Source organism: Schistocerca nitens, chromosome 4, assembly GCF_023898315.1.
Source record: "Schistocerca nitens isolate TAMUIC-IGC-003100 chromosome 4, iqSchNite1.1, whole genome shotgun sequence".
NCBI classification, from domain to species: domain Eukaryota; kingdom Metazoa; phylum Arthropoda; class Insecta; order Orthoptera; family Acrididae; genus Schistocerca; species Schistocerca nitens.
Genome location: NC_064617.1, coordinates 530,668,463 through 530,812,641, shown reverse-complemented (window position 1 = coordinate 530,812,641; position 144,179 = coordinate 530,668,463).

Sequence of the window (144,179 nt, the reverse complement as noted above, 5' to 3'; positions counted from 1 at the left end):
GAAACTGCTCAAAATTGAGCTATCACTAAATTGCTCGTGAAACTGTTTTATGGCTTCCTAGAATTGCCAGTATCCAGTAAAATAGGATCAAAATGATATATTCAAGTAATTACGTTGCAAATCTCGATAGGGCAAACAAACCTGGGGCATTGTGGTTATCATTCATTGCTTTTGTTATCTCCGAATCAAGTACCTGTTCAAAACACGTAGTACTTGTTTCTACACAGCAACATAGTTGAATCTCTGAATTTATTACTTTCCACAGTATACTTAATCCTTTCAAAATCACCTTTGGCGAGTTAGTATCTTCAAACGGATTGACATTATCAAACCTAACGATCTATCGTTGTATTTGCCCGTAACTGCCGTTCCTATCTCAGTCTAACTTTTCATTTACTGGTTAATAATTCATGAAATAATCATTTCGCCGGCCGCTGTGGCCGTTCGGTTCTAGGCGCTTCAGTCTGGAACCGCGTGACTGCTAGTGTCGCAGGTTCGAATCCTGCCTCGGGCATGGATGTGTGTGATGTCCTTAGGTTAGTTAGGTTTAAGTAGTTCTAAGTTCTAGGGGACTGATGACCACAGATTTTAAGTCCCATAGTGCTCAGAGCCATTTGAACCAATTTTTGGAAATAGTCATTTCAAGTCATCTACAGTTTCTGTCTATCTACATACCTACTTATCACTAAACGACATTGTGAAAATGTGTCGAATGCATTCGTGAGGTCAAGGAACACGGAATTATCCTGGGTGCGATTGCGTTCCATACTTGTGATCTCATGGACGAACAAAATTTTGCAAGATGTCCGTTTGTGGAATTCATGTTGATTTTTGTATTGGAGCTTTTTCGTCACATTACGTGAGGAGAAAATATTTTCATAAGTCTACAACAGGCTGATGTCAGTGATTTAGGCCTCTAATTATCTATAATACTAACCGATCAACCCAGTTCGAGGGGTACAGACCCAGCTGCAAGTTGGCTGCCTAACGGTTTCGAGGGGCAACAAAAATTTTGATTTAGTTATTTTGAATAGTTATTGAACTAATCTGAAAATTTAAAATGCTGTTCTCAGCTCATTAACAGGTAGTCTTATGTTAAAGGTTTAGCACAATAAGTATTAATGTTCGAACCTCTGCCGGCCGAAGTGGCCGTGCGGTTAAAGGCGCTGCAGTCTGGAACCGCAAGACCGCTACGGTCGCAGGTTCGAATCCTGCCCCGGGCATGGATGTTTGTGATGTCCTTAGGTTAGTTAGTTTTAACTAGTTCTAAGTTCTAGGGGACTAATGACCTCAGCAGTTGAGTCCCATAGTGCTCAGAGCCATTTGAACCATTTTTTTTTTTTGTTCGAACCTGTGCACATACCTTGAGGTAGCGTAACTCATGGTGCACGAAGTACACAGATTATATCCAGCCTGTGTTTGAGAATTAAACCCCTTAGGGACTTCAAAGTTTACACATAATCTGAGACGTTTTCTTAACTCTTTCTCCGTTACATACTTAACGTCAAACATTTTGCATATTAACTCATATGTAAAGAATTACACGGATGATGTCGTTGTATGCATGGGATATCAATTGCTTAAAGAAGCGGCGTGAGGGTACTGGTTTATATCTATCCTACTGCCTTTTTAGAAAATGTCGGTAGTCTGCAGTTTATATCCGATCATTAGGTACTCTCCGTCGCTCCAGAAACCTACGATAAATTACTGGCAGAAAAGGAACATGTTTTTTGCCATAGTCTCAGCATACTTTCACAGCTATTTCACTAATACACTTCTGAGCAGAACAAAGTCAAAAGTAACTTTCGCATGATATGTCACTGCCAAGTAATATAGTTGAATGAAACTTGTACCATACATAGAAAGAATAGCTACAATATAGTAAGGAACGTAACTGAAAGAAATGCGTAATGAAACGAAAAGAAATGACACTTTTATTCAAAAACAATAGTTACACTGAAGTCACGGCGGTTCATGACGATCCCCTGGACATTACAAAAGGCAGGATATGGCTTATAACATGATAAGAAAGGCAGTTCATGCTCTGAAACGTGCTAATATGACGACCTAAAGGATGGAAAATTCTTGTAGTGGGTCGTTCAATTCATTCACTGCTGGACGGTCTTTAGTGTATGCGGATGTGCTGCAGTACGTCTCGATGAAATTTAAGTCGGGCGAACGGGTAGGCCCGTCCACTCGCCGAGTATCCTCGCCTACCAAGAGCTCCCCACCTGCATTTTTTGAGGCGAGCACTCATTGTCACCCATAAAAATGAAGCCAGAGCCCAATGCACCCCTAAAAAGTACCACGTATAGAACGAGTACAATCTCAGGATATGTTGATCGTCAGCGAACAGCGTTCAGACATCTGGAGGCGATACGCCCATGAAAATTCTGACCTCCACACACCGTAACACCTTAACCACGAAAATACCCGTTGATACATTACGTATTCCCACCTCTCACCTTATGAGGGTCTGTCCAGAATCACTACTCATAGTTAATCTCAGCCGAACGCGCTAACCCATTCCTCATTGGCCCAGTTTCCATGCTATTGACACCATCACCAACGATGTAGTCCTGTTAAATGTGGTTTCAACCACCCGTGCTATTTGACTGTGATCCCTTCTTACCCGATGCACAGTATAGCGGTCAGTAGTTAACAGTGGCACGCAACTGCATGTTGTGTGAGGCCACACGCTGTCTTCTGTGACGCCCAGCTTTCTGTGGACGACTAACAGACTTCTGACAACACGCCTTCATTCATTTCATACGGCTCAAATGGCTCTGAGCACTATGGAACTTAACAGCGGAGGTCATCAGTCCCCTAGATGGTTCAAATGGCTCTGAGCACTATGGGACTTAACATCTGAGGTCATCAGTCCCCTAGAACTTAGAACTAGTTAAACCTAACTAACCTAAGGACATCACACACATCCATGCCCGAGGCAGGATTCGAACCTGCGTCCGTAGCAGTCGCGCGGTTCCGGACTGCGCGCCTAGAACCGCGAGACCACCGCGGCCGGCAGTCCCCTAGAACTTAGAACTAGTTAAAACGTAACTAACCTAAGGACATCACACACATCCATACCCGAGGTAGGATTCGAACCTGCGACCGTAGCGGTCGCACGGTTCCAGACTGTAGCGCCTAAAACCGCTCGGCCACTCCGGCCGGCTTCATTCAATTCCACCGAACAGTTAACATCTCGTCATTACGCTTTGCAGAGCAGTGTATTAGTCTACTATTGGTGTTGATCAAATTCTGAAGTAGTAAACCCGATAGACGTACGACGTAAGCGGTGAGAGGTAAAGCTCTCCTCCAGTCTTTCTCGCCTCGGCCGCCGACGTTGTGGAGCAACGCCGGCAGACACGAGCTTAAGGCCGGCGGCTGAAGGAGAGCGGTCCGCGGCGAAAAAACTGTGGGGGGCGCCGCAGACAGCAGACATCGGGCAGCAGATGACAACGCAGCCGGTGCCGCCGCCTGCGCCGCCGCTGCCTCGCTTCAAATTAACACAAGTGAGCTAAGTACCCGGCCCGCGCCTGTCTCAAAACATCTCTCTCTCCTCCTCTCCTCTCTGCGCCTCTCCTTCGCTCCGTGGCCATTCCCATTCATGAAAGCCTGCTGTGCCAGGCGTCGCGTCGGCGAGGCACGCGCTGCAGCACGGCGGCCGCGTCTCAAGTATCCGGCCGCCGACCACCAAACGCTGAAGCCCTCAATGGAGACGTCTCCTCCAGCGCCGCTACGATACACACTCGGCTCAGTGTTAGCAATGACGAAAAACGTCAGAATCAGACTCTAAATCACCCTTACCATAGCGTCACATCGGGACATTATCACCCATAGTTAATCAGTTGCATTACTGGCCATTAAAATTGCTACACCGCGAAGATGACGTGTTACAGAGCGAAATTTAACTGACAGGAAGACGATGCTGTGATATGCAAATGATTAGCTTTTCAGCGCATTCACACAATGTTGGTGCCGGTGGCGACACCTACAACGTGCTGACATGAGGAAAGTTTCCAACCGATTTCTCATACACAAACAGCAGGTTGACCGGCGTTGCCTGGTGAAACGTTGTTGTGATGCCTCGTGTAAGGAAGAGAAATGCGTACCATCACGTTTCCGACTTTGATAAAGGTCGGATTGTAGCCTATCGCAATTGCGGTTTATCTTATTGCGATATTGCTGCTCGCGTTGGTCGAGATCCAATGACTGTTAGCAGAATATGGAATCGGTGGGTTCAGCAGGTTAATACGGAACGCCGTGCTGGATCCCAACGGGGCCTCGTATCATTAGCAGTCGAGATGACAGGCATCTTATCCGCATGGCTGTAACGGATCGTGCAGCCACGTCTCGATCCCTGAGTCAACAGATGGGGACGTTTGCAAGACAACAACCATCTGCACGAACAGTTCGACGACGTTTGCAGCAGCATGAACTGTCAGCTCGGAGTCCAAGGCTGCGGTTACCCTTGACGCTGCATCACAGACAGGAGCGCCTGCGATGCTGTACTTAACGACGAAACTGGGTGCACGAATGGCAAAACGTCATTTTTTTGGATGAATCCAGGTTCTGTTTATAGCATCATGATGGTCGCATCCGTGTTTGGCGACATCGCGGTGAACGCACATTGGAAGCGTGTATTCGTCATAGCCATACTGGCATATAATCCGGCGTGATGGTATGGGGTGCCATTAGTTACACGCCTCGGTCACCTCTTGTTCGCATTGACGGCACTTTGAACAGTGGACGTTACATTTCAGATGTGTTACGACCCGTGGCTCTACCCTTCATTCGATCTCTGCGACTGTAGGAGGGTACAAGCTGACTTAGACTAATTTATATTTTGTGGGATGAATGGCAGCTGGCTCTAAACGTAGAAAAATTTGTGTTAATGCAGATAAGCAGGAAAAATAATTCCGTGAAGTTCGCATACAGCTTTAGTGGTATGCTGCTTGACGCAGGCACGTCGAATAAATACCTAACATAACGTTGCAAAGCGACATGAAATCGAACGGGCATGTAAGGGCAATTTTGTCATGTGATGACATGGTTGTAGACCGTTTTATTGGTAGAATTTTAGGAAAGTTTGATGCACCTGTAAAGGAGACCGTGTACAGGACACAAATGCAATACATTCTTGAATACTGCTTGAGTGTTAGGAATCCATAGTAGATGGGATTGAAGGACATTGAAGGAATTCAGTAGCGTGCTGCTAGATGTGTTACCGATAGCATCGTACAACACGCAGATTTTACAGGGATGCCTCATGAACTCGAATGGGAATTCTTAGAACAAAGGCAGCGTTCTTTTCGATAAGCACGGTTGAAAAAATTTAGAGAACCGCCATTAGAAGCTCCCTGCAGAACGATTTTGCTACTGCCAAGATACATTTCGTGTAAGAGCCACGAATATAAGATAAGAGAAATTAAGGCACGTACAGAGGTATATAGTGACTGTGAAAATAGAAACATCCTTGAGAACGTGTTTCATTGTAACAAAACTGTGAAAACAAATGCGCCAGATGGACATTTCATGTAAGCTGCAACACAAGTATGTAGCGCAGCCATTTGGTTACAGGTTTATAATTGTGAATTATTGTTTATCCTAGGGTAACTCACAGGAAAACAATGTATATTATGTGTTTTGCTGAAACCATGAAAGAACCTTCTGATGATGAAGTGTGAAAAATTCGAAACCGGTAAGGGTACTCATCATCATCATCATCATTTAAGACTGATTATGCCTTTCAGCGTTCAGTCTGGAGCATAGCCGCCTTATAAAATTCCTCCATGACCCCCTATTCAGTGCTAACATTGGTGCCTCTTGTGATGTTAAACCTATTACTTCAAAATCATTCTTAACCGAATCCGGGTACCTTCTCCTTGGTCTGCACCGACTCCTCCTACCCTCTACTGCTGAACCCATGAGTCTCTTGGGTAACCTTGCTTCTCCCATGCGTGTAACATGCCCCCACCATCTAAGCCTGTTCGCCCTGACTGCTACATCTATAGAGTTCATTCCCAGTTTTTCTTTGATTTCCTCATTGTGGACACCCTCCTGCCATTGTTCCCATCTACTAGTACCTGCAATCATCCTAGCTACTTTCATATCCGTAACCTCAACCTTGTTGATAAGGTAACCTGAATCCACCCAGCTTTCGCTCCCATACAACAAAGTTGGTCGAAAGATTGAACGGTGCACAGATAACTTAGTCTTGGTACTGACTTCCTTCTTGCAGAAGAGAGTAGATCGTAGCTGAGCGCTCACTGCATTAGCTTTGCTACACCTCGCTTCCAGTTCTTTCACTATGTTGCCATCCTGTGAGAATATGCATCCTAAGTACTTGAAACCGTCCAACTGTTCTAACTTTGTTCCTCCTATTTGGAACTTTTTAAATTTATTATATAGGCAGTCGTTTTTCCTCGTTCTGTTTGCGAGTGGAACAGGGATGGAAATATCTAGTTGTGTTATAGGCTATCCTCCGCTATGCACCTTACTGTGCTTCCTGTTTATGAATGTGATGTAAATGTATTTGTCTGAAGTTTATCCTCGTATTGAAGTGAAACGTGAACGATAAACAGTTCAGATAAAAAGAGAATAGAAGCTTTTGAAATTCGTTGCAATTGACGAATGCTGAAGATTAAGTGAGTAGATCATGTAACCTTTGAAGTACTAAACAGAATTGGAAAGAAACAAAGTGTGGGTAAACATGAGCAAAAGAAGGGATTAGTTGTCACCCGAGTGTAGTATGGGGGTAAAAATTGTAGAGGGAGCCGAAGAGATGAGTATGGTAAGCAGACTAATATAGGCTGCAGTAAATACTCAAAGATGAAAATGTTTGCACTGGATAGAGCATCATGGACAGGTGAATCAGACCAGCCTTCGGACCGAAGAACACAAAAAGAACAACAAAAAGTGTCTAAACAACTCGAGTAACTATATCGATGTTGTTCAGAGATCAATTCGAGGCAGTTGTATGACCCACTAGCTATCACAACAGCAGTCTCTTTCATATACTTGTCTGTAGCACACTCTCTCTCTCCCTTGTACGCTGTCTACTCTTTCCCAAAAGTCACTATCGCTGTCTCTTATGTTTTATAAGATGTAAAGTACTAAAATTATAACTTTTCTTTTGGTGTTATTACTATTATTATTACCATTATTATTTTTATTAATATTAATTAGGAATCATTTATTGTTCTCTGTGTTGCCTACAGAATCACTTTATATTACTCTAACTTAAGAAGTATTATTTAGACTTTCATTGCCACATTAGATATTAAAATACAAATTTGATAATGTTACCAACTAGTAAATTAGTGAGCTAATAGACTGATGAACAACATCACAATTCCAAGAAGGAGTTGCGTCACATACGTGGAAGTTTGTAAGCGTGTTTCTCCATATGGAGGATGTCTATTCAGATCTCGAACCAGTCGCATAAGAATAGCGCTAGTGCCGCCACTGTGAGGATGTAGGCAAGGTTTGCTTGAAATACACGCTGTAACTGTCGTCAGCGTTACTTATCTTTGAGATTGGACGTGATGTGCTGATGTTAGACAAGAATGCCTTTAAGGCGACAAAAATGCATTGTCAGCACCTCACTGAGTTTGAAGGCGGTCGAGAAATAGGGCTACGAGAAGCTAAATGTTCCTTCTGAAGCTCTTCAGAAAGACTTGGCAGGGCAGCAATGCAGCCACTTCACATGATTGTTGTCAGCGGTGGTTATGAGAACGTCCGGTCGCAACAAGACGGGGCTCTGGACAGCCACGTGGCACTAGCGGGAGGGAAAACCATCGTGTTCGGCCTATAGGTCCGGACATCGTACTGTATCTGCAGCAGCAATCTGAACAGTAGCTGGCACCACAGTGACACAACGAACTGTTACAAACCAGTTACTTCAAAGACAGGTCCGAGCCAGATGCAACGTTGCGTAAATTCTAGCGATTCCAAACCACCGCCATTTGCGACTTCCGTGTAGTCAAGCGAGGGCTTATGGGAGGGCAGGGTGGAGGTCAGTTGTGTTTTCTGATGAAAGCCGGTTCTGCTTCGGTGGCAGTGATGGCCGTGCGTTGGTCACATGGATACCAGTTGAGGGGCTGTATTGAACCTGTCAGCTTACTAGACGCACTGGACCCACACCTGAAGACAGGGTGTGGGTACGACCTTGTTTGAGAGCAGGAGAACTCTCGTGACTATCCCACGCACCCTGGCTGCAAATTTGTACGTCAATCTTGTGATTCGACCTGTTGTGCTGCCTGCCATTCATGAACAGCGTTCCAGGGGTGTTTGGCACCAGCAAAAGACTCGCCCACATACAACCGTTGTAACCCAACATGCTCTACAGAGTGTCGACACGTACCTTTGGTCTGTTCGAACAACAGATCTGACTCCAGTAGAGCACATATGGGACATCAACGGACGACAACTCCAGCGTCATCCACAACTGGGATTAACCGTTCCTGTATTGACTGACCAAGTGCAACAGACACAGAACTTCATCCCACAAACTGACATCCGACATCTGTACAACACAATACATGCTCGTTTGCATGCTTCCATTCAACGTTCTGGCGGTTACATCGGTTATTAATGTAGCAGCATTTCACATGTTCAATGGCATATGTTGTGCTTACATTAACCTGTGACCTTGCAATGTTAATTACTTAAATATGTTACTTAGACAAATGTATTCCCGAAATTTCATTACTCTATATTAATTATTTTTGGTGGTGCGATTTTTTTCGTCAGTCCATAGGACCATCTAGGTATCTTTCAAAACTACAAAAATTTTCCTTCAGTGTTCTCACATATATAGATACCACGAGAATCCGCTTCCCTTCGCCGCGCGGGATTAGCCGAGCGGTCTCAGGCGCTGCAGTCGTGGATGGTTCAAATGGCTCTGAGCACTTTGGGACTTCGGCCGGCTGCAGTCGTGGACACTGCGGCTGGTTCCGGCGGAGGTTCGAGTCCTCCCTCGGGCATGGGGTGTGTGTTAGTCCCTAGAATAGTTGAGGTTAAGTAGTGTGTAAGCTTAGGCACTGATGACCTTACCAGTTCAATAAGATTTCACACACATTTGAACGTTTTTCCGCTTCCCTTCCTGGAAACAACAACCGTTCTTCTGAAACATGGTAAGATTAAAACATTGTCCTTCTGATAGCGATGATATCGTCCATGTGTATACTAGATAGTCCTCAAGATATTATGACTAATCTGAATTAAAATGAGACTTTTTGTATTGAAACCCATGGCAAGGATTTAATTGGTATTATTTGCTCAAATAAGAGTGTGAAGTAAATATTCGCTTTCAAGTATTTTAATTGTTGTTCCTGTGAAGAGAATTTAGAAGAAATTTTCCCTTCCTTGTCAAAGAAAAGACGCCGGTTTCAGTGAAGCTTTGAAAACGGAAATATTACCCTTTACTTTTGGCTGTTAGCACTTACTAATTATACACTTACACAAAGGGACTAATAATGCATCTACTTTAGATTTCAGTGGTAGGCGTGAATGAGAACTAAATCACCTTATCTAATTACTTTATACCGTACTACATTTAATAGCATCGTTTTAAGCTAAAAATAACTTTACAGAATTTACTCTGCCCTTCAGGCATTGTTCACTCAAACAACTTGCTTCTGAATAATATCCCAGTTCCAGTACTGACACCAGGAAGTGAAGTAGATTCAAAAACTAGCTCTGCCTACCAGCTCAGAAAATTCATACAATACAAACCAAAAAAAATCAGGTTAACAGCTTATCTATATTTGTAAACGTAAATATTAGTACTGGGGAACTACAGTGCTCTGCTAACGGCACTATACACCATAATGAGTCGACGCAGATAAATAAAAATGTCAAACAAGAAGTAAGTTGTCAGTTGTATCTGCAGTCACACATCCTTACGCAGTGCAAACGTCCAGTAACAGTAATGAACAAAATATGTAAAGTCAGGAACAAGTAATCTGGCCTTATAAAAAACGTGCTCTGCATCATTAACGCCTCACTAGGAGAACAATGCACCATCTAGTCTCTACGTAATATTTTCGGTGGAACGTCTTTACGAAACCATGTGTGAGTTTTACCTTGGTTAGGTGCAATACAATTACAGCCATTACAAGTGACATGACAGTAAATATCTTTTGCGAGGTCCCTGGGAACTTTTGGGCCTTAGGTACATCTGTTAGTACGATATACCGAGATCTAAACTTCTCACTTACGATTCTTTAGGGATTCAACTCTTGTTACGAATCTACAACAGAATGAAAGTTTCTTCTTATTAAACATGATCATCTGGTGTCAATTTACGCTTCAGAATGTGTACGCCGATTGGAAATACATTTAACATGCAGTTGTGTTCATCAGTTTCGTTCAAGATTTCAGTTTTAACTATATGTTCTATATACAGGGTGATCAAAAAGTCAGTACAAATTTGAAAACTGAATAAATCACCGAATAATGTAGATAGGTACAAATTGACACACGTGCTTGGAATGACAAGGGGTTTTATTCGAACCAAAAAAATACAAACGTTCAAAAAATGTCCGACAGATGGCGCTTCATCTGATCAGAATAGCAATAATTAGCATAACAAAGTAAGACAAAGCAAAGATGATGTTCTTTACAGGAAATGCTCAACATGTCCACCATCATTACTCAACAATAGCTGTAGTCGAGGAATAATGTTGTGAACAGCACTGTAAAGCATGTTCGGAGTTACGGTGAGGCATTGGCGTCGGATGTTGTCTTTCAGCATCCCTAGAGATGTCGGTCGATCACGATACACTTGCGACTTCAGGTAACACCAAAGCTAATAATCGCACGGACTGAGGTCTGGGGACCTGGGAGGCCAAGCATAACGAAAGTGGCGGCTGAGCACACGATCATCACCAAACGACGCGCGCAAGAGATCTTTCACGCGTCTAGCAATATGGGGTGGAGGGCCACCCTGCATAAACATCGTACGTTCCAGCAGGTGTTTATCAGCCAGGCTGGGGATGATGCGATTCCGTAACATATCGGCGTACCTCTCACCTGACACGGTAGCAGCGACCTTCTGTCCAGCGCCATTTGTCGGAGATTTTGTGAATTTTTTTTTTTTTTGTTCTAGTAAAACCCCAAGTCATTCTTCCAAGCATGTGTGTCAATTTTACCTCTCTGTCTACATTATTCCAAGGTTTATTAAGTTTTCAAATTTATACTGACTTTTTGATCACCCGGTACAATGTGCCATTCCTGTAAGTAAAAATTCTGTGGGAGTAGATAAGCCTCAGCTGAGTAGTTTGAGATAAAGAAGAAATTCACATGAAAATTACAGTCAGTTTGAGGTTTTAAATCATCTATGCAAATAGGACATGTGTTGTTAAACCGCTAATGTTTCACAACTAGGAAGAATACGAACTGCCGCATCGATTTTGGAGGCTCTTCCTTGAAAAACATTACACAGTCGTCGGTGAGGTATCCGCATTTGTGCCTGCCACTGTTTATTTTTCGCCATAAGTTGTGGAAGATGGAGCATTACTTGTGACAGTAGTTTACAGACATGCACATAATGTATGGTGCAACGCATTGTAGTGCCCAGAAAGCCGAAAGAATATGTAAAATTTTGCTGTAGGTGTCACCCACCAAAGATCAGCTGCATATGTGAACAGTCTGAACGACCTCGTCGCCATCTGTGTAATCGTGAGGCAAATTTGTCTTTTGGACAAGATGACATCTTCATATAGTTAAGACTAACCGGCCTGTGACCTTCTCCTTCTGTGCTGGATGCACACGCATTGCCCGAACTCTTACGGAACTCGGAAAGGTTGTCTGCCGCGAGTCATGAGTGTAATGGGCAGGGGCACTACGAATGTTATGTGTGTACATTAAGTTGGGAATATGGGCCTCACGGGGAGCGTCCAAGGGATAAATCCCTGCAGTCGCACTATCCTCTGTGCCCACGGTGGCTCAGATGGATAGAGCATCTGCCATGTAAGCAGGAGATCCCAGGTTCGAGTCCCGGTCGAGCCACTCATTTTCAACTGTCCCCGTTGATGTATATCAACGCCTGTCGTCAGCCTATGTTCTAGATTTAATTATCATTTCATTCTAAGAGAGCTGCATGGTCATAGAGGTATCTGTTCTTTCAGACATATGACAGCTAGTTATTCTCTCTCGCACTCGATTGTTTACGCGAACATCAATCAAACACGCATCTACGTAACCACACACATACACAACCCGAACTTGTCAGATCATGATTTCCACGGGTGACGTGGCGTCATTTTTCTCAAAAGTGATAGGTGCCTTATTAAATATTACTGGACTCAAATGAAGTTAACGAAAGTTAAAGAGTCCGTTAACCATTTTTAAAATTAATTTAAAAGTTCAACCGTTACTCGAAAAGTTAACTTCGTTAATTGACGATTAACGGCTTAAAGATCTTGTGCACGTCTATGCATAAAACCATTTGGTACAGACACCTGAAATACCCTGTATATGCAGACGTCCCAACTAACAATAGTTAGATGCCATTACTAGGGATTGCTAAATGTACTTTAATTCTGTTTTTGACATGTTTGGAAAAGTCATTATCGGGAAAAACTGCTCATACATCTACATCTACTCATAGGTGTTTCGTACGGTGTCTAGTGTCACTGGAAAACGTAATTATATGCTCGTTACAAACAAACAACATAATTTATAATTTTATAATGGATCGCTGGATACCCACATCTTCGTACAGACTAAAAAGTCAAAGAAACTGATACACTTGTCTAATATCATGTAGGGCCCCCGCCAGCACGCAGGAGTGTCGCAACACAAGATGGTATGGACTCGGCTAATACTGAAGTAGTGCTGGAAGGAACTGACACCATAAATTCTGCAGGGCTATCCATAAATCCGTAAGAGTATAAGGGGATGGGGATCTCTTCTGAATGGCACGTTGCAAGGCATCCCAGATATGCTCAATAATGTTCATGTCTGGGGAGTTTGGTGGCCAGCGGAAGTATTTAAACTCAGAAGAGTGTTTCTGGAGCCACTCTATAGCAATTCTGCACATGTGGGGTGTCGCATTGTCCAGCTGGAATTGCCCAAGTCCGTCAGAATCACAATGTACATCAATGTATCAAACAGGATGCTTACGGACGTGTCACCTGTCAGAGTCGTGTCTAGGCGTGTCAGGGGTTCCGTATCACTCCAACTGCATACGCCCCACACCATTACAGAGCCTCTACAAGCTTTAACAGTCCCCTGATGACATGCAGAGTCCATGGATTGGTGTCTCCATACCTTACACGTCCATGCGCTCGATAAAATTTGAAACGAGACTCGTCCGACCAGGCAATATGTTTCCAGTCACCAAAAGTTCAATGTCGGTGTTGACGGGCCCAGGCGGGGCGTGATACTTTGTGTCGTGCAGTTATCAAGGGTACACGAATGGGCCTTCGGCTCCGAAAGCCCATATCGATGATGTTTCCTTGAATGGTTCGCACGCTGACACTTGTTGATGGCCCAGCACTGAAATCAGCAGCAGTTTGCGAAAGGTTTGTACTTCTGTCTCGTTGGACGATTCTCTGCAGTCGTCACTGGTCCCGTTCTCGCAGGATCTTTTTCCGGCCGCAGCGATGTCGGAGATTCGATTTTTTACCGGATTCCTGACTGTCACGTACACTCATGAAATGGTCGTACGGGAAAATCCCTACTTCATCGCTACCTCGGAGATGCTGTGTCCCATAGCTCGTGGGGAGACTTTAACACCACGTTCTATTTCACTTAAATCTTGATAATCTGCCAATGTAGCAGCAGTAACCGATCTAACGTCTGCGCCAGACAGTTGTTGTCTTGTATAGGCATTGCCGAACGTAGCGTCGTATTCTGCCTGTTTACATATCTCTGTATTTGAATACGCATGCCTATACCAGTTTCTTAGCCGGCTGGTGTGGCCGTGCGGTTCTAGGCGCTTCAGTCTGCAACCGCGTGACCGCTACGGTCGCAGGTTCGAATCCTGCCTCGGGCATGGATGTGTGTGACGTCCTTAGGTTAGTTAGGTTTAATTAGTTCTAGGTTCTAGGGAACTGATGACCTCAGAAGTTAAGTCGCATAGTACTCAGAGCCATACCAGTTTCTTTTGGCGCTTCACTGTATAGTCCGTCAACCACAGCACAGAAATGACTGAGGGTAGATAGTACCAATATTGCCGAGATTCTGTCGTATTCCATGCACCTATTGCGTGGGGGAATACCATAATACGCCTATGTACGCGCCCAAATCTCCCTGGTTTTCATGGACCCCACGTGAGATGCGCGATGCCAAAAACACAATTCTCACACAATCTTTGTCAAATACAGATTTTCTAACCTCACCCATTGGGGCTCTCGAGAAAATCGTCGTCTTTCTTCTAATGAATCCCATTTATGTTCCTAGAACATCTCTATTACATACCCTGCCTGACAAAAGAAGTGAAGCGTGATCGATTGTCTACGTAAACCTGTACAAATGTACATGATTGGCGGGCATGTAAACGTGTTTATAGTTGCCGTTCTCTGCGACAAACAGAACGGCATTTAAGTGCATTTAAGGTTCATATAACGGCGATGTTATTACTGAATTCTTAATTGAACCGACAAATTTAACTATGGGATTTCTAATGAAAATTGTTCCTACTTACAATTTTTTTTAAATGAACGAAATATCAAAATTATATTACATTTTTTTACAATGTTACATCAGATTTCAAAGGCTTGTACTTGATAGCGAATAACAAAATTGATTTACAAAATTTCCTTTTTTTCTTCAGAAATAATATCATTCGTACAAAATTCCGCATTTTAACATTTTCCCAAAAAACTTGTTTATGAAACCATTTACATTAGTAAATATTGAAGTTTTCCTCGAAATTAAATTTTTCTTTGAAGAATTTCTTTACAAATTTCTATGTATTGTTTCAAATGAAAAACAGCCCACAGTTGCACTAATTATGTTTAAGATGTAGTATAAACGTAATTAGTGCAACTGTGGTCTGTTTTTCATTCGAAACAATTTCGTAGCGGTTGCTGGTATTGCTGCCATGATGAAAATAATGAAATTTCTATATCGTTTTGAAATGAATTAAACACTTTACAGTCGCTATGTTAGCGTTCATGGAACGTAATATATTATTTTATTAGCTTTGGGGAGCGTCCTTTTTATATATTTAAAAAAAAAACATTGACTTTCTGTAGTAGCACTGGGGTATAACAATTTTCTTTTTCACACTCTAGCCCTCAGTCCTAGACCTGGTTTCTTATAGTATCGTATCAAGTTTTTCAAAATTTCGCACCTGCAAAATACAGTACATCTAAGCCAACATTTTTCATTTCTGCACCCTAACTTTACACCTATACACAAATCATAGTTCGTATTTTTTTTCAAATTTAAAGGAAAACTTTGCGAGGAACCTTCGAGAATTTTAGTGTACTCGAAAATTATTGCTTATTTTCAAAAAACATTTTGTTCAAGAAAACTCACTACTCATTGAAATTCATTATCTTTTGCCAAATAATCCTCTATTGTACTAACTATTTTCAGTAAAGAATGAATTATCCATTATTCAGAAATAATGACAGTACCCAAATCGCCACTATTTCTTTACGTCTTTTCAAAAAATCAATATAAATATTTTATAGTGAGAGAATTCCTAAGCAAGTACCTGCTGAAAGCAATACTTATTCCTATGTAAGCAAACCTAAAATTTTCAAACATTTTCTTCATTAACTTTTTTCAGAAGAAATATTTACTTTATAGCTACTATTAAAATCTCATGACTTTACATAAAATAAGCTATTATACACATAGAACGCAAAATTACTGGAAATGATGAAAATATTTATGCCAACTTATGTGGCTCTCAAAAACACATCAGATACATAATCTATTTACTTAGTTCTACTAGGCACATTCCTTATGCCTTTACCACAAACATCTTCCAACAACATTTCTACATGTTCTAAGAATTGCTTAGAAATCACTTATTACACAGTCACATTACATTATTCTTTTCAATATCCCTTTTTTCATTACCTTCATTCCACATTCATTCGTGTTAGTCTTTAGTAATCATATACCTCCAGAAATTTCTTTTACCAGTTCGGTTATTATCAGATTGCATTTACTCTCTATGTACTTTTTTATATACGCTATTTACTACGATAGGGAAGAACGAAAGAAAATAGCAAAAGAGTTCTGAATGACGAAGAGTTAGGTTGACAATACGAATGAAAAAGAAATAATATTGCCAACAACTCAGCATGCCTGGTGTTCGCCAAACACCTGACGATGCTAAGAATGTGCGTCCCCTGAGGCCAGTTAGTTACTACTGTCTCCATCATCCTTCTGTATGTACTTCTTCAAATCAATGATATTTCGCAACGCCTCTACCTCAGAAGGATCTATTTCCTTATTTTCGCCATACTCATTACATCCCACAATATCCTATTTCTTTCTGCAGTAACATATAGGCATGTCACTTTGATTGTCGGATTCATATTGCCTTTTTCCAATAAAAGGAATAGCTACTGTTCTTCCCAGTACCACAATGACAGCTTCAGTACATCCAAAATCCACTTTTCTTTGGTAATTTTGTAAGAAATCTCTTCCCACCAGCATTTCCAAACTTGATCAATTTACTATCAAAAAATTTTGATCCAATTCTACCTCACTGATCCTGACAGATATCATAACTTCATGTTTAATTAGTTTCTTACTTTTCCCTGTGGCTACAATAATACTTATGTCACTCACTGGCTTTATAACCACATCCTTACTATCAAACCCTGTGACACTGCACATAAATTGGAACCACTATCCAATAAACAAGGAACTATCACATTGAAAATATTATTATAGGTTGTCCTGCAGTTTTTTCTATGATTTCAGAATCAGGTCCATCGAACAAATCTTGCACTATATCACGTCTTTTGAATCCGACACCTTCTGGGAAATTACACACACATTCACTGGGTCTTCTTCCTCTTTAACTGTGGCAGCTTCAATTAGTCCGTCCACTAATGACAAATCAAAACACTTCTCCAAATACTATCAGATTCTCCGACCATTCCCAACGTGTTGTCAGAATCATCAAAATAACCCCCTGCTCGCTCCAATTCTGTTCATTCTTCGTCATTATGAGAAACTACTCCTTCTAATCTTCGTAAAACTTCCCCTGCTCTTCTATATTTTTTCTCAGGTACTTCTAATGCCGCCTATTATCGTACTAATTCCACAATTCACTGTATGCCCCTCATCTGCTTTGCAGTGCTCACTCACACTAACATCCTGTTCTGAATCGCTACTTTCTAATAACTGTTCCTCATTAACATGGTTCCTGGAATCGCTGTTTTGACCTTCTCTTTCTCAAAAATCTACTACACTTTTCTGAAAACACAATTTTTAACAGTGTCCCTCTGCTCTGCAACATCTGATTCTACGATACCACCCCCTGCTTTACAAAAGGTTTTGCTAGCGGATTTAAACTACGCTGCCACAGCCTGTAAACGCTAGCGCCATTACAGACTGCCATTAGTTTTCTCCCTCTCCAGTGGCGGTCATTGCCACTGATATTTCTTTTGGTTGGCGGTCATCGCCATTTCACCCGGTCAGCGGACTGTTGCTGTCTATATTCAATGTTTCGGTCCCTGTTATTGTATCTACTTCCAACAGGATCCCCTCTCCCTCGGTATCTGCCTCTGTAATTACTAGATCTTTGCACACCTATTCCATTTAAATGTACCTCAGCTCTGTTTTCATTTTGTCTAACAGGAGGCCTATAATCCCTTCTAGCATTCTCCTCCTCTCTTAAAGTATTTTATACCCTCTCAAGATAATGAATAAATTTATCAGTATCATCCTTAGGCACTGAGATTATTTTATTATGCCAGTACAAAGGCAACTTATTCTCTTAATGATTTTTTCTGTCTCCACTTTAGAGTTCAAATACGACAAAAATATGACCCATTTTTGTACAACCCTTTCAATAGTCTCTTTCTTCGGATCATATTTTTCACCTGACCAGAATTTGTTGAAAACTTCCATCTGTTTTAGTTTGCCCCAATATTTCTCGAAAAATGCCTGCTTAAAATCCTCTATCTTGTCATACTTATCCACTGCCCAATTTCCCCACACTCTAGCTTCTCCCATCAAACTTCACATAATGAAACCAATTTTTTGCTTATAGTACCATGATTTGGGCAAAACGTTCTCAAAATCACTCCAAAATTCTTTAGGGTGTGTAATTTTTACTTGGATCGAATCACAAAAACTGCCGTTGTGTCACATATGCAATTTCTGAGGGTCTATCACACCATTAGATATTACACAGTCACTACTGTTAGCAACACTTTGCTCTACTTTTTTTAGTCTACCATCATGGTTACACCGTTGTTCATCTACAACTGTACTAAACTGATTTATATTAGTTTCGATGTTAGTAAATGTAGCAGCCACTTGCACACCAAATTTCGCACACACGTCCTTTCCTTCCTTGACTTGATTTTCCATTATAATATGACTGTCCTCACATTGTTTTCCCACATTATTCACTTGTTCCTGGATTTTATTTAAATCTGTATTTACTTGTTCCTTTAACTGTTTGCTGTCATCAGCAACTTGCTTAGTCTGAGAGGTCAGTTCATTTTTTATCGTTACAACAGATTATTACATTCTTGTTTCACTTTACTAATCTCACTTTTTACACTGTCACTAAACAGAGTCATATCGTTGTCCATGAATCTCTAGTTTCTAGTATATTGTTTAATCAAAATAAGCGAAGCGCAAAATATTCTCCAAATTGATAATTAAACTTATTCCGTCTCTAACTTTCATTCTGGCTACTTTTATACAAAAGTAAGCACACACCGACATACGTCATCTGAATCATGGTTGCACCATAACTTTCCCACGGCTCGTTTGTATAAGGTTTTATATGTAATGACATATTAAGTTTCAACGTATGTCCCACATACACTCTCTCAATCATTCTCATTCACTCACACAGCAAAATTATTTTAAAAAATTAATAATTTTGAGCGACTTTTGTATTACGTAATATAAAGTAACTAAAGTTTTGAAAAGAAAATTCTAATTAATTGATTTTATGCAATGATAACTTTGTAATGGCTTCAAATGATATGAAAGTCAATTTGTTACTGTTCCTATATGGGTTTTAAAACATAAGCGTCAGTTTTAGGACTTTTAGGTAATTTTAATTATCTCCGGAACTATAATAAATAATAGTCTGAAATTTTGACAACATCATTGCATTAATAACACAAGGCTGTGTACCAAATGTGAACAAAATCGAATATGGATTATTTAGGCTTGTAGAGGGTATGAATTTTCGTACCGACTGAATGTTACTCTATGCAGTTCTAACGGTAGGCAGCGCTGTGAAGCTATGAGCAAAGCGAAAACAAAAGAAGAAAAAAATACATAGCCATCCCGCAGTCACCGTACTTAATGGTTGCGTGTCTTACTGCAACTAACGTCATATTGTAATAACTTTCTGCGTTACACGGCCGTCAGATTTCATTAGTGTTGTTCGTGTTTAGCGTCGTTACTAGGTCTAGTAGGGTATGTAAGGTGTGTGAACAGCGTCAGACGTTGAGTGATAAGTGTGAAAGGCATCGAGGTGCCACTTACAAGTGCGAAACAGTATTATCAGCACCTGAAAACGAAAGGGGTCTCAGTTTAGTTCGCCATTTGTCCGGGTAGTCGAATTGTGTAATACGCAAATTTGTGGGGAATTCAAGTGTGACAATGGCGCGATGTTGGAGTACATGGGTCAACGTTTGTCCACCACAAGGAGGATCGCTGTATTGTACACCAAACCTTTCCTAACTCCTTTACATCTGCACTTGCCATCTGAGAACAGGCAACGGACTCTCTGTAATATTCTTTGTCATTCCGCACTATAGGTCGCATAGTAGCAGCAGCAGGACTAGGGAGTTCGCTGACACATAGTTTTGGACGTTCTATATTGAACGCTTCTCCAGTCAGCTGAAAGTTGATGTGTGGAGGGACAACAACGTGGTTACAGGAAGACTGTGATGATAGATGTCGGCCACTGATCTATCGTGGATGCGGATAGTGTTATCCGCCTGACCATCAGCTAAGGCCTGAAGATGGTGCACCGAAACTGGTAGCCATACAATAAACGACATCACAAGGACGGCGGTAGATGTTTCATTTTCTTATATAAGTGAACGGCTGGAATCCTCCAGATCTCCAATCATAAGGATGGACATACAAAACCTAGGGAGCTGCCATCCCATGTGTAGCCTGCTATTAACACCTCAGCGCAAACGCCAGCGTTTGGAGTGGTGCCGTAGGCTAACCAGGAGACATGGACTGTTGATGAATGACGTCGCATTGAGTCCAGCAATGGATCGTGGTTCTGCTCTATACCGTATGACCATGGTTGGCGAGTATATCGGCATACTGGGGTAAACCCTATTTTTCCAGTGTTTTAGAGAGGCACAACAATGTTACCGTGGCATCATGGTATGGGAAGCCATCGAGTATGGATCCAGATCGCGGCTGGTAGTGGTCCAGGGAACTCTGACGACACAACGGAACGTCACGGATATCGTACGTGCTCATGTGTTTGCACTCATGTTATAATACCGTGGTGCTATTTTTCAAGAGGGCATTGCTCGTCAACACATGGCACAAATGACTGTGAACTGTCTGCAACATGTTGAGGTTCTTCAGTGCCAGGAGAGCACCAGATCTGTCTTCGATGGAACATGGTTGGAATCAGCATGGATGTTGACTCCGTCCAGGATATCACGAACCATTTGCAACAGTTATGGGGCATCTTGGCTCATGAGAGGATACAATGGCTTCATCAGATCTCTCCCGATCGACTCAGTGCTTGCTTTCAAGTCCGAGGAGATGAAACGTCATAGTGTTAAATGCGCTTCTACCGCGAAATTCTTTGTAAATTTGACTCAAATTGTAATTACTGAAATAGTATCACATACTCTCTCAAATTTCAGTTAGTTCTCTGAGTCCCTTCGTGGCGAGTAACATTTTTCTTAGGCAATGTATTTATTCCCATCAAATTCCGTACATAGCTGACTCATAATTTGTGACAGGCGTTCATGTGCGCTATACCAACATTTTACGGTTCTATCTCCTTCGCCTGAATTCACTCGATGTTAACTGTCATGACAATCTAAAAATGGCACTGAGCACTATGGGACTTAACATCTGAGGTCATCAGTCCCCTAGAACTTAGAACTACTCAAACGTAACTAACCTAAGAACATCACAAACATCCATGCCGAAGGCAGGATTCGAACACGCGACCGTAGCAGTCTCACGGTTCCGGACTGAAGCGCCTAGAACCGCTCGGCCACCGCGACCGGCCATGACAATCTAATAAGCACTTCAAATACTGGAAAATAATCTAGAAGTGGTCGCACTAGCGTGTTCTACACTGTTTTCTTTACAGATGCATTTCACTTTCAAAGAACTCTTCGAAGAAATCCGAATCATCTCTTTATCTTCCCTATTGCTTCTTAGATCTTAGTTATCTCGTAAATTCTTTTTTAAATCATATTTTTAAGATTTCATTACTAATCTTGTGCGGATACTGTTGAATTGTTTCTCATTTTTATAGGTACTGTCTTACACTTATACACATGAAAACTAATCTACTCCTCTTGCTCGCGTTTTTGAATGATGTTTTCGAGGGAAAAACGACTCTATTAGCCTATAGCGATTTTACCATCAAATATTACCCAAAATTATCGCATTTGTGTTTCTGGAGCCATCAGTCCAACAGAATATTCCTGGGCACCACATTCGGATCAGCTACAGTACTTCAATACTTCGTGGGAGATACCGCCATCGGCCGCAACTGGGCATTGATATAAATCAGTGGCCAAAGTTGAACATTTGTGCCGGACCGGGACTCGATTCCGGATTTCCAGCTTGACACGAACGGTCGAGTTAACCACTTCGGCTACCCGAACACGCTTTGCGTCTGAGTCAAATTCTCAATTAATTGCACAGTTCTAAGTAACGTCCCTACCCATTTATCTCATTTTCTCGCAGCGTTTCCTGTATTCCCGTAAGAGCTTCGGACCCTATTATGCATCCGCACTCTGGATATCATAGCAGTCAAGTTGTGTGGTAGTGTCTGTATATCTCCATACGAGTCGTTAATCGTTTAGCGTTTCCGTCCAACTCGTCAAGGTTCTTGACAGCGGAGGACGGTGAAAACTGTTTTCGCAGAATGTGTCCCTCTGTGGAAGCGCTAGCAGACTCTGCACCACGCGAGGCGCCCCACAGACTAGACAGCCTCCCGCAGTCGTCGCGAAGCAGTTTGCCATTACGCAAGCACCGGCCGCCGTGGTTACGTAAGGGTGGCGGCGCGGGAGTGAGCGCTCCGTTCATTTCGTCTGCAATAAATAGCTCAACCCTCCGAACGGTCGCCACATGTTACCCACTCCACGTGTGTGGCTGCACTCAGTTCGCTAATCTTCGTGTGTACCGTACGACTGGAACTCGGCGACAAGCAGTCGAGCCCTTTCTCTGCAATTGAAGTAGCCGTCAGTGAAAGAGGCTGTGGTGTGTCGAATCCACGAGGTAAAAAACACAAAAATGTTAGGGTGATGCATAAGTTAGTAGCGATTTTCCATAAGTATAATAAACATAAAACATGCAAGGAACAGACACTTTAGTCATCAATAATATACTCTCTTTTACTATTTACAAGTCTTCCAACGTTGGGGCAACTTCCTGTTCTCGTGACTGTAGAAATCACTTGGTTTTGAGGTGAAGAATTTGACGAGTCATGTTCGGAGTGTATTTTGATCCAGAAAGGAAATTCCTGAAGGCTGTTTGATAGAGAACTGGAAAGGTGAAAATCAGAGGGTGCAAGATCGGGTGAATACGGTGGGTGCGGAATAGCTTCCTGACACATGTTCTGTATAGTGTCTTTCGTCAATTTAGTAAAATGGGGGGGGGGGCGTTATCGTGGACTATCATCACTTCACACAGTCTTCCTGTTACACCTCTGTGAAGCTCAAATGGTTCAAATGGCTCTGAGCACTATAGGACTTGACATCTGAGGTCATCAGTCCCCGAGAACTTAGAACTACTTAAACCTAACTAACCTAAGAACATCACACACATCCATGCCCGAGGCGGTTGCGCGGTTCCAGACTGAAGCACCTAGAACCGCTCGGGCCTATGTGAAGCAATTCTTAGTACACACCGTCTCTATTTCACCAGATGTATAACATTTATCTTTTGCGGATGTTCGAAGTTCTTTGTACGGGAGCTGCTGCTTTGATTGAGCTCAACAATTTCTTTCTTTTCCTCACGTTTGCATAAAGGCACCATTCCTCGTCACCAGTAACGATGCAGGATAGGAATGGTCGGTGTCCTTCACGGGACAATTCATGACGAGCAAACAGACATGCACACATGACGACCCACTGGTTTTTGTGATTTTGGCTTAGAGCACGCGGTACCTACACACACTATTTTTGAGCCTTCCACACTGCAAGCAAACGTCGCAAGATAATGGAATGGTGACTGCACATTTGCCAGTTCTCGAGTAAACGGACGGGTATCATTGTGGACCGATGCCTTTAAACGATATTCATCAAATTTAGAAGGTATTCCTGAACTTGCAGAGCCACTAATGTCAATCCGATCCTCCTTAAAACGAGAATGCCATTTTTTTTTCTTTTTTTTCTTTTTGCCATTGTCCCCACACACGGCGCAAATGTTTCTGGCTGCCTCCTCTGTTCTCATCCCTACTGAACTCAAGAAAGGAAGAATATGTCGGAAATGTTCCGATTTCTCCACTTGGCACTGCATTTTCTAGCGTCCACAGCTTTACTCATTTGTGTGTAAAGAGTGTCAGGGGACGCCGACAACATTGCAGTCGTTGTCGTAATGCGGAAATGGAGCGATTTATATGAGGCGCAAAAAGGTCATTATCATTGGCTTTCGGGTGAAGAGTCGAAGCGTCTTCGAAACGGCTGTCTGTAAACTGTTCGCTGCTATCCGAAATCGGCGCCGAGGCAACTGTGTCGCACCATGGGCCATAGATGACAGGGATAAACGGCAGCTGTCGAATTGTGTACGGGCGAACAGAGGTCAACTTCTAAACAACTAACCGACCAGGTGAACCATGGGGCTAACAATAGTGTCTCCTCAACGACCGTTCGCCGAACATTGCTACCTGCGGGCTTCCGCAGCAGGCGCCTGGTTCATACACAAGTGCTGAATGCTGTTCATCGGCTACGAAGGCTGTAATTTGCACGCCAGTACCGCAACTGGATGTCCACTGAGTGACGACAGGTGGCCTTTTCAGATGAATCACGTTTTATACTCCGTATGGAGTGAAATATCTGAAATCAAAGAGACTACTAGAATCGTCAGAAAGTGTCAGGCCGGAGGAGCGAGCGTCATGATCCGGGAAATATTTTCTTGGGACAGGGGTGGCCTCGTCATTCTGAAAAAGTACAGTGGATCTATCCTTGGGGACCACGCTCACCCCTCCATGCAGTTTGTTTTTCTCCATCATGATGGCATCTATCTGCAGGACGATGTAACGTATCACACTGCTCGCAGTGTACGTGCGTGGTTCGAAGAGCACCAGGACGTGTTTACCGTACTTACCCGACTGCCAAAGGCCCCAATTTAAATCCTATATGGAGTCTGAGGGACCACCTCGATCTGGCTGTTCTCACCATGGATTGTAAGCTGTGAAATCTGGCGCATATAATCACGGCATTCGAGCTGGCACGGCACTCCTTCTCTGTCGGTACCTTCCAGAAGCTCATTCACTCTCTTTCTGCACGTTCACGCTTCAAACATTCGGCAGTTGGTCAAATTATTGTGACTGGACCGCGTATCTTTAAACGGTGTCGGACGCCTTTGGCCATGTTTATAACGACTGCGACCATCATCACATGGACATCAAGTTTTGTCAGCCTAACAAGGAGACCGTAGTTCCCTCAAGTTGTTTAACTTAGTTTCTGACGAAGTTATACAAGAAATTTCTCTGCCTCGTGATGACTGGGTGTTGTGTGATGTCCTTAGGTTAGTTAGGTTTAAGTAGTTCTAAGTTCTAGGGGACTGATGACCATAGCTGTTAAGTCCCATAGTGCTCAGAGCCATATAAAAGAAAACTGAAAAACATTAACAGTATAAACATCGGAAATTTTCGATAAAAAAATAAATACTTAACCGGTATCATGAGTTAACAGTTACCACAAAGTGTAAAGAAGAAAAAAAGCAGCAAATAAAAATTACACGAGATTGCGGTATGGGTGGGATCTAGGTACATGGAAAATCTGCATCAAAGGAGTAGCAAAGTTCCACTAAAGATGGAATATGGGAGGATTTGACAAGTATTCCCCTCCAGATAACTCGTAGAAATAATACTGACATCAAGGTTGAATAACAGAGCAAACTTAAAAAATAAAATCAAACTTTATGAGGGCTCCAAAATCATATGGAACCGATATATAAAGAAAAATAATACTACACAATGCAAAATTTTGAAGTTGCGAGATGGCTTATTTAATGGAAGCACTGAATACATCAGAGACGACAGTTTTTGGAAGGAACTCTGAAGTTTCAGAAACTGCTGGCCGGAGTGGCCGAGCTGTTCTAGGCGCTTCCGTCGCAGGTTCGAATCCTGCCTCGGGCATGGATGTGTGTGATGTCCTTAGGTTAGTTAGGTTTAAGTAGTTCTAAGTTCTAGGGGACTGATGACCTCAGAAGTTAAGTGCCATAGTGCTCAGAGCCATTTTTTGTTTCAGAAACTGAAAAACAGGATCCAAAATATCATAGAAAAGTGTATGATCCCACACACAAAAACGAAATTTGGTTGTAGAGCAAAACGAGTAAGTTCACAAACATCGTGAGCAAGGAATTTTTGGCAACATTTATAGAATGATCAACAGGCTCAACAAAAGACTGCTCAGCATTATTAATTTATACATTATCAAAATCAGCTGCTCAAAGGAAATTACGAAAGATTTACATCATAGAGTAAATCATAACAACTCGTCACGCTTTTCGAATATTAGTAAAGAATCACAGATTGATGGAGAAAAATAAGAAAGAACACTGGCAAAAAATTGTACCAATAAACACAGAAGGCTGCAACTATCTGCTCCATATCGTTGTCTGGTAATTCGTTCACAAATATCAGTCTAGATTCATTTTCAAATCGTTTTTATGTGAGAATGCACTCTTTACCGCAGCACTTGAAGTTCAGTTGCTCTTATATGAATGGATTTCAGTAGAAACTGCCTTATGGACCAGGCGACGACGACACACGTCTCCTCTCGCTTTTTCTTACGTCAACTTAGTGGCTTGACTTTGACAATGCCTGAAGCAAAAGCACGTTTCTTTCAGCCAAGCCGCTTTGCTTTACTAGGTAGGCTCTTGCCAAAACGATGTCCAAAAGCATTCACTATCTCTGTCATTGTTATCCCTGTCTCTAAGAAGCTGGAGCACCCAGCCACATGACAATGATCGTTACTCAGCAGTGTAAGAGTGTCCGCTCGCATCAGCCATGGCTTCACAACAGAAACAATGCAGTAATGAAAGTAGACAATAAAATACCGACAACAAAGCTGTTCGTTAGCTGGAGAATAAGTATACCGATAAATCGTTTATGTTGTTTTTGTTGTGGTCTTCAGTCCTGAGACTGGTTTGATGCAGCTCTCCATGCTACTCTATCCTGTGCAAGCTTCTTCATCTCCCAGTACCTACTGCAACCTACATCCTTCTGAATCTGCTTGGTGCATTCATCTCTTGGTCTCCCTCCATGATTTTTACCCTCCACGCTGCCCTCCAATACTAAGTTGGTGATCCCTTGATGCCTCAGAACATGTCCTACCAACCGATCCCTTCTTCTAGTCAAGTTATGCCACAAACTTCTCTTCTCCCCAATCCTATTCAACACCTCCTCATTAGTTATGTGATCTACCCATCTAATCTTCAGCATTCTTCTGTAGCACCACATTTCGAAAGCTTCTATTCTCTTCTTCTCTAAACTATTTATCGTCCGTGTTTCACTTCCATACATGGCTACACTCCATACAAATACGTTCAGAAACGACTTCCTAACACTTAAATCAATACTCGATGTTAACAAATTTCTCTTCTTCAGAAACGCGTTTCTTCCCATTGCCAGTCTACATTTTATTTCCTCTCTACTTCGACCGTCATCAGTTATTTTACTCCCCAAATAGCAAAACTCCTTTACTACTTTAAGTGTTTCATTTCCTAATCTAATACCCTCAACATCACCCGACTTAATTCAACTACATTCCATTATCCTCGTTTTGCTTTTGTTGATGTTCATCTTATATCCTCCCTTCAAGACACCTTCCATTCCGTTCAACTGCTCTTCCAAGTCCTTTGCTGTCTCTAACAGAATTACAGTGTGATCGGCGAACCTCAAAGTTTTTATTTCTTCGCCATGGACTTTAATACCTACTCCGAATTTTTCTTTTGTTTCCTTCACTGCTTGCTCAATATACAGATTGAATAACATCGGGGAGAGGCTACAACCCTGTCTCACTCCCTTCCCAACCACTGCTTCCCTTTCATGCCCCTCAAATCTTATAACTGCCATTTGGTTTCTATACAAATTGTAAATAGCCTTTCGCTCCCTATATTTCACCCCTGCCACCTTCAGAATTTGAAAGAGAGTATTCCAGTCAACATTTTCAAAAGCTTTCTCTAAGTCTACAAATGCTAGAAACGTAGGTTTGCCTTTCCTTAATCTAGCTTCTAAGATAAGCCGTAGGGTCAGTATTGCCTCACGTGTTCCAATATTTCTACGGAATCCAAACTGATCTTCCCCAAGGTCGGCTTCTACTAGTTTTTCCATTCGTCTGTAAAGAATTCGCGTTAGTATTTTGCAGCCGTGACTTATTAAACTGATAGTTCGGTAATTTTCACATCTGTCAACACCTGCTTTCTTTGGTATTGGAATTATTATATTCTTCTTGAAGTCTGAGGATATTTCGCCTGTCTCATACATTTTGCTCACCAGATGGTAGAGTTTTGTCAGGACTGGCTCTCCCAAGGCCGTCAGTAGTTGTAATGGAATGTTGTCTACTCCCGGGGCCTTGTTTCGTCTCAGGTCTTTCAGCGCTCTGTCAAACTCTTCACGCAGTATCATATCTCCCATTTCATCTTCATCTACATCCTCTTCCACTTCCATAATATTGTCCTCAGGTACATCGCCCCTCTATATACTCCTTCCGCCTTTCTGCTTTCCCTTCTTTGCTTAGAACTGGGTTTCCACCTGAGCTCTTGATATTCATACAAGTGGTTCTCTTTTCTCCAAAGGTCTCTTTAATTTTTTAATAGGCAGTATCTATCTTACCCCTAGTGAGATAAGCCTCTACATCCTTACATTTGTCCTCTAGCCATCCCTGCTTAGCCATTTTGCACTTCCTGTCGATCTCATTTTTGAGACGTTTGTATTCCTTTTTCCCTGCTTCGTTTACTGCATTTTTATATTTTCTCCTTTCATCAATTAAATTCAATATTTCTTCTGTTACCCAAGGATTTCTACCAGCCCTCGTCTTTTTACCTACTTGATCCTCTGCTGCCTCCACTACTTCATCCCTCAAAGCTACTCATTCTACTTCTACTGTATTTCTTTCCCCCATTCCTGCCACTTGTTCCCTTACGCTCTCCCTGAAACTCTGTACAACCCTTGGTTTAGTCTGTTTATCCAGGTCCCATATCCTTAAATTCCTACCTTTTTGAAGTTTCTTGAGTTTTAATCTACAGTTCATAACCAATAGATTGTGGTCAGAGTCTACATCTGCCCCTGGAAATGTCTTAAAATTTAAAACCTGGTTCCTAAATCTCTATCTTACCATTGTATAAACTATCTTATACCTTTTAGTATCTCCAGGGTTCTTCCATGTATACAACCTTCTTTCATGATTCTTGAACCAAGTGTTAGCTATAAATCGTTTATTCATTTCTCAATTCTGCAAAGCGAAGAGGGGTAGGAAGACTTCTAGAACATCCTGAATGATTGGAACGTGTCTTGAATGAGTCAAGCAAGTTGTTAAGCTTATCTGTTTGGGTGTTTTAGAATCAGGAAACCAGGAAACTGCAACTAGTCACTTCCGAAACATTTGTTTATTCCCAAAACTAGTTTTCGAGCCTTTTAAGTCTCACTCCTCGGATGGGGCACATGGACATTAAATCTTCATTTATGTGGTGTGCTGCTGGGTACTGGCTCTGTGACAATATGGGCAGCATTGTAGTTAATTCCCACCTGGGAGCTTCTGTTTTAATTGTCTGATGGCCTCACATCACTCAGTTATCACTATAAATATGAATATAGTATCCAATATCAGCTGTACATCTGTCATGTTTTGTAGGCATCAGTAGGTATGCAGTGAGATTTCTGTGACGACAAAGGATGACAGCCTCTCCCCCTATATTGTTCTGCCAAATAATTTTTCATGTTCTCCCTTGCATTGTTCTGGAACAAACGCCTATTGTTCTCTGAACTCTCTATTGGTGCCTCAAGTGGTTTTAAATATCCTCCTACCTACCCCTTCAGGAATGTAACCTGTCCGACATAGGACACCTGCCTTATAATAAAATGGTGGAAAATTCGAAATTTGTTCGAAATTAAGAATAGCCCACTCTTATGATGTCAGTGTGGAACTAGGGCTATTATCTTAGGTATAAATTGGTGGGAAATTAAAAAATCAAAGATGCAGCATTGTCATGCTTGTGGTGTTAGGTCACTTGTAGCAATATAGAATTAAAGATGGCTGACCCAGAATACTGGTGCAACTGTATGAAGTCAAAATTCATTATGCCTGACCTGGAATAAGAGTGCAGACTGCACTGTTTCCAGATTTTCTGGGTGTTCCCACTGAGACTATGGATGTTATTTTCCTGTTCAGAATCAAGGCTGTGGTTCTTGAGCAAAGGAGAAGATCTCCCCAAACGACCTTGTACAGGATGGAGATCCAGGCCTGTGTGTCAGACAAAGGACACCAGTCTTAGCTTGAAGATGTTTTTCACTCTGCAGGCAGTAATCATTTCAGCGACAAGAAAAGTTACTTAACATGTTAACCCCCGAGCTATTCTCCATCTCCAGCTCTTCTAAGTGAAATCGGGAGCCCACTTTTCCCTTGAGTCCACTTGTGCTATGCTATCATTATAAATATGAGTATAGTATCCAATATCAGCTGTACATCTGTCATGCTTCCAATATCAGCTGTACATCTGTTATGTTTTGTAGGCATCAGTAAGTACGTAGTGAGAGTTCTCCCTATATTCTTCCTCTCCCTATATTGCTCTGCCAAGTAAAGTTTCATGTTCCCCTACTCCCCCCCCCCCTCACTGAAGTCACACTTCAAACACCTGTCACCCTAACTCCTGATCTGAGTTGTCTTATTTAAGTCAACTTGCGCCATGATTAAAATACTGCCACCAATCCTGGGAGGGAAAATAAAAAAAAAATATTATCGTACATTTCAAGTGGTGAGAAATTCATATACCCCAAGTTCAATATGATGGGAAGTTCTCTGGTTCTCAGAAGTAGATCACTTATCCAAACCTTCAACCTGTGTAGTTCACCGGTATAGTCTGTACAGTTGCCAAATACTCATCACAGTCGTATTTCGTGTGACAAGAATAGAAAAGAGATGCTCTTATTTAAATACATACCACGCCTGAGGGGAAGGTCTTATTTGTGCTGAACAGTGCCATGATTCCCGCACCACAGGAAAGATGTTCCACACCGCTGCCGCAAAGCTCCACCAGCCACCAAACAGCACCTAACTACCGTACTGAGCACACAGTGCGCCACTATAGAGAGACTACTTCTACCTGCCGGTACGAAAAGTCAGCACAATGGATGCCAGTCCGCAGCTCGTGGTCGTGCGGTAGCATTCTTGCTTCCCGCGCCCGGGTTCCCGGGTTCGATTCCCGGCTGGGTCAGGGATTTTCTCTGCCTCGTGATGACCAGGTGTTGTTTGCTGTCCTTAGGTTAGTTAGGTTTAAGTAGTTCTAAGTTCTAGGGGACTGATGACCATAGATGTTAAGTCCCATAGTGCTCAGAGCCATTTGAACCATTTTTTTTTTGTATGCCAGACCTCTTCCGCTACCGAAGCGACCACAACAAATTCACCAAGCTCCCGTCTCTGCTCGTATTCACCCGGAACAGTAGCGTCACTCTGTCTTTCTCTCTAATTTTGGGGTATGCAACACCATACAAAAGCATCCTTTGCCCCTTATTCCAATTACGAGTGTAAAATGAACTTTGTTTCATGAAATATTAATGTTGAAGTTCGCTGAACGTATAAGTGCGATGGTGATTTAACACAATCCAACAATGCGTAGATCTATATTTTAATGTAAAATCAACCAGACAGTTCTACAGAGGTCCATTGGAGATGCCCTTAAAGGCAAGCTTGTAACTACCTTCAACTGGAAAATTAACCTCTATGTGAAGGCCAACACCCTATTTACAACTCTCCAATCCAATCCCAAACCTAGTTTGTTGCCTAGTATCCTTTTCATATGACGAAAGCACAGAACTATAATGAACACACTGTCAACATAATACATATTTAACGAACGGCATCCAGTGTCGTGAATGAAAACAGTGAGTTTCCCCACTATTAAGAATATCATGCCGTTTGCTACGAACTCGTCGATTAAATTCCGCGTGGCATATCTTATTTTGTTCATGTGCTGACACCTCGGAACTGTATAGAACACCGGCCAGAAGGCAGAGGCATGAATTTCTACCGTGTTATCAACTTGAGACATTCCAACTTGAGACATTCCACCAAGTACACAGAGCACGTTATTTCAAGCAAACATTCCCCTACGCCATTATCCTGCAGGTAAGTGGAAGCAGGCGACATACATAAAGTAAATCATTGAATTTCCTATTCAGTTTTATGGTGAAATCAACAAATAATGTATCGAAATCAATACTTTCCACTTAAATCTATGTCAAGTCCTTCATCAGGTGCAGTCTTCTGCTTATAAAAGTATTTTTCACCGACAACATTGAATTTCGCGTTGAAAACAGCGAATATAGTACCACGATTAATTAAATTAGTTCAAATGGTTCAAATGGCTCTGAGCACTATGGGACTTAACTGCTGTGGTCATCAGTCCCCTAGAACTTAGAACTACTTAAACCTAACTAACCTAAGGACATCACACACATCCATGCCCGAGGCAGGATTCGAACCTGCGACCGTAGCGGTCACGCGGTTCCAGACTGTAGCGCCTAGACCGCACGGCCACTCCGGCCGGCTAATTAAATTAGTACCCACCGTTAAGGACTACGTGGTATTTGCTAAGAACACGTCAATCCAATCTTAAATCCGAATATTCCATGTTTTGTCCACGTGGTGACATCTCGGAACTGAACTGACCCCCAACCGGAAGTCGGGACACACATACTTTATGGTCCAACAAATACTTTCCAACATCATCGAAAAGCGTTTTGTGATATGTCAACTATAGATTGTCTCTCTATAGCGATCCATACTGCTGCGCAGGTTGAGGATGATAGATGATTTCAAGTTAACTGACAGAGCAAACGTAATGCACGAAAGCACATAACGATTCCCCCATTGCTCCATTGGCGAGCAGAATAGGGAAAGGAAGGAACACCGGTGATATAAGATACACATCAGGATGTGTTGCGTTGTGTGAAGGTTTGCAGAGTATACACAGTAGCTTTTATAAGGTTTATAGTTTAGGAGAAGCATCGCAAAGTCATTAGCTTGGATTAATTCGATTATTTCACATTTGTTAGCCATTCCTTAAACTCCAGTCATCCCTCCTGTAAACGTAAAGCGATCTAGTGTTCAACATACATTAAGCTATTCCACACATAAATTATGCCACGGAATGGGGTGGTATTTGCGAGTGAGCGGCCTCCCTCCCACAGACCTCTTGTATGGTTCAACCCTGTACATTCTTTAATATTTGAGAAATTGCATTACACACACATCGTAGCTCTTCTGATAACGACGCTCTAAGTCCAACAACAGATGAAAATGTGTAGCTGCCAAGTCTTTCTACGAAATTGCAACAGTTCAACTGTTACATTTCATCTCATACAAAATGTGCAAAGTGTAATCAACATATCTGCTGCTTGGACTGCAAAGTCCCTCTCTACATGTAGTCTTATGCTTTTACTCCTATTATGCTGTGAATGTGTGAAGTTTTTCGGTTCTGATAGTTAACTAAGTAAAGCTGTACAGCGTTTATGTATACAGAGAGGTGTTTTATTAGAATTGGTGATGTGACATCGAGCATTTTGCTATAGCTTTAGAGTAGCATAGTATAATTTTTCACAACATCTGTTAAGTCATAATTTTTTGCAACAACAGCGAAGTCTCTCTCTCTCTCTCTCTCTGTCGTCTCTCTCTCTCTCTCTCTCTCTCTCTCTCTCTCTCTCTGTCTCTCTCACTGACACTGCAGCAGCTGAACTATCAACTTTCGTCTCATGCAAAAATGTGCTAAGTCTCTTCGCTATCGCAGTAATTGGACTACAAAGCTGTGGCCCCTCACATAAAGTCCTTTTGTAGAAGATGTATAAGTATTTTGTGCATGGACAACTTTTCACTTAAACTTGAGCTACAGTTATTCTACATGCTCCTGCCCATAGGTAAATGTCTATGCGTCCACATTTCAGCAACTGACCTGCTACCCAGTGGAAACTAAGCATTAATGGCATTCGTGCTAACACGGATTATGGTCAATGTTTTTGCCCATATAACGACTGCATTAAAGGCACTGACAGCCAAAGTATTGTTTCTGAGTTAGTGTATATGATATCTTTGACTGAAGGACTTTATAACTTACAGCGGTTATACGGCCCAAGCTGGATGGTAACGAAATTAAGGTGATACTCAGTATTTATATTTACAGTGTTAACTGATTCACATGTGGCCAATAAGCAATTAAGATGGAAACTGCCAGTTAGATAGTAATTAATGTGCCGCCCACAACAGTGACGCCATCCGAACATCACAATACCGAAATGAGACCGTAATGACCACACGCCCCATCCCAGCCTGCAAAAGCCGAAAATCTATTTTACGGGACAAACATATGTTTCAAAACGTTTCCTCTTTTTACATTCTAGGCGCTACAGTCTGGAACCGCGCGACCGCTACAGTCACAGGTTCGAATCCTGCCTCGGGCATGGATGTGTGTGATGTCCTTAGGTTAGTTAGGTTTAAGTAGTTCTAAGTTATAGGGGACTGATGACCTCAGCTGTTAAGTCCCATAGTGCTCAGAGCCGCCACTCCCCCCCCCCCCCCCCCGCTTTTTTTTGACATTCACTGCATATTCACCGGTTCTAGAACATCCATAATGGACATACTTAGCAACTTGCTTTATTCGTACACGATATCTTGCAGTTAGTACTGAGTGCCTCTGTATTCGTTGTACCTCTCTTCAGTTTGTATAAGTGAGAAAATAAATTTTTTTTTTATTGCTATAACTTACCTACTGTCAAGGTGAGGAAAAGCGTTGTTGTCAGTATTATATTCTTTACTTTCATTGCTGCTTTATTTCATTTGTGGAATCATCGTTGATGTGACCAGACACAGTTATGGTGTTGAATGGGGGTTGTGTGTTACGAGGATTGATCGGAAAGGAAGATCAGATAGGTCGCGACATGGAAATCAGTGTGAAAACCAAAAATGTTTTATTTACAACTAGAGCTTCCAGCTATTTCTCTACATAGTTGTTGCTACGACTTAGACATTTGTCCCAGCGTTGTACTTTCCAGGACCCTCATCAAAAAAGGCACCCGCTTGTGCTTCCAACCAATTCTCTATGCTGATCTGCAGCTTGTTGTCTGTGCCAAAACGTTGTCTTCATAGCCAGCGGTTCATGTGTTCAAAGATGAAAGTCAGGGCTATACACTTATGCACTGCAGTGTGGGTGATCACTTTCCGTGGAAAACGCGGCCGCGAATTGTCATGAAGAAGGAAACGCATGCCAGATATGTTATGCAGACTGCCTGACATCAGGCGAAATGAGTCACCAGACCCTCACATTTGGGGTAGACACTATCTTCTAGGCATCCATACGTGCTCACTGTGCGCGCAGAAGTGAAAAGAGGGAATTGACGCGATCGACGGGCATACTAGAGACACTGCCAAAGCTTAAGAGGATTTACACTTTGGTTTTCATTTCGCGCCCGACTGGGCCTTACTTTCCGAAGAGCCCTCGTATATGTTTGTTGAAGGTGAGGCGTTGACGGACGTATCGCTGTTGAGGACACGTGGACAAACAGGCCGGTGGCGCCCGCTCGTCTGTATTGGGCCCGGCCGGCCGCACACGTCGCTCGTATTGGTTTTTGGAGGCAAGGAGGGCAGAAGGCACGCAGAGGGAGGCGGCGGCCGCAAGAATGCCGACGTGGGAGCCCTGTTAGGCCGGCCTCGCTAACCAAGTTCAACGCTCTCCGCGCTCCGCGTCTGCTCCGGCGCGGCGCGCAGCGGCGAGACGACCCGCCGCCTTCCCTTCCTACCTCCTCTGCATTCCACGCGGCCACTGACAGCGGGAGGACGTGTGCACAGGGGAAAGTGAAATTCATCGTCATCGTCAACAACATTGGCACGACAGCTCTGCTCGAGCGTTGGCCTTCTGTAGAACAGTATTCAACGTTTGTTGGTTAGCCTGGTTAATGCCGAATTCCTTCAGTTCAAAATCCCAATTATCCTACAGTCTGACAGCCTCCCCCCCCCCCCCCCGAGAATTGGCTCTTTCAGTCAACTTCAACCTCCCCCTCTCCTCCCCCCTCCCCCGGCTTCTTTATCTACTGATTTGAATATCTTGTGTCATTAGTTGTCAGTTCCCTTTAGGTTTTTAATCTTACAATGTAAGACCACGACCATCGGATCATGGATTTACTTCAGACTTTGTACTCTTCTAATAGTCCCTTAGGACAACATAATGTGGAAGTAGTAAGACGTTCTACTTAGACGATTTCAAGAAAATCGCAAGAGAAATTTTACGTGTCAATGATGTACCAATGCGTTACCACCACTTGCACCAACTGACGGCGATCGTGTTTTTTTCCATTCTTTTCCAACACTACACATATTATTTCGTGCGTATTGCACTTGAAAGGTAATATGGTGTAAATACACATGTATCTGCATGACCTTTTATTGAATTTCAAGTGATATTTGGTTGTTTGCTAGTTTTTATTTCCGCATCAAATGTTATATTTATAGCTGTCGACAAGTAAACCACCAAACGCACGAAGTTTTCCAGAAAATGTATGCCCGTCGTGATTTCCGAAATCCCTTACATCTACACGTGGGTAAGATATTGAGAACAGCTTTGCTTCTGGACGTCTCGATCAGCAGACACAGGTTTCAAGAACGGGGGACAGGCTTGGAAACGCCAAGTCAGACATCGATAGTTAAAAGTATAAATAATTACATTAATCAACAACACAATGAGTTAGAATACGCTAGAATAAGAGGGTAATGTATTATTAATCATAGGATATTCTTTCAAAATTACAAATGGCAAGATGATATTTTTCACACATACACGGAAAACATAAATTCAAGCGGCATCTACTACATCGAATTACTGCACTTTTCCCGCATACGTAAGAAATCTTTAGAGTTTCTAAGGAAACACAAAGCTTGTTCATATTTCAAAAAGTCTCTCTATCTTATGACAATTTGGATTCAGCCATTTGTAACGCATCATTTCCGCAAATATCGGTGCCGAATTTGGTAATGTACGACTGAATTCATTTTAGTAGCATCTTCACGATAAGCAATTTCTCGTTCGTTGTCAATCAAATATGAACAAGAATGAGATTTTCACTCTGCAGCGGAGTGTGCCCTGATATGAAACTCAGTTGGTAGAGCACTTGCCTGCGAAAGGCAAAGGTTCCGAGTTCGAGTCTCGGTCGGGCACACAGTTTTAATCTGCCAGGAAGTTAAATATGAACAAGTTCGAAGGCGCCTGAAAAAGTTTTCAACCTGCCTATAAAAATAAAGGTCACAAAATGTTTGTTGCAATAATAAAAATCAGTAAACAGCGAAATAACATTGAAACTCAATAAATGTTTGTGCAAATATATGTGTCTTTTCATCATTCAAATATAATATGTACGAAATAATGTGGCTAGTGTTGAAAAAGTATAAATTAAAAAAAGTGAACTGGACTCGATCCAGCGATCCTCCAATAACGGACATTGATCGCTAATAGCATGATCGCCGCCAACTCGTCGTCGGGTTCACAATGCACCGCGTACATCGTTGACGCGTATATCTTCTCTTGCAATTTTCTCGAAATCTCCTAAGTAGCACGCCTTTCTGCTTGTACATTATGCTGTCCTAATGGACTGCAAAACGTATACAAAGTTTGAAGTAAGTACGTGATCAAATGGTTCAAATGGCTCTGAGCACTATGGGACTCAACTGCTGAGGTCATTAGTCCCCTAGAACTTAGAACTAGTTAAACCTAACTAACCTAAGGACATCACAAACATCCATGCCCGAGGCAGGATTCGAACCTGCGACCGTAGCGGTCTTGCGGTTCCAGACTGCAGCGCCTTTAACCGCACGGCCACTTCGGCCGGCAAGTACGTGATCACTGCAGAGTGAAAATCTCATTCTTGTTCATATTTGATTGACAACGAACGAGAAATTGCTTATCGTGAAGATGCTACTAAAATGAAGGCCTTACAGTCCAGAACCGGTATCCCAATCAGGCAAAACAGCAGTGAGCGTTGAGTCAAGCACACCACCGACGCACTAGTATGGAGATACTCTTTTGGTGAGACACCAAGTCTTGCTGTGTCGAAAAGTCCGTAACTGCGTGCTCTACATGCTCGTCCGACAGGCATAGTAGATCCTTCACGGACTCCTTGAAGAGACCGAAGGCGTGATAGACGCATGGATAGAGATCAAGAGCCCGCATCTCGTGGTCGTGCGGTAGCGTTCTCGCTTCCCACGCCAGGGTTCCCGGGTTCGATTCCCGGCGGGGTCAGGGATTTTCTCTGCCTCGTGATGGCTGGGTGTTGTGTGCTGTCCTTAGGTTAGTTAGGTTTAAGTAGTTCTAAGTTCTAGGGGACTTATGACCACAGCAGTTGAGTCCCATAGTGCTCAGAGCCATTTGAACCAAGAGATCAAGACTATAGGGCGGGTGCTCGAGTGTCCACTTGAGGTAGTCTAAGTTCTGGGTTACCACATTTGCGATGTGAAGATGCAGCACAGAACTTGGCGCACCATTCCACAGCGGTGATTTTCGACAGACTGCTGCCCAATACAGCTTTTTCATTTTCCGGTGGATGGGTACCATTGTTTATCCCTCGGCAGCCTAGAAACAATAACAGCACGTTGGTCCTGTTTGGACATTTGCATTAATAACGTCGTCCTAGTTCACGTTTCCGCTTTTATCGCACGCACGTAGGAAAGACACAAATGCGAACACTAATCCCTCGCCCACATGTCACTCCAGGCCGCATATACGATGAGGCTCAAACGAGAACTGATGACGTCTCATTCATTTTATAAGGTGATTCTTATTAACGTTTAAAAACCGTTGGAGTGACGTTGATGGCGCTGAGACAACTAACTTAATTTAAGAGTCAGGGGTTGTAAATGTCGGGAATATCAGAAAAATGGATGACAAATGTTCAATACGTTACGTCAGCAGATGACATATCTCGCTGCACGTGCAGTGATTGGTTGTGTCGTGAACGGATGATTGAGCGATGCAATACTTGCTTTCGAGTAAACTGAGCAAATTTCGAACGTCTTTTGTAAATGTGGTCTGTTGTAGCCATAGAAGTTACAAATTTACTGACCTAGCTGTAAGCAAGTACGAGCTGTTCTTACTTTGTGTTTCGTTCCTGTTCTGTTTCTGTTTACAAACATTTTTTTAAAAAAATAAACGTACTCGTTTACTGGTAACGACGCAGTTCGGAAGCTTATGCTTATTTAGTTGTGACGCAATAAGCTGCTATACTGTACTTTTCATTAAATCACCGGAGACCGTGAGACCGGTAAATAAAATAATAAATCTTGCGAGGTGCCGGGTTGGAGAAGAGTTTGTTCCTCTTTAATTCTGGCGAATTTTACACGAGAACTGGACATGCATTCGACCCCTTCCTTACCTACCGCCTAATTGATTATGTGTGCAACGGTAACGAAAAGAAACTGATGGTGGACCCTGCTAGTTGGTAAAATAAGGAGTGCACATTCACAATAATTTAATAAAAATCATTATCTACTCAGTAAAGAAAAAGCAAAATTTTATCATAATAAATGACAGGAAATGGGATTCTGCATCTATCTTTGAAAAGCTATGCAGATTAAACATTACAATGTGATTCATTATAAATCAGAACACAAAGGTATTTGATTGTCAATACAAACAGTAGGCTATAGGAGAGGTTATACAGAACTATTATGAGAAGAAGAGTTGGCTCGTGAACAAGGGGCTCCTAGTCTCTGTGATGCAATAGATTGACGATAATGACTAGAGGTCCTAATGAATCAAATATTACTCCCCCAACTATAATGCAGTATTGCGATTAGTAGTGAGAGCTCAAATAGGGTCACGTGGAGATACAAGCCAGGTGGACTTGTAGCAAAGCGAGTGCGCGTGCTGCTGAGGGATTCAGTATAGAAATGATAGGTCCTACAATGCCGAAGTCGCAAAATGCTGTACCAGTCCTGAAATTTGTAGCACGCCGTCGCTAGGCAGCGTTCTGATGATGTAGGCGTCGACTTCTGCTGTGCTGCAACTCTTTTTCAACCCCTAGCCTCGAAGGCTTTCCGGGAATCCTAAGTTCTTCCGAAAAAGTGCGACTAAGTCGCAAGATCGTCCGACTCCGACAAAGATCAGATCCTGAATGCACTGCACCCGCACAATGTAAGAGCGAAGCCAACATTGCTCCCCTCGAAAACCTCGAATCAGCATTCAGTGCTGACTCCATAGTTCCTCCACACTGTCTCAGAGCATCATTCACGCCAATAGCGACTGTTCCCTCCAATTTCGAGCAGCGCTTTATGACGTCAACTAGCCTCTGTTTAAGTTGACCAATCACGCCTCTGCTGTTCAGCTGAAGGCACTGAACTTGCCGTTTGACTGGCTACAAAAACAACAAGCCTAGACCATCGGCCACCTGGCGCCAAATAGTCGCGCCCAAGAGGGCACGGTCCACAAGTATTCTCAGAATCACGCGGACAGTGCAGTCAGTCGTCGCCAGCAGTCTTCGTTCCAGACGCACCGGAACAGTAAACACATAAACTGTGGCGACACTCGGACGTCTCGCAGGTCGTTTCGCCCCGCATACAATAGGCGAAACTCGACCAACGTCAGTCGTCCCGCCAGCCGCTTAAGCTCATTGATGTACGACCCTCTCAGTAATCGCAGAAGTGCTGCCCCGAACCAGGAACGCAGTGTGCCGTGTCCTCCGGTGCTCGCCTCGTACAGGCCACCCAGGGAAGTAACCCAACATGCATAGGAATCAGGTGAAATGTATTTTGAGCTCTCAGTACAAATACTCTCATTACAATAACTTTATTCGTCCTGTTACCACCGTGCAATGACATAAAAAATTAATAAAATTGATGAAAATGAGAGGTGACGTGCAAAAGAGGGCATGGAACCTCTCAATCTTACCGCACTACAAACACATAATTCTCTAATGCAATCAAAAAAGCACTGCTTGCCAGATGAAAGACTCGAACCCTGAGCTCCAGGCACTATAGTCATGTGCGTGGGTCTGGAGCCACACCAACATGAATACCTGACGGGTTGAAATGATCAGGTGCGACAGACAGATAGACTCAATTGCTGCGTTGCACATGAAGTGAGGTACGTAATCTCTCTGTAACGCCTGAACCAATTTCTACCAAGCTTGGCACATTTTTCATCTGGTGACGTCACGTATCATACATCGGTCATCCACTTTTGGGGAATTTCCCGACATTTGCGGCCCCATGTGTCTTACATTAAATTTCTTGTCTCAGCGTCATCTTCGCAGGTTTTTAAACGTCATTATTTGTACATCTCCTCTTACACCACTGTATCGATTTCAACCAAACTTTGTACACTTCCGTGCTGCTGTCGGAAAGAGGCATTATGAGGACCACCTACGTCTTATAGGAGAGGGGTATGTATGTGGTACCGTATAAACAGAACTCTGGTACGTCTGGAGCCATTGTGACAAAATTTTGTATATGGATGACTCATTATTTGTATTTTCTGAATAAAAGAACTGTGACGATTATACACTTCTGTCACCCAAAGGTTGAGGGTGAGAAGCCGTGACAACACTTCAATAACACTTCATATTAGTATCGAACCATTAGTTTTCGGTGTCGCTAGGCTCTTTGTGACCGTCCTGACGACGTTTCACCCCTAGAGGCGGGAAGGGGTATGACCGGGGGAGGGGTCGAGGGCAGTGACATATCAACATCTCTCTGTAACGCCTGAAGCAATTTCTACGAAATTTGGCACACTTATCACTTGCCATATGGAAAAAAATTAATGCGACAGGAATTATTATTTAGTGGCAAAATTTCTAGTAAATTTAGTAAATATGAGGTCTATTCGGAAAGTAAGGAACGATTGGTCGCGAAATGAAAACCACTGTGAAAACCAAAAATGCTTTATTTGCAACACTTAGCTACATCTTCCAGCAACTTCTCTACATAGTCACCGCCCCGAATTAGACATACGACGTAGCGTTGTACCAACTTTCCTTATCCTCGCCGTAGAAGGCATCACTATGCTTTTCAACAATTTTCTACACTGTACTGCTGTTGATGTCGATGCCAAATAGGAAACGGTTCATTTGAGCAGATATGAATATCAGAGGAGCGAATTCCGGGTTGTATGGTGGTTGATCGAACACTTTCCATCGAAAACGCTGCAGGAGCATTCTCATTGGCCCTGCACTGTGCGGTTGAAAATAGTCATGAAGAAAGAAATGCATGACATTTACGTTCTGTGAGGTTGCTTGAAATCAGGCGAAATTTCTCGGTAGGCACCCGTACTTGGAGGGGGACCCTATTTTCTAGGCATTGTGCGCTCGGAACTTAGAAGAGCGATTTCACCCTATCTACAGGCGTACTAGAGATACTGTCCAACATACCTATGCAAAGCTTCAGCAGAATTTCACTGTGGATTCCATTTCGCAACCGATCGTTCCTACATAACTGATTATTTGTATAAAAATGCAGTGAAAGTAAGATACCTTTACTACCTCTCGAAGTGGGAGCGACGATGAGAAGGGGTGCCATACAGAAATGTCCTTTTGGTTTATCTTCCCTGTAATTAACTGAGTCGGAATGCTTTAAAAGTAAGAAGCACAAACTGTCTCTTATATGAGTGGTTTAGTGTGTCAACCAGGTGGGAAGAACGAGCGCTGCAGCAAGCCAGTGATAATGTCAGTGTGTTTCAGGGCAAAGATCATGCCATCCGACAATACACAGTCTAATTATAATTAAAATTCCAGTTTCGAAACTCTGTAAATAGCAAGAACTGCTGCTCAGGATGACGTCAAATTTGAGCGGAATATTATCGAGGAAGCGGAAAAACTTATATAAACAAAAGAAAAGTAACAAAAATTTTCCCACTCGATGGCGCTATAACAGTCAAAAGAAAATGGGTTTGGCTACAAACGACAGATGAATCGTCTACATCTACATATACGTGATTACTCTGCTATTCACAATAAAGTGCCTGGCAGAGGGTTCAATGAACCACCTTCATGCTGTCTCTCTACCGTTCCACTCTCGAACGGCACGCGGGAAAAGCGAGCACTTAAATGTTTCTGTGCGAGCCCTGATTTCTCTTATTTTATCGTAATGATCATTTCTCCATATATAGGTGGGTGCCAACAGAATGTTTTCGCAACCGGAGTATGCTGATATAATAGCTCCATATTTAGCAATTATATCCAACCACTCGCTCACAGAAAGATCCCTACCTAAAGACTGGAAAATTGCTCAAGTCACACCAATACCCAAAAAGTCAAGTAGGAGTAATCCGTTTAATTACAGGCCTATATCACTAACGTCGATTTGCAGTAGGGTCTTAGAACGTATACTGTATTCGAACATTATGCAGTAACTCGAAGAAAACGATTTATTGATATATAGTCACCACGGATTCAGAAAATATCTTTCTTTTGAAACACAACTAGCTCTTTGGTTCAAATGGCTCTGAGCACTATGGGACTTAACTTCTTTGGTCATCAGTCCCCTAGAACTTAGAACTACTTAAACCTAACTAACCTACGACATCACACACATCCACGCCCGAGGCAGGATTCGAACCTGCGACCGTAGCGGTCGCGCTGTTCCAGATTGTAGTGCCTAGAACCGCTCAGCCACTTCGGCCGGCCAACTAGCTCTTTATACTCATGAAGTAATAAGTGCTATCGACAGGGGATGTCAAATTGATTCCATATTTTTAGGTTTCCAGAAGGCTTTCGACACCGTTCCTCACAAGCGTCTTCTAACCAAACTGCGTGCCTACGGAGTATCGCCTCAGTTGTGCGAATGGATTCGTGATTTCCTGTCAGAAAGGTCACAGTTCGTAGCAATAGACGGAAAGTCATCGAGTAAAACAGAAGTAATATCCGGCGTTCCCCAAGGAAGTATTATAGGCCCTCTATTGTTCCTTATCTATATTAACGACATAGGAGACAATATGAGTAGCCGTCTTAGACTGTTTGCAGATGATGCTGTCATTTACCGTCTCGTAAAGTCATCATCAATTGATCAAAGCGACTTGCAAAATGATTTAGATAAGATATCTGTATGGTGCGAAAAGTGACAATTGACCCTGATTATTTTACACAGAGTACGCGAAGGAACTTGCCCCCCTTCTTGCAGCGGTGTACCGTAGGTCTCTAGAAGAGCGTAGCGTTCCAAAGGATTGGAAAAGGGCTCAGGTCATCCCCGTTTACAAGAAGTGACGTCGAACAGATGTGCAGAACTATAGACCTATATCTCTAACGTCGATCAGTTGTAGAATTTTGGAACACGTATTATGTTCGAGTATAATGACTTTTCTGGAGACTAGAAATCTACTCTGCAGGAATCAGCATGGGTTTCGAAAAAGACGGTCGTGTGAAACCCAGCTCGCGCTATTCGTCCACGATACTCAGAGGGCCATAGACACGGGTTCACAGGTAGATGCCGTGTTTCTTGACTTCCGCAAGGCGTTCGATACAGTTCCCCAGAGTCGTTTAATAAACAAAGTAAGAGCATATGGACTATCAGACCAATTGTGTGATTGGATTGAAGAGTCCCTAGATAACAGAACGCAGCATGTCATTCTAAATGGAGAGAAGTCTTCCGAAGTAAGAGTGATTTCAGGTGTGCCGCAGGGGAGTGTCTTAGGACCGTTGCTATTCACAATATACATAAATGACCTGGTGGATGACATCGGAAGTTCACTGGGGCTTTTTGCAGATGATCCTGTGGTGTATCGAGAGGTTGTAGCAATGGAAAATTGTACTGAAATGCAGGAGGATCTGCAGCGAATTGACGCATGGTGCAGGGAATGGCAATTGAATCTCGATGTAGACAACTGTAATGTGCTGCGAATACATAGAAAAATAGATCGCTTATCATTTAGCTACAAAATAGCAGGTCAGCAACTGGAAGCAGTTAATTCCATAAATTATCTGGGAGTACGCATTAGGAGTGATTTAAAATGGAATGATCATATAAAGTTGATCGTCGATAAAGCAGATGCCAGACTGAGATTCATTGGAAGAGTCCTAAGGAAATGCAATCCGAAAACAAAGGAAGTAGGTTACATTACGCTTGTTCGCCCACTGCTTGAATACTGCTCAGCAGTGTGGGATCCGTACCAGATAGGGTTGATAGAGGAGATAGAGAAGATCCAACGGAGAGCAGCGCGCTTCGTTACAGGATCATTTAGTAATCGCGAAAGCGTTACGGAGATGATAGATAAACTCCAGTCGAAGACTCTGCAGGAGAGACGCTCAGTAGCTCGGTACGGGCTTTTGTTAAAGTTTCGAGAACATACCTTCACCGAAGAGTCAATCAGTATATTGCTCCCTCCTACGTATATCTCGCGAAGAGACCATGAGGATAAAATCAGAGAGATTAGAGCCCACACAGAAGCATACCGACAATCCTTCTTTCCACGAACAATACGAGACTGGAATAGAAGGGAAAACCGATAGAGGTACTCAGGGTACACTCCGCCACACACCGTCAGGTGGCTTGCGGAGTATGGATGTAGATGTAGATGATTAAAGAAAAGTGTGAAGTTATTCGCATGAGTACTAAAAGAAATCAGCTAAATTTCGATTACGCGATAAGTCACACAAATCTGAAGGCTGTAAATTCAACTAAATACTTAGGGATTACAATTACAGATAACCTAAATTGGAACGATCACATAGATAATATTGTGGGTAGAGCAAACCAAAGACTGCGATTCATTGGCGGAATACTTAGAAGGTGCAACAGGTCTACCAAAGAGACTACTTACACTACGTTTGTCCGCCCTATTCTGGAGTACTGCTGTGCGGTGTGGGATCCGCATCATGTGGGACTGACGGATGACATCGAAAAAGTACAAATAAGGGCAGCTCGTTTTGTATTATCGCGAAATAGGAGAGATAGTGTCACAGACATGATACGTGAATTGGAGTGGCAATCATTAAAACAAAGGTGTTTTTCGTTGCGACGTGATCTTCTCATGAAATTTTCTATCACCATTTGTAATACGAAGTCTATGATCTGAGTCGCACAGTAAACCAACTGTTCAGTGCAATTTGCATGACCTCACAATTTCGGCATTGAACAGTTGTGACACTGTTAGTTAGGTAAGCCCATCCAGGTTGGCAATGTTGTACGACAGCGTATAAAAACAATCGGTTTTTAATTGTCCTGAGGCCAAAAACCGCGTAACAAGCACGAATGAAGTCGGCTTTCAACTGTCGTGAGACTGGCGAAAGACATGTTTTCGCCAAGACATGTTTTCGCCAAAAGATGAAAAGTATTTTCCGCAACAGATCGGAGTGTCTCGGGGATCATATTCAAATTGTGTTGCACAATGCGTGCCTTCAATCCAGCAACGTCTGTAGTTGCAATACAGAAAAAGTATCTTTCAGATAACCCCACAACCAGAAGCCACATGGATTAAGATGTGAGTGGTCAGGCTGTAGGGAAATGACGGCTGATAACTCTAGCATTTCCAAAATACCTCTGCAGCAGCTGTTCATTGGCTTTACAATGTGCGGGGGATGTCCATCTTGAATAAAAATTATTCTATCAACAAATCCTCGCTGTTGAAGGGTTGGAATGACGTCGCTACGTTACAGACTCGCATGGCGCTTACCAATGACGGTACAGGTAAAAGGAGCCGCAGGACCCAACTCCTCGCAAGAAATAAATGATGCCGTCAGCCCGCACCACACCGTTACCTTTACAGAATGAAGCGGTACTAGTTTATGTGCGAGCTGATTTTCCATTGCCCATATTCTGCAATTCTGTGTATTATCATATCTTTGGAGATGGAAATGGGCTTCGTCTGTCCACAGAATTTTTCATGGTCATTCGTTGTCCACTTCCAGACGAGTAAGAAATTCTAGAGCAGACGTTTGTCTGACTGGCTGGTTACCGTGAACCAGCTGCTGAACATGAGCGATTTTATGTGGATAGCAATTCAGGATGTTCCGCAAAATTCAATGCTCCGCGCTCAAGAACAAAGTTGGGGCACTGCATGTGTGAACATGACTCCTCGACCCCCTCCTGTAGTCCTGTGGACACGTTCGGTGACACCGATTTTCGCGTAAACCTGCAACTGCCTGAGTGGCCAACGTCGATGCTAATTAACTCGGAAACGGCGCAACGCGTCGAATTTTTTCTAAACAAATATTTCTCATTACAACCTACCCCTCAACACACTAACAAGCTATTGAGACTATTTCTAACTACCCTGTAGAGTATTAAATAAAAAATTGGCAAGCTTATTTCCATTGGAACACATTTAAATTACAACAGAGGGGGCCTGCAGTTAGGTAGACGCTAATTTTATTCCCTGTTATTTTCGTTTCCCTACTGTAAAGTCGTGGTTCTCGTGGTCGTGGAACACAGTTCCATCTGTTATGCGAATACTGCTGCATGTTTTAAATATGAATCCTACTTATAATATGGTACGTATTTTACGCTAGGTGTCGCTTTGAAAGGTTTATATATAGAGGTAGGGTACTTCCATCACTAAATCTTGTGGTCACAACTTCAATTTTTCGAGGCTATTTCCTCTCTCTCCCCGTCCCCCCTCTCCTTCCATTCCTCCCTGCTCCTTCCAATATATATCGCTCTCTCAGGCTCTCTCTCTCTCTCTCTCTCTCTCTCTCACACACACACACACACACACACACACACACATACAAACACTATTCTTAAATGTTTTAGAACACGATGACAGTTACAAAATGCGTTGTCGAGCTTGTAAATTTGAGATTACGACTGATCGTCCCGTCGACTGCTGCGTATTTACAGAAGCAGCACAAGGTGTGACTGGGAAAGTAGTTCAGCAATGTACTCCCCGTAGATACGTAAACACGTTTTGCAAAAAATAACGGTAAGCGCCCCAGTCGTGGTTCGGTGGCATAGTCCGTGAGTACCGCACTGCAAATCTAGAGCTCAAACCCACTGTGATGCTCTCCTGGGAACTCTTCTGGCAACGATCTGTTAATAGGAAAAATGCGAAGCTATACGGTCGTACTGGGATCGGAGAATGGCAAGGGCGTGTCAGAGACACGAGAGTTATTCTGGTGGCAGCGGTGTTTATTTATTACAATGCCCTATATACACTGATAAGTCAAAGTATTATGACTGCTGCCCACCGCGACGTCGGATACCGCCTGGCGGCGTTTCGAGCACGTGACGCGGTAACAAAAGTATGTAAGCGGAGTAGACACGGACGGGGATCACCCTACCGAAGATATGGGCTGCCAGTGGAGAAATACATTAAGATAAGGGACTTTGACAGAGGGAAGATTATTATTACGCAGAGCGTGTGAACGAGTATCTCGAAGACGGCGAAGCTGGTCGAATGTTCACGTGGTACTGTCGTGAGCATCTACGGAAAGAGGTAGGACAGTGAAACTACCACTAACCGCTAAATGGTTGAACGTCCACATTTTTTACAGAACATGGGGTTCGGGCGCTTGTATGATCTGTAAAGTAGGATAGATGGTGATCTGTAGCATCTCTGCCGAAGGAGCACAATGCTGGTGCACGCACAAGTATTTCGGACCGTACCATTCGTCGTACATTGTTGAACATGGAGCCCCGAAGCAGGCGACTCCTACGTGTTCACATGTCTACCCACCGACATCGTCGGTTATGATTGCAGTGGGCCCGACACCATAGGGATTCGACGTTCGATCAATGGGAACATGTCGGCTCTTCGGGCGAATAAAATTTTTCCTACGCTAGATCAATGGTTGTCTCCACGAACGCCTTCATAGACGTCAACGGCGGCTCGAAACATGCAGCATGCTGTGGGGGACATTCTCCGGCGTTTGCCGGTCAGGGTGGCCGAGCGGTTCTAGGCACTACAGTCTGGAACCGCGCGACCGCTACGGTCGCAGGTTCGAATCCTGCCTCGGGCATGGATGTGTGTGATGTCCTTAGTTAGGTTTAAGTAGTTCCAAGTTATAGGGGACTGATGACCTCAGAAGTTAAGTCCCATAGTGCTCAGAGCCATTTGAAGCATTTGAATCTCCGTCGTTTGCACGGGACCTGTGCTACTGATCGAAGACAGAAGACAGCTGCGACCCACCTGCATCCCTTCACGCTTGATGTTTTCCCCAATGGCGATGTCATCTTTCAGCTTCTGTGTCTCTGAGCCAGAATGTGCTACAGTTCTTTGAGGAACGTTGTAGTGAACTCACGTTGATGTCTCGGTGACCAAATTTGCCTTTTGTAAATCCTATGGAACCCATCTGGATCGCTATCGGGCGCCTTAACCTCATTCGCAAATCAGCACCCCATTATTTACTCGAATTACATGATCTGTGCGTAGACATCTATTGGCACATACTTCCACAAACCTACCAACAAACTGTCGGATCCCTGATGAGCAGAATCAGTGATGTATTTCGTTCCAAAGACGGACAAACAAGTTATTAAACAGATAGTCATAATGTTTTGGCTCATCAGTGTAGATACATCCATACTCTGGAAACCACTGTAAAGTACAAGGAACACTCTATAGTTCCACGCATAGTGAATCTTACCGCTGTCGCAACTTGATCGAAATGAAAAACGTAGACAGTTCTTTTTTGTAGGAAACTCAGTGTACTCACCTGCCACAAAACGACATAGTAGAGAAATTCACAAGAAGAGTCAACAATTTGAAGACATATTCGACACTCGACCCATCGAAAAACACCCAAAAACGACGACGTTCTTGACAGTTTCGTATGGTTGTATAAACATTCTGCTCAAGTGGCGCAAGGCTACGCAGAACACCAGAAACATTAAAATCATCTTCCTAACTTTTCTTTATTCTTTATTAATCCACTCTCCAAATATGCTGGACTGACAGGGTACATTACAGTCACCATCTTCACCCCAGAGGGCATCGTCTTCTATACATCACGAGCAGTTCCAATCGATTCCCCAGTTTCTCAAGACGCAAGCCACTCCACAAAACTGTTTACCATTCACGCCGTTCATCCAATAGGAATCGGGAACAGAATGCAGGCAATCTCACTGACCATTTCATGCTCCCGCTCACTGTGCATCTGTGAAGTGTCGCTTCCTGCCATTTTCTGTGCAATAGGTGTTGAAAATCATGAAGAAATAACTCGACCTTGAATCGGTATCGTATGTTAAACCATTATCCATTCAGGGAAAGACCAGCGCAAGATGAAGGACTGCTTAACACGTTCACACCGGCATGTACCACCGGTTGCTCGCGCTAGATATTCCCATGGGGCGGCGTGAACCACAGGTGGCTCACGCTAGATCCTCCCATCGGACGGCGTGACCCACCGGTGGCTCACGCTCGACTCTACAAATTACGTTACTAAGAACATGACATCATATGGTGTACTACCTAACAATGTGACGTCGTATGATATACTACCTATCAGCCAGGCGCAAGGAATACCTCTGAATACAATTTTGTGTGACCCTTCAACGACAGAGCTTTCTGAACAAGTGAGGTATCGTGTAATTTGTGATTAGTTTAGGGTAAAATTATTTAATGTGATCTTTCTTTGCTTTAAAAATGAAATGTCGATATATTAAATACCCAAGTGCGCGCGGTGTTTTGTCTAATCTTGTCTTCACTGTCTCTGAGGAAGCGATACGTAGGAGACTGAGGAGTATCTCTAGATTCTTCACTTAATACTTGTTCTCGAAACTTTGTATGTAGGTTTTTGCTGGATAATTAACACCTTTCTTCAAGTGTCTGCCAGTTCAGATTTTTCAGCATTTCCATGACGCTACAAGTCAATCAAATCCGTGGCCATTTTTTTCCTCCCCTGTTTTGTACACCTTCAGTACCTCCTGTTGGTCCCATTTGGCACAGGAGCCCTACATTCGAGCTACATTCTAAAATGGGACACAGAAGGGTTTTGTAGGCAGTTTAGTCTGCAGACGCCTGTTTAATAGCTGCCGGAGTACGCTGCTTTACAAACATCGATTTATTAAGCTTTTCAATTTGTGTCTCCTATGTCTCGAAGATTACACTGTCTAGTGTCGATGTTGGTGCTCCATCGTTATCACATGTTACTAGACATGTTCTGTTTTTCTGATCCAATTTGTTTTCAAATATTCGTACACCTTCATTTACCCACTTGCGTTGTGGTTCTCATGCGTCTAAAACACCACAACCGAACTCTGATGGGAACGATCAGTTTAATGGACAAAGCACGGGCTTGAAAACTTGAATAACTTCTCCCACCGTGTGGATAAGGACAAAATCACAAAAATGCATCGCAGACAGGTAGCAAACATGTGTTCGAAGCGTAGAACAATTGAAACTTAGAATGAACTTCGGTAAAGTCATTACACGTGCACCTGAAAAACTCTTTCAACGCTTTGTCATACTACATATATTTTGTAAGGGAGTAAAGCTCTAAATTAAAATAAATAGAAAAAAACTTAGCTTGCCGCTTTTATAGGTTCCGAGACGAGGGTGAGATGAAAATTAAATAGCATCATTCACTCTGAAAATCAGTAATTTTGGCCTGGTCAATGACAATTTAACTCTTTTTAAACTGTAAATATTGAGTCTCTCATTTTGAACAAAGGAAAGTAGTTGGCGGTTAGGACCAGTAAGCTAACACATCTGGAGAGTTCCCTCAGTGCTCGCTTGGTAGACGCACATAGCCTTTTCTAGGAACGGCCACTAGGGTGGCAGTACAAAGTGCTGCCTATCTTGACAGCCCGCTGTTGCCTAGCTGGGACCGGGGCTTTAAACAGGACTCGGTAGAGTCACATACCCTCACTTTGGTGGGTGTCCTGCAGCGGTTCACACAAAGCGACAGCGTAGTCGGTGTAAATCACAGAGGATCCAGTGGTAGGCGTCAAGCATTTATATGGGTAGTAACAGTCTATTAAAATCGAGCATTATATTTACTATTCGCTAGTTATAAATGATACAAGTGATTCACTCAATGGAAAGTAACATCCAGCCGCTGTCGATGTAGCCCGGCTAGGTAATACGTCATCTTGGCGCACTGTTGCTACTGATAGCTAGTGCTTCACTCCCTCGCTCGTGTCAACTCTAAATTGGCTTTCTCGATACAATTTTCTAACTTTTACTTTTATCGATGCTTGGTCACATGTGAAAGCTGACATTGAATATTAGTGCACTCTTTCTTCCCGACTTCAGTGCTTGGTTTTCATTTTCTTGTTTGTTTGTAAATCTAAGAGTCAGGATACATTTCACTTAATGAGACAAATTTGTGATTCTCCCGTCGTTATGACTGTGGTACGTCCCTTTCCGTGCACCTACGCCCCCATGATAAGTTAGACTAATCGATGTTCAAACTAAGTGCTTGTTTTATGCCTGTACACAGAATCGTGACATACGTTTCCAAGGCCACATGGTACTGCTTCTTCTCCTTTCGGATTCACGTGAAATGGGTGAGCGAAAATGAAAGACAAGGAGATGCTTACAACCACAACTTTTTACTCTTATCAACGAAATTCATTTTTTTTTTTTTAAATTTTATCGTTGTGTCGGATCACAGTGCGGTGAGACTATTCGTCCACGTTACCCAGGTTACAGTGCCCAGACTGATGCTATGTTCTTTGACTTCCGGTAGACATACGATACAGTTCCTCACTTTCGCACAATAAACGAAATACGAGCCTACGAACTATCACACCTGCTGTGTAAATGGACTGAAGAGTTACTAGCAAATAGAACACAACATGTCATTTTCTTCTGGTGGAAAAATAACTTCTGGTATTCCCCAAGGGAGTGCTATTGGACCTTTAATTTTCACGTCACAATGAGGCATTTCGCGCACGATATTAATGTGTACAAAAGAGTCGCAACTCTAGAAAACTGTATCGAAATTCAGGAAGACCTAGAGAAGATTGGCCCTCAACAAGAACAAATGTAATGTATTGAGCATAAATCGGAAGAAAGAGTCGTTATATGATTATACGAGTGCAGAACAACTACTGTAAGCAGTCAGATCCATAGAGGTCTAATGCATGTGTAGCAGTTACAAGTGGAGCGAGCACATAGAAGTAACTGCAGAGATGGTTGACACCAGACTGAGTTTCATTGGAAGAGTCCTCAGAAAATGTAGTACACGCACAACGAAGGTTACAAAACCGCTGTTCGTCCAAAACTTGAACATTGCTCGTCAGTCTGGGATCTGCACCAGAGAGGATTGACATAGGTGAGACACGCACGCGCCATTTTTCTGTCGCGCGAGTCGAATATCGATATCTGCGGCCCTGGTTTCCCTGTCTTTGACCATTGCCTAGGAACGAAAACCACGCTGACCCGCGAGGTGGCGCGCCAGTGAGCGGTGCGCTCTGATCTCAGGCTGTGCTGGCTAGCTTGCTGAAGACAGCAGGATTCACTGACTGGAGGCTCTCGGTGTTGTTAGTGAGCCGCGGCGTGTTTTCCCTGGCGGTTCACGCCTGAGTATGGCGGAAGCGGCGGCCTGGCATCGTTTCGCTGCTGTCAGTGAATGATCTGGATTCGACCAGACCGGCACCTTACACTCTTGTGGTGCTAATCGCATCATGGCATTATCTTATTTTCACAAAACGGTACAAACGTTAATGGTAATCGTCTGCTTTGTCTTTACTTGAAGGTTTCTGCCTCTTACGCGAAGTTTTTTGCTTTCCAGCTCCTTGATTACGTGAGCCTTGTACTTTCTCACTGTAGTGTCCGGCCGTTTAAGTTATGAAATGTTTTCCCGTTGTACGTGTTGGAACCACTCATTGTGAGTCGCTGTGTGAATGCACAAAGAGTTTGAATGTCAAGTTAAGCGCACGGAGTAGTCAGCTATCGTGATTTATTTGACGTACGATGTTTTCTGATGCTTATTTGTGTGATGTGTCCACCTACAGCAACTTCGATTTATATTGCAGTGCGCCATGCTCGCCATCGCTATGCGCTGTGGTAGGTCTGATGTTTTCTTAATGCATTGTTTTGTTGATTGACGTCCTTCAGTAGTACCTTAGTGGACGGCCGTCATTTCCTGTTTCAGAGGCGCTGCCAAGCTGGTACTTGTGCTGTTTTCGTGTAGGACGTGTTGATCCTGTCATGTTCTACTCCGTTTAAGTTTCTACAGAGCAGTTGTTACGCGACATATGTCGGCTATGACAACGCTGATGCTTATTTATCAAAATCTTCATTAGTGTAATCTGCTTCGTTTGGTTTTCATCCTTTTTACAGGCTCTGCAAATTATGTGATACGCAAGATTGTGTGATTGGCAAGTGTGCCAATGATGTTTATTGTATAGCAGATAGTACTTAGAATCACCGGCATGAGTGGATTGTACGTAATGTTATCGTATCCTGACTGTGTCCAGTTGGTCCTATTCATGTTCATTAGCTATTTTGACGTGCTTGAAACCAGTGGATCGCTATAAATATTTGTCGATTGGTTTGTGTAGCTGATCAACTGAATAAACTCATATGCCTTATTATAATTTGGTGTGTGTTTGTTTTACTTTATCCATTTTGATTAATTTGGTACTTGCGCAGTTAATTTGCCATGTTTGTTCTGTTTGCTTTTCGTGTAAGCTTTTAGGCGTTCCCATGTGTAATATTCCAAACCTGCTCTCCGTTAAAACTGCAGCTTTAAAGTTTTACTTGTTGATTGACTACAAGCTCCTGTGGACGAGTACTGTGTAATTCTTTCATTAAATGATTAAGAAATGTTTCCCCTTTACCGTGTCTTATTGTGCTATCAGTGTTTTACGAATTTTATTATACATGGGTTTTTGGTAATTGTACAGCACTGCATTTTATCGCTAAATTTTTACATTCACATTGGACTTTATTGATGCAAAAATTTCCATTTCCGAATTCATCACGGTTAATCGTGATAATTTTTGCTGACTGAAATGTAAATTTTGCAAATGCGTAATCTAAGAAACTAGTGGTAACATGTGCATCCACGAAATCTATGCTGGAAGCTATTAATTTTAATATCGCCTTGAGCGTTATTTCTCGTGCCTTGTACCTTACAATTCAAGTCACAACTGCACATCAGAGAAACTGTAATCACTTTTATTTATTTTATGGATTTAAGACAATTTTCTTTTGTTGTTCCGTCTCAGATGCACATTTTAAATTCGATTATGTCTTTCGATCACTCTGGATCATCTTCGGATGTCAGCAGTTTGGTAAGCAGCACGTCGTGTCCACTAAGAGCCAAATATCAAAGTACTCATCTTAAATACCTATACAGTTGCTGAGTCTCCCAAGACGATTGCGTCGGCTATGGTGATTTTTGGGTTGCCACTCAAGTGTGTATTCGAGAGTTAGGAGTTTGTAATGTTGTTGCATTAATTTGTTCTGAAAGCAGTGCTGATATTCAAGACCATAAAAGTGGGTTAAAAGCTGTGAGCTGTCTGGGGAAGTTAAACTTGCATTACTGCACAACTGTTTCACCAGGTATCCAGTCTAGCTTACCAAATTCCCAACCAAACATTAATTATAATCTTTTAGTACTCATCTTACGATAACCGGTGATATATATATATAAAAAGACAATTTAAATAAAAAGAAATAAATCAGTTTATATTTGGACATTAATTTTAACATTGATCATTGTTCCGTTAAAATTTCAGCATATCAAACTTGATTCATAACTAAACTGGTGCCTTATTTAGGATTGTGTAAGTGTGAATCTTACGGAACACATCAAATAGGGAGCCAAGATTGGGAGACTACATACAACACTGCATTCATAAAATAACACACGAAGAACGTTGAAACATATGCAAGAGGAAATTAATCACAACCAACCGATTCAATTTTCACCCAAAGAAGTTACGTTCGTAGCGCAACCCTGACCGTCATGAAATAACCACACACTGGTATACTAAATTCATACTAACTCTCTATGAAATCTTCCCGAAAAGAATAGCTGAGGGCTACTTTGATGCTTACACCACATGCTTCACGTGGTCAACTTGATTTACACAAGGAGTGTAACTCCACAATAATTTTGATAATCAAAATAAATTACATGGAAACGCAATTTACAAAAAAAAACCTCGAACTGGTTACTATCGTCTTACTATTAACCAGATGGGTCAAGCAATTGTATAAGCACGTGGTACTGGTCTCACAAAGTACACCCCACGTGGGTTGAACATAAAGAAAAGTTGCTATATTGAAAAATATTGTCAAGACGAGACGTTATAATCTCACGCACATTCGCATTTAAGATTGATGATCTTAGTTAGAGTTACTGATCAACACGTGGTTCCACCTTACTCACAAAGTAGCGACAAAGCAACTACCGGAAGATATTCTGAACTTCACACTCGAATTACACTGCGTTGTAATTTAAGATAACATTAGATATTTTAGAGCTAAACCTGAAATAAAGGTGATTAAATTTTCAGTTAGGCTGAACTTAAAAAATCCATTGTCCTACGGAATTAGCAGACACGCGCTTAGCCGGAGATCTTACCACTTCAGACGCTCGCCGCGGCAGACTGACCTGGGCCGCTACCGAGCATGCTTAACAGATAAAAACGGAAGTGACCAGAGAGGCAGCTTCCTATACCAACATGACAAGGGACGGACATGACCATACTAAGAATAGAAATCTCTCTGCTTTTAGAAAGCGTAGCTACCTGTTCCGACGTTGGTCCTACTGTTTTCTAGCAGGCAGGCTTGTCTGCTACCATCAAGCATGCAACTGGGAATACATTTGCTCATTCATCCTCTCACACAGAAGGGGGATGACAGTATCTTATCATACACAGTATATAAAAGAAAGCGGATGTAGGTTCCGTATGAGACTGTGTGACATGAATTACATATAAACTGTGTTTTAAAGTGTAGTAGTGTGACAGATCGTTCTTGTTTATGTGTAAAAGTAACACGTTCCACTGCTCAGTTTCCTCCCAGATAGTCAGAAACACCACAGGAAATTTAGAAGTATTTGTCTGTTTGTCTGTTTAAAATTGTTTATATTCCGTGGCCCAGCAACTTTCCCTCCCGTTTCAAGAGGAAATAGAGAAGAACCAAATCACAGCAGCATGTTTCCGTACAGATTCATTTGGCAAGCGCGAAAGTCTCACTGAGATGCTCAGCCAAACTCAACTGTAGACGCTACGACAGAGCTGTTTTGCGCAACAATGTGGCTTAGCATTAAATTTCCGGCAGTGTACGTTCTAGAACAGATAACAAGTATACTGCTTCGTTCCTAAGTACACGGAAGAGACAAAGAAAGTGGTACATCTGCCTAATCCCGTGTAGGGCCCCCGCGGGCACGCAGGAGTGCCGCAACATGACGTGACATGAACTCCACTAAAGTCTGAAGTACAGCTGGTCTAGTTGACACCATAAATCCTACAGGGATGCCCATAAATCCGTAATAGTACGAGGGGATGAAGGTCTCTTCTGAACAGCACGTTGCAAGGCATCCCAGACATTCTCAATAATGTTCATGTCGGGGAGTTTGGCTGTCAGCGGACGTGTTTAAAGTCAGAAGTGTGTTCCTGGAACCATTCTGTAGGAATTCTGGGCGTGTGGTGTGTCACTGTCCTGCTGGAATTGCACAATTCCGTCTGAACGTACAATGGATATGAATGGACGCAGGTGATTAGACAGGATGCTTAGGTACGTGTCACCTGTCAGTCATATCTAGACGTATCAAGGGTCCCATATCACTCCAAATGCACACGTCCCGCACCATTACAGAGCCTCCACCATCTTGATCAGCCCCTGATGACATGCTGGGTCCATGGAATCATGATGTTGTCTCTATACCCATACACGTCCATGCGCTCGATACAATTTGAAACGAAACTCGTCCGACCAGGCAACATGTTTCCTGTCATCAATAGTCGAACGTCGGTTCAAAATCAAATGGCTCTGAGCACTATGGGACTCAACTTCTGAGGACATTAGTCGCCTAGAACTTAGAACTAGTTAAACCTAACTAACCTATGGATATCACACACACCCATGCCCGAGGCAGGATTCGAACCTGCGACCGTAGCGGTCTCGAGGATCCAGACTGCAGCGCCTAGAACCGCACGGCCATTTCGGCCGGCCGAACGTCGGTGTTGACTGTCCCAGGCGAGGCGTAAAGCTTTTTGTAGTGCCGTCATCAAGGGTACACGAGTGGGCCTTCGGCTCCGAAAGCCCATATCAATGATGCTTCGTTGAATGGTTCGCATGCTGACACTTGTTGATGGACCTGCACTCAAATCTGCAGCAGTTTGCGTAAGGGTTGCAATTCTGTCACGTTAAACGATTCAGTCGTCGTTGGTCCCGTTCTTACAGGATCTTTTTCCGGCCGCAAGGGAAGTCGAAGATTTGATGTTTTACGTGATGCCTGATAATCACAATACACTCGTGAAATGGTCGTACCGGAAAATCCCAACTTCATCGCTACGTCGGGGATGTTACGTCCCATCGCTACTACACCGATTATAACACCTAACTCACTTGTATCTGATAACCTACCATTGTAGCAGCAGTTACCGATCTAACAACTGCGCCAGACAGTTCTTGTCTTCTATAGGCGTTGTCGACCACAGGGCCGTATTCTGCCTGTTTACATTTTTTTTTTTTAATATGGATGCCTATACAAGTTTTTGGTGTTTCAGTGTCTACCTCGGGAAGGGACCACGAAGGTGACATTAGATAGATTCGACTTCACTCACAGGCTTACCAGCAATTTTCATCCTGCGAAGCATTCACGACTGGATCAAGATAAAGGAAATGTATCCTCCATTGTACACCGTAAGCTGACTTGCTTAGTATAGATGTAGATGTAAATGTAGATGTAGAAGAGATGAGCGCCTGACATTTAGAGAGGCATACGCCAGTTCGTTCGGTAGTCCATTGCCCCGGCGTATTCTGCTGTTAAACGACTGTCAACTTTGCAGTGTGGAGAATTCTGAACTGCAGGAAACTCTGCTCAGAGGTAGCCACACAGCAAACGAAGCTTAGGCGGCCTCCGTTTGCGGCCTAAGCCAGGCCGGGGCAGGCCAGTAGAGGCACCGACAGCGGTAGCTGCAGAGGCAGAGGCGTTCCCGCTGCGTGATATGCTGGCGCGGCTGCTGGCTCTTGCTGGTGGAGAGGCGGTCGGTGGGTTTTTGTGCTGGCCACGATCAGACGTCGGCGCGATGTCCGTACAAGGACGGCGGCAGAAGGGCGTCTGCGGCAGGCAGCAACGGCGCGGAGGCCCGTTTCCCTGGGAACCGCGGCGCGCACTCCGCCGACTTTCCCTACAGGCCAGCCCAATAGTCTGTCGCCGTGTCTGCCTAGCACTGCCCCGATTACTTTCCTTCTCCGTTTCGCCAGGCCTCAGTCAGCAAGAATTTAGGGAATTGACACTGAGGTGACCAAAGTCATGGGACAGCGACACGCACATATACAGGTAGCGGCAGTGTCGCGTACACAAGGTATAAAAGAGCAATGCATTGGCAGAGCTATCATTTGTAGTCAGGCGATTTGTGTGAAAACATTTACGACGTTATTATAGCCGCACGACGGGAATTAACAGACTTTGATCGCGGAATGGTAGTTGGAGCTAGACACGTGGGACATTCTGTTTCGAAAACCGTTAGGGAATTCAATATTGTAATATCTACAGTGAAACAGGTACTCTGAGAATAGCAAATTTCAGGCATTACCTCTCACCACGGACAAGCCAGTACCCGACGGCTTTCACTTAACGACCGAGAGCAGCGGCGATTGCGTAAAGTTGTCAGTGGTAACAGACAAGCAGCGTTGCATAAAACGCAGAAATCAATGTGGAACGTACAAAGAACGTATCCGTTAGAAGAGCTTGGAAAAATATGGCGTTAGTGGGCTATGGCAGCGGACGACCGACACGAATGCCTTTACTAATAGCACGTCATCGCCTGCAGCGCCTCTCCTGGGCTCGTCACCATATCGATTGGACCATAGACGACTGGAAAACCGTGGCGTGGTCGGATGAGTTCAGATTTCTATTGGTAAGAGTGAAACGTCTCTGTGGAGTCGTTTCATAGACGCTTATCTCACTGGATTCTGTGCATCCTATTCTGTCCACCGCCTGATTGCGGTTTAATTTATTAACTCTCTTAAAAAGACTGAGCAATAATAGGCTTATTAAATGATATTATGTTTGATTTTTTGTGTTCCATACGAGATTATGACCCGTATTTATTACGTTTTTCCCTTCACCCTATCCTGTGCGTGCGTGAATGTGACTGAATGAGTGATTTTACGTGTGGTTTCGGGTTTCTTTTGTGGGGCACGCTGAGTTGGTTGTCGTCTGCCAGGAGCAGGTGATGTTTGCTTCTCGTTTGGAGGGTAGCACAGGATGACCAACTTAGGAGCCCAGTACATGGACAGAGATGTTTACCCCTTTTAGTCTGAGGTTGATTTGTCTGTCAAGTTGGTGGCGGAAGCCTACCCCTCTGGTAGCTTCCGTTGCACCGTTAGTTAGGCGAAGCTCTGTGGAGAAAGACACTCAGCAGCTAGCGGTTGTTGAGTACAGTTCGTAGCTCCTAGAGAGGGTTTGTGCTGATAGGAAGTAGGTCGAATTAGAACTTCCCTATGTTAAATTCATGGCTTAACTGAAGCGTGTGTAGTTATCTATTTTCTGAATGTGGCATAATTATTTTGTTAAAAATCGGCGATGATGCTAGTTGAAATTAAACGTGTGGAAGTTGATTTGTTCCTTTCGGACAGTCGTGGGTATGTAGATGGAATGATTGAATTATTGTGTTCCACTTCCCTTTTGTGCGTTGCGTTTTTCTTTTTTAATTGCGCGATTCTACAATTTTTTGCGACTTGTTTAGTTAAAATTTTTTGTTCAGGCACCAGTCATGTATGTGTATTCATAGGATGCGCATCAAATTTAGTAATGAAATAAATGTGCTACGTAAAACATAAACTCTGCGTCCTTTATCTTTCTCATTGATGCCAGTTTTCAAATTAATTTTCTATTTCCTGTTTATATATATATATATATATATATATATATATATATATATATATATATATATATATATATATACGATGCCGTTCATCTTGTTAGTTTCTTTTAAAAAAATGCATTCTTATAATTAAATTCTTAATGTAATTAAACTGATAATTTCCAGTTAGGTCTTTTCTTAATTGTTAGGAAGGGCTTGGGCTGGTGGCGACCCTGTAATTTTAAAAATTTATGATTGTCCTTGTCGAATGGCTTAACCAGAAATTGCGCACAAGGGTTACATCCCCATTATTCTTGATACATAACGTATGTCGAGCCTTGGATAGGATCCGTTTACAGTTCTACATACATACTTTACAAGAGCTGATAGTAGAATCCGAGTGAAGGGCAGACCCCACGAAGCGGTGGACCCAAATTGTCAACAAGGCACTCTGTAAGCTGGTACTGGCTCCATAATGGTGTGGCCTGTGTTAACATGGAATGGACCATGTCCTTGACTGGAAACGGCTTTGTTCGTGTACTTGGTGACCATTTGCAACCATTCAACGATGAAATTTTGATGGATGGCAATGCTCCATGTCACTGGGCAACAATTTTTCACGATGGTTTGAAGAACATTCTGGACAATTCGAAGAATGATTTGGCCACTCTGATCGCCTGAGATGAATACCACGTAGCATTTATGTGACATAATCGATCGTTCAGTTCCGGCACAATATCCTACACCGGCAACGCTTTCGTAATTATGGACGGCTATACAGGCAGCGCCTTTCAACGTCCATGCCACGTCGAGCTGCTGCACTACGCCGGGAAAATCGACACGATGTTTGGAGGTATCCCATGAATTTTGTCAACCCGCTATACTAAATCTCATTGTCGGGTCATGAGGTCCAATTGATCGCGTGTAAGGAATGTCCGGCCGCCGAGCAAAGAGGCGTTGATCGCGAGACCACTGCTGCTGTGGAGTGTTGTGTTCACGATGACTGAACATCCGACGGCCCAGATATTGAAGCTCTTGTGAACAACAGCTCGAGAATTATCAGTTGAATGATATCTACATGTGCATCAATTACACAAACTATCAGATTGGAAAGATTGAAAGCGAGCCTACTGCCCGTCTGCATGGAGTAAGTCTCACTCGGTTAAGTTTCTGAGTTGATTAGTAGTTAACTCAATATAGATTCCACTGAATCCACTATCTCCCTGACTAGAATTTGATTAAATTCGGAATAAAAATTTCGTATTAACACCAAGTAAAATATCAATACATCACATAGCAAAATCAGGTGGCTCTGAGGGAGCTAGGTCGCACAAGTAACGGTTAAGAACACAATTTCGAAAACTAATTTCCATTTATTCCCAAGCAACTTCAATTACTAACAATAATGACCACTAATGGAACGTGTGATGATATTTGTGTAACTTAGTAATGATTTCATTGACTGTTCCTTAACACATGGGAAAAGGCTCAGTTTATTATAGGGAAGGATTCGTCTTGACTACATATACACGGACGTTCATCCCAAAATACACACACAGAAAGACGAGAATGAAGATACAATTTATGTACCAGACTGAAACACGACGGACCAGAGAAACTTTAGCTTTGCTGATCAACCGCGTGGTCGATAGCACCGGTAGCAATTGTCTATCTGGGAGGTACAACAAAATACGAAAATATATAGGTTGGGGCAAATAAAAGTGGCCCGATGAACAGAGCTCCAGGGTACAAAGAAATACCGCAGAGGAAAGGAAATACAGTACTAACCTGACTTTAGCAGATGTTGAAAGTTACCACTATTTATCTCTTGGCACTTTTGGGTCCTGGTTGCTGAAGGTCGAACGAAGCTGGGCTGCTGAACTTCCTGCAGCCCCCTCCGAAATGTTCTGCTGCAGTTCTTGAACTCAATGAGGTTATTGAGAGACGCCTTTGACTTGAGGGCTCCCCACACAATCAAACAATGGCAGAGCAAGTGAACTGCGTGGACAGCTACGGCCGCGACCAGACTGACCTCTGCTGACAACTCCGTCAGGCGTGGCGATTGCGTAAATTTCCTCCAAGGCTCAGCCGGCTGTATGGGCAGTTGCTCCATCATGTTGAAAGTAACTGCAGGTCTTTTCCTCCTCCGTTAATGCTGCCACAAAATCCCGTCCAATTTATCCACTCGCCTGGGCCACTTTTGTTTGCCCCATCCTGCATAAGACGAAAGCAAATTATCATACGATTAGAAATTCAAGCTGTACAGCTCGCTTGAATACGAAATAACGTTGAGCTGAGGACTTATCACGTGACGGAAAGGCACTTGGTGTGCATTAATAAATCAACACAAAGAGACAGGTAATGAATATGAAATTGAAACATGCAAAAATAACTAGCACGACACACACACGCACACACACAAAGCATTCACACATAATAGATTCACATTAACTAAAGAGATATATAGAGTACACGCCAAGTAGCGGTACAACAAAGAATCGTATTAAATAACTAAAATACTAATAAACGTAGTCACACTCTCTAACTGAAATAGATCGGTAAGATTGAACTTGGTTGTACTGCTAAGAAACGTATTCACATGTCAACCTCGACCAAATTCTTACACATTATAACTGCCTGAACTTACATAATAAGAGATGACCAGAGCGGACAACCTCACCTTCCGAGCTCCCACCGAACAGCGCTGTTCGACGCTGCCAGGCAGATGTTCCCAGGCAGCATCGGAAATGGGCAGAGAAAATACCTTCCTATTACCTGTATCAACTTGTACAACAGCTGCCGACCGGTCTACCCTAATGTCTCTTTAGTCCAGCAGAAGCTACTTGGTCTTTACACAAAAGTTTGACTAAACTCTCAGTACCACTCAAAGTTTCACAAGCTGAGACATAGTCGCGAATTGAACAGTGATCCAAATACAGAATAAATTTCCTTCACTTCACGTCTATGGTCACAAATCTTTTGTCATCAGACATCTGACGACAAATAGTTTGTGACCATAGGCTAAAAGTTTGTGATCATCCCTGCCCAAGAACCAAAGTACATGGAAGTGCGACACTCAGATATTCACACATTCTCTCTAGCAGACGACAAAGAATGGGAAATGGAAACGCAGAAATATAACAGGGAAACATAATAAACAAACCGTGAAAAGAAACACGGGACTATATATACACTTATTATACCTTTAGTTGTACGAAATGAAAAGTATAACTAGAGAAATTAAGTTGTCACTTTGACTGTCTCATGAAACACTCTGCTGCTCCTCCTTCTAACCAGATTCTAAAGCACGGATTTACCGACTAGCAGAGGTGCAAATTACTATAGAAACGCTGAAGGCAGCTCAGTAGTGCCAATGAAACGGCTCACATTAAGACGTTTGACACTCTTTTATCCAAATCTGATTGAAACAGATCACTACTGGATTAAATAAACGAACACCAGATTTGGTATGAGTGTCTAGTCAGATATTATATTCGTGTGGTTAGTGCCCTTTTCAGATAGGGCAAGTAGTTTTTTAGCTATTGGTGTCGATCGTAGGTTACATGGTCTCAGTTTTGGTCGGAGTTCAAAATTATTAATGTTACTGTATAGAGCAGCTCAGATGAGCAAGTTGTGTCAACTCTTATGCCCTTCAAACTGACAACACGGGGCATAGAAACTTTTTAAAGATCTCAAATCAATCGTAAAACAATATTTTTTTGTGAGAACAATTCCTACAAGCATGGTTTTGCAGACAGGATGCTACGCTTTTCGCTGCGGAGAAAGAAAGTGATCTTCTTTGATGGAACAGTTATAAGGCAGCTGGTTGGTTCCAGAGTTTGGTAGGGGGAAGATAGCAGGAGAATGGTTGGCCTTTACAAGGCCAGTGAAAGTATAAAAATGAATAAGCGTTTTCATCTATCCGGCCCCGTAAAATACACACCTGGAAATTGAAATAAGAACACCGTGAATTCATTGTCCCAGGAAGGGGAAACTTTATTGACACATTCCTGGGGTCAGATACATCACATGATCACACTGACAGAACCACAGGCACATAGACACAGGCAACAGAGCATGCACAATGTCGGCACTAGTACACCTTTCGCAGCAATGCAGGCTGCTATTCTCCCATGGAGACGATCGTAGAGATGCTGGATGTAGTCCTGTGGAACGGCTTGCCATGCCATTTCCACCTGGCGCCTCAGTTGGACCAGCGTTCGTGCTGGACGTGCAGACCGCGTGAGACGACGCTTCATCCAGTCCCAAACATGCTCAATGGGGGACAGATCCGGAGATCTTGCTGGCCAGGGTAGTTGACTTACACCTTCTAGAGCACGTTGGGTGGCACGGGATACATGCGGACGTGCATTGTCCTGTTGGAACAGCAAGTTCCCTTGCCGGTCTAGGAATGGTAGAACGATGGGTTCGATGACGGTTTGGATGTACCGTGCACTATTCAGTGTCCCCTCGACGATCACCAGTGGTGTACGGCCAGTGTAGGAGATCGCTCCCCACACCATGATGCCGGGTGTTGGCCCTGTGTGCCTCGGTCGTCTGCAGTCCTGATTGTGACGCTCACCTGCACGGCGCCAAACACGCATACGCCCATCATTGGCACCAAGGCAGAAGCGACTCTCATCGCTGAAGACGACACGTCTCCATTCGTCCCTCCATTCACGCCTGTCGCGACACCACTGGAGGCGGGCTGCACGATGTTGGGGCGTGAGCGGAAGACGGCCTAACGGTGTGCGGGACCGTAGCCCAGCTTCATGGAGACGGTTGCGAATGGTCCTCGCCGATACCCCAGGAGCAACAGTGTCCCTAATTTGCTGGGAAGTGGCGGTGCGGTCCCCTACGGCACTGCGTAGGATCCTACGGTCTTGGCGTGCATCCGTGCGTCGCTGCGGTCCGGTCCCAGGTCGACGGGCACGTGCACCTTCCGCCGACCACTGGCGACAACATCGATGTACTGTGGAGACCTCACGCCCCACGTGTTGAGCAATTCGGCGGTACGTCCACCCGGCCTCCCGCATGCCCACTATACGCCCTCGCTCAAAGTCCGTCAACTGCACATACGGTTCACGTCCACGCTGTCGCGGCATGCTACCAGTGTTAAAGACTGCGATGAAGCTCCGTATGCCACGGCAAACTGGCTGACACTGACGGCGGCGGTGCACAAATGCTGCGCAGCTAGCGCCATTCGACGGCCAACACCGCGGGTCCTGGTGTGTCCGCTGTGCTGTGCGTGTGATCATTGCTTGTACAGCCCTCTCGCAGTGTCCGGAGCAAGTATGGTGGGTCTGACACACCGGTGTCAATGTGTTCTTTTTTCCATTTCCAGGAGTGAATATAAGGCCCTGCAATTTGAGTACAACAGTTAGTTGGCAGTGGAGCTACGCCGAGACTTCGCCTCTCGAGTCTCTGATCCATTGAAGGCTACAAAGTAGCCGACTAACAGTGTTCTCGGTGAGTCAGCGATGTGATTTGAAGATACTTTGAAAGTGTTGCGGCTAGTTTCGGACTGTTTTTGTGGAGTTTCGCCGAGTGGAGATAGTACTGTAAACTAGGACGCCGGATTTTAACTTACACGTCTGTGAGGGACTTTGAACAGTTAAAGTCGTTCGAGACTTAAAATTACTTTAATTACATTTGTTTAAATACTGAACGTTTCTGCATACATTTTATTCCATGCCAAAATCAGCCCTCTTTTTGTAATGTACTTCTTCAACCAGGAACTCTGGTCACGAGAACTGCTGCTGGTGTTTCTAATAAGTCGTATCCCCACCCTAAGACATTACTGGAGGTTTGCATAGTATAAAATATAAACTGTCTATCTGCTTATTCCGCAGCGTTGTCGTTGACTTGGGGATGAAACTATTTCGCAGGTGCTCCGACACATCAGGAAATCACTGTGCGTGTGATGCAGATTAGCGGGATTTCCTGGTCTGGCACCAGGACATATCTCACACCAGCTTCAGCAGCCACATGATGAATCTTTTTCCCAATCTTACGTTTCCATCTTTTGACAGCCATCGCACCCCTCCATACGGTAGAGTTCGCGTCCTGGCATGCCCGTAGAGGTTGTTTATATCTAAGCAAAGGATGTAGCTCAATGCGTCACATATCCTGTACCCCTCCTCACAAATTCACGGATTATTTGCCTTGACGTACCTATGGACGTACTGGCAGAGCTTCCCACAAATCCCGCGTATATAAACATCAGTCAACAGTTCGATGTTAACGCATCTCTTCTTTAACATTACATTCCACGAAATATCTGGTGAATGCAGTTATATCGGGCAATTTTGTCTCGTAGAGTAGCTCCATCAAATCCAGGAATATGTATGGAAAGACCCCCTTGTTTGTCACAAGCAGGAATTTAGCATCATCAGGATACGTGGCCTCGGTGATACACATATCGTCCTAACGCATTCTGTCAGCACGTTTTTGAAGAGGTGCATGGATGAACTGTAATGGTTCAATGAAGCAATGTGCTATCCTTGGTGTTATTCGCTGGGATAATGAAATGAATTTTTCTACAGTGTCAGTTATGACACCGCCCTTATCATTCTCCAATCTAAAATCACCCAGTTGCTCGACAAGAAAATGAGCATCATACCCCTCAAATTATGGAAGAAGAAGGGTAAAGTCGTGGCAATTGGTACTTCAAGTTAGACACATTGTGAGTTGCAACGTGGAAATTTCCCGTTAGATGTCAATGGTTTCTACATGGACTTTCTGCTTTTCTGACGAATAGTTACCCAAAAATATTATATCCAACTACCTGCAAGTGTAAAGCATCATTCTCCTGTGAGTTGGTCATTGGAATGTTTTTACTATTAAGGTCATCAAAATGCCACAGAAGTTTTCCAAGTTCAAAGAGCGCCTTTCCAGACCTCTTTCCTGCATGTCGGAAAAACGGCTCAGTTGAACGCTCTTGATAAAAGCAACATACAGCCTCATCTTCAGGCTGCAGTGCCAAAGTCATCAGGAACTTTGGAAGATGCAGTAAGTCGGCTTGCCGAAATAGCGCATCTTCTCGACAAAGCCATTTGGCTGAATACCCGATAAACATTTCAAAAACTACAAAGGTTATTTAACGAATGTACACATAGCCTTGGAGAGCTCTGCGGCCGTCCTGCAGAAAAGGAGTAGGATAACCTAATATGAGGCAATACTTACATCGTTGTGATCAGCTTTAAGTAATCACTCACTCTCCAGAATGAAGTTCTCACTCTACAGCAGAGTATGAGCCGATACGGAAGTTCCTGGCAGATTAAAACTACCAAACTTACTTCATTTTCACATAATAAATTACATGCTTACATACGTCCCTTCCAAGAATCGAACAGGAAAGGAAATTAATGGGAAACCTTGCGTCCTTCGACGTCTTATTTACCAAAGCACACAAAAAACAGGGCCTTGCAACGAACCATGGGACGAATACAGATTGCCTTCTTGATAAGTAGTAACATGGTCCGTTGAGTATCTCAGGAGAAGAGGCCTCTGACAGAACATTTTCAGGCTTCTCGCCTCGCACGTGGAACTCCAACGGGCTGGAGGATTTGCGAATAATGCTCCCAAATAATTAACAAAAATTGTTCTATATTTTTCGTGTCACTGTAGGGCCGTATGTCCCTCCTGTAGTACATACCAAAATTCAAAGATATCCTTATCACCAACCAAGCTATCAAAGCAAGACACACGACCCCTCCTTTATGATTTACTTCCGCCAGCATCTCATCTCCTAGCTTCCAAACTTTCCTCCAGTAGTCCTACAATTTTCTTAGGAGAAATTCCGTGAAGTTAGAAGGTAGGAGATGAGGTACTGGCCGAAGCAAGGCTGCGAGCACGGGTCGTGAGTCGTGCTTGGGTAACTCAGCTGGTAGGACACTTGTCCGTGGAAGGCAAAGATACCGAGTTCGAGTCTCGGTCTGACACAAGTTTCAGTCCACCAGAAAGTTTTATATCAGCGCACACTTCGCCGCAGAGTGAAAACTTCATTCTGGAAACATCATCCAGGCTGTGGCTAAGCCATGTCTCCTCAATATTCCTTCTTCCAGAAGTGCTAGACCCGGAGTCGTTCACTTTGTTCATTTGAAATGGCTTTCTTGAGGTACATCCATTGTTATGGTGCCTTGGAACTTTTTAATCAAAGTTAACAATTTTCCAAAGGATACTTAATGAGCGTAGTCACAATCAACTCTACTAAGCCGTAGAAATAAGACGGCGGCCGAAACAAACTTTATTTCGATTTAACTATCGGTGTGTCGATCTAGTGTTATCTGTCACCGTGTCTTCTACAACTCTTGCTGATGCCGATGAAGTATATTACAATAAGAGGGACTCTGACAACTTCAAATTAAAAATGACAAGTTGTCACGTTAGTCGAGCATCCGAAACACGCATGAATTGTGCAAAAAGTTTATCAAGAAACATTGGGTCAATGAACGTAGATACAAATCAAGAGATAATGGAAGCTCAAATAGCAGATGGATAATAGGAGGCCGGGAAAAAAGAGGACGATGGGAGAAGAAATAGCCAAGACAAGAGGCGAAACGAAAATAAAGTGCATAAGGAATACCGACAACGTTCCGCTCCATATCGGGATCTTCACCTCGCGACTCCTACATTTATTTATTCCACTTACCCTTCGCCCTCCTCCTCTCTCTTTTAGCGCTCATCCCTTCCTCGATAAGCATAAGTACTCATGTTGCTATTTATTCAAGTAAAAGCAGAAATATTTTGTGAAGTATTCCACACATTTGTCCAGTGAGACCTAAAAAAGCATTCGACAATGTAAAATGGCGTAAGATGTACGAAATTCTGAGCAAAATAGGGATAAGCTATAGGGATAGAAGGGTAATGTACAATATGTACAAGAACCAAGAGTGGACGACCAAGAACGAAATGCTCGGATAAGACAGGCAAGTAGTCTTTCACTCCAACTGTACAATCTATATACCGAAGAAGCAATGACCGGAATAAAGGAACGGATCATGAGTGTAATTCAAGGCGAAAGGATGTCAGTAATAAGAATCGTTGACGACATTTTATCCTCAGTGAAAGGGACAAAAAGCAGACTAGTACTGGCAAAGAGGGCACAGCTGGCCAAGAGAAGTATACCATTTGAGGAAGAAATTTCTGAGAATGTATGTTTGGATCACGACATTGTATGGTAGTGAAACATGGACTGTGGGAAAAACGGTAAGAGATTCGTATCATTTGGTTATGCCGTGCTACAGTAGGACGTTGAAAATTAGGTCGACTAATAAGGCAAGGAATGAGGAAGTGGTCCGCAGAATCGTCGAGGAAAAGAAAATATGGAAAACACTGACAATAAGAAGGGACAGGACTGTAGGACATCTGTTAAGATATCAGGAAATAACGTCCACGGTACTAGAGGCAACTGTAGAGGGTAAAAACTGTAGAGAAAAACAGAGATTCGAATACATCCAGCAAATAACTGAGGACTTAGGTTGCAAGTGTTTCTCTGAGATGAAGAGTGCAAAGGGATTCGTGGCGGACCGCATCAAACCAGTCAGAAGCCTGATGACAAAAAAAGAAAATGTATTGCATAGAGAGGTGATGGAGCTAAGACATACCACTTAAACTACAGCTAGAAAGAGTAAATACGTATGTCTAGGTGTATAGTTTTCGCCAAGTTATAGCGGCCATATTACGCCAATGATTGATATCAACTACAGCGGCCGATTTATGAAGGAAACCCTTTGAAGGGGATTTCAGTGACGTAACAATTGCGTAAATTAATCAAACACCAACAAGAGCTTCGCAGACCACTGTCCCGTTTTGAGGAGCAGAGATCCCACAATCATATGATTTATCCAAGAGAAGAAGTTTCACAAAATCAACACATCAGTAACGTACGGGTCCACCCACCTCTGACCTTTATGAAAACGGTTATTCGGCTTTTGTCAGTGATTGAGAGGTGATTTGAGTTAATCGTTACAAATTCCGTCCAACTGGAGTCTTAGATCGTCAAAATCTTGAGCCGGGTGGAAGGCGCTGCGCTTAATACTCCAAACGTTGTCAACTGGGGAGTGGTCCGACGAGCTTGCTGGCCGAGGTGGGGTCTGTGAAGCACAGAGAGAAGTAGTAGAAACCTTCGAGGGTTTGCTAAACACGGAGACAAGTGGTAGAAATCCTCGACTTGTGTGGGAGGACACAATCTTGCTGAAATGTAAACCAGGGTGACTTGTAATGAAGGGTAAAAAAATGAGGAGCAGATACCGTCTACATACCGCTGTACTGTTAGGGGGTCGCGGATGACAACCCAAGAGGGCTTTCTCTGAAAAGAAATGACACACCAAACCATCACTCCTGGATGTGCGGCGATATGGCAGGTGACTATGAGGCTGGTATCCCAACCACAGTGTGGGGTGTCTCGAGACACTCCTTCAGACTGGAATCTCATGACTGGAGTAGAATTTTCGTCGGTGATGAGTTCCACTCTGAAATTAAAACCGATGACCAGCGGAAACGTATCTGGAGACGCCCTGGATGTCGATGGGGCACCAATCTAACTGTCGTCCGCCGTGTGGCCCAATAACCAGAAGTTATCCTATGTGCCATTTCTTTTTGTAGGACGATCCCTTTGATTGTCATCTGCAGCACCCTTACAGAACAGCCGTTCACTGATGATATTGTATGCCCTGTTGTGTTTCCCTTCATGGCAAGCTATCCTGGACTTAAATTTCAGTAAGATAGTGCCCGCCAGCACATGGGAAGAATTTCTACTGCTTGTCTTTGTGCTTGCAAAAACCCTACCGTGGCCAACAAGGGCGCCGGATCACTCTCTAGTTGAGGAAGTTTGGAACATCACGGGCAGCGCCCTGCATCCAACAACTCTGTAAATCAATGGCATGCCCAAAAAACTGCTTGCTTAAAGGCCAGAACAATGTGTTTACTGAATTGATCAGTTTGTGAATCATCCAGTTTTCTGTAGTTGGTATCATTATTTGTACTTGTACATCTCTACCAATTTCCGTCCCGTTTGGATAACTCTTTCATATTGCGGTTCTTTTTTAAAAAAATAGTGTATTATGACGTCCATGATATGCGAAAATGTTTACTTTCAAGTCTAACACATGCTCTAAAGACAATGAACTACGTTGAAGTTCATAGTCATATGTAACTTACCTATCACAGCATAGGCTCATGTTAGTCTGTATTTCATGGCTTTAGGGACACTTCCATGTTTCCTTTGAGTCCTCTTGTTCAGCTTTTCCCGATAGATAATATAACGCGTTAACGCTAATGAGCGTGCAGGTAATTTTTTTTTCTCCCGAAAGACCGGTGGAACGATCTCCAAATGCTCTGTTACGAACGTCTGTAATTATGTGCAGTGTTGGTGCCACATGGATTGCCATACGTCCAGTGGAATCTCTTCCAATAACTGAGCAGTGTACCTGTTAGCAATTGTGGACACTATTCGGAAAACTGTAACCGATTTTGAAAGTAGTAGCCAGGAAGCTGCTGACAAAGTGAAATGCGGGAAGGATGAACTGCGTTGGAGCTTAGCATTCGCGGAATGCTAATTTTCCCGGTATCACTCGCACAATAAACGTACAGTATATGCTGGCGAAATATGTGCTGTACGTTACCTCGGCTCCAGCTACAGCTGTAGCCTATCAGTTGCTGTTCTTTTCCGTTGGCGTTTTTTATTCTTCACTCTTCTCAGTTTCTTGAATTATTTCCACAAAGTTCGTAAATAAAGATACCCGCCTGGGTAGCATTGCGTGTAAAGCACTGCTTATGATACGTGGAGATTCGCTGGCGTTGGATCGCGTCCGCCCCCGGATTAACGCGGAGGATCGGTGTGCGGCCAGCCTGGATTCGGTTTTTATGCTGTTTCTCAATTCGACAAGGTGAATACGAGGCTTGATATCAAAGCTGCTGTACTACACGCAAACAGTTGTGGTCGCACACTCCTTCCTCGGTGTGATGGGGTTCGGGGGAAGGGGGGGAGGGTGTGCGGGCTGAGGGGTAAGGGGGGAGAGTAAGTAGGCGACAGGAAAAGCATCCCGCCATCCCTTAAATGCAGCATACCAGATCCTTTAGTAACCTTTCCAACCTCGCATCGATGCAGTACTGAGGCACAAGGAAAAAAATCTTGGTGTAGACAGAACATGAGGTACAGGAACAAAAAATACCTTTGAGCATAAAACAAACCCGTTGCTTTAATTGGTGACATTCGGCGTAAATGAAAACTAAGTCCTTTTTTTCTCGACTGAGGAATACATGGCGAATATCTGACTAGCTTAAAAAGCAAGTTGTCTGATCACTACAGCAGCAGGGCACAGATAGGCTTAGAGCGAACAGGTAATCACGAGAAGGGCACGTTACATTTATTACAGTGGGGCAGCCGTCCGCGTGAAACCTTTTACTGGCGGTGGAATAATGATGCAACGGTCCTACGTTGTTACTATTTTAACAAGTCCCTTATACGTTAGAGTGCTCTTCGAAGGCCTTTTCCTATGCTACAGAAAAAACTGTGTAGTACGACCAAAAAAGTCGCTGTCATAATTCGGCAACTACAACAGTTAAAAATTATTTACAGACTTTGTTGAAATGTCCGCTGTAACTTGGCAAAATCGCACATCTGTACCTTTACTCGTTCTGTATTGTCTTACATGCATCTACCTGTACCTGGCTAGCTTCTGTCAAAATTGTGTACTGTTACATCACCTTCTCCTGCATTATTCATTGAGTATGCAACTAATATATTGCAATGACGTAACTTCTGCAATCAAAAATCTGTTCCCAGTCCTCGTTTCATAGGGTGCACTTAAATAATTGAGGGATCTTTTTTAAACAGTGAACTCATCAAGTTCGCTTTATTCGAGGTGAAATGAAATGACCTCATGAAATCACCAGCGAATTCGGCAGTGCGTCGCAACTGATAAATATGTGTAGGAATTGAATTTTGTTTTTTTTTTTTTTTTTGGTCATCAGTCTGCTGACTGGTTTGATGCGGCCCGCCACGAATTCCTTTCCTGTGCTAACCTCTTCATCTCAGCGTAGCACTTGCAACCTACGTCCTCAATTACTTGCTTGACGTATTCCAATCTCTATCTTCCTCTACAGTTTTTGCCCTCTACAGCTCCCTCTAGTACCATGGAAGACATTCCCTCATGTCTTAGCTGATGTCCTATCATCCTGTCCCTTCTCCTTATCAGTGATATCCACATATTCCTTTCCTCTCCGATTCTGCGTAGAACCTCCTCTTTCCTTACCTTATCAGTCCACCTAATTTTCAACATTCGTCCATAGCACCACATCTCAAATGCTTCGATTCTCTTCTGTTCCGGTTTTCCCACAGTCCATGTTTCACTACCATACTCCAGACGCACATCCTCAGAAATTTCTTCCTCAAATTAAGGCCGGTATTTGATATTAGTAGACTTCTCTTGGCCAGAAATGCCTTTTTTGCCATAGCGAGTCTGCTTTTGATGTCCTCCTTGCTCCGTCCGTCATTGGTTATTTTACTGCCTAGGTAGCAGAATTCCTTAACTTCATTGACTTCGTGACCATCAATCCTGATGTTAAGTTTCTCGCTGTTCTCATTTCTACTACTTCTCATTACCTTCGTCTTTCTCCGATTTACTCTCAAACCATACTGTGTATTCATTAGACTGTTCATTCCGTTCAGCAGATCATTTAATTCTTCTTCACTTTCACTCAGGATAGCAATGTCATCAGCGAATCTTATCATTGGTATCCTTTCACCTTGTATTTTAATTCCACTCCTGAACCTCTCTTTTATTTCCATCATTGCTTCCTCGATGTACAGATTGCAGAGTAGGGGCGAAAGGCTACAGCCTTGTCTTACACCCTTCTTAATACGAGCACTTCGTTCTTGATCGTCCACTCTTATTATTCCCTCTTGGTCGTTGTACATATTGTATATGACCCGTCTCTCCCTATAGCTTATCCCTACTTTTTTCAGAATCTCGAACAGCTTGCACCATTTTATATTGTCGAACGCTTTTTCCAGGTCGACAAATCCCATGACAGTGTCTTGATTTTTCTTTAGCCTTGCTTCCATTATTAGCCGTAACGTCAGAATTACCTCTCTCGTCCCTTTACTTTTCCTAAAGCCAAACTGATCGTCACCTAGCGCATTCTCAATTTTCTTTTCCATTTTTCTGTATGTTATTCTTGTAAGCAGTTTCGATGCATGAGCTGTTAAGCTGGTTGTGCGATAATTCTCGCACTTGTCAGCTCTTGCCGTCTTCGGAATTGTGTGGATGATGCTTTTCCGAAAGTCAGATGGTATGTCGCCAGACTCATATATTCTACACACCAACGTGAATAGTCGTTTTGTTGCCACTTCCCCCAATGATTTTAGAAATTCTGATGGAATGTTATCTATCCCTTCTGCCTTATTTGCCCGTAAGTCCTCCAAAGCTCTTTTAAATTCCGATTCTAATACTGGATCCCCTATCTCTTCTAAATCGACTCCTGTTTCTTCTTCTATCACATCAGACAAATCTTCACCCTCATAGAGGCTTTCAATGTACTCTTTCCACCTATCTGCTCTCTCCTCTGCATTTAACAGTGGAATTCCCGTTGCATTCTTAATGCTACCACCGTTGCTTTTAATGTCACCAAAGGAAGTTTTGACTTTCCTGTATGCTGAGTCTGTCCTTCCGACAATCATATCTTTTTCGATGTCTTCACATTTTTTCTGCAGTCATTTCGTCTTAGCTTCCCTGCACTTCCTATTTATTTCATTCCTCAGCGACTTGTATTTCTGTATTCCTGATTTTCCCGGAACATGTTTCTACTTCCTCCTTTCATCAATCAACTGAAGTATTTCTTCTGTTCAAAAAATGGTTCAAATGGCTCTGAGCACTATGGGACTCAACTGCTGTGGTTATCAGTCCCCTAGAACTTAGAACTACTTAAACCTAACTAACCTAAGGACATCGCACACATCCATGCCCGAGTATTTCTTCTGTTACCCATGGTTTCTTCGCAGCTACCTTCTTTGTACCTATGTTTTCCTTCCCAACTTCTGTGATGGCCCTTTTTAGAGATGTCCATTCCTCTTTAACTGTACTGCCTACTGCGCTATTCCTTATTGCTGTATCTATAGCGTTAGAGAACTTCAAACGCATCTCGTCATTCCTTAGTACTTCCGTATCCCACTTCTTTGCGTATTGATTCTTCCTGACTTATGTCTTGAACTTCAGCCTACTCTTCATCACTACTATATTGTGATCTGAGTCTATATCTGCTCCTGGGTACACCTTACAATGAAGTATCTGATTTCGGAATCTCTGTCTGACCATGATGTAATCTAATTGAAATCTTCCCGTATCTCCCGGCCTTTTCCAAGTATACCTCCTCCTCTTGTGATTCTTGACCAGCGTATTCGCTATTACTAGCTGAAACTTGTTACAGAACTCAATTAGTCTTTCTCCTCTTTCATTCCTCGTCCCAAGCCCATATTCTCCTGTAACCTTTTCTTCTACTCCTTCCCCTACAACAGCATTCCAGTCGCCCATGACTATTAGATTTTCGTCCCCCTTTACATACTGCATTACCCTTTCAATATCCTCATACACTTTCTCTATCTGTTCATCTTCAGCTTGCGACGTCGGCATGTACACCTCAACTATCGTTGTCGGTGTTGGTCTGCTGTCGATTCTGATTAGAACAACCCGGTCACTGAACTGTTCACAGTAACACACCCTCTGCCCTACCTTCCTATTCATAACGAATCCTACACCTGTTATACCATTTTCTGCTGCTGTTGATATTACCCGATACTCATCTGACCAGAAATCCTTGTCTTCCTTCCACTTCACTTCACTGACCCCTACTATATCTAGATTGAGCCTTTGCATTTCCCTTTTCAGATTTTCTAGTTTCCCTACCACGTTCAAGCTTCTGACATTCCACGCCCCGAATCGTAGAACATTATTCTTTCGTTGATTATTCAATCTTTTTCTCATGGTAACTTCCCCCTTGGCAGTCCCCTCCCGGAGATCCGAATGGGGGACTATTCGGGAATCTTTTGCCAATGGAGAGATCATCTTGACACTTCTTCAATTACAGGCCACATGTCCTGTGGATACACGTTACGTGTCTTTAATGCAGTGGTTTCCATTGCCTTCTGCATCCTCATGTCGTTGATCACTGCTGATTCTTCCGCCTTTAGGGGCAATTTCCCACCCCTAGGACAAGAGAGTGCCCTGAACCTCTATCCGCTCCTCCGCCCTCTTTGACAAGGCCGTTGGCAGAATGAGGCTGACTTCTTATGCCGGAAGTCTTCGGCCGCCAATGCTGATTATTTATCAAAACTTAGGCAGTGGCGGGGATCGAACCCGGGACCGAAGACGTTTTTGATTACGAATCAAAGACGCTACCCCTAGACCACTAGGAATTGAATACACGTCCTAATCTCCTTTTCTCTCCTCTCTCTGTCAATATCCTACTGCCCCCATTTCTGTCCATGTTCTCGTCCTCCTCCGTCTCCCCCTCCACCTCTCTCTGTCCATTTCCCCCCCCCCCCCCCACTCTCCCCATATCCACGCCTCCCTCTCTCTGGCCTAGTTTATTGTTGCTGCATTCTCCAAATGTTTAGTAGAGTACTGTGTGTGCATACATTTGAAATAAATCAGTAAAGAAAAAATCTAGATCTTTCTTCTCCATACAGGGTGCCCTAAAAATACCAACAACACTTAGTATGTTGTGCGGGAAGCCAAACTGATCGGTTTTCAAGATGGAGCCCATATACGGAAAGGTGCGGCTTGGGCAGTTCTCGCGTCCGTCGGCCGTCATAATTTAATATATTATTACTGTTATTATTATTTTTTGATTGTTGCCGACTTACGTGGTGGGCCTTAATTAAAAATGATATTTCATTTAATTTTGATTTTACGATTAAATGCTTTCCTGAAGTTCTCCTTTTTAACAATATTAATCTCAAATTATTTGTTACGTTAATGAATGTTAAACTCGCTGAATCTTAAAACATGAGCATATAAGTTGAACAATGTAATAAACTTTTCATATTAACTTCCTCGGCTAGTGAGTTCACTTTAAAGCAAAATATCTTTAGTTATTAATTACAATTGCGGCCCACACACGCGCGAGAGTATTTTTCTTACCTCCGTTAACCATTGTATTGTAGTCAGAGTCCTGGCTCTGGCTCTCGGCTATGGTACTGAAAATAAGAATCTTAAAGCTACGTATTTTCTGCAACGTCGGGCGGCTGTGGAGAAAAATTAATATTATGTTAATAGCGGGCGAGTATTTCGCTTCCTCTAATTTTGCATAAGTTAATATCGCCACGTAATGGAGTCGTTATCTGCATCGGCCGCTGCGATTGTTGAACTGTAAATTACTTGAATGCAGGTTAATTCAAGGAAGGCGGACATGAAATCGGGATCACCTCTTACAAATTAAAAGTGCACAATATATATATATATATATATATATATATATATATATATATATATATATATAATCTGTTTAACTCATACAAATATGCTTACATTTGCCAGCACTCGCAAGATGTCCGTCTACACACCATAAGACAAGATAGGAAGTGAAGTCGACTAAAAAATTAACAAAAGAGCGTATCTTGTCGTCTCTTTAGATCATTTTGTCATAAATTATTTCTTTGCAATCTAAACCTACACAGATAAATTATTATTTTACGGCTACATGATAAAAATATATTATTCAATTTTTTAATGTCTCTTCTTTATAAATACTGTTTTTTAAGTCTTTTCGTAATATAGCACTGAGGACGCTGTACAGTGAGGAGCGTCGAAGTCTGAGAAGTCTGAGAACGAAGATTGCTACGGTTTCTTCTGATTCGTTTTGGTATACGGAAGGTATGCAACCCTTTAGCCATCTATGTACTGCGGATAGACGACCTGAGCCTAATAACATTCCGGCACAGGCGCTACATTACTCCACACAGCCCTTGAGCGCATCCTACTGCGGTCCTTGTATGCTCTGCTAGTGCAGTATGTACCAGTGCACAGCTGCGGAAATGACTGACACGGTGTTTGCATGCGATAGAGCGGACTGCAGTGGGAGAACTGCTGCAAGATTGTATGCGGAACGTTTTCCAGACAGACATCATTGCACTTTCGCGGCTATCGAGAGAACCTTCAGAAAAGCCGGAAAGTTGCACTAAGGTATTTTCTGCCTGAGGTGTATCCATTGTACTGTAAAGTAGTTGTGCTCGCTACTTACGAATATTATCTCCAGTCTACTGTTTGTTCTCTAGTAGGTGGCGAAACGCGGGTCGTCCACACTTGTCTCGAACGCTATAGTTGGAGGAGGATGTGCTGACAATTTTCGAAGTGGACCCCATCCTCCAGTACTCATGAACACCGGCTCCATCATTGATACCATTTGAAGGAAGTCCAAGCATTACGGGAGGAGGACTACCCGTAACGGGTACAGTTTGCACGGTGTTATTTACAACAATGCATGCTCCATCCACAGTTCTCGAACTGTTCAAGGATGAATAGACGTGTGCTAGAGACAGCATATTAAAGTTGCACAATATTCTTGTTTGGGACGATGAAAATCCGCATGCGTCGGTGCTTCAGAGTCACCAACACAGCGTCCGAATTAACATCTGGGCCGGGGTAACTGGTGACCATGTCGTTGCGTCATATCTACTGCCAGCCATACTGACAGGCCCTATCTACCTCACAATTATTTGAGATGTTTTGCCTACTCTGTTGGATGTAGGGCCACTAAATCTTCGGATGGCTATGTTGCGGCAACACAACGGAGTCCGGCACACTTTGCTCAGCGTCGTATTTTCCAATCGGTTGATTGGTAGATGTGGACCAATTCCGCGGCCAGCACGGTAGCCATATGTGACACCTCTCGACTAGTTTCTGTGGGTGATATGAAGAGTATGGTGTATGGCACACCTGTAACGCCAGCGGAGGCCCTTATTGCTCGAGTCCACGGAGCAACAGAAATACTTTAAACACAGCCACACGTATTGGCTCGTGTGCGTGAGGCACAGCATCACCATTATAGGCTCTGCATTGACGTAGGAGGTACGCAGTTCTAAGTCCGTTTGTATTGTAGAGAGCGCGATGTGCTACTCATAGTGGGTTTATTGACATAATGTGAACACGAACCCATCTCCAGCGCCCAGGCCGTGCGTTTGCGGATATGGGTTTTTTCTTGAAAATGGAACATCTTGCCTTCCCGCAGAACATACTAAGCATTGCCGGTGTTGTTTCGGGACACTCTGGATACAGCCTATGTCCGTTCGACTTTTTATTAGAGCGTCATACATAGACACACACACACACACACACACACACACACACACACACACACACACACACACACAACACACAACACACACATACAGCCGCGCGGGATTAGCGGAGCGGTCTGAGGCGCTGCAGCCATGGACTGTGCGGCTGGTCCCGTCGGAGGTTCGAGTCCTCCCTCGGGCATGGGTGTGTGTGTGTTTGTCCTTAAGTTAATTTAGGTTAAGTTGTGTGTAAGCTTAGGGACTGATGACCTCAGCAATTAAGTGTATATATATATATATATATATATATATATATATATATATATATATACGATCACACATTCTATGTTTGTACAAATGTTTATTACAATACCAATTTGAAGTAAATCGATCAAGAAGTTTTCTAGGTCTTTGCTAACAATTTTCCCCCTTTATATTTAGCTTACGTCCGTCCGAATGGTTATTAGAACATCGTGTAAAAATTTGAACTAAATCGATCACGAAATTTTCGAGATTTTTGGGAACAACGTTAAACAACGACTTGTCTTTGTACAGAAATATAGACTGGCCATCTAGGATCGTTCGGTCAGTTTGTGTAAGTCGCCACTTCGGCAACTTGCGCATCGAAGAACATGAGATGAAATGATTAGGGCAACACGAACACACAGACTCCGAGCGAAGAAAATCTTCCATTCAGACAGGCATCGGACCCAGATCTTCCGATCAAGAGGTTGTGACGCTATAGACTAAACCACGATGTACCGACTTTATTCCAGACAATCTTTAGCAGCCGGCCGTTGTGGCCGTGCGGTTCTAGGCGCTTCAGTCTGGAACCGCGCGACCGCTACGGTCGGAGGTTCGAATCCTGCCTCGGGCATGGATGTGTGTGATGTCCTTAGGTTAGTTAGGTTTAATAAGTTCTAAGTTCTAGGCGACGACCTCAAAAGTTAAGTCGCATAGTGCTCAGAGCCATTTGAACCATAATTTTTAGCATTGCCTTCATAGCATCATTAATCATTGTCGGAGCGTTATTTAATTTTGTGTCCTTATAAAACTCCAATGCCGGGAGAGTGGTGTGCTGACCACATTCTCCCCCCCCCCCCCTCCTACCATATCCGCATCGAGTGACGTCTGTGGGCTGAGGATGACACGGCGGTCGGTCGGTGCCGATGGGCTCACGGTCTGTACGAGCCAAGTTTCGTTTAGTTTTAGAAGACTTCAGTCAAACAGTAGAAGCGTCGTTTTTCGTTCCCGAAAACACGACAGCCTCTGTCATGAGACTGTAAAGCTCGAATTCCAGCGGCTTGACCTGATCGTTCAATTACAACTGTGTCCATGTCTCACGGGCTATCTTACGGACGTGTTAGGATATCACAGTACTCCATTCCAGAATGCTTGTCATAAATATGATAGAAGGTGTCTGTAACTGAGAAACTAATTTTGGCGTGACTGGTATTCCAGTGACGCGCGATCTGAATACGAAACGCGTCGTCTCGAGCGAGGATGAGGTTGGTGTGGCGACTGGTCGGTACGAGCACACAGGCAGATAGGCATCCAATGGGCGGTGTGTGCAGAGCGGCGCAGATGTGCCGGGTCGGCAGCGTCTCGCTCGGTGGGCACTGCGCAGCGCCGGACAGCTGCGGGCCTCCGCTGTGTGCCGGCAGGCGCAGCTGCCGCGGCGTGGCGTGCCGTGGCGCGTGCCGCTACCAGTACGCGGCACCTGGCGTCGCCTGCCCTCGCCCGGCGCTACGATACGATACGCACCGCCCGCCCCTGGCTAATTGCGTCGCTGCTACTGCCGCCTTCCGCTTCCTGGCCGCACAATGCACTCCAGCGCCGGGTGGGAGGTAGGGGGTTCCAGCCATTGTTATACACTGCAAATTGCTGCGTGGTGCCAGCTTCAAGGCAGCCACTGAACTTTCATTTGTTGACACATGCAGTACGTTCTTCCATTGGTACTTTTTCCCCAGAGTGAACACAAGGATGATTATGAACAATGGAAACTGCGCAAGACAAGAATTTTCCTACAGGATCACTTCTGAAATATCGACCCCTGATGGCAATTCTTACTTCTGTTTTACGCTATAATAGCGGTATGCACACAGACACACACACGTGATGGTACCATCGCGTACAGAAAGTGTAAAAGGGCATTTCACAGACAGAGCAGTGATTTGTACTCATGTGATTCATGTCAAAAGTTTTCCGACATGATTATGGCCGCAAGACGGAAATTAACAGACTTTCGACGCGAAATAGTAGTTGGGACATTCGTTTCTGGAAATCGGTAGGGAATGCAGTATTCCGAGATCCAAGTGTCAAGAGTGTGTCGAGAATACCACATTTCAGACATTGCCTCTCACCACGAACAACGCAGTGTCCGACGGTGTTCACTAAGCAACCGAGAGAAGCGTTTTTGTGTTGTCCGTGGTAATAGATAAGCAGCACTGCGTCAATAAACGCAGAAATCAATGTGGGACGTACGACGAACGTACCAGTTAAGGGGACCACACCGTGATTCACGTCGAAAAAATCGATTTTCGGTTTTCCTCATATTTCGATAGATTAAGGTTTTATTTACGTACTCTGAAAAGGAATTTGCTGAAATTTGTTTTTCAGCATTTAAAGAGGCTTTTCCTACCACGTGTGTTTATGTGCCACGCCCACTTTTCTGTCACCCACTGTCAACCCACCCACGGTCAACTCTAAGCCATATGGAGATGCCATTATTAGCAAAATAGAATTTGTAGGCCATGTTCAAAAACGTTTGCGAACAAGGCTGAGAAAACTAACTGTTGATATGAGAGGAAAAAAATAAGAAGGAAAACTGTCGACCTGACAGGGTCGGTTAACTAAAACTGAAATAGAAAACTTGCCGGTATACTATGGGCAGGCAATTAGGAGAAATAAAGAAAACCTGGAGGCAATGAAGAGAGATGTTTGGGCCATATTCTTCCATAAACCCTCTACTGATGATAAGTCATATCATGGATTGTGTCCATCAGGAGAAAATTCGTGGTGCATGTACAATAGGGCTCAGGCAACTGGAGAATCTTATTATCACCAGCATTTTCTTCCTGCTGCTGCTGTAATTGCAGTTAAATCTATTTTCAGAGACTTGGCTCACCCTTACCTTCTAAAGAAATGTCTGTATGGGCAGACACAGAACCCAAATGAATGTTTCAACAGCGTAATTTGGAACCGCCTTCCTAAAACTGTATTTGTAGGCATGTATACAACGAAACTAGGAGTTCATGACGCTGTTTTTACATTCACTTGTGGTAATATTGGAAAAATGTTGGGTACTGAAGAAGCTGGTAATTAATCCTGGAGAAAATATGATCACTGGGCTGCATCACTGCGATAAAATGAGGATAGCCGATGCAGACAGGTCTGCATCTAATATGGCCAAGAAAGCAAAGCAAACATCCAGGAAGGTGAAAAAGAAGCTGGAAGACCTGCTAGAGGCCAAACAAGAGCCATCATATGCAGCAGGACAGTTTTAATTAACTGTAAGTAACAAATTTCAAAAGTTTTTTCTTTAAAGTCAATTTCCCGCAAACTAAAATTTTCAGTACACATGCCCCATTATATCAGAAACTATCATAAATAAATCAATGAAATTTTCAGAGGCTCTGCATAACATAAAAAGCCTCCTCTGTTACTACATTCATTAATATTCCACCAGTAGGAAGTTTAGAAAAAAATTTCAGCAGAAAAAACTTAATACTTTTTGTTACTAAATTTTAAAAAGTATTTCTTAAAAACCATAAAATGGATAAAGTAGATTTTAGTACAGTTTCTATTAGCATCATGTAACATACAGTAAAAGTATTAAGGTCTTGCATCAAATAGTTTTTTTCAGAAATGGGTCAAATATTGGTTAAATTAACACGGGTTAGATAGGCAGGGTGTGGTCCCCTTAAGACAATGCGGCGAAATATGTCGTTAGTGGGCTATGGCGGCAGACGACCTACATGAGTGCCTTTGCTAAGAGCACATCACCTGCAGCGTCTCTCCTTGTCTCGTGGCCACATCCGTTGGACCCTAGACGACTAGAAAACCGTGGCCTGCTCAGACAAGTCCCGATTTCAGTTGGTAAAAGTTGATGGTAGGATTCACGTGTGCTGCAGACCCCATAAAGCCATAACCATGGTTGTCAACAAGGTGCTGTGCAAGCTGGTAGTGTCTCCTTAATGGCGTGGGCTGTGTTTCCATGGAATGAATTGGGTCCTCTGGTCAAACGAAATCGATCACTGAGTGGAAATTGTCACGTTCGGCTACTTGGAGACCATTTACACCCATTCCACGATGGAATTTTGATGTATGGCAATGCACCGTGTCACTGAGCTATAATTGTTCGCGATTGGTTTGAAGAACATTCTGTACAGTTAGAGCCAATGATCCGGCCACCCAGGTCGCCCGACATCAGTCCCATCTAACATTTATGGGACATAACCGATCGGTTAGTTAGTCCACAAAATTCTCCACCGGCAACACTTCCACTGCTATGGACGGCTATAGAGGCAGTATGGCTCAGTATCCCATGACTTTCGTCACCTCAATGTAGCCTACATGTCATCTTATTACACGTTTCACTATTACACATTCATCAGACTTGTCATAAGGTGAGGGAGATTAGGACGGTCCCAATACGTGAAATGACTGCACATGTTCACATCCGAAAGTAAACGTCACAAGCGAATACATACGACAACATAAAGCTATCATCAAACCGAATGTTCTCTTGAACACCACACTGCTCCAATGCAGAAGAGTGGAGCTCCACGTCTGCGCCAGCGTTGTGACCATCATAAAATGTTCTGCTGCCACTTCTGTAAACGGGTTACCATTTCTATCAAGGAGTCACTGGCTGCAGTGCTCTGATGTTGACCGTACATCTGGGTGCGGTCGAACAGTAGTAATGCTTTAGTCAAGGGCCTAATGCAGGAGCATGGCTATAAATCCCCCAGATCTTTTTACTCGCCCAGTCAAACGGGGTGTACAATGTAATTTGGGTCCGAATCTCAGCGTATGATATACTTGGTACCCGATAAAAGGGTTCCAATGTGTACACAGGCAAAAAGGTCCTATTGACACTGACCGTAAGCCTCATAACTTCAGAGTTATCGGCTGCATGTGTACGAGGAACATATGTTGCACACCGAGCACTTTGGCAAATGAGGAATTAGCGTTCGCACTAGACGTTTGTACAGCACAACAAGTTTGCGTTAGTATCAAGCATGCACACAACTCAATAATGCTCACAGTATTCCGCAGTTTACTGCAGCACGTCGTGTGTTGGTTAGGTTAACTGCTTTTGTCTGGTGTATCTGTAGTAACTGTACGGCCCGTTTTTTGTTGTGACACACCGGTAGATTACTGTAATTTGTTTCCGTGTCCGTCACTGGACGTACAACTCCAAATGGAGATTTACTATGTAACATAGCAGATGGCAGATAAAGTCTTCTGCTACAGACAAACAGATGGCAGCAAATTACGGGCAAGTAACCTATACGATGCCAAATGTCCACGACACCGTACACCATCTGTGTAGACGTTTAGTACCCTGTTCCAGTAACTTTCGTAAACGGGATCCTTTGCACAATGAACACGGGATCTTGGCAGACCTCAAACAGCTCGCGCAACTGATATGGGGCAACAGGTATTAGAACTTGTGGATGACAACCGTGGAACGAGTGTCTGTAGAACAGATGCAGCAGAAGGTCTTGATAAGTCTGTTGTCTGGACTGCCCACAATGAACAGTTGTTCCATCCATACCATGTACAGCGAGGCCAAGCTCTGCTAGCACGGTCGTCTCGCTAGACTGCATTTCTGCCAGTGGTTTCTCCAAACATGTGTTCATGATCTGCAGTTCACAGCGAAGGTGCTGTTTAGTGATAAGGCGGGCTCCAGGAGGGCAGTGGCATAATACGGATGTATCGGCCGATGCCAATCGGCATACACTTGAAAAAAAAAATGCGACACCAGCGCACATTTAGTATCAGCGTTTAGGTAGGTGTCCACGGGAACAGATTGCTTCCTTCGAAAGCAATTACCTGCGTTGTTGGAGAATTTGGCTTACATGAACAACTGTCAATGTAGTACGTGCATGAATGGCCATCGGCCCATTTTCACCTTTGGGCGAGGCGCCACTTAACATGACTCTTTCGGGAGCGATGTACTGGCCAGGCAAGGCCAATACCTTGGCCTGCCCATTCTCGTGACCTTAACGTTGTAGAATTTGTGGCTTTGGGGACATGTAAGGTACTTGGTGTAAGAGGACCCCATAAGCGACTTGGAGACATTACAGGAACGTGTGCTCAATGCCTGCTACGCAGTACAGCAACAACCAGGGGCGTTCCAATGAATGTGTGGTCTCATGAGACTTAGGGTGGAAGGCTGCACTGCAATGGACGTCCATCACATGTTGTGAAGAGTAGCGCAGATACATGGTGATCGTTGACAGTAATGGTGGTAGGCTCCGAAGATATGAGGCTTACGACCATGTTTATCTGAACTATTTTCCTTCCCTTGTTGGATACATCATCCTCTGTAAATACTGAAACCTTTTTTTCCGGATAACATGTACAAAATATCGCAACAGATGTGACATACTATGACACTATACGCAGGCTGAGTTAGTACTTCACAGACAAAATTTCGGACGTATTTTGCTATAAGGAACCTGTGATTTACGATAGCTAGTTACAGAGTGGCAGCATTCCCTCTGATTTCTGAGCCTCATCAATCTCTGAACTGAACTGAAAGAAAATGCAAGTGTCAACGATATACGCTGTCTTCTGTAGAAACGAATTTGTTCCATTCACTCACGGTTCTTGCTAACCGACTTGGGGATTCGAGCGCCTTAAAGCGCCGCTTTTGGCATACGGGAAGTTCTAACTCAGTGTTCTAGCAGTAGTGGACACCAAAAGATCCTGAGGAAGATCCCAGCAAAGGGGTCGAAACGTCGAACATGTCAGAAGAAAAATGACGTGGCCTAATAACCCAGAAGATTTTAACTTCAACCTCCCAATTAGTCTCCATCTAGAGATCCAGAACACTTTCCCCGGGGGATGCCTTCATCATTTTACCCTACAGGGGAGATACATGCCATCGGGATATGCAACAGCCTTACTTAACCTTGCTCTCAGTGAATCGCAATTCTCATGTAGCAACGCCATGTTGGTTAATGTTACAAGGCACGTTCAATTAATCACGTGGCCCTTTGTCCTTGCAACTGCTGCCCCTCTTGTGAAACCATACGTTTGTCTTGTCTCTCCCCAGACAGCCCGCCCCCTGTCAATTAGTAGTGGTGAAGGCATTCTCGGCATGAACATGTAGAAGAATGAGCAACAATTCGTCAGCGAGAATGTCGAAATCAGCTGTCAAGTTCATGTTCAAGATAACCTGAATGAGTGAGCTCATGTCTGCGTAAGTAAAACATCCGCAAAATATAACAGAACCTGCAAAAGACTGAACCATTCCTCAACTCATTACATGTTGACCACCTCAGTGGGCCGTTGGTACATCATTTCTAAAGAGGCAAGATCGCGACTCTTCGGAATCAGCTACTGCCCAGTGTCGATCAGACCAAATGTGCATTGAGTTCGATTGTCTAGCGTTTGTTCGCTCAGAAACTAGTGGCGGAGGACTTGCAGTTACTAGCAGTAGCAATACTTGTCGGCTTTTCGGACGTGATTCCGATTCTTATTTACAAGGTGTAACAGTTGCAGGCAAGCCCTGGCAGTTAGGGCGTTTTCACAACCCCCGTTCTTATACTGCTTAATGTAGTTGTGAATGGTGCACCATTTCCGGTTCAAATGGTTCAAATGGCTCTGAGCACTACGGGACTTAACTTCTGAGGTCATCAGTCCCCTAGAACTTAGAACTACTTAAACCTAACTAACCTAAGGACATCACACACATCCATGCCCGTGGCAGGATTAGAACCTGCGACCGTAGCGGTTGCGCGGTTCCAGACTGTAGCGCCTAGAACCGCTCGGCCACCTCGGCCGGCCCATTTCCGGTAGGCAGTTTGTATAGTCCATGTTGCTCAGGAAACTAATCGGGAAACTTCATTCACGACATGGTCTTGGACTTGTCCAAGTACGATAACTCTTTACCGCCTTTCATTAAAGTCTCGCTGTCGGCCAGTCTTACTGGACTGATTCCATACAACCGACTGTCACATCCACACCATTTCAACCAACTGTCACATCCACACGACTTGAATACCATGATCTATGTCAGTTACGGGATGTCACTTGATAGCCTGGTATCAGTTCTACACCGCCTACAGCGCTCCAAAGTAATGAATGTTCTTTTACTGAGGTGAACAACGTTTTGTCTGGTGAGCTTAAATTTCCCCTATTAATGTAACTGTTATATTAACGAAATAAAGACCAGTTGAGTTGCCAGTAATTTCTTATTTATTACACGACTGATTTCGAGCTCCATCTTCAGGTGCCACCAGCTGCAAACAAGAGGAGGAGCTGGTAGCTTACAAGAACTTTGTGTTTGACATACCAAAACGAAAGATAGAGCCGTGAAAAGTGGAATTACTCACATAATTAAGGAAACATAATTGCGTGACAATCGTCGCAAGCGGTCATGTCGGGTCAAGCCCACGTCAAAAAAATGAATAGGAATGGAACAAAAATGTTAACGTATAGGGAGGGATCCGAGTAATTACATTTGAAATGGCGGTATTTCGAGTGTTGTAGTGCGGGATGTATACATGACAAGAGGCTGAAACATCTTTGATATGTTCATTAATTGGAGCACTCATACGTAGAGTATGCTGAAAAAATAGTTTCATTTTCTACAACCAGGTGAATATATCGGTCTGCAAGCTGTCAGAATGTTACGTGGGTGCAAGAGAAGGGAAGGAACAATCCAACACGTAATATCGATGGTTCTGGCACGTTTATTAGGACACGGTCACGAGCTGCAACACGTGTCAAACATCGTCTCCTGATTCACCAACATGCTGCATCCGTAACACGGCATGGTCGACAGACGCGCACAACGTATCCGGTATATTCAGAGCGATATGTCATTGTATGCTGTCGTTCAGATCAGAAAGAGTCCGCATACATGGCTGACAGACACATGGATTTAGGTCAGTGAATCTGGAAGTGCACACATCTTGAAATCCCCTAGACTTGATGCGGTCGCTATGAAAGGTTTCTCGAAGTAAATCGTTCACTTAGCAAGCGACGTTTCGTGTCTTTCCCGAAAGTAGTGGTGTGAACACAGTTGAGTTTTCACAAAGCTGGAATCACGTGCTGCGCAAGGACATCTTTACAAAAGTCTACACGTCACTGTCACTGTAGACATAATAGGCCCATGAAGTGTAACCTTGAAGAAAAACGCCACCGTGAATGAAGCAGTTTGTGAAGCTACACCACACAATCTCATAAGATGAGTACAGCGGATGTTCCTGCAGAACATGTTGTGGAGTAGAATCCCTACAGCGGCAGATCTGTTCATCCACGTCACCGTGCAAAGTAAAATGTGCCTCGTCCGTTCAACCACTCTTCCTTGGCCACATTCCATCAATTTCCATGTGTGCCAAAAACGAAAGGCAAAGAGTCACGGCCTTGTAGCCTATCTTGAGGCTTCGTTTGGTGCACATTCTGAATCCTATAGCGATACCAGAAGAAAATGGGCAGCAAAATCTTTTGAACTATTGAACAGGTGATAGATAATTCCAGAAAAATGGTTCAAATGGCTCTGAGGACTATGCGACTTAACTTCTGATGTCATCAGTCGCCTAGAACTTAGAACTAATTAATCCTAACTAACCTGAGGTCATCACACACATCCATGCCCGAGGCAGGATTTGAACCTGCGACCGTAGCGGTCACTCGGTTCCAGACTATAGCGCCTAGAACCGCACGGCCACTCCGGCCGGCGATAATTCCCGAGACACAGATCGAACACTGCCTGCAGAATCTGAGGCATATGCTGCGCGGTTGGCTATAGCTGGAGCAACTTTATCAACAACTGCAAAGAGAATGGTCTTCTACCTTTCTCTGTTGCACCTCCGAATCTACCTGTTTCTTCAAATTCTTTAGCCCATTTATTGATTTTGGGATTCTCCACATCTCTTTCTGTCGGCGATATTCCCGCAGTACAGCGCTGCTACTGCTGTCGCTCGGCTAAAACAGCTCTACCAGCAGTGCGCGGTATTTACTCTCAGCAGCCATTGCGTATCGTATGGAAAACTTCAATCTTTTTACCCCTTTCCGCCAAGAGTTACTTCAGAAAAGAAATAAACACTCGTCATCAAGCAATAAACGGCAGTCTGAAGTCAAATCACGAAACATTTCACGTTCTTGCAGCGCCATATTTTTAGCTGGTGGCAGAAAGTGGAACTATTATTTTTTCACCCCGCGAGTAACTGATTAATGAATGTAGCTATTACGTTTTAGCGCCTTGTGATTATACAGTCAGCACTGCAGCATTCAGAACAGCGTCAGTTTAATTATAACCACCCTGTAAATAAGAAACTGCACTCATGCATATGGTTGGTGCAGCTTGCAAGGGAGCCAGCCGAATGCGGCGGCTGAAGCAACTGACGTAGGAGCCAATGAGATCGGGAACCAAAATAAATAGGAGAAAATATGCGTGTAACAAGGGATGACTGGACCATTCGCTTACATAAGTGCGATTGAAAAGGTCGAGTGAATACAAAAATACAACTAGTAGAATCAGTGTTATCACATATGAGCCTACGGTGCCGCATTCAGCAGGCTTGCTGGCGGGCTGCACTAGTCACTTCCTTGTCGGCTGTCGAGTTGGGACCCGGGTTGCTGGATCTATTCTAGACCGCAGTTGGTTATTTATTATTTCTTCCCTTTTTGTCTGGATCCATCCCGCTATGTTAGTTTCTTTATTCCAGTCCCATGCATTTGTGTGGCGTGGGTGTGTGTCACCTCTGACTAGCCCACCTGCCCCACATTTACGTTATCTTAATTATTTGAGTAACACTACTTTTTATGCTTTCCTTTCATTTAGGTATGTCAACCCCATAGTTCTTGTAACCTAGTAGTTCCTGCTCTTGTTCACGGTTGGTGGCACCTGGAAATGGAGCTTTAGGCTTTGAAACTGGTCACGTAATTAATAATAAAAGACTGACAGCTGAAGCGGATTTGTGTTCTGTTCATACGTACCTCAGTTATGGAAGTACACCTGATAAAGTCTTTTGTAAGTGCTGTAGTAAAGACTCTAAAGACACACTGGTTTAGAAAAAGTACTGCAAGAGCTGTCAGTACACCCCTTCCAATGCTACTGCGGGTGTGCTTGTATTACGGCATGTGTATGTTTGATGGTTGTCAACGTTGTGTTCACAATAGGATGCTCATACCTAAAACTGTATTAAATTAGCCATGCCATTGACAACATGCAACCAGGAAGAACATGTGTATAAGTCCCCAAGTTGTGATAACACTCCACTCTAACTTAATTTGTATCGGTACTTGAAATCAAATCCCATAGAAAGTAGACCAACTGGGTACTGTGCAGATATTTATTACAAAAAAACAACATGAAGAATGCAAGTTGAACAAATATTGACATAGAACGTTAACTTCTGCTCATTAATCTAATTTTGAGATGGGTGGAACGTCTATGACTTGACTCGAAATCATCCCCTCGTTTATTCGATGGGAACGCTAAGTGGTTGATACTGATAAGTAAAGAATGCCTCCACCATGACTGGCACCGACAGTAAAGAGCCCAGAGATGAACCAAATGTAACTTAACACATTTAATACTAAAGGTTCCCTATCTGTCAAGCCATGGTGTGTATCAGTGGAGGGAAGAGCAATTTTGCAGCGCCAGTCTGCTCAATATTGCCAGCCATCGTGCGCATAGCTGCAAATTCTGACTACACAGAGGATGTGAAAAAGTGTCCGCAGACTCCCAGGGTCGGGAACTACTTCAGTATAATTCCGAACACGAATCAAGACTGCTGCTTGCTTATAAGCCAGGAGCAGAGACTTTACTCAAGTGAGCAGTCGTAAAGGAGCACCTCATAATGGCTCAGTCCCCACAATGAAGCACAGGTTCGTTTATCTACATCAACATCTACATCTACATTTATACTCCGCAAGCCACCCAACGGTGTGTAGCGGAGGGCACTTTACGTGCCACTGTCATTACTTCCCTTTTCTGTTCCAGTCGTGTATGGTTCGCGGGAAGAACGACTGTCGGGAAGCCTCCGTGCGCGCTCCAATCTCTCTAATTTTACATTCGTGATCTCCTCGGGAGGTATAAGTAGGGGGAAGCAATATATTCGATACCTCATCCAGAAACGCACCCTCTCGAAAACTGGCGAGCAAGCTACACCGCGATGCAGAGCGCCTCTCTTGCAGAGTCTGCCACTTGAGTTTGCTAAACATCTCCGTAACGCTATCACGGTTACCAAATAACCCTGTGACGAAACGCGCCGCTCTTCTTTGGATCTTCTCTATCTCCTCCGTCAACCCGATCTGGCACGGATCCCACACTGATGAGCAATACTCAAGTATAGGTCGAACGAGTGTTTTGTAAGCCACCTCCTTTGTTGATGGACTACATTTTCTAAGGACTCTCCCAATGAATCTCAACCTGGTACCCGCCTTACCAACAATTAATTTTATATGATCACTCCACTTCAAATCGTTCCGTACTCATACTCCCAGGTATTTTACATAAGTAACTGCTACCAGTGTTTGTTCCGCTATCATATAATCATACAGTAAAGGATCCTTCTTTCTATGTATTCGCAATACATTACATTTGTTTTTGTTAAGGATCAGTTGCCACTCCCTGCACCAAGTGCCTATCTGCTGCAGATCTTCCTGCATTTCGCTGCAATTTTCTAATGCTGCAACTTCCCTGTATACTACAGCATCATCCGCGAAAAGCCGCATGGAACTTCCGACACTATCTACTAGGTCATTTATATATATTGTGAAAAGCAATGGTCCCATAACACTCCCCTGTAGCACGCCAGAGGTTACTTTAACGTCTGTAGACGTCTCTCCATTGATAACAACATGCTGTGTTCTGTTTGCTAAAAACTCTTCAATCCAGCCACACAGCTGGTCTGATATTCCGTAGACTCTTACTTTGTTTATCAGGTGACAGTGCGGAACTGTATCGAACGCCTTCCGGAAGTCAAGGAAAATAGCATCTACCTGGGAGCCTCTATCTAACATTTTCTGGGTCTCATGAACAAATAAAGCGAGTTGGGTCTCACACGATCGCTGTTTCCGGAATCCATGTTGACTCCTACAGAGTAGATTCTGGGTTTCCAAAAACGACATCTGCTCCTAGTGGCGAAATCAACACTATGAAATGTAATAGTGAAACTGCCTCGCCAGCAGTCTATCAGAACGCACTCCACCGATGTGTGTGTTATCTCCACGCACCAGAGGATCCCTCTCACATGGCGTGCTCCAGTTTAGAGCAAACCTCACATCATTGGTGTGCACTCTCCGTGTGGCCAGTCTGCGCACCCATCACAAATGGAATGCCTCCTACTCTACGAGTCATGAAGCTGTCATCGAGCCGCCTACAACCCATATTCATTTCAGTAAAACCTTCTGATACATTGTATCTCATCTCCCAACTGCAGATTCTGCCAATTAGATTTGTTTCTCTGCTTTGTGATGAAAATACTTCTTGGTGTCTTCAGTGAGAATTTCTGTGGCCATTAGCTCGTATCTGCTGCAGACGTCCCCAACATATTCCTTCATGCTGGAAAGGCCGGTGGAGACGCTTGTAAAATGTTATTTCTGCAATCCTAAATATTGAACCATCAGAGTGCTCCCTATTCTTTTTAGCAACTATACGGGCCACCACATGGAGCCCATTCTGTTCGCTTCTTACGGTGTAGCAAGCCTCAGCAGTAAACACTCCCATCGTCCTATTCTTTCCAGAGCCACAAAGCTGCCCTACCTCCAGCGCTGTCTCCCTCAGTCCACGTCTCTTTCGTAGACTGTGGAGGTCCTCGACTTCTCCTTGCTGTTAGAGCCTGCACCAAATTATGTTGCAAGCATGTACTTCTGCAGAAATTTTAGTGTGAGGTTACCCAGTATCAACCAATTAATAATTCTATCAACCCACCCAAAATGCGATCCCATACTAAGTAAACGTGAAACATGCATCGTTAAAATTATTCATGTATGATGAAAAAGTTTTGCTGCCTTATAACCTCCCATTGTTTCCTTGCAACCTCCTCAGAGCTATGTAAATCTAGAGTCACTCCGAAACTCCTCAAATTTCCACCTAAACAATTATATTTTACTACCTTGCTCATATCTTCTATATAACACCACCTCCAGGTAGTTTATGACTCCACGATCCAGTACAGGTCTCCTGCTACCAACCATACGTGCACACAATAGGCCACACACGTACCTAAGAAAATCTGGAAAAATATGATCAGACATCCACTGCAACTTATGAAAAATGCACTTACAAATTCTTGTACTTTTCCATAGAGGAAGAAATATTTGACCCTCATTTTGGATCACAAAGTTCCTAACTGGAAATATATTATACTATCGAAACCGAATTAAATGTTTTATACCTAGTAACAGCCTATGGATGAAACATTATCCCTTTAAAAAGGTTTAAACAGGCTGGAGGAAAAGATATGTGGTATTGATCGCTGTAGTATTTACAGCAATCGTTGAGCATATACACTATGTGATCAAAAGTATCCGGACACCTGGCTGAAAATGACTGACAAGTTTGTGTCGCCCTCCATCGCTAATGCTGGAATTCAGTTTGGTGTTGGCCCACCCTTAGCCTTGATGACAGCTTCCATTCTTGCAGGCATACGTTCAGTCAAGTGCTGGAAGGTTTGTTGGGGAATGGCAGCTCTTTCTTCACGGAGCCATCGATGTCGGTCGGTGAGGGCTGGCATGAAGTCGTAGTTCCAAAACATCACAAAGGTGTTCTATAGGATGCAGGTCAGCCCAGTCCATTATAGGGATGTTACTGTCGTGTAACCACTTCGCCACAGGTCGTGCATTTTGAACAGGTGCTCGGTTGTGTTGAAAGATGCAATCGCCATCACCGAATTGCTCTTCAGCAGTGGGAAGCAAGAAGGTGCTTAAAACATCAGGTAGGCCGGTGCTATGATAGTGACACGCAAATCAACAAGGGGTGCAAGCCCCCTCCATCAAAAACACGACCACACCATACCACCACCTTCTCCGAATTTTACTGTTACCACCACACACGCTGCCTGACACCCGATACAAGCGCTTTTCGCTTGCTATATTACGAGATAAGTAATTTAGCTATTAATTAATTGTTTTTGCTGCATATTCTATAGTATTTAAGTGCATTATTTATGTGCATTAGTGTCAGATAGACTTGATAAATTGGGAGCTTCAGTTTTTATTGGTGTCTGGAAAGGAAAAGCGAAGTTTCTGTTTAGGATAGTTTCGCGTGTACGCAAACGTTTGTTTACATTATTAACTGACGTTAAATAAGCGGGATTATCAATTAAGTCAGTGTACAATACTCAGTATTTACGTTAATATTGTCATTTAGACTCGATACATTGAAGGTAGCAGTTTTTATACGTTTTATTAGGAAACGTGACAGTGAATTCTAACCTCGCTTGTATACGTTTGAGTAGCGCAACCTGCGAGCGTTAACAGTTGAGGAAACATAAAATACGTGTTAAATTAGTGTTACACTACAATATCTGAGTAAATCAGTGTTATAATTCAACTTCTGAGCCCTTCTTACATACGGTTTACTTAGCAGAAAGTTAAAACTCACCTCGCCGTCTGTTTAAAGTCCTTAGCTTGTTGTGGACTTTAACGATTGTGAACTGTAAGCCCATCTTTTCCTGTGAAGTAGAGTTCGTATTTGTTCTTTACATTCTGAACTCTTTTTGTTCGCTAAAGGTTTTGTTTTGTACATGCATCTGTCATTATACAATAGTCAGTCTTTACGTTTATTATTGTCATTTAGACTCGATACATTGAAGGTAGCAGTTTTTATGGTTTTATTTGGTCATTTCAGCGTGCACATAAACGTTAGTTTACATTATAAATACGAGGGATAATAAGTAGGTGTAGCTTACCGTAAATTACTGTTATGTTGTTTAATAATATTCACTAGATAGCTCCTAGCAGTTTAGTGTAGGTCAGTGTTATTTTTTCTTCAGTATTCACTATGAGGACATAGAGTATATGACCAGAAAATTGATTCAAGAATATAAAAAATCAGGTCTAAATGTAAACATGAATAAAACAAAGTACATGGTAATTGGTGGAGTGAATGGAGACTTAATATTAGAAGAAGGGATGGGAACAATAACAGCTACTGAGGAATATAAATATTTAGGTGTGAAAATTACAAATGATGGGAAACAGGACAAAGAAATTAGATCAAGAATAAATTCTGGAAAGACGACAATCTCTTTATTGAATGGAATTCTCTGGGACAAACACATAACAACTGATAACAAAATAAGGATTTTTAAAACAATAGTTAGGAGCATTATTACATATGGTTCAGAAATGTGGACAACAAAATGGCAACTGAAATAAAAATTATTAGCCACAGAAATGGATTTCTGGAGACGTTCAGCAAGAATATCAAGACGAGAAAGAATAAGAAATGAAGTAATCAGAGACAAGATAAAATGTAAAAATTCAATTATTGATTTCATCGAGCACAAACAACTTAAATGGTATGGACACAGCAGACGAATGGAACAGGAAAGGCTACCAAAATGCATAATCGACTGGGTACCAATTGGAAGAAGAAAAAGGGGACGACCACCTGATACATGGATACAGGGAGTTCAGTCAACAATGAGGAAGAACAACATTCCTGAAGATTTATGGACAAATAGAGAAGAGTGGAGGACAATAATTAGTGACTTACTGTAATCTAGAATAGGTGCTGGAAAAATGTACTCACATTGTAAATCCAGAATAATAATAATTCACTATATAGCCCCTAGCAGGAAAATAAGCACCAGATCTAGCTTCCACTATACATTTTTATTGTTTTTCATTGTTGAGTGTCCTTCCTGCCAACCAGAGTGTAGCTGTTAACCTTGTGTGGCAGTAGGTTTTCTTAAGTTTCTTATAGTAAATCACATATTAGCTAGATGGATAGGGACTGTGCCTGTTGTGTGCGCATGCAGGAGGAGTTGGCCACAGTCCAAACGCAGCTGGCAGTTTTGTTGGCCACAGGTTCCAGAGTGCCACCTTGAGGTGCGGTGAGGATGGTGTGCCTAGGGCAGCCTCTGCTGTACTAGATGTGCAGTGAGGGGGGGGGGGGAGGGGAGAGGGGATGTCAGAGCTCTCTGTCAGTGAGCCGACCTCAGATGCGACTGAGCCGACCGGCCTACTCTTACCTCGGTGTGAGTGGCGGACTGTGTCGAGGTCTCGAGCCTCAAGGCGACGCTGCACGGGGGAAGCAGGCTCCTTCCAAATCCCATGCACTTTGCCAATAGATTCCAATAGATTTAGCGTGCTATCTGATGCTGGGGGGGGGGGGGGGGGGTGGAGGGGGTAGGCTGAGCTGTATCAAAATGCAAACTCTGGCAGGATAGTGACCGCTACTTCAGCAAGGTCCGGACAGGCACGTGGGGTAGGGGTTTGTTAGTTGTCGGGAGCTCCAATGTTAGGCGGGTCATGGAGCCCCTCAGGAATATAGCGGCTAGGGCGGGGAAAAAGTCCAACGTTCACTCGGTGTGCTTGCCAGGGGCTTTGTCCGGGATGTGGAAGAGGCTCTTCCGGCAGCTATCGAGCGTGCCGGGTGCAGCCAGCTACGTATTGTGGCACATCTCGGCACCAACGATGCAGCCGTGGGGTTCCGAGGAAATCCTTGGGTCCTTTTGACGGCTGTCGAGATTGGCGAAGGCGGCCTCCATCTTTCGAGGAGTGGAAGCCAAACTGACGATTTGCACCATCGTATCCAGGGTCGACTGGGGTCCTCTGGTTTGGAGTCCAGTGGAGAATCTAAATAGAGGCTACGTCGACTCAGTGACGAAAATGTTTGTAGATTCCTCGACCTACGCTATGGGGTGGAAGGTTGCAGGACGCCCCTAGATAGATCAGGGATGCACTACACACAGGAAGCAGCTACATGGGTAACACAGTACTTGTGGCGTGCACATGGGGATTTTTTTTTAGATCAGGTCCCTCCCCACAGGAAACAAACCGTTGGCCTGAAAAATTACCAGTTCATGACACTGATGTGGGTGTGCCAACTGTAAAAACTATTAGTTCGCCTAAACAGGTCATTCCAAAGGATTTAAGTATGCTTAATCTCATGTCAGTAAATTGTCGAGGATCCCCGAGTTACTCAACGAAATAAACAGTAGTAATGCCAATATTGTATTAGGTACCGAAAGCTAGTTGAGACCAGACATAAATAGCAGTGAAATTTTGAATTCGGATTGGATTATGTTTAGGAAGGATAAGACTGATGCTATGGGAGGTGGTGTGTTCATCGCAGTTAAAAGCTGTTTAAAGGCAGCTGAGATCGACACTAGGTCGGACTGTGAAATAGTCTGGATAAAGCTGTCATCAGACCAGGAGTGACCATTGTATTAGGATGTTTTTATAGACCACCAGCGTCCCCAAAAAACGTCGCAGATCGTTTCAGGGAAAATCTTGAGTACATGGGAAATAAATATCCAAATTATCCATTACTTATAGGTGGAGACTTTAATATGGCGTCCATTAGCTAGGAAAATTACACGTTTATCACAGGGGGTAGAAGCAAAGACTGGTGTGAAGTTATTATATGAGCGGTCTCAACATACAACCTTGAGCAATTGTTTAGAAAACCAACTCGAGATGGGAACATATTAGATAGCTTGGCAACAAGCAGACCTGATCTTTTTGAGGAAGTTACAGTTAATCTAGAAGGTGTTAGGCCTTTGTGGCTTCTATGTAAGTGGAAGTTGAAAAAAAAAAAAAGAAACAGCTTAGGGTTTTCTTGTTTGTTGGAAAAGCAAATAAAAGTGTCATTAATGAATATCTTCATAGTCAGCTCCAAGCATTCACAGCGGGGCACAAAGATATTGAGCTACTTTTGTCGGAATATAGAGGTATTGTCCACCACATGCTAGAGAAATATGTACCTAGAAAAAATATAGGGGAAGGAAAGGATCCACCTCGGTTCAACAAACATATTGGGAAGTTGCTAAGAAAGCAGAGAACTTTGCACAGTCATTTTAAACGTAGTTACTGCCCCACTGACAAACAGAAATTATGCAAAACGAAAGCAGCTCTCAAAATGTCAATGAGAGATTCTCTTAACGAATTTGAAAGCAATATTTTATATGCAGGTTCTAAAAATAACCCCAAAAAATTTTGGTCGTACGTAAAATCTATGAACGCTACAAATACTTCAATACCTTCTCTTGCTGACAGTACTGGTAATGTAACAGATGATGATAAACAGACGGCCGAAATTATAAACTTAGCTTTCAAAACCTCCTTTACGGTAGAGGACTGCAGCACCATTCCCCCTTTGAATTACCGAACAAACGCTAGGATGGCTGACATAATGTTTAGTGTCTCTGGGATTATAGCACAGTTAAGAAGGAAGGCATCTGGCCCAGACGGTATCTCCGTAAGATTTTATGTTGACTATGCTAAAAATGTAACACCATTCTTATCCAACATCTAACAGATATCATTGGAAACAGCGGAAAGTTCCAGGTGACTGGAAGAAGGTCCAGGTCATAGAAATCTATGGAAACGGTAGAAAATCGGATGCACATAATTACCAGCCAACTTCACTGACATCGATTTGTTGTAGAATCACGGAACATATTTTTTCTCCAGGTGTAATGACCTTTCTAGACTCTCAGAAGCTCATCTGCAAGAACCAGCACGGTTTTAGGAAACAGCGGTCATGCGAGACACAGCTGGCCCTCTGTGCATGATATACAACAGGCTCTGGATACCGGCTCCCATGTTGATCCCATATTTCTCGGCTTTCGAAAGGCGTTCGACTCAGTTCCGCACTGTCGCTTGCTCCAAAAAGTGCGCGCTTACGGTCTATCCGATGACGTATGCGTTTGGATAGAAAGTTTTCTAACAGACAGAGAGCAGTATGTCGTCCTGAATGGGGAGACTTCAGCAGGAACAATCGTAACATCAGGTGTGCCCGAGGGCAGCGTAATAGGTCTGCTGCTTTTTACGATTTACATAAACGATCTGGTTGATGATACTGACAGAGGCATTAAACTGTTTGCCAATGATGCTGTAGTCTACAGGAAAGTAGTATCACGCGAAAGTTGTGAACTCATCAGTGAGGATTTGCAGAAAATAAATGCGTGGTGTAATGAATGGCAGTTACCTCTCAATATCAGTAAGTGTAACCTACAGCGTATAACAAAGCGAAAATCCTCATTAATGTATAAGTACAAAATAAATGCCCAGTCTGTGGAAGCGGTAACATCCGTCAATTATCTGTGTGTGACTATTCGAAATGATCTCAAATGGAACGATCAGATTACGCAGGTAACTGGTAAGGCGAACTCTAGATTGCGGTTTATAGGTAGAATCCTGAAGCGATGCCGTCCTTCAACAAAGCAAATTGCTTACAATACTTTAGTTCGTCCAGTCTTAGAGTATTGTTCGTCTGCATGGGACCCTTACCACTTGGATCTGATTCAAGAGATTGAGAAGGTCCAAAGAAGACCGGAAAGATTCGTGACTGGTACATTTAGCCATCGCGAGAGCGTTACAGATCTCACAGGAAGTTTGAAGTGGGACACACTTGCAGACAGACGACGCGCTAAAAGGAAGGGGCTGCTCACTAAATTCCAAAATCCGTTCTTCGCCGAGGATGTTGAGCGTATATTATTACCACCAACTTTCATAACGCGCAGTTATCACCATTCAGAGATAAGGGAAATCAGAACTCTTACTGAGGCGATCAGACAGTCGTTTTTCCCTCTCGCGATCCGCTAGTTGAACAGAGGAGGGAAGGGGGGCGGGGGGATATGACTTTGGAGCGAATAGTGCCGTCCGCCACGCACCCCTTGGTGACTAGCGGAGAATACATTTAGATGTAGATGACGTTCACCGGGAATTCGCCATACCCACACCCTGCCATCGAATCACCACATTGCGTACCGTGATTCGTCACTTCACACAGTTTTCCCACTGTTCAATCGTCCAATGTTTACGCTACTTACACCAAGCGAGACGTCGTTTGGCATTCATCGGTGTGATATGTAGCTTATGAGCAGCCGCTCGACCATGAAATCCAAGTTTTCTCATGCCCCGCCTAACTGTCATAGTACTTGCAGTAGATTATGATGCAATTTGGAATTCCTGTGTGATGGTCTGGATAGATGTCTGCCTATTACACATTACGACCCTCTTCAACTGTCGGGGTCTCTGTCAGTCAACGGACGAGGTCGACCTGTACAGTTTTGTGCTGTATGTTTCCCTGCAGGTTTCCAAATCGGAAACAGTGGACCTAGAAGTGTAAAAATCTCTCGTACAGACGTGTGACACAAGTGACACCCAATCACCTGACCACGTTCGAAGTTCCTGAGTTCCGCCGAGCACCCCATTCTGCTCTCTCACGATGTCTACTACTGAGGTCGCTGATATGCCTGACGGTAGGTGGCAGCACAATGCACATTATATGAATAACTTATGTTTTTGGGGGTGTCTGGATACTTTTCATCACATAGTGTACACGCAACAGCGGAAAACTGAGGCAGAATTCGAACATGCAGCCTTCAGTTTACAGGAAAGCTTTACTATCCTGACACTATACAGTGCGGAAAATCGTCATTGTAATTGTTCAGTTATCCTATTGGTTTAATGATTCCTCTCCTAAGCCAACGTCTTTATCTAAAACTAGCACATGTACCTGATACCCTCTATTATTTCTTGTGTATATTTGAGACTCTATTTTCCCCCACAGCTTTTTCACCCTCTGTAGGTCCCTCATGTACCCCAACTGTTGGTCTTTGACCTCTTATCATTCATCATTCTTGATGTCAGTGTTTTCCACCAATTCTGCAGGGAACCTTCTGATTTCTCATTTTATCAGTCCATTTATTTTTCAATATTCCTCCATAGAAACACATCTCAAGGGCTCCGATTATCTTCTTTTCTAGTGTTCTCAGACCCCACTCTTCATTCAAATACAAAGTTATGCTCCAAATATACAATCTCAGTTGTTTCTTCGTCAAATTAAACCGATTCTTGATATCAGTAGGCCTCTTTTGGCAAAGAATGCCATCTTTGTTTGTGCTACATTGTTTTTATATCCTTCTTGCCTCGTCTACCATGTGTTATTTTGCTTTTATACCAACATAATTCCTTCAGTTCATCTATGTCGTTGCCCTCAATTTTGATTTTAAATTTATTGTTAATCTCATTTCTGCTACTCCTCGTTACTTTCGTGTTTCTCCGGTTTACTGTCAGTCCATTATATCTGTTGCATCCATTTAGACTGTTCATTTCATTTCAAAGCTCCTACAATTTTCCTCGATTTCGATGAGAATAGCATTGTCATCGGTGAATATTACCATTGATTCTTTTCACCCTTAATTTTAATCTCACTCCTGCCTTTCTCTTATTTACGTCATGTGTTTCTCAGATTTTCTAGCTGCTCTAAAACATCAAGGCTTCCACATCATCTTTGGTAGTGCCCTCCAGGAAACACGAATTTGGAGTTAATCCGGCGTATTTTGCCAACGAAGAGATCATCACACTACTTTTTCAATTACAGGCCACATTTCCTGCGATCTGTGGATACATCCTTTGCAATAGTTTCCATTATTTTCTGTATGTCGTTGATCATTGCTGATTCTTACGGCCTGTAAGTACAGTCTGCCACCCCACGACCAAGAGGTTGCCCTGTAACTTTGCTCACAATTCCGCCCTCTTTGACATGGTGTTGATAGAATCAAGGGACTATTGCCGGAAGCTTTGGCCGATATTTATGGCAGTTAACGGAAAGGAAATATATGACGGCTTGTTTTAAGAAATCGTACCAGGATTATTTTGAATGTCACGATCCCCCCTCCCCTCTCTCGGATGTGCACCTGCGTAGGGGGGCGGAGGAAAGGGGGGGGGGGGTTTACGTGTCGCTGTTACCAAGTCATCATTTGTTTATTGACCCAATTCTCATTTGACTTCGTATCTGGATCACTTTGGACAGCTTTCCACAACCAAAAAATGTAGGACTGAAACCGGGAATTGAAGCGTGGTCTCTACGTTTTCTGATGCTAAAAAATGTAGACTGCAGCAATACTTGTAGCTGCAATGCCATTGTTCTTAGTAGTAACTGCAAAAGAGACAACACAAATGAAAATATTTCAAACATTAAATTATAATGTGGTTTATTGTTGATGTTTTCTCAGGTGAAGATGAATTCAGTGTCACGATGCAGGATACGCATTCAAAAAAATTAAAACAATAAATGAGACGTTGTACTGAGCACGTAATGCGAGTGACACCAGCACAGTCAAGCTACGGTTATCATAAGCAAACGATTGCTGATCACCTTCATACCAACAAGTAACATCCTGCTTTCTGTAAAGATTCGGAAATAAAGCTTAATGTAAATGAACGAGGTAAATTGTGTATTTCACGATACATGAGGGAGTAGTGACATTTGATTATACTATCAACTACTCACAAACAGCCATGGTATACATACATTTGGAAGTAATAATCTTAATACCAAGTATCTGTATGTCATGGTTAAATGACGTGGAGTGGTCGCGTGAATACAGTAGTTAGAGAAATTAAACTTTCTGATATATTTGTCAGTTACTGATATTCTAAAGTACAGAAAAAAGTTCCTTGTAGAACATTCGTTAATTCATAGTGGGATAGAGCTCAGCTGTTGTGTTCATATCATGTCGGACTAACGGAGGCGCTTAGAGTATAAAGAAAGGAATGTGGAATGGTCACAGTACTTTTCGACCAAAGAGAGAGACAACAGCAAACTGCAGAAAGAAATGTCGCTCTCGGGCATTTCATGATAGCGTGTAGCTTTCCAAATACGCTTTACACAGTTCAAAATACTGGCTGCCTAAGCAAAATCGTTCGATCTCTCAACGCCCTGATACCTCAAAGATCATTTTTCCTTCGCCCTATCCATGAGTTGTAAAATAAAAAACTTCAAAATGTCGTCAAATAGAGGAACTTGTTGCCATAAACAAGTTATAATTAATTGACGAGAAAAGTAATTTGGCACTAAGCATGAAAACTAGATACAAAGAATGAAAGAAAAGGCGCTACTTACTGCGATCTAAATATTGAAACTTCCTGGCAGATTAAAACTGTGTGCCGGACCGAGACTAACTCGGGACCTTTGCTTTCGCGGGCAAGTCCTCTACCAACTGGCGGACGTCACCTGGCGCCCGTTGAAGTTCGTTATTGATCCATTCACTCAGTTTTTTTATTACAGGGGGCAGCTAACCCTCTGACCGAACACGCTGAGCTACCGTGCCGGCAGCAACTGAGCTACCCAAGCACGACTCACGCCCCTCCCTCACAGCTTTACTTCCGCCAGTACCTCGCCTCCTACCTTCCAAACTTGTTTGTAGTTTTTGCATGTATATGTTTTCTCTAGAAACCAAGTGTATACGCTCTGAAATATTTGGATGATACTTCCATGCATTTAGTTCTGAGGACTGTAAAGAATTTACCACACGATCTTCGACAAGAACTTCTGCTATGAATAATCCTTTGAACATTAATAACCTCTATTGCCACTGCTTATTCCCAATTTTTTTACTATATTTCAATTGTTTCATAAAAAGAATAGTCCTTCATAACCTCACTTTCACAGGTCAGATGCCAAACTGTAAACCAGACGGCTCTCGCAACACACGCAATTTTGGCGGGAAGGTACAAACGAAAATAAGCTCTCGCAGCAGAGGAGACTCAGTGTAGCCGCGCGGGATTAGCCGAGCGGTCTGCGGCGCTGCAGTCACGGACGGTGCGGCTGCTCCCGGCGGAGGTTCGAGTCCTCCCTCGGGTATGGGTGTGTGTCTTTGTCCTTAGGATAATTTAGGTTAAGTAGTGTGTAAGCTTAGGGACTGATGACCTTAGCAATTAAGTCCCAGAAGATTTCACACACATTTGAACATTTTTAGACTCAGTGTAGAGGCAGGGGCACTGCAACAGACTCACTTGTCTCGGGCAGTCGATCGCGACAAGAAAGTCAATCGTGTAAGAGGGATTTAGAGGTTATTTGGAGGGGAATTAGGAAAGGGTGACGTGAAAGAAGGATTTGGCAGTACTCTGACGTTTATCTGTTAGTATGTTGTTCTCCTTATTTTTCTATTAAAATGGCCACACCAACGAACTTGTCAAATAAAATTGTTGCTGAGTAACTGTACGGATGTATAACAGCTTTTTAACTGTCTTCAAAGAGGAATCGTATTTCCTTAGTGGACTGGGGTACGAGAGACCGCACGCAGGCAGTCAGGGAGAGCGACTCAGTGCGAGGCGGCTATGAGAAATCAGGAGAAAGCCGAGCGGTCAGCCCTTGGTGAACAAAGGCGACAGGCAGTCTGTGGACTGGGGGCCGGAGGCGACGCATTGTTCGCGTGCAGGCAGGGACGTGGGGTGGCCCAGTCCTGCCTGGCTGCGTACCGTTACGCCGCGCTCTGCACCCCGCGCCGCCACACATCACGACGCGTCGCCACAGCACGGCTCTGCAGCTGCCGTCGCCTGCAAGTTCCAACAGTGTGTACGGGAAGCAGCTCCTACAACAGTTTTCGACGATTTTTTGATTTTAATTCTGCGCTTATAAATGGAAAAAATATATCTGAAGAATAATCGGGGTTTAGAAAAGGACGCTCAATGTTTTTACACAACAAAAAGTTACAGAACACGGACAAGAGTTTCATAGGGCTAGCAGGCAGAAGTGCTGCAACACGACGTGGCTTGGACTGGACTATTTTCCGAAGTGGTGCTGGAGGGAACTGACACCATGAATCTTGCAGGGCTGTCCATAAACCCGTAAGAGTACGAGGGGGTGGATATCTCTTCTGAACAGCACGTTACAAGGCATCCCAGATATGCTCAATAATATTCATGTCTGGTGAATTTGGTGGCCAGCGGAAGTGTTTGAACTCAAAATGTTTCTGGAGCCACTCTGTAGCATTTGAGGACGTATGGGATGTCGCATTGTCCTGCTCGAATTTCCCGAGTCCGTCGTGATGCACAATGGACATGAATGGGTGCAGGTGATCAGACAGGATGTTTACGTACGGGTCACCTGTCAGAGTCGTATCTAGACGTCTCAGAGGTCCCATATCACTCCAACTGCACACGCCCCACACCATTACAGGGCTTCAACCAGCTTGAACAGTCCCCTGCTCACATGCAGGGCCCATGGATTCATGAGGTTGTCTCCATACCCGTACACGTCCATCCACTCGATACGATTTGAAACGAGACTCATCCGACCGAGCAACTTGTTTCCAGTCGTCAACAGTCCAATATCGGTGTTGACGGGCCGAGGCGAGGTGTATAGCATTGTGTCGTGCAGTCATCAAGAGTACACGTGTGGACCTTCGGCTCCGAAGGCCCATATCGATGATATTTCGTTGAAGGGTTCGCTTGCTGACACTTGTTGATGGTCCAACAATGAAATCTGCAGCAATTGGCTGAAGGGATGCACTTCTGTCATGTTAAACGATTCTCTTCACTCGTCGTTGGTCCCGTTCTGGTTCAAATGGCTCTGAGCACTATGGGACTTAACTGCTGTGGTCATTAGTCCCCTAGAACTTAGAACTACTTAAACCTAACTAACCTAAGGACATCACAAACATCCATGCCCGAGGCAGGATTCGAACCTGCGACCGTAGCGGTCCTGTAGCGCCTAGAACCGCTCGGCCACCGCGGCCGGCGGTCCCGTTCTTGCAGGATCTTTTCCGGTCGCAGCGATGTCGGAGATTTGATGTTTTACCGGATTCCTGATATTCAAGGTACACTCGTGAAATGGTTGTACGGGAACATCCCCACTTCATCGCTACCTCGGAGACGCGGTGTCCCATCGCTAGTGCGCCGATTATAATAGCACGTTCAAAGTCACTCAAATCTTGACAACATGCCATTGTAGCAGCAGTAACCGATCTAACAACTGCACCAGATACTTATTGTCTTATATAGGCGTTGCCGTCCGCAACGCCGTATTCTGCCTGTTTACATATCTTTGTATTTGAATACGCATGCCTATACCAGTTTATTTGGCGCTTCGGTGTAATACCTGAACGAGGTTATCCGTCTTATCTCAGAAAAGCTTTTAAGAGTCTATAAACAAACACCCGAAATCGTTGTGTATATTGTAAACACAACACACAGCCATTGATCACAACCACAACGTTGAGACAAGTATTGGTGAAAAAACAGGAGTTTATGTTGATATCCCCACTCAGACTAAATGCAATCCTACGAGGGAGTGCTGAATTGTAATGCCTACGGACTTCTTATGTGAAAGGTCTTCGGGGTTTCAAATTAAAATAAACGTTATTAACATTCGACGTCTTTATTCTTCATGTTTACGTATTTCTTTCTCATCATAGTAAACCCGGCGACAACACATTCAACGATCTTCCGGTTTGTTGATATCTTCACTGTAGAATATTTGTTGTCCGAGCCATAACCTCACCTCTGTTTGCACAGCTTCATCTTTGTCAAAGTGAAGTGCTCGAAGTTATTTTTTAAGTTTTCCAAACAAGAGAAAATTGAATGGGGCCAAGTAGGGATGGCATGGATTATAATCGATGCCAATGAACCCAAGCCGTCGGATTGCTGCAGACGTCGCACAACTCATGTGTGGTTTGGCTTCTCACGTTCAAGGAGAGGGCGTTCCTTGTGTGGAAGAACTCTTCGGATTCGAAACTCAATTACACCACGCTGTTCTCACGCACCAACATAGTTACATAGCACATCGCAATGTGTGAAAGTAACATTCTGAACCCTCTAGCGGCAGAGAGTTGCAGATATGTAGACATCAAGACATTAAGAAAAAAGATGTAGAATGTTTATAAAGTTCATTTTATTTAAAAACTTTGAGAGTTTTCACATAAAAGATTCATTACTTCTCAAAATGCCATTTTATAATTACATGACATAACACTGGCACCAGAAAATGAAGATGGCCATGAGATGGAAGTCCATAGGCGACTGTGTCACCCGGCCGGGGTGGCCGAGCGGTTCTAGCCGCTACAGTCTGGAACCGCGCGTGCTAGGGTCACTGGTTCGAATCCTGCCTCGGGCATGGATGCTTGTGATGTCCTTAGCTTAGTTTGGTTTAAGTAGTTCTAAGTTCTAAGGGACTGATGACCACAGCAGTTAAGTCCCATAGTGGTAGACGTCATCGTGCCGAGGAAAAGCGAACTGCGTGTAGGGGTGCACATGGTTCCCAAGGTCCCATAGTGCTCAGAGCAATTTGAACCATTTTTTCGGCTGTATCATTGGAGAAAGACTCCTGGTAAATGCGCTGAAAGAGGAAAAGTAGGAAGACCACACCAGAGAAAGAGTACCGTAAGAGGCATGAAGCGTGGGGAAGTGGTAGAAGAAGAGGAAATTGCTATTGAAAGCATGCACCTGTAAAACCTGTTTTCGTTTGTCTGTTAGAAAGTATTAATTGCTGCTACCAGTCACCTTTTATATAGTTATGTCGAGTCTTGTTTCGTTCATGTGCACCGTGTATGAATTTTTATTACATCAAACCATTATCATAGTCGGTGACGTCTCTCATATCATAATCCACCTGTTGCGTAAATTAGTATGTGCATAACTTTTCGGAAATTGATTGGGAGAACAAAAAGGGAAATAATAATACACGGAAAATGGTTTATGAACACAGCTCTGGCCTGCTAAAACAATTCCCTTTCTGTACGCTTTTAGTAGGCCATTTTCAGTTATTATACACGGTGAACCAAAATTCGCGCACTCACACGCAACAGCACGATTTCTTGCATACTAACAATACAAAAACTTCTCTTATAAAATTTCGTCCCGAGCATATTTTCAGTAGAAAATGGGGATCAAAGAAAGGCAGTTTCGCAAGACTGTAACCACATGTCTGAAAAAAATCTTCGATAATTTCCACCTTGACGAGCAGAGTTGAACGCAGTAACTTGTACAGAAGTGTGCCTTATCGGTCTCTACACATGGCTCCCAAATTACTGCAATATAAACTGTCTTTTATTTGGAATATGGAACCACCATTACTGAACAAGGTCAGAGGAGAATGGAGTATTTTGCGTTTTGCCTTGTGGACTTCAGACGACCATTGTAACAGACTGTTGCCACACCAGGCCAGAGCAGAATGGAGCAACTTGTACAGACGTTGGCCTTGTCAGGCTTTACATATGGGCACCCTTTTTGAGAAGCATTGCAACGCAGACAACAGAACGAAATTACTTCCAATTCAATAATGAATTTTATTTACAAGAATATGGATTACTAAGGGGGTCCCCAGTTCCAGGAGCCTTGTTGTTGTTGTGTTGTGTTCTTGTGGTCTTCAGTCCAGATACTGGTTTGATGCAGCTCTCCATGCTACTCAATCCTGTGCAAGCTTCTTCGTCTCCCAGTACCTACTGCAGCCTACATCCTTCTGAATCTGCTTAGTGTATTCATCTCTTGGTCTCCCTCTACGATTTTTACCCTCCACGCTGCGCTCCAATACTAAATTGGTGATCCCTTGATGCCCCAGAATATGTCCTACCAACCGATCCCTTCTTCTAGTCAAGTTGCTCCACAAATTTCTCTTCTCCCCGATTCTGTTCAATACCTCCTCATTAATTATGTGATCTACCCATCTAATCTTCAGCATTCTTCTGTAGCACCATATTTCGAAAGCTTCTATTCTCTTCTTGTCTAAACTATTTTTAATGTCCACGTTTCACTTCCATACATGGCTACACTCCATACAAATACTTTCAGAAACTACTTCCTGACAAATCTATACTCGATGTTAACAAATTCCTCTTCTTCAGAAACGCTTTCCTTGCCATTGCCAGTCTACATTTTATATCCCCTCTACTTAGACCAGCATCAGTTATTTTGCTCCCCAAATAGCAAAACTCATTTACTACTATAAGTGTCTCATTTCTTAATCTAATTCCCTCAGAATCACCCGATTTACTTCGGCTACATTCCATCATCCTCGTTTTGCTTTAGTTGATGTTCATATTATATCCTCCTTTAAAGACACTGTCGATTCCGTTCAACTGCTCTTCCAAGTCCTTTGCTGTCTCTAACAGAATTACAATGTCCTCGGCGAACCTCAAAGTTTTTATTTCTTCTCTAGGGATTTTAATACCTACTCCAAATGTTTCTTTTGTTTCCTTCACTGCTTGCTCAGTATACAGATTGAATAAAGTCGGGGATAGGTTACAACCCTATTTAATCCCCAACCACTGCTTCCCTTTCATGCCCCTCGACTCTTGTAACTGCCATCTGGTTTCTGTACAAATTGTAAATAGCCTTTCGATCCCTGTATTTTACCCCTGCTACCTTCAGAATTTAAAAGAGAGTATTGCAATCAACATTGTCAAAAACTTTCTCTAAGTCTACAAATGCCAGAAACGTAGGTTTTGCTTTCCTTATGAAAGTAATTAGAATCAACAATAAAAAACACCTCCTAACCTTGCAAGAAAATTACCACATACAGAAAACCAAAGCAGAAAGCCAAACCCTGTTTAATGATCAAGTACACATACCAAGCAATTATTTATTTACACTAAAGGATAAAATAATACAATAACGCTCCCAAAGAGGATTAATATAATAATGCTATCCAATATAATAATAAAAATACCACCCAACGTCTTTACACCCACTTATCCATGAATCCCTCCATCTCTCTCTTTCTCTGTCTCTCTCATACACACACACGGTATAATAAAGATGCACTGAACTAGCAGGCACAATTTGATCTGTATATTGGAATAAAGTCTGTCGTTTTCAATGGCGATATTGAGGTCCAAGTAATTGAGCTGACGGTTGTTACCTTGTAACTCACATTTGAAGCTGATTTTTTCATGGAGATTATTAAGAACTTCAAATGCTGAATTCCTTCCCAGGAACCATTGTATATGATCAAAATGTCATTTACGTTCCGAACATAAGACAAAATACCTAGATCAGCAGCTGAAAAATTAGAGAAGATTCCTCTTTCATAGAATTAATGGAAATAGCGGCCAAGGTTTACCCATTTCCAGGCTGTCAGGCTGATGATATAATTTTTCATTGGAAATAAAATAGCTGTATTTTATTACTATTGTTAGCAAACGAATTAGGTCAGTGATTTGGCCATCAGAAATATCTTTTTTAAAATTACGTAAGCTTTTCTTCAACAATGTCAATGGTTTTATGTACAGGTACGTCAGTGTATAGGTTCGTAAAGTGTAGTGAAACTATTTAGTATCTTGGTCACGCTGAAGATTATTGATTTTTATGACTAGATTTTGACTATTGACGACAGAATAATTATTTCGAAAAACAAAGAATTTTTGTGTTGTTTCGTGAAGACACATTGCGTTTAAGCAATGTAAATTTACGTAAGTAACATTTGTACATCATGAAAATTGTCATCTTGGTTAATGTGTTTTTTGCCATACTTAATTTTCTATGTGTTATTTTATAGGATTATCAGAATTTTATTCTGATGAAGACACTCCTAGCAGGTGTCGAAACCAAGGTCAACGTATCTAACAGTTATGTGCAACCGGATGGATGTATAATCCCACGTTGAAACACAAGGCAGGAAAGGGAGGAAGGGAGTGTGCTTGGTTGCCAATGAATTCATTGGGATGGAAACAATACAAATTCTCCCTTGAATTAATCCCTTTTACAACGCAATCTGACTTTGTTTACGTAAATCCACCATGAGGTCCTGTTCCATTCAAATCACAAATTATGTTTCACAGAGAACATGGAACTGCGAATATTATTTAACAACCCTCCGCTGATACAGAAATACTTTACGCTTTCACATTGATAACAGGCGGCAGCAGGACACGGCATGCTCGGGCGAAGAGTTGCACACTGCGGCAGCTGTAATGATCTGATGTCTCCACTAAAATTTGCTAACTACGCGCGGATTGGCGTTCTGATTATTAGAACGTGGGAAACTTCCCTATCAGAGCAGTGAAATCCCGGCAGATTTCAGTGCGTGGTGCACGCTATCACTGGTCTGGCCAAACCAATTTGCCTCACAGGGACGATAGTGCGTCCTGGATCTGTCAAACGTCAGACGGCCGACTCAGGACAAATAAGATCACCCCCGTGACACCCGATACGTCCGAGATGATATGCAGTCCCGCTGTCGGTACAGTTGGAAACTGCCACTGGCTCTTTATCCACCACAAGTTACAAACCATATGTCTCACTCACTAGGGAAACACCTGAAGTTCTACACCAGGGGAGAACCAGTAGACGAAGTGGGCAAAGAATCACAACCACTTTCCACCAGACCTCGTACGGGAGCCGAATCAGCAAAAACGAAACCGCCTCCACATTATACAAACCAACTGAACTATCCTTTACTCACTGAATCTCCCCTCTTGACTGTTCTGTTGGCCTGACAGCCAATCCAGACACAGCACAGGAGTTCCCACACTTCGAGAGCAAGCCTCTACTTTGCATATCCAGGGAGCAGCAAATCAGCGACTCATTATGTCCTCTGTCTCAAAAACGAAGATTTTAGACCAGGGAGGCGTCATTATCAAGGGAAGCATGACTATGTTTCGGAAAAAAACATCTACCTAGATGGGACCACAGTCCCTCATTTACAGAGAGATATAATCTTTCCAGAACGACCTTTTCCAGTTTCAGAAAGAAGGCTGTTAAGCTTCCCAGACAGTTGCGCCTGTGAAATATACCTTTTACCGTTCGCTGAAAGTACCTGGCGACTTCCTGGAGTCAGGGAGTTACATTATTGCCTCCACTAAATACGTGGACCAACCACTCTTTCCATATTGTTCCAGTTTCTAACACGAGAATGCTGAGACTTTTATGACCTGCCCACCGTTTGCACAAAAGCTCAGATTATAGCAGTCTCTCTTAAATGGCTTCATCCACTCACTTTCCGTCAACTAATCACCTTCGTGACAAACTGATACCAGGCCCAGGTAAAATGTTTTTGAACCGGCACTTTCCTGCTCTGACCCTTAATGGAACGAGATGAGCGCCACGGGCCGGAGTCCCTCTGCAGGTACAATCCACAGGGTCTGTTTCCTAGAATCACTCGCACAGCCTGGTCCCTGGACTCAGCATTTATGGCCCACAGTCAATCACTCTCCCTGTTCTCCATCGCCCTCAGGTACAAGTCCTCTACAGGCTACACATGCAGTTTATAAACATTCTGTCTCCAGTTTCTCATGTAACAAAGTCATAAAACACACATACCAAATGTAGTACTGGGGAACTCGCAGATCATGACCTATTAATCTGACTGACAGTGTTGTTAAAGTTAGAGAGTGGCGTGCCACCTCTCAAATATTCAAATCAAATTGATCACATGTATATTTGGTGGGAAATATCACATTGATTGACTGTCTGGAATATTGCAATGTGCAGGAAAAACACTCGTCATATATCTGAGGTCTTGTATGTACTGACACGCTATTACTAAAGCTTTCTCCTCCACCAACACTACCTATATCCAGCGAAAAAGTCCTTCTGACTGCATCTTTGAATCAACTGGAGGGCAGACGTGCTGGCCGCCTCACATATTCCTGCGCCGCAAGTCAGAAGCAAGGCCCACACACAGGGCCAGCTCATGTAGCACGCAGACCAGAAGTTGTGCTAATCCCCGAACAAAGTATCAGGTGATGGCAACCATTTGTGCAGTTGTGCGACAAATAGGCCTAAGAGGTGGCAGGAATCATCAGATGAAATGTTCTGCTCTGATTACAGTGCTACAGATTGTTGGTGGGAATAACACATCGCAGAAAAAGGCATCACTAACAAAGACCTAAACATTCCACAAGAATCGAGAATAAACCTAGTCTAACATATATACTGCAAATATACTCTATAAAACACACACTCGCTAACATACCCAACGCTAGTAAAAGACTGCCTTACTGCACTTCGCTGGGACTATTGCGGCTACATGTCTGCTTCCCATAGCCCAGAAGCCTTGTGCCCAGTCCCGCAGGCAACTAGGGACTGGTCGAAGCAACACCAGTGGGAACTATCGACTTGTGATCACATCACAAAAAGTGATGTGGGCATACCTACGTGTGCTGACAGGCAAAATCAAATCGGGTAATTAAAATTCAAAAACACTTCCCATATCGCTGGGGTCTTGTATGAAGAGGCCTTTGAGAGCACAAGCGCCCTCCTCCACACGTTCCCCATAACCATTCAGGACTACGAAGGCAAGCGAATGCATAGTGAGCAGCAGATCGCTATTCACCCACCCCAAGGGCACCTCAAGTGTCTCCAGCTGGACAGTCCAGCACCGCGGATCAGAAGTCGGTGTCCTTTCATATACAGGGTGTCGCAGCTATCTTGTCCACCCAATATATCTCTGGAACAATAACAGCTATTGGAAAACGACTTTCACCGGTATCAATGTAGGGCTGGGGACCATGAATGTACATATTTGGAAACATTCTAAAACGAAAGCATATGTGCTTTTTAACACAAACTTACGTTTTTTTAAATGGACCTCCTGTATTTTTTCTTCAGAAATCCATAGCATGACAAAGTACATACACAATGGCGTCGATTGCATCGCAATATTCCCATTACATCCCGAGATATTGAGACGCGAAGTTGACGCTTGAAACACCCGACATGCGCTGCTAGCGCACGTCCTGAGGCTCAGGCGTGAACCCCATGCTGCCCGTAATCGCGCAGCAGACCGTATTATTCGTTTCGGACCTCTTGATAAGTATGGAAGTGTGATTACGCATGTCAATCACATCGCGATTACGGGCAGCATGGGGTTCACGCCTGAGCCTCAGGACGTGCGCTAACAGCGCATGTCGGGTGTTTCAAGCGTCAACTTCAAAAAAATGGTTCTGAGCACTATGGGACTTAACTTCTAAGGTCATCAGTCCCCTAGAACTTAGAACTACTTAAACCTAACTAACCTAAGGACATCACACATATCAATGCCCGAGGCAGGATTCGAACCTGCGACCGTAGCGGCCGCGCGGATCCAGACTGTAGCGCCTTTAACCGCGTGGCCACCCCGGCCGGCGCGTCAACTTCGCGTCTCAATATCTCGGGATGTAATGGGAATATTGCGATGAAATCAACGCCATTGTGTATGCGCTTCGTCATGCTATGGATTTCTGAAGAAAAAAGTAGGAGGTCCATTTAAAAAAACATAAGTTTGTGTTAAAAAACACATATGCTTTCGTTTTAGAATGTTTCCAAATATGTACATTCATGGGCCCCAGCCCTACATTGATACCGGTGAAAGTCGTTTTCCAATAGCTGTTATTGTTCCAGAGATATTTTGGGTGGACAAGATAGCTGGGACACCCTGTATAATGCCTATGAAACCACTTCCGCTCTCTCCAAAATGTCTTCTTCCTGTTTTTGAATCAACCAACGTGTCCAAACACACGTACAGAAGTTTTCATCCCTCTTCATAATTGGCTAATGCTGAATCGGTGAAGGTATATAAACCCTAACTCCTCGACTCTTTTCCTCATTATGCTATTGTCCGCAGTTGCGTTAGTTTCATCGTCAGTTTGCCTGCTTTTTGTGTTAGTTTTCTTGCAAGCTGAAGCTTTTTTCAAGCAGCACCAGCACCACAACCAGTCGCAGTGACAAACGACTGAGCAAGTGGAATTACCAGGTATGCAAGTATTTAATTTCATAGCCTCAGATCGGATTGCGTTGTGGACTCAAATAATTGTGAAACAAATGGTCTTAACTAATACTGGGAAACATCTGCCTGCTTCTGCCAAAAGTGGATAACGAGATCTGAGAAATACTACACGATCTGACTGACTTCGTCTGTCGTACCAAAAACTAGAAGAAGCTATTGGAATCGATTGATTGGTGTGTAACCTCAGTGGAGTAAACCATATACGTGATCCAAATAATTTAATCTCTATCTACCCTAAGAAGCAGGTGCCGTTGGCTATATCACTGTAAAAAAAGCGTGCTGATTGAATGTAAAACGGTGGTACTCGGTGTAACTGCCGCTAGCGACAAAGTTGCAGACCTGAAAATGTGGTGATATCTGAAACCTAACACCTCAGACAACAAATTGCTTTCTATTACTGCTAAAGCAAAGCTGAAACTTGTCACATTACTGCCAGAAACAAACGTATGAAGCGAACTCCTAGCACAAGGCGGAATTCAGCAACGTCTAAAGCGCAAGTGAATAACAGCAAAGCGCTGCAAACAACTATACGTCAGACGCAAGACGAGGACTCCCAATACAAGGCGGAGTACTGTATCGTCTTTAAACGCACAGAACAGTACAGTGGCCTTCCTGATCTCTAAAATAGAAATTCTACGTCGCACTGAGGCTGAAACAGAACTCTTCTGTGCGATTGGGAGCAAAGACAAGAAAACGTTCCTGCTCTTTCGAGAGCTGAGATTGGGTCTCCTGGTCCTTCCAGGAATCCTGTAACTAAAGCTGCCAACTCACCAATTCGCCTCTCTTTACCCACCCCTAGGTAGCGTCGAGCGAATCATAGCTTAGAAACGACAGTGCATACACCCTCTCTCCTCATACTAAATAATCCCGACCATTCATCGTTTGGTTTTCGTCGAATTTTCCAGAAGGCGTCCCTCCTACCAACGCTTTAAGCAAATGTGTCAGTCAGAAACGTCTGACTCAAAATTTTTCGGGAGTAAGTCTGGTGTACGAGCCAAAATAACTAACGGCTTGGGAGCCAGCTTATCGATTGGCCACTTCCAGTTCGACACAGTACTGTTTGAAAAAAGTGCGTCTGCGTCTCCTGCACTGGTCATTGTGGAAGAGCTTTCGCCATTCATACAACGCCCGTGCCCCTCGTAAAACACAGCACCGCGGCCCTCAGCCTGTTCAGTGACCACATTTACACACTGTTCCGCGACTCAGCGCCCCTCCTAGAAACAGCTACTGCCACCCTTAAACACCCAGCAGGGCCCCTTGTCTGCCCCTGGCGGCGGCGTGCAGTCTCGGGTCCAGGGCTCCAGTAAGGTTACGCAGACAATCTATATAAAGGCCCGTCACCCAACAAATAAGTGAACTAAGGGCATGAGTATATCGATGTACTTGACGGAACCATAGACGACTGATAAACCGTGGCTTGGTCGAATGAGTCCTGATTTCAGTTGCTACTGGTATGTACCCGTGCTCCAGGACGTCAGTCTTACTTTAGCGGCCGCCCGGAGTGGACATGCCGTACTTCCTGCTGCGGACCATTTGGGATCGTGTTTGTTTACATTGCGACTTAGCCTGCGTGCGGGCTGCACGAGCTGAGATCTTGGCAAATAAGTTCAAGAAATCGAAATTACGTTTCATCTTTTGCCCGGAATTTGCACGACCGAAAGCCTTGGATGTGGAACGTTTCCTCCGTGAGGAGGCGAAGACCTCTCCATCGGAACTTCTGCATATCCACCTGTCGATACTGAGCAACACCATTTACGTTAAAATGATCAATAACGCTGCATGAGAGCGCGTTTTGAACGCGACAAAACAAGGGCTCTGTATCCGTCACGGTGACGGCAACGGCGGCGTGGTCAAAGTCGAACATGCCGGACTGGGCATTAGAACTATTCGCGTGTTCGAACTGCCATTCGAGGTACCTGCAGATGTAATAGTGGCTTTCCAGCCATACGGCGCTGTTCATGATCATGATCATAAGGCAGAACGCTGGGAACACTTCTGCACATACCCTGTTCTCACAAGGGTGCGTCAGATCACAATTAATCTGCGCAGCCAAGTTCCGTCTTATCTGACCATCAGCGTATGGTGGGCCATAACCATGTATGACCGACAGCCGGGTACTTGTTCTGGGTGTGGAAAAGAGGGACATATCAGACCAGAATGTCTGCAGCGACGTATTACGCAGCATTAAGGTAGGTGCCACAAATTACACTGGAAGATTGTTAGGGCTTTTAGCTGTCTTCCACTTGCTTAGATAATTCAGAGTTGCCCCAAAAGTCAAAGATTGGATTTCAAGTATTACTCCAACAAAAAGTGTTACTCTCTGTGTAGGCTTCACCATTCGTTCCACCTCAGAAACCATTACTTCATCATACTGCTCAGGTCAGCTTCGACGAGTCACACTTATCTCTCAGACACTGATACTCAATGTCCACTTTTCTGTATGGCACTTAACACATATGCCCGACACGAAGCTTCTGCTTATCAAACACATAAACACATATCCGTTTTCGATCGTAAAATTCAGTGTTTCATGTACTAGCCTGTTTTCAATTTTCCAGTAATTGGAATAGCCACTTTTATATTCAGTAACGTATGATTCCACAATTTAATTCTGAGAGTTCATACGAACGATACATCAAACTATCGGTCTTTATTCCGAAAACGAAAGGTCAGTTGCTCTGTCCATTCCAGTGGTAGGTGGGTTGTTAAGCATTCATCTTCCTTCTTTCCTAATTGTTTCAAGCCTTTAATTGAAACATCTATCTTACATAAGCAGTGTTCTACCCGTCTAGCTACCTGCTGGAACAAGTTCGTAACGCTTCAAGTAACCATGAGGGAAGTGTAATTTCATCTATCATAAATGGTGTTTCCGAAATCCTGAAATTGTATCACTAATATTTTAAATAATGAAATACTGTACTCGTTACGTTTTCTCATGCAGTGCACGACGCTTTCCGGGAATATATACCACTTTCAGCTGTTGTGGAAAGTGACTTGATAACGGCCACAGGACTCGAAATGGGAATTAATTCCTCATATGCAACGTTTTATGCAAGAAAATAAGTAACTGGCGCAGTATGTCATTATCTAAATCTAAGAGAAGTACTCGGTTAAATGAAGGCGTGTTTCTCCTCTAATGTCCAACCTGCGTAACGCAGACGTAATGAAGGGAATTAACATAAACGGGATTAATATTTAGGATGAAATGATATCAATGATACGATTCACTGATAACATTGCTGTCATTCTTTTAAAATCAAAGAAATCGTACAAGAGCTTTTAAGCAGGACGAACAGTTTACTGTGGAAATAATATTGACTGAGTGTAAACCAAGCAAAGGCGAAAGTATTGAGGAATAATAGTAATGAGGTTGTAAGAGGTCCGAGCAGATGTTTGATGTATTGCTCATGCGCTGCCTGCGATATGCAAGGTATAAGAAAATCTCTGACGAGAGAGCAGTGTTGACTGCAGTAGGAACTGTGTAACTGTAGCAGTAAGCTGTTGCTAGTCTGCAGTCTGCTCTGGTCTGATCTGGCGTATCGTGTTGGCTGGCCCGGTCGTGGTGCAGCGATGCCGGATCCTGAGTATTATTGTATAAGGTAAAAAGCAGCCTCGCGCATATCTAGTAATGTTATGTCAAGTCCCATGTAAATGTTTTAAAAATCTCGTAATAATAATCTTCTTCATAAAAAGTAACTTTTAACAACCATTCATTTCAATTTAAAGAATTTACTAATTTCTTCCATCCATGATCATCCCGATTGTTGCAAAAGAAAAAAAAATCAGTTGCTTCCTTTCATAAATGACAGATCTATCGGCCAGCATTGCACAGGGCTGTGCCAGAAAAATTTATTGTAAGAGCAGATATATATGCGTTATCCGGCGACTTCATTGAGGTAAGAAGTTTTCCTTTTTTTATTCAGAATGATCTTTCAGGGCCATGACGCAGCACTGCTGTCATCCAAAATTTACCAGGTTAAATTCACAGTGAATTATTGAAAAGTCATAAGTGAGTGACAATTTAATTGAGAGGTTAGTTACATTGTATTATTACCAGGTTACTGAATTTATTTTTTTTATTGGGACGTTACAGTGAATGTGAACGACATAATTATAATTTTTACTGATGAGAGGTTTAGGAATTTTTCTCTTTTGAGGTTACATTAAATGAGAAAGAATTTTGTGGGGAGGTTACACTAAAATGTGAATGAATTTTGTGCGGAGGTTAAATGTAAAGGAATTTTGTGGGGAGGTTAAATGAGAAGAAATTTTGTGGGGAGGTTACAAGGTTAGAGTAAAACTTAGCATAAAAGAAGAAACTATTTAGTTGATGAACAGAATGAATCCTGCTACTTCTAAAGGAAAATAACAAATGATAGACGAAGCAAGGTTCAAAATGGTTCAAATGGATCTGAGCACTATGGGACTTAACATCTGAGATCATCAGTCCCTTAGAACTCCTTAAACATAACTAACCTAAGGACATAACACACATCCATGCCCGAGGCAGGATTCGAACCTGCAACCGTAGCGGTCGCGCGGTTCCAGACTGAAGCGCCTAGAACCGCTCGACCATTGCGGCCGGTACAAAGCAAAGCGTATGCAAGAATTTGACAAGTGCAGGCAAAGAGACCTTTTCTCAGCTAAAGTGGTAAATGTAGGTTCCGAGAATTTACGTTTGTAGTACGGAACTGTTACACAAATTCTCGGAAAACCCGCAGACAATAGAAAGTTTAGGATAACACTGAAGAGTCAAAATATAATACCCAACGATTTAAGAGCTTGTTGGCCCGACACTGTAATGCAACATCTAAGCTGTTCTACTTGGCATGAATTCTACAAGTCTCCACTGATCGACTGTCCCACACCCAGTGCAGTCATAATTGACAGTGTCAATGGGTAAACAGGGGGACACGTAACGGTCGCCTGCTGCGGAACCAAATGCGCAACGATGTGCGATTAACGGTGTGCTCCTAAATACTTGTACCTTCATCAGCATTGCACTCTGGTGTCAGATCTGCCACACATCGCGCTCTTTCCTGCTTTACAGAGCAGGCCAAACCTCAGACTTCCATATTCTCCTATGTGACGTCAACTTCCAGCAACCTATCATCTGGTCGCGTAATTCAGGCACTTTCTACAGGTGCTCATGATAGTAGGACGCGAACAACCGACCAGCTTTGCCGTTTCCGAGATGCTCGAAACCAGGTCCCACGTCATAACAATCAGTCCTCAGCGAAAGTCTCTTATATCAGGGATATTCCCAATACGCTGCCCAAAAAGACGCTAGAATTATTCCTGATTTCTTCGTGCTATGCTTATACACTGATAAGCCAAAACATGAGACCACCGCTCACCACGAAGTTGGATCCCGCCTGGTGGCACGTAGCGCGGTAGCAAAAATGTAAGCGGAACAGAGACGCAGAGCCTGTGAAAAAGTATCTCGGATACAGCCAAGCTGGTCGAATGTTCACGCGCTACTGTCGTGAGCATGAACGGAAAGAAGTAGAGCGACAGTGGAACTGAACTAATACTAGGCGCTAAATGGTTGGACGTCCCCGAATCTTCATAGAGCGTGAAGTTCGGAGACTTGTCTGCTCTGTGAAGTAGAATAGATAGTGATCTGTGGCATCTCTACCGAAGGAGCACAATGCTGGGGCACTCATAAGTGTTTCGGAGGACACCGTTCATAGTACATTGTTGATCATGGAGCTTCGCAGCAGACCACCTCTACGTGTTCACATGTTGGCCTAACGGCATCGTCAGTTACGACTGCAGGGGAAAGGGGACCGAGGTGAACGGCGGCTTGAAAGGTGCAGCGCGACAAGGACGGAGGCTGGTGGGAACCGTATTGTGCTACGGGTGACGTTCTACTGCTCTTGCATGGAACCTGTGGTAGTAAACGAAGACACCCTGACAGCCTGACGTCTTCACCGACGGCAATGTCATCTTTCATCAGTATACTTTTCCGTGTCTCGGGGACAGAACCTTGATACACAGTTTTTAGGAGTATTATAGTGAACTCAGACTGATATCTCGACTACCGGATTCGCCTGATGTAAATCCTACTGAACCCATCTGGGTCCCTACCGGGCGCCGTCGCTACATACGCATATCAGCGGCCCGTTATTTACGCGAATTACATGACATCTAATGCCACATACGTCCACAAACCTACCAACAAACTGTCGGATCCCTGATACGCAGAATCAGTGATCTATTTCATTCCGAAGATGGATAAACAAGCTGTTAAGCATGTGGTCATAACGTTTTGGCTAATCAGTGTGCACACGGTACAGTCACATTAATGAGACCGTCGTCTGTGTTCGATGAACGTGTAGTAACCACTCATGGACGGTATGTGGCAGCAATATCAGTGTAGACTATACCAAGCCCGGGAAACAGTGCAGTCGTTGTATTGTGAAAACGGAGCGATTTATCTGGTGTCCAAAAGGGCATGACCATTGGCTTTCGGGCCAAAGGCAGAAGCATTTCCGAAACGGCTAAGTTTGTAAATTGTTCACGAGCTGCCCTGGTTGAAGTACAACGTCGACGGAAAAATGGCACTATCCAAAACCGGCGCCAGGGCAACTGTGTTGCACCAAGGGCCACAGATGATAGGGGTGAACGGCCGCTGTAGATGTTGAGCACCTGATCGCCCACAAGAACCAAGGGACTACCAATACTGTTTCCTCAACGACTGTTCAACGAACGTTGCTGTGTATGTGCAGGCGTCTGGATCATGCGTCCATGTAGACTGCTGTCCATCGGCAACGAAAGGTGGAATTTGCACGCCAATGCTGCATCCGGACGGTCACTAAGTGGCGACGTGTGGCCTTCTCAGGTGAATCACGTTTTACGCTCCAACGGTGTGAAACATCTGAAAGCAAACAGCCTGTAACAATTGCGGGCGGGTCCAGGCCGGAGGAGGGAGGGTTATGATCTAGAGAATGTTTTCACGGTATTCCCTGGGAGATCTGGTCTTCTGGAAGGTACACTGCATCAACATAAGTATGCATCTAACCTTGGGAACCATGTGCACCCCTACACGCAGTTCGCTTTTCTTCGGCACGATGACGTCTACCACTATGGGACTTAACTTCTGAGGTCATCAGTCCCCTAGAACTTAGAACTACTTAAACCTAACTAACCTAAGGTCATCACACACATCCATGCCCCAGGCAGGATTCGAACCTGCGACCTTAGTGGTCGCGTGGTTCCAGACCGTAGCGCCTAGAACCACGCGGCCACCCCGGCCGGCGACGTCTACCAGCAAGACAATGAAACTTGTCAGACTGCTCGCAGTGTGATTCGAACAGCATCAGGATGAGTTTGCCGTACTCCCTTGGCCACAAAATTTCGGGATTTAAACCCAATCTAGAATCTGTCAGACCACCTAGATTGTGCTGTTCACGCCACGGATCCTCGACCGGGAAACGTAGCGCAGCTGACCACGATATAAGGTTTCTAGCTTATTTTGAAAAGTGATGCAAGCTCTATTTGTATTTGATCTGTCATCTTTTATGTGTATATAATGGATATTTTTCAAACAGACGTTTTCGGTAGTCAGTATATTAAGCCACGCAAGTTCTGAGTACAAGCAGTGTAATCTCTGGTTATCTGTAGTATTGTCGCTGCAGTAGGCTTCCTAAGAGAGACTTGTGAGAGCGTTGGGTGTTGGTTACACTATTGAGCGGTCTTGAAATAGCTTGCAGAGCAAACAGAGAGAATTACGGAGGACGATGGATTATGAAAAATGATTTGGTAAAGAATAATTTCGGAAGTGGAGATGTCCAGGTACAGCTGTTGCTACATTGTTTGCTTGCGGGTAATTATGATGTATTTGATCAACGGGAGGTTTTAGTGCAATTTCTTTCTAGGGTCTGGGTTAGTTGGTTTCATTGTTCAGATGAGAATGACTTAAGTTCCCTATTCATATGGCTCGCCCTCAGAGATTAGATTTTACCACTCGTTTACCATTCTCAGTAATTACATATTCGGTAGAGTTATTGTTTATAAAAGATAGTTTTTGTGAAGATGATTGTAATGGACAATGAGTTGCAGTTTTTCAAAGCTTTGTTTCCATTTAATTATTTTGCAGATACAGATTCCATAGCCGTCCTCTCACGAATGAATTTCATACTTTCTGATTGTTTGTGCTGCCGCATTGCACTTTGTGCGGAACAGTGATTGAAGCATGAGCTGTTTAGGACAGCTGCATGTCCTGGTGTCGCACTGCGGAATAGTTTTTCTTTCCTTTTCAGCATGTCTGCTGCTGCGCTGTGTATTAAATGTTCATCACTTGGAGCAGTAATAAATTTCCGTTGCCACTGGTAAGCCATATGAAATTTGTTAGGGCCAGTTACATTACAGACAGGTTACAGTGAGATCATTCAGCGTCAAGCATTGATTTTCGAAGTTATTATCGGGTTCAGTTTAGGTAAGAACCAGTTGAGATTTGGTTTCACATACAGACATTTTATTTCACAGTGCGGTGTTACATTTGGGTATGCATTATTCAGAGTTTGGAATTTCAATTAGTGGAATTCTGTATGGAAATTCACAGGGTATTTTCATAGAAAAATTTTTGTAGTTTATTTTTAAAATTTGGTTACTAATTTTGTGTAATGTTTTTACTCTGTTAGATTGTGTGTTGAACTTGCAACTCAAGTACAGCGACGTCACCCGTTGTAGCAATGCTCACTGCATCGCACAATACAGTTTCACGGGACAGTTTATTTAATTTACAGTTTTGGCTTTCTAATTAATTTGGTTGAGGTTAATTAAAAATACAGTTGTACAATTTCAGTTTGTGGGCTCATTTATCAAATACCGTTTCTGTAACTACAGAACTACATTTTGCAGGATTATAACACAGATACACGAGTTATAAGGAACAGCAGTTCACTTTACTCCAGTTTCAGTTCACAAAATTAAGCGTAGAAAAGTTACAACGGTGATGAAGTCGGCATGGCTTCACATCCCTGTCGCTACATTCCACAACTTCATTGGCTCCCTTCTTGCACGGTTCGCTGCGTTCGGTGGTGTAAAGATTGGTTATTCAGCCATATGACAAGTGTTCAAATTATTGCGATTGGACGGCGTACCTTTCTTACCTCATCACCATCCCCAACACTACCGGGCGATATTAAATCTCGCGGTGGGTAGTGTTCACAGTTTTTTGGCTCAACAGTATAGGAGGAGCCAGAAATTTAACTGCACTGATAAGATAATAAATGACACTATCGGTACACGGGCGGGGGAAGAAAAACATGTAAAATGCTAATTAGTGAAAGTTAACTTTCACGTTACTTTCGGGTGATGCAAAAGAAAAAATAATGCAGTGGAAGACAAATTACTACAAGAAACAAGTGAGGACATCGGATGCAACTTGCGTTCTAAGATGAGGAGATTGGAACAAGAGAGTACATTATCATGGGCTGCATATAACCAATCAGAAGACAAACTCGCTTATTCGTCGTCAAACTTCTCTCCAGGTACACAACAACACTCCTCGCGAAAGGCACACAATTCCTATTAGTGACGCAGGGTTAAGACACTAATCTACTTATGAGGTACCTGTTCGACTCAAAACCAACGAAGACAATTTTAATACCAATGGAAGAAATCTCACTTCAACCAAGTGTACTATAAATCCTTGAAGTCATGTTTTGTGTTTACTTATTATGTGTGACCTAAATTTTATAACCGTCTGCCACGGATTACATAATCGATCACGTAAATGGATTCCTCTATACTCATTCCTTGTTCTCAAAAAGAAAATAAAAAAAGAAAAGAAAATACGAAAAAAAATTAAAAAGTACAAATGACTGCAAACTGTAGTGTTCCAGCAACAGTACACCTAAATAATTTAGCTGAGAGGTGCTTTCTATAGAAAATGAACTAGCCTTTCCTCACGCCTCGGCAACGCAATGACATCACCTTCAGCTGAGCAAGCACTAACGACTCTCCGTTTAACGACCGACTCTCTTAGACCCCTACCTGGAAGTGTTATATCATCGCCAGCGCTCTTGCTTGTGAATGAATAGTCGATTCAAAGAACAACGAAGTGGAAATATAAACAGCTGTTTCTTCCTGAATGATCATCAACAGTATGTATAACGCCCTGCCTGGATCACATTTTTCTGACATGTACTATGCACAAAGTACGCAAATACATCCTCCCGCCATGCCTCTACTATTTGTCTTGCACATGACGGCAATTTATTTTTTAGATGTTTTATCATCGATATCCATAACTTGCTTATCAACATACATCGGCCAATCTGAAAATGCCTTGAATTAGTCGAAAGAACAAATAAGCAGTGATTTGAACATCTCAACGAAGACTGTTTTCTTCTCCTCATTCTACAATCTGGTTGCCTTATCACCACACCGTGGAGTGGAAAACCTTTTACTGTTCGTTAGGTTATTCACTTATTAATCATCTCTTCAGAGATTATAGTATGAAGGGAAGGCACACCAACAAGGAGAAAGTTTTAGAATAGCAGCAAGAGATAGTTGACTTCTGTATGCTGTATTAACAACTCAACATAACAAATCAGTTATGTGACATTTCTCCTGACAAAAAAACAGAACAAGCACAATAAAATCAGCCGGAAACAAAAGTATGCAACCATTTCGAAAAAAGTGTATACTTTCAATTTGTAATTAGAGTTATTATTTATCTTGTGATATTATACCAATATGATGATAATAATAGTGTTTTGAATACTACAAACATAAAACGTATTTAAAATGAATGATGATACTTCATAAGTAACAACTGGGTTTTCAGTGTTGAAACCACAGTAAGGAGATACTTCTTACGTAGAGTTAGCAATAGAACAATATATTTAATTTTATTCTGAATGTGTGAAGATATTTCAATTTTTTTTATGTTTGCAGGCAATCCATTCAAAAATTATCGTCTGGATACTCAAAACACTGGAGGATGAAAAACCTGTAAGGAATTTTTTTCAGGCTCATATTATGACTGTGTAAGCGAAGTTCTTCTGAGGATTAACATTACTCAACCTTCTGAATTTCGTCATATTTTTCTATACTCAGCTATACACAGAATGAATTGTTTACTAAACAAGTTCTGTTTTCAGCTCTTACATTCTGAAAATCCTTATCTGATAATTAGAAACTGTAATTTTTATATATATATATATATATATATATATATATATATATATATATATATATATATATATATCTGTGTGTGTGTGTATCTATGTATAATCCAGGCAGTACATACATACACAAACACAAATCATGTCTGAATTTTTAACCTGTTTCTAAATTACATCCAAGACAGAATACAATTTAAATGACTCACACTTATAAGTATTGCTTAAAATATGTTAATCAATAACTTGCTTCCATTTTAGGATATTTTTTATATCATTGTACAAATACTCATTTGTTCCAGTTTACAAGTTTGAGTTCCATTTGAAAAAAAATGAATATATTTTATTTCAACTCAGTGGCATTTCTCTTTTTCACACATTAATTCCTACTTACATTTTTTCCTCATACAATTTAAATACATAGAGCTTCTACTGTTCAACATCCCTTTAGTTCATATGATCCAATGATGTTTGACTATACGATGTGTGATAATACATCATGTACAAAATTAAGTACCATAACTGTCTTAGTATTTCTAAACTGACTTCTTTTAGATTAAAGTTATTGAAGTTTTTCCTGGTGTAATTTCTTGTTTCTCCTTCATGATATTTATTCATAATTTTTTGTTTACTTATAGATATTACATATTATGTTTGTCCTTAGGATAATTTAGTGTAAGTAGTGTGTAAGCTTAGGGACTGATGACCTTAGCAGTTAAGTACCATAAGACTTCACACACATTTGAAATTTTTTTTTTTTATTGTTGCTTATCTGTTGGCACAGGAAGGACTGTCCCCGTATTCGCCCGATGTGACTACTAGTGACTGTTTTTTGTGGGGCACACTGGATCACACTCGACAAGCTTGAATCGGCGATCTGTTTGGCATCTGAATCCACTTCCGTTGAAACATGTGATAGCAAATTTCGTTGTTCGTTTGCACCACCACCGTACTGCGAATGCTGGACATTTCGAAAAGATTGTGATATACTTGCAAAGACTGCTTGCAAAGGATGAGTTTAATTATGCAGGCTGTTATTGTGCGAGCTGCATGGCTTATGGCGGTATCTGTTAGCAATTCTTCGAACTATTTCGAAACTGTTGTATAAAATTCTTCCAGCTTTCAGAAAAAGCGTACCTGTTGTTACACTTATTCCTCGTCCTTAGTTTTCGAGGTATTTAATTTTGAAATCAAGGACTCCTTCCTAGGATACACTATATGAGCATACGACTACAGCAGGGGATGGTAATATTGGCTGCTCGCGCATACCTCTACTGGTTCAACAGGTCAGCAACAGCTGGCCTATGTACCACATTGACCGTGATTACGTTGGTGCTAGGAATGTTTATTTGATTATGATGACTTTGATGTGTCAGCGATGCGTCCACGTAATGTTGTTAGGCTCTTACCATGGCAGTTAAAAATGTTTTGGATTGTTGGTTGCTGGAAGTAATTTGATAGGTCAACTTCAGTTACAGTGCCGTAAGTAGGAGTTACTTGGCTTAATAACCTGCTGGTGGAATCTACTTCATGTTTTTTCCGGAGGTTGTACATAAGTTTATTTTGCCGCCATGGAAGATAGGTCTTTTTCTTTAACACAGTGATGTAGTTAGGTATTACGTATTTTGTATCTTAAATCTTGCAAATTTCGATTGTCTCAATGGTTTTGCTGGCATGTTGCTGTTGTGGTCTTCATTCTGAAGACTGGTTTCATGCAGCTCTCCATGCTACTCTATCCTGTGCAAGCCTCTTCGTGTCCAAATAACTACTGCAACCTACCTCCTCCTGAATCTACTTACTGCATACATCTCTCGGTCTCTCTCTACGACTTTTACTAACCACCCCCCTCCCACTTCCCTCCAATGCTAAACTGGTGAGACCTTAATGTCTCAGAATGTGTTCTATGAACAGATCCCTCCTTCTAATCAGGTTGTGCCACAAATTTTTTTCCTCTCCAATTCTACTCAGCGCCTTCTTGGTAGTTTCACGATCTAGCCACCTAATCTTCAGAACCTTTTGTGGGACCAAATTTCAAAAGCTTCTACTTTTCTTGTCTAAACTGTTTATCGTTCATGTTTCACTTCCAAACATGGCTGCATTCCATACAAATATTTTCAAAAAAGAGTTCCTGACTTTAAATCTATTCGCTGTTAACAAATTTCCCTTCTTCAGAAACGCTTTTCGTGCCGTTGCCAGTCTACGTTTTGTATCCTCTCTACTTTGGCCGTCATCAGTTAATTTTGTGCCCAAATAATAAAACTCGTCTCCCACTTTAGGTGTCTCGTTTCCTACTCTAATTCCCTCAGCATCGCTACACTCCATTATAGTTGTTTTGCTTTTATTGATGTTCATCTTATATCCTTCTCTCAAAACAATTCCGATCAGCTGCTCTTCCAAGTCCTTTGCTGTCTCTATCAGAATTACAACGTCATCGGCAAACCTCAAAGTTTTTATTTTCTTTCGCTGGACTTAATTCCTACTCAAAATTTTTCTTTAATTGCCTTTACTGCTTGCTCAATATACAGATTGAAAGACATCGAGGATAGATTACAACCCTGTCTCACTACCTTCTCAACCACTGCTTCCGTTTTATGCCCCTCGACTCTTATAACTGCTGTCTGGTTTCTGTTCAAGTTATAAACAGCCTTTTGCTCCCTATGTTTTGCCCCTGTTACCTTGAGAATTTCAAAAACATTATTCCAGTCATCATTGTCAAAGCTTTCTCAAAATGAACCTATGCCTTTCCTTACGATACCTTCTAAGATAAGTCGTAGTGTCAATATCGCCACGTATGTTCCTAGATTTCTCCAGAATCCAAAATGATCTTCCCCAAGGTCGAAACCTACCAGTTCTTCAATTCGTCTGTGAAGCATTCGTGTTAGTATTTTGCAGCCATGACTTATTAAACTAATATTTCAGTAACATTTACGTCCGGCAGTATCTGTTCTCTTTGGAATTAGAATTATTATAGTCTTGCACCTATGGCTGGCCCTGAGAAGTGGTGAATTTCCTTGCTTCGCTGGGTGTGATTCGGCGACCCCAGGTGAGCTAAGGAGCAGGGCGAAGGAGAGTATGGTCGGAAATGGAAAAATCCTTGTATGGGGAATTTAGACGATGCTTAGATCACTTAAGAGGTCTAGCTATGCTGCAATGGCCCAGTGTCAGACAAACTGAAACATGGCTTCCTACATCTCTTTGAGAGTCAATAATAACTATCAGTCAAATATTCATTCAAATCTGAATACAACAGCGATCCCAGAAAAATAAGGTGCATCCAATGACATAATAATTTCAGTATCTTTGAAACAACAAAGTTAATAATTTACAGGTACTAAATATTTTCACAATGAACCTGCGAATAAACAACTTTTAAATGCTCCGCGCAGCTTCAACATATGATACAAGTATATCCGATGATATCATAGCACTGTGGTTGTCATCGCTGAAAGCTACATGTCTGTATGTATTATCTTTCTTGCTTTATTACGATTTTTGTATCCTTTCATTGTTTATATATTTGTCAGAACATTGTATCCTCCATGATTACACAGCAAAGGAATACTGCATGAACACTGCATATTTTGCCATACTTGTGTATTTACTTAAGGAATAGTTTACTACTTTGCCAGTAACTTTATTCAAGTTACAACTAAAACTGATAATACAAATATGGTAATATGAGAAGTGGTCAGTTGCATCTGTTAGCTAAATGCACCATTGTAAATGAGTGCCAAATGGCACTTCTGACAACCAAGCCAAAATAATTGTTTAAACAATGACAACAATAGTTTGATGTCATTGATCATGTGCAAGAATACTGGCTTATTTATTTACGGACAAACCTTTATTTATATTTATTGTGAATGTTCAAAGTGTGAGCAGTTGTTTATAGCATTTAGTTATTTAAATATTGTTGTAATATGGTAGCTTAGTCCTGGAAGTGGTCATGTTGAGTCAGATTATGTCTGTAGAGCTTAAGAAAGATATATTTTTGGTGGGGGCGACCTTCAGCCAATGGCAAAGCAGACAGTAGCGGAATACTACGGAAGTCAAGTGGAGACTATGGCTTTTCCGGGGAAGAGCTCAAGGGCGCGATTTTTATGTTTGTTCTTGAAGGCAGACCTGCCTGTGATATAGTGCTTCATTCAGTCGAGTGGCTGAAATATTGTTGGCGGTGACTGGTCACTGTACTTTAATTTCTCAAATGCCTATATTTCGAGAGGTCTGAATGTGATCCAGAGTAGGACTCTAACTCCTTCCACTGTTGTATTATGGAACTGAGGGAAGATAGAGTACGAGTTACTACTTTTTGTGTCACGTGTGTTAATTTGTGAATTATCATTTTTGCTGCATTTCTGTCTTTATTATACTTTGATTATAGTAGGATCACATTCCTCTTGTTTGAAATGCCCTTTCTTGAATAAAGATTTTTCAGTGTAATTCTCTGTCGTCTACATCAGTTACAGACGTTAGAATAGAATCCTTGTTATTAAGTTATTCATTTAACTTTTGATGTTGTATTTATGTGTATTTAATTGACTCGAAATTCTAGCCGTTGCATAGACTATTTTACTGCAGGATCAGAGCTACAGGTTATTAGTCGCAGCAAATTAGCTGCGTGGCACGGAAGCGGACGTCCTCGGCTCGACCCTGTGATTACATTGAGCTCTTCTTTTCAAACATAGGCCAAGTACCTAAAGTACGAGTGACCAGAGGTAGAGGCGCAAGTGGTTTGCTCGTATGGGATACTGTTTAGAAGAGCCACGGAACGCTGGCGCGAACATTGCAAGCTGATGGAGGAAAAGCTAATTGCCGTAAGACAGGGAGGAATGACCTTAAAACTCTCAAAGTGTGAATTTTTTAGAGCGGAAAGTCAGTTTTTAGGTCATAAACTCTCATCCGAAGATGTTTTGCCAAGAAGTGAGAAACTTCAATCAATATCAATATCAATCAATATCAAAGTGCAAGAGGCCATATATCACGAAACAACCAAAATCATTTTAAGCGTTGTGCCGCTTTTACCGAAAATTTTTGGGTAATGAGGGGATGAGTACTCCAAACCTACGCAGACTGTTAAAGAAGAACTCGACATTGACAATTAGCGACGAGTGTGAGAGCTGACTCTTAGCCATCAAGTGAAACTTTCGCAGTACTAAAACGTTATACTAGCTATGGATAGTTTAGATTACGGTAACGAAGGTGAGGTGTTCGAGGAAAAATCGATAGGAGGACAGATAGAACATTGGAGTGAACGTTTAGCCAGCTGTATCTTAAAGAAACATGAACACGGCTACAGCAAAAATGGCTCTGAGCACTATGCGACTTAACTTCTAAGGTCATCAGTCGCCTAGAACTTAGAACTACTTAAACCGAACTAACCTAAGGACATCACACACATCCATGCCCGAGGCAGGATTCGAACCTGCGACCGTAGCGGTCACGCGGTTCCAGACTGAAGCGCCTTTAACCGCACGGCCACAACGGCCGGCCGGCTACAGCATTTCTGAAAAAGTGTTACTCGCTGTTGTGTACGGTTTCAAAAAGTTCCAGCTATTTCTGGTGGATCATGAGGTGACTGTGTCATCCGATCATAAAGCTCTTAGTTTTCTGCAGGATAGTAGGTTGCTAAACGATCGTCTTAAGCACTGGACAATGCTTTTTCAGAAATTTAGCTATAGCACAACAGATGTAGAAGGCACCGAAAACTGCATAGCTTACGCACTTTCACGGATACCAGTTGGAAATGAGGGCAGTGATAAGGAAGAAGTAAATGCAGAATTCCGATTCTTACTCGTGAAAGGAGTGGAAGGGGAAAGAGAGATTCCTGATGTCTGCAAGGACATGCGTCGAGCGAAAAATGACGACCAGGAACAAAAATATAGGAACAGATTTTGGCAGCAGGGGTTACGAAAAGATATCGCGATGCTATAAAATGCGTAAGGGTGTATTATTTTGTAGGAAAGACGAGAAAACGGATCAATGGAGACTGTCCTTTCCGGAAAAGTATGTTGAGCAGATGACACACTAAGTCCACTGAAGTTACTAAGGTGTGTGGAAATCGCTAAAGAATACTTGCACATAAACAATCTAGTCAGATGGGTGCGCTCCCAGTTGGCCGCTTGTGACAAGTGCTAAAGTATTGAAACCAGAGAGGCTTAGATCACAATTCACGTCTAAAATATGGAATGATTTCATGAATAATCAAGGAATCAAACACATAAAGATATTAGACGCCACCCGGCAAGTAAGCCGTGTGAACGCTATATGCGACAAATTGGCCGCCTGTGTAGAACATATGCAAGCAACAAACATTCTAAGTGGATGGAGTTCATCAAATCATTTGAAGATAGTAAAATAGTGTTAAGAGTAATGCTACAGGGTACTCGCCATGAGAAATAATGACAGGAAGCAAGCCGAAGGTCTTACTGAATGAGATCGTGGATTTTCCACTGGGTAAACTAGTAACGGAAGCCGGAAGAGAGGAAGCAGCAAGTGCTCGTATGGAAGAGATTGCAAATGAAAGACACAAGCGACATGATGGGCATTATAGGATAATTAAACACAGAATTCGGGACCGCGTCTTGGCGAAAACCGAAGATGGAGATGAAGTAGATGGAGAAATAAAAAAGCTCTTCGAAATATACTGTGAACCATTCGTTTGTCGCTGAATGTCCACATTCGAATGTGCATAGGCTCAAATATCCTGTATCGGGAAAATTACTGGGGCTACGAAACGTGACAGATTTGGTATTATATACAGAAAGAATAACATCGTAGATGTGTACAAATGTGTGTGTATATACGTGTAATTTTAATGTGTAGTTTTTAAGAATTTAGGCGGTTATTGCTGTTGTGTGTAAAGTTTTGGTGTATTTAATATGTATGTGATAGAATACGTATGTGATAGAATAGAGAGGCACAACTTAGTGCAAGGAGAGTGTAGATATTGGTGGAACAGATCGTGGTGCGAAGGGGTCACCAGACACTAATTAGTTGTGTAAGTGAGAAATATAAATCGCACTCAACGTAATATTTTGGCAAATTTTCTTTCTGTTATTTAAACGCGTTACTTCCAGTAACTTGGATGGGTTTCTCTTTCATTTGCAATTATTATTCGCACAAAATTTGGTGTTCAGAGGTCTTCAGACGTCACAAAAATTTTAGTTGCTTTGGAAGTAGAACATGGGGTTACGTGAAAAGTATAAGCTAAGTTTTTTGGGGTATATTATGTAGATTAAATATATAATGTACGTCATTTTGGAAGGGATTTGAATGGATATATCTCTGTAAACTTTTCGGGTCAAGTTCCTGATATGTTGAAGAGAATAGTTCTAGGGATAAATATTTTACTATGCAAATAGGATATTGATGAATTTAGACAGCAGTTCTCTGCTGTGTTGAAAGGAAAGCTGAATGGGCCGCGCGGTCTGAGGCGCCTTGTCACAGTTCGCGCGGCTCACCCGTCGGAGGTTCGAGTCCTCCCTCGGGCATGGCTGTGTGTGTTATCCTTAGCGTAAGTTAGTTTAAGTTAGATTAAGTAGTGCGTAAGCTTAGGGACCGACGACCTCAGCAGTTTGGCCCCATAAGACCGTACCACAACTTCAACAAAGCTGAAGGGGCGATTTCTGCACAAGGTAGTATTAGTTCAATTGGACACGGTAGAATTGTAGAGAAGTGATAAAATGTTAGTTGATGTATGGTGCCGAAAAAATTTCATAGGAAGAAAGACGTGTTTTCTACTGGGAACGTGGACGGAATTTCTAAAATGTCGAAGTGTATGTGTGTGAATTCCTAAGGGACGAAACTGCTGAGGTCATCGGTCTTTAGACTTACACACTACTTAAACTAGCTTATGCTAAGAACAACACACACAGACACACACACACACACACACACACACCCATGACCGAGGGAGGACTCGAACCTCCATCGAGAGGGACTGCGACGTCCGTGACACGGCGCCTAAAACCTCACGGCCACTCCGCGTGACTGTCGAAGTGAGTGAAGTGTTTTGCCTATGCTATTTAACAGTTTTTGTTTGTGGTCCTGTTTGTGAATACGTAGCTTCCACTGAGGAGGTCATTCAGTGCTTAATCTGTGGGGCTCCGGGAAGTTTTATGATTCTAGTAACTAAACCACAGTCGTATATCGACAGCCACCGTCCTTCAGCACTGACGGTGACTGCGGATTGAAGCATGTTTTGGCCTAGCACGTGGCCAAAGGGGTCATGAATTGTTGCAGTGGCGGCTGGTTTGCGAACGATCTAATCTTAGACGCCAGAACATTAATCATGTGCTGTGTTTGTGTTAGTGAAGTGCTATGGTGCGCTCAAAGCAAAAATGTGAAAACAAATGACCGCAAAAGCGCTATAAACTTTTGAATAGATAGGTTATTTGGGCAATGAATTAATATGCCGTAATTTCTATAATTTGTGTTAGATTTAGTAAATTTCTGCTGATCAGATATTATGACATATTGTAGGAGGAACATGCCGTTGCATACACCTCCACAAAAATACTTACATTACTCTTCTGACATGCATGTAAGGTATCCTATTTATGTATATTGCGTATTTATTTATCGTATAAATATGTTAGAAGAATTGGAGATATACCTCTTCCAAATAAAAAATACCAGAATATATGTTAAATGAACATACAGATTTCGCAAGCCATAGTTATTTCAGTAATTTTAAAGACCTGTTCTTAAGTTGTTTCCTGCATATGTCAATTGTTTAATAGTTCTACCTTTAGCACTACGAATAAATTCATATTTGACAACACCATGTACAAAAATATCTGTGAAGTGTTTACGTACTAAAACGACGGAGAAAAGAATGTTTGCTGGTGCTAAAACAAAAACGCTTTTTTTGGATTACGTGGGAAGTTTACACTGGTCATCTTTTCCACTAATTTGCACATATTTTCTGCATTCGACTTACGAAATTCATAACCTAACATTAAACCTTTTCGTGACAGGAATATGCCTTTCACCTCATTCAAGAGTAGAAATAAAACATGTATTAAGACAAGTTACACCTGAAGATGGACCCACAGTGTCCGAAATGCATCGTGTATGTAAAAAAACACGAAAAGTTGTGACTGAAGGCGTTTTCTTAATTCATACTTCCAGTATGTCATTTGGTGAGACTTAGTGTGCCAAGTTAGCAAGCTAATGGCCCACATTAAGTGGAGGTGTGTAACGTTACGAGTATGTGGGCGATTTATTTGTCCATCTAGGGCTAGTACTGAGGCGAAGTGAATTTACTTGCTTGGTTCAAAATGGTTCAAATGGCTCTGAACACTATGGGACTTAACATCTTAGGTCATCAGTACCCTAGAACTTAGAACTACTTAAACCTAACTAACCTAAGGACATCACACACATCCATGGCCGCGGTAGGATTCGAACCTGCGACCGTAGCAGTCCCGCGGTTCCGGACTGCAGCGCCTAGAACCGCACGGCCAACGCAGCCGGCTTACTTGCTTGGCTGGGTGTGAGTCAGCGGGACGAAGTCAGCGGCCACCCCAGCCAAGATCAGGTCTAGTGACAAGGAGCGGGTGTCCTGAAATGGGAAAATCTCGGCGTGGAGAACTTGGACGACACGTCAATCGCTAGCTATGCTCAAAGCAATGGCCTAGTGTCAGACTAACTTAAACGTGGCTTCTTACAGCACCTTGAGAGTCTATAATAATTTAATGTCAAACGTCAATGAAAATCTGAATGCATCACCGATCTCAGAAAAATGAGGCGCATTCAATGACACAACAATAATTTCAGTTCAAATGGCTCTGAGCAATATGGGACTTAACATCTGAGGTCACCAGTCCCCTAGAACTTACAACTACTTAAACCTAACTAACCTAAGGACATCACACACATCTATGCCCGAGGCAGGATTCGAATCTGCGACCGTAGCGGTCGCGCGGTTCCAGACTGAAGCGCCTAGAACCGCTCGGCCACACCGGCCGGCTAATAATTTCAGTATCCTTCAAACAACAAAAGTTAAAAATTTACAGTGAATAAATATTTAGACAATGAACCTCTCAATTAGTAACTTCTAGACGCTTCATACAGTTACACCCTGCCATGTCTCAGATGACAGCACTGCATTATAGCTATCATCGCTGAAAGCTACATATCTGTACCTATTTTCATTCTTGATTTATTACGTTCTTTTATACCCATTCATTATAAAATGAGTACTGCATGAATACCTCATATTTTATTATGCTTGTGCGTTTATTTAATGAAGAGTTTACTACTTTGCCAATATCTTTATTCAAATAATAACTACAACTGACAATACAAAATTATGGTAATTGGAGAAGTGGTCAGTTCCATGTGTTAGCTGACACCACCTTTGTAAAAGACTGCCAAAAGGCGCTTCTGACAAGCAGACCTAAGTAACTTTTTAAACAATGATAACAACAATCTGCTGTCATTTATCATTAGCACACCTGCGCAAGAATACTGAATAACTTATTTATGAACAAACCTTTACTTACATTTATTGTGAATTTTCTAAGTATGACCACATGTTTACAATATTTAGTTATTTAAATATTGTTGTAATATGGTAGCTTAGCATTGAAAATGGTCATGTTGAGTCAAATCATGTCTATAGAGCTTAGGAAAGATGTATTTTTGGTGGAGCCTGCCTTCAACCAATGGGAAAGCAGATAGAAGCGGAATGCTATGGGAGTCAAATAGAGACTAGGACTTTTCGAGCGAAGAGCTTAAGGGAGCGATTCAAGAGACTTTTATGTTCATTCTTGAAAAAGGCAGAACTGTCTGTGATATAGTGCTTTATTCGGTCGTGTGGTTGATGGCTTCTGGGCGGTGAATGGCCGCTACCTTTCTTTAATTTCTCAAGTGGCTTCAAATTTCGAGAGGTCTGAATGTTCTCCGGAGTAGAACTCCGAATTCTTCCACTATTGTGTTAGTGAACTGAAGACTTATAGAGTATCTGCTCTTTGTATTGTATGTGTCAATTTGTGAATCATCTTTTTGAACTGAACTATTTTAGGCTGGTGAATGTTTCGTGTATCGTGGTTCCGAAATAAACTTAATTTTCGCGTATCTTTGATTACAATTTAGTTTGGAAATTTTGCTACCATGCAAGTAATTCTCCCAACGAAGCTTTACTGCAGTATTTCTGTCTGTATTGTACTCGATTATCATTTTTACTGCATTTCTGTCTGTATTATACTTTGATTATAGTAAGACCACTTTCCATTTGTTTCAGATGTCCTTTCATGAACAAACATTTTTCAACATAATTCGCTGTCGTCTATATCAGTTACAGACGTTCGAATGGAACCCTTGTTATTAATTTCTTCATTCAATTTTTATGTTTGATTTCAGTGTATTTAACTGAATTGCAATTCCAGCAATTGTATAGACTATTGACGTGCTGGATCACAGATACAGGTTATTATTAGTCGCAGAGAATTAGCTGCGGGGCATGGAAACTGACGTGCACAGCTCGACTCTATGACTACATCGAAATATTCTTTTCTGAACAGAGGCATGCATAACCCAAGTATCTAAAGTAAGAAACCATAGGTAAAGACGCAAGTAGTTTTCTCGTATGGAATGCAGTTTAGAAGAGCAACTGCGATTGCATTTACCGTTAGGTACTGTCGCAATGCCAGAAGGTATTTCGCCTATCTCAGACATATAGCAAATCAGATAGAACAGTTTTGTCATGGCTGATTTTCCCAAGACTATCAGTAGTAAAACTTTGAACATAGTTGCTAAGGTTCAGTGAGCGTGTCAGAATTATATTAGAACAAATAAGCCCTCGGTCACAAATATTAAGTCAAAATTGACCAGGTTTCGACGCTACTATGAGCGTCGTCTTCAGAATTAAACTAACTGTTCTAAAACATATTAGGTATATAATACATTAATAAAATTAAAGTTTGTACTGACTGGAAAGAGATGCAGTACTTACAAGTCACATTTTAAAAAATCTAAGCCGGAAAGGCGACGTCATAAATAGTTGTAAATAAGATAGCGAGCCGCTAAGGGCTGCTCGTACTTGAGTGAACAAGTTCTGATGGAAAGTTGTCTGCTCCTGGGGCTTAGTTTCGCCTTAGGTCTTTTACTACTCTCTCAAATTCGTCTCGCGGTATCTTATCTCCCTTCTCATCTTCATCTACGTGATCTTCTATTTCTGTAATACAGCCCTGCTGTACATCTCCCTTGTGTAGATCCACTGTATACTATTTCCATTTTTCAGCTTTCCCTTGTTTCCTTAGTACTGGTTTTCCATTTGAGCTGTTGATATTCATACAGCAGCTTCTCTTTTCTCCAAAAGCCTCTTTACTTTCCCTGTAGTCACTATTTATCTTTCCCCAACCGATATATGCTTATAAATCCTTACATTTGTCCTCTAGCCATTCTCGCTTAGACATATTTTCATTTTATGGCAGCCTCATTTTTCAACGTTTGTATTCCCTTTCACCTGCTACATTTACTACATTTTTATATTGTTTCCGTTTATCATTTAAATTCTGAACTCCTGTGTTATCCAGGGACTTCTAACCTATTTGATCCTCTGCTGTCTTCACTATTTAGTCTGTCGAAGTTACCCATTGCTCTTCCACCTGCCTGTTATTGTCGATCGTTTGCTCCCTCTGAAACTCTCAACAACATCTGGTTCTTTCCACTATTCGAGGTCTCATTGCCCTAATTTCCCACCTTTTTCGAATTTCTTTAGTATTAATCTACAGTTCACAACCAATAAATTTTAGTCAGATTTCACATCTACCCTTGCACCCAATGTCTTACCCCAGGTGTCTTCATATCTCTTCCAAGGGGACAATCTTGTTTCAATGTTTTTAAACCAAATGCTAGCAATAATTAAATTATGCTCTGTACAAAATTCTACCAGACAGTTTCCACTTTCATTCCTTTCTCCCAGTCCATATTCACCTACCACTTTTCCTTCCTTTCCTTTCCCTACTACGAAACTCCAGCCCTCCATCCGGATAAAATTTAGCCTTCCTTAAATATTTCAATGATTTCCTTTATGTCATCGTATATTTCTTCAATCTCTTCATCATCTACAGAGCTAGTGGGCAAATAAAATTGTACTACTATGGTGGGTGTAAGCTTCATGCCTACCTTGGCTACAGTAATGCGTTCACTATGTTGTTCGTAGTAGCTTACCCGCATTGCTGTTTTCTTATCCATTATTAAACCTACTTCTCTATTACCCCTATTCGATTTTGAACTTATAGCCTCTGTTCACCTGACCAGTGACACTGCTCCTCCTGTCAACGAATATCATTTATTTCCACTATATCTAACTTCAAACTATCCATATCTATTTTCAAATTTTGTGACCTATCTGACCGACTAAGGTATCTAATATTGCTCGCTCCAAACCGCAGAACACCAGTTTTGTTTCTTCTGATGACGATATCCTCCTGAGTAATTCCCCGATAGGAAATCCGAATGAGGAACTATTTTACCTCCGGAATAGTTATGCCTAAAGAATGCCATCATCATTTTACCATGCTCTCTGGAAAAATTATAGCTATAGTTTCCCCTTGCTTACAACTGTTCGCTGTACCAACAAAGAAAAGTCGTTTGGGTGGACGTTAGAAGGCCAGAACCGTCAATCATACGGGTTGTTGCCATTGCAACCATTGAGAAATTGCCTGCCTCTTTTTAGGAAACACACGAAGTTTGTCTGGCTTCTTAACAGATAGCCCTCCATTTTGATTACACCTACGGTACGGCTACACCATGTGATCAAAAGTATCTGGACACCTGGCTGAAAATTACTTACGAGTTCGTGGCGCCCTCCATCGGTAACACTGGAATTCAGTATGGCGTTGGCCTACCATTAGCCTTGATGACAGCTTCTACTCTCGCAGGCTTACGTTCTATCAGATGCTGAAAGGTTTCTTGGAGACTAGCAGCACATTATTCAGAGAGTGCTGCACTGAGGAGAGGTGACGATGTCGGTCGGCACGAAGTCGGCGTTCCAAAACATCCCAAAGGTGTTCTATAGGATTCAGGTGAGGACTCTGTGCAGGCCAGTCCATTACTGAGATGTTATTGACGTGTAAGCACTCCGCCACAGACCGTGCATTGTGAACAGGTAGTCGATCATGTTGAAAAATGCAGTCGCCGTCCCCGAATTGCTGTTCAACAGTGGGGTGTAAGAAGGTGCTTAAAATACCGATGTAGGCCTGTTCTGTGATAGTGTCACGCAAAACAACAAGGGGTGCAAGTCCCCTCCATGAGAAACACAACCACACCATAACACCACCGCCTCCGAATTTTGCTGTTGCCACTACACACGCTGGCAGATGTTCACTGGGCATTCGCCACACCCACACCCTGCCATCTGATCGCCACATAGTGTACCGTGATTCGTCACTCCAGATAACGTTTTTCCATTGTTCATTTGTCCAACGTTCACGCTCCTTACACCAAGCAATGCGTCTTTTGGTATTTACCGGCGTGATGTGTGGCTTATGAGACGCTCGACCATGAAATCCAAGTTTTCTCACCTCCCTTCTAATAGTCATAGTACTTGCAGTGGTTCCTGATGCAGTTAGGAATTCCTGTTTGATGATCTGGATAGATGTCTGCCTATTACACATTACGACCATCCTCAACTGTCGGCGGTCTCTGTCAGTCAACAAACGAGGTCGGCCTGTAAGCTTTTGTGCTTTACGTGTCCCTTCACGTTTCCACTTTACCATCACATCGGAAACGGTGGACCTAGAGATGTTTAGGAGTGTGGAAATCTCGCGTACAGACGTATGACACAAGTGACACCCAATCACCTGACCGCGTTCGATATCCGGGAGCTCCGCGGAGTACCCCATTCTGCTCTCTCACAATGTCTAATTATTATTGAGGTCGCTGATATGGAGTACCTAGCAGTAGGTGGCATCACAATGCACCGAATATGAAAAACATGTGTTTTTGTGGGTGTCAGGGTACTTTTGACCAAAACGTGAATCACTAGGTTTAAAGGACATTCTGTACAGTTCGAGCGAATGATTTGGCCACCTAGGTGTATCTGTATGACTGAGGCACGCAATCCTTTCCACCAACGGCGAGGTCCATGGTTCGTGTGGGGAGGTGGGCGGGAGGAGGTTTGTCATATAGTTATTGCTGCGCGGGCGAGACTTTATCTTTGCTGTATAATAATGGCACACATTTAACAATAACGAACTTCGGTGTCGTATGGTTCGTTGTTGTTGAATGTGTGCCATTATTATGCAGCACAGGTAAAGGCTTATGCCGCGTGGTGGTTGGCGCCCAGAGAGCGAGAAGGCATGAAAGCAGCCGAATACAGAGCCACATCAAGTGTGTGAGTGCAGTAACAATGTGTGTGACAGTGGACCAGCCGGATACTGTAGCGAGTGCCGGGGCCGTGAGCAGCAACAGATCGTCAATGCACTGCGCCCCGTACAGCGTGGCTTTTGCGTAGTGGTTGATTCCTGAATTGTCAGCGTGCAGCCGAGTCCCCAAGTCCTGGGGCGCGCATCTGGGCAGACAAGTTGCGGGTGACGCTACACAAGTGGGCGGTTATGTCTGCCGAGTGCAAGGTCTAGGAGTTGTCTTGTTCTGTGGTTGTAAGTCGGAGAGTAGCAACCGCAGAATCTTGGAGCGTGAATATTGGAACACAAATGGCGATTGTCTGCCGACAACTTGGGAGAGGGAGCCGCAATGCTAGGATGGCGGGGCGGTCACTGTTATCTTGGTGTACACAGTTTGTTGGGCAGCAGCGACACAGCCTACCGTGGGAACGTACATCTGCAAAGATGAGCAGCGGTTACTACCACGCAAACAAAGTCGACACTCGGTGCTGTGGCTCGGGGGAGCGACCGTAAAGGCATTTCCCTTTTATTGTCGCTCCCATCAGCAGCCGCGCCAAGTGCCAACTTTGTTTGCACGAATATTACTAGGTGTCGAGTTGCAGAATGCACCGCCAGACCAGGAAGTGTGCGACGCTCGGTGTTTCCTGGAATGCAAGGGCGATGCTATGATACAGGGTGTTTCAAAAATGACCGGTATATTTGAAACGGCAATAAAAACTAAACGAGCAGCGATAGAAATACACCGTTTGTTGCAATATGTTTGGGACAACAGTACATTTTCAGGCGGACAAACTTTCGAAATTACAGTAGTTACAATTTTCAACAACAGATGGCGCTGCAAGTGATGTGAAAGATATAGAAGACAACACAGTCTGTGGGTGCGCCATTCTGTACGTCGTCTTTCTGCTGTAAGCGTGTGCTGTTCACAACGTGCAAGTGTGCTGTAGACAACATGGTTTATTCCTTAGAACAGAGGATTTTTCTGGTGTTGGAATTCCACCGCCTAGAACACAGTGTTGTTGCAACAAGACGAAGTTTTCAGCGGAGGTTTAATGTAACCAAAGGACCGAAAAGCGATACAATAAAGGATCTGTTTGAAAAATTTCAACGGACTGGGAACGTGACGGATGAACGTGCTGGAAAGGTAGGGCGACCGCGTACGGCAAACACAGAGGGCAACGCGCAGCTAGTGCAGCAGGTGATCCAACAGCGGCCTCGGGTTTCCGTTCGCCGTGTTGCAGCTGCGGTCCCAATGACGCCAACGTCCACGTATCGTCTCATGCGCCAGAGTTTACACCTCTATCCATACAAAATTCAAACGCGGCAACCCCTCAGCGCCGCTACCATTGCTGCACGAGAGACATTCGCTAACGATATAGTGCACAGGATTGATGACGGCGATATGCATGTGGGCAGCATTTGGTTTACTGACGAAGCTTATTTTTACCTGGACGGCTTCGTCAATAAACAGAACTGGCGCATATGGGGAACCGAAAAGACCCATGTTGCAGTCCCATCGTCCCTGCATCCTCAAAAAGTACTGGTCTGGGCCGCCATTTCTTCCAAAGGAATCATTGGCCCATTTTTCAGATCCGAAACGATTACTGCATCACGCTATCTGGACATTCTTCGTGAATTTGTGGCGGTACAAACTGCCTTAGACGACACTGCGAACACCTCGTGGTTTATGCAAGATGGTGCCCGACCACATCGCACGGCCGACGTCTTTAATTTCCTGAATGAATATTTCGATGATCGTGTGATTGCTTTGGGCTATCCGAAACATACAGGAGGCGGCGTGGATTGGCCTCCCTATTCGCCAGACATGAACCCCTGTGACTTCTTTCTGCGGGGAAACTTGAAAGACCA